The sequence below is a fragment of the Myotis daubentonii genome, chromosome 17 (genome assembly GCF_963259705.1).
Source record: "Myotis daubentonii chromosome 17, mMyoDau2.1, whole genome shotgun sequence".
Lineage (NCBI taxonomy): Eukaryota > Metazoa > Chordata > Mammalia > Chiroptera > Vespertilionidae > Myotis > Myotis daubentonii.
In genome coordinates, this window is record NC_081856.1 from 23,351,974 (window position 1) to 23,496,152 (window position 144,179).

General features: G+C 41.0%; 1 protein-coding gene and 1 pseudogene across 5 annotated transcripts; both read left to right on the forward strand.

Annotated features, from left to right (window-relative positions):
* The first annotated feature begins 11,621 nt into the window (after positions 1 to 11,621).
* Positions 11,622 to 107,103, forward strand: CA8 (carbonic anhydrase 8). 5 transcript variants are annotated; one of them, XR_009449701.1, is made up of 10 exons: positions 11,622 to 12,013; positions 13,210 to 13,401; positions 27,523 to 27,647; positions 58,340 to 58,435; positions 64,539 to 64,601; positions 67,113 to 67,161; positions 68,481 to 68,593; positions 75,875 to 76,042; positions 87,060 to 87,169; positions 95,259 to 107,103. XR_009449701.1 is itself a non-coding variant. In XM_059673118.1 (9 exons), exons 1-8 carry the CDS (start codon positions 11,914 to 11,916, stop codon positions 76,007 to 76,009), a joined length of 873 nt encoding a protein of 290 aa, XP_059529101.1. In that variant the 5' UTR covers positions 11,622 to 11,913; the 3' UTR covers positions 76,010 to 76,046; positions 95,262 to 107,103. The 5 variants fall into 5 exon arrangements, 3 of the variants coding, with proteins under 3 accessions (XP_059529101.1, XP_059529100.1, XP_059529103.1); XR_009449700.1 differs by having other exon boundaries at positions 87,085 to 87,169; XM_059673118.1 differs by lacking the exon at positions 87,060 to 87,169 and having other exon boundaries at positions 75,875 to 76,046; positions 95,262 to 107,103.
* LOC132220165 (TIP41-like protein) lies at positions 76,746 to 80,592 on the forward strand (annotated as a pseudogene).
* Positions 107,104 to 144,179: the final 37,076 nt, after the last annotated feature.

A 144,179-nucleotide genomic window follows, 5' to 3' on the forward strand; every position in this document is an offset into this window, starting at 1 on the left:
TCTTTCACATTGGTGGGTATAGGGCAGTTAACAATCCACATTTACAGCCCATAGAGATGGTATTCAGGGTCACAAGATAACAATGAGGGGTTCTTTTGGTGGGAGATTGTGCCCTGGGGGGTCTGGAAAATGGGGATTACTCTGACATCCAAAGGCAGGTTATTGTAGATGTACAAAGACAAGAGGCAGGCTCAGTTCAGGTAAAGATGGGCTTTTGTCAGGAAGATACCCGCCTAGGACATGATTATCAGCCATGACTTACTTTTAGTGAAGACGTTTCAATTTCAGACCATCCTCTGTGTGACTGTAGGTCTCTGAGTTTGTAAGGCCGCCATGTAGGCCCCCCTGATCTTGTCAGGTTTAGTGTGTGGCCCCTTTTTCATCCACGCTGGTACTTATAGTAGACAGTACAGGTCTAGGGCATTGGTTCTCAAATCCTGGCCTGGAGGACTTGTTAGAACATGATTGCTGGGCTCCATGCCCCAAGTCTCTGATTCGATGAGTCGGGAGGGGAGCCCAGGAATCTGCATGTCTGACAATTTCTCAGGCGAAGCTGATACACTTTAAAAACCACTGGTCTAGCCCTGGCTCAGTTAGCCCCGTACGCCCGGGGTTTGTCACCTCGATTCCTGGTCAGGACACATCCTGGGTGTGGGGAGTGCTGGAGACAGCAGATGGGTCTCACATGTCTCTCTCTCTCTCTCTCTCTCTCTCTCTCTTTCTTTTCTCCTCCTCCTCCTCCTCCTCCTCCTCCTCCTCCTCCTCCTCCCCCTCCTCCTCCTCCTCCTCCCCCTCCTCCTCCTCCTCCTTCTTCTTCTCTCTCTGTCTCTCTTCCCCCCCCCCTCCTGTTTCCTTCTACTCTCTCTCAAAAAATCAATAAAAAGAAACCCCACTGGTTTAGACAAACCTACGATCTTTTCACATAAGATGAAAAATGCTTCTTTTGTCTCATTTTTGTGAGATGATGTTTTTTTTGTTTAGTGAAATTGAGACTTCCTGTGTTGATTCCAAATGATTCTGCTGTTCTCAGTCTTTACTGAAAGTTTCCTCTATGATATCATCTCATTCTCTAGCTCCTAATGTTACCGGACAGGGGCCAGCCCACGGCAGGTCTGCGTCAGGCCGGCCTGCAGTGTGCGGGTCCTTGACTTCATGTGAGTAGGAAAGATTTCTCAACGCCAGTCCAGTTGGATTTGAAAGCATGTTTATTAATGCTGGGGACAGCGAAACAAAAGAAGAAATCAGGGTAGAAGAAACAGCAGGGGAGAGCCTAGCCAGAGCTCTGCTTGGTCTCCCTAGAAAAGTTACAGGAAAGAAGCGAGCCAAGGCGGGGCTGCTTTAGCTCACTGGGAAGTGAAGGTCAAAGTGGTAGAAGTGAGCCTAGGCAGGGCTGCTTTAGCTCACTGCGAAGAGGAAAAGGGGGCCTTGGAGACAGGATTGGGGGTGAGCCTGGGTCCAGCTGCTGCTGCCCATTGCTCCTGTGGCTGCAAGTCTCCTGGGGACCCTTAGAAGTAAACAGTTCATGCCCAGGAAGGGGCATGGGTGTGCTCTAGAGCGAGCCTATGTCCTACGGGCTTTTTATACTTTTTTTTTTTTGGCAGGTGAGAATCTTGGGGGAGGGTTTCAGTAGAATATTCATCAGCTTTCCCGGTGCATTTTTAATGTGCTGATGCATTAAAGTGAGTGTATAGGGGAGTTTGGGATTGTTCTTTGGTCTGTTTTACTGTTTATTATAGGTCTGTCAGGTTTTAATGGGGTTTTTGTTATTTTGTCCCCAAGACTTCATCTGTTCTTGGGTTTAGCGGTCACAAATGGCATTAACTGGGGCTTTGTTCCCCCTTTTTCCCAGCTCAGGGTGATTCAAGCTATGTATTTTTCTGGTCAGGGAGGAAGGTATGAACCATTTGCTCTCACGTGTCCTTGGTTGGGGAAGATAAGGTCTTGCAATTCCCAAGCTGGCTGTAAGCTGCCCGAACTGTTTGGCCTGGTTTAATTTTCTTGCCTCAGTTTCCCCCTTCCACTCGCCCAAGGATTTTCCTAGCTCCTTGCTATCCGGCCACACTAATGCTGTATTTGTATTTGACTTTCAATAGAGGTATTTTGACAGATTTCACCGAGGACATGAACATAAAAATAAGTAAAAGGTGGAGTTTAAGATTGTTGTAGTCTAAAGGGCAATGAGGGATGGGACACGATTTCCCAATGGGTTAGACCCCAGAGCCATATTTTTATTTTTAAAAAGATTTGTTATTGATTTTTAGAGAGAGAGAGAAAGAGAGAGGAGAAAGAGAAACATCGACATGAGAGCAGAACATCAGTCGGCTGCCTCCTGTCTGCCCCTCCCCGGGGATTGAGCCTGCAACCTGGGCATGCTTCCTGACGGGGAATCGAAGCACTGAGCCAGCAAACTTTTGGTGCATGGATGACATCAACTGAGCCACACCAGCCAGGACTTAACATTTTTATGTTTTCTTTTGTATCACATATCCTTTGGCTACTAAACCCAGGATTTATCTAAATTTCTTGAAATTGAACTTTTTAAACTATCGTAATTTTTTTTGAAGATTAACAGTATAAAGCAGGCCTTTTTATTTTCCCTAAAATTACATCTTTTAATCTCCATGAGGAACTTTCTTAATTTTATTACCCCAGAATGTGGCAAACACATCTATGTCTGGTTTACTGCCATCACATTATTTCCCAACTAGAACCCGTTTAGATATTGCTTTGGAAACTTTAGTCAGGGTCTTACCCGTTGGTGTTGGCTATATTCATCCAAATCCATAGGAATTCCTTTTCAACATGTGCTATCAAAACCCACATGTCTTGCAAAAGGTTTTTGCTTTGGCCCCTTAATAATCATCAGTTAGTACCATAGCAGCTATGAAAAGACAAAGGAAAGGAAAAAGAAGGATTTGGATTATTCTTTGGTCTGTTTTACTTTTATTGTAGGTCTGTCTGGCTTGAATGGGATTTTTGTTTCTTGCTCCCAACTTCATCTGTCCTTGGGTTTAGCTGCATGAATGGCATAACTGGGTCTTTGTTCTCCATTTTCCAGGGTCAGGGTGAGTCAAGCTATGTATTTTCTGGTTAGGGAGGAGGGTAAGAACTATTTGCTGGAGAACGGGACTGGTCCAGATATTCTTGGGAGCCAGGAAGACAAAAGTTTCTTCTCAGTGGGAACAAAGAAAGAGATATCCGTATTTTTCATGTATCCAAGAAACACAAGTTAGCCTCCTTCTTAGGAAGTTCAGGGTTTCTCACAGTCACCACAAATGCACAAGGTTCCCATCAACTCCAAATATAACTGGGCTTGGATATGCTTGTAGTCAGGAACACCAGGTTCCCATCAAGCTCCTTCCAGAATTTTTAAAATTATGGTTCTTGGCCCTCACTCTGTCCCACAGCTTAGAACCACTGCTGTTGATTCATGTAAAGGAATTCTTCTGAAGGTCAAACTGACTTGGGGCCATTATTTTCGTTTTTCCCAGGAGGAGAGTCATTGCTCTCAGCTATCCTGAAAGTCCACAGGGATGCCCTTTCAGACTCTGCAGAATCATGTTGATAATTTAGAATTGTCACATGACTGTTCCCCAGTACCTTTGGTTTACGTTCATTTCATTGTGAGAGATTCCTTCTTTGGGTCACAAATTGAGCTAGGATTTTTTTTTTCTTTTTCTGGCAGAAACAATATGTTATACAATTTTGTTCACTTGGGGTAATTGTAAGAATTGGCCTAGATTAGAACACTTTTACAGCAGGACAAGGCTCTGTGGGTGTTGGTAAGACACCAGCCAGGTGTTGGAAAAACAGATTCTGAGCTGAGTAGAATCACATGGGAAGTGTTCGGATTCTTCACTGTGTGGGGGTATCTAGGGTAACTCCACCTTGTGCAGCCCCGACTGAGAGACTCCCAGAAAGCGCGTTGTCAGCGAGAAACTCGGAAACCCAGAGAGCATCAATTAGGAGATAAAGAGAAGCTGCTGGAGTTCAGGGTTGGATATTTCCAGCTGCAGAGAAATGCTGAAAGGCTCAACGAAAAGTAAAAAGAATGTCGAGCATCAAGAAGAGACGTGAAACTTGGCTCTAGTCTTGGCTTCCCATCAACTAAAGGGTAAACTCGGGGAGTCACAGGACCTTTCTGGACTTTGCCTTCAAATTAAGGGATCTTCAAGGTCCCTTCAGTCAGGAAAAGTCATGAAAGGCCTTTGAAATGAGCACAGTTTTCTGGGTTTATCTCATGTTTCTCACAGACAAAAGTGTCCTAAGAAAGCAGGGAAGTTTTGTGCGCAAACTGTTCCCTAATGTATCAGTTGAATTGGAACAAAATGTGCATTTTCAAAACAAGCATTCTTGTCAAACCGGCTGTTCCAGTTTAAGTGCATTATCTATATTAACTTTTGTAATCCTCCCAACACCCCTTTTGGTTTGGAACTATTATTATGATTATTATTGCATACATTGGACTCACTATATATGAACATCAAAAAGGGCTATCTAAAATGGAGTCGTTCTTTTTAAAAATCTAAATTCTCACATTTTGACATAAGATCCAAAATGACATGAAATTGCGATGTTATGATAACGAGGCTCAAAGTAATATTCAGTGAAACCTAATCAATGTGGTTCCAATCATAAAGCAAACGTGCTGTACTCCATCAGTGTTACAAATGTTTATTGCTTTGTGTGTTTCATTAGTGTCCCCATTCCTCCTCATTACACAAACTTTGTATGGAATGGAAATATTTAATGTAGGACATCTTGAATGCTTCCTGGTTTTGAAGAGTAGCATTTTTAGACAGCTAAGTAGGCACTTAATTCCCTCAATGGGAAGAGCAGCCTGTGCCTACAGGAGGGTAGAAATCATGGCAGAGTCTTTGGAGAAAACCACAGTGCTCAAATTATTTTTTTCCCGTGAATTGGTTTGCCATCTGGCAAGATAGGCATTCCTGCATTTCATACAGCCAAAAGCATGCTGTAGGGAGAGGTGTCCTGTTTGCTATGGGAACGGAAGTATGGGTGTAGCCAAGGGGCCATTCTAATTTGGCCACTGCGTCTTCTCTTAATGTATAAAGGGCTCAATACATTTTTAGAATTGTTCTTTCAACAGTATGTGTGCATCAAAGCATATCATTTACTTTGTATTTTATTTCATGTCATGAATATTAAAATAATCTCTAAAACAAACATAGACAGACTATTTAAATATATCATTTTGCACTTATATTTATACCATAGAAAAACTATTCACACTATAAAAAGGAAAATAATCTTGATCAAAAAGTGAACCCACACTGGCTTCTATATTTGACTGTTGGTTGTTTGTTTGTTTTTCCTTTTAACTGGCCTGTCCTGACCTCCTTTCCACTTCCCTTTTGTGGGCAAAAGAGCACTTATTTATCTTGCCAGACCCAGCGTCCTTTATGAAGCCCCTCTTGACATACCTGCCACCAAGTAAACGTTATTACTCTTTTTTTTATGGCCCCATTGCACCCTGAAAGCCTCTATGTTAGTCGTCAGACTTTTATTGCACTAATATCTACAAAGGCTAGTCAGACCACTGTATGGCTGGTGGCACAGGGAAACGAATTCCTAAGTGCCTCTTCCGTGCTGCATCGGGGGATACAGAGAGGAAAAAGATGAACCCTTTGCTCTTGGGGAGCTCACTGTTTATGAGGGAAGGTGGTTATAAAATTCGTACTTGCAACAGAATTTCAGGGCTAGAGATCTCTACAGGGTGTTATGGAAGCACTTGGGAAACCACTTGGGTAAGGGTTTCATTTGGCAAATGCTGGGAAGGCTCCTGAGAAAAGGTGGATTTCAGAGTCACCAACATAGTGACCTCAAACATCCCAACTTCAGCAGCTGCCATCTTGGTGCTGAAGTAGGTGTAGGGCTGCAGGCATAATTGGTGTGATCTCAGCGAAGTGAAGAGAGCTATGGGCCATGGGTACTTACAGGAGACGGGGATTTTCTATGGGTTAGTAACCAGCGGTTCTCAACCTGTGGGTCGCGACCCCTTTGGGGGTCGAACAACCCTTTCACAGGGGTCGCCTAAGACCATCGGAAAACACATATATAATTACATATTGTTTTTGTGATTAATCACTATGCTTTAATTATGTTCAATTTGTAACAATGAAATTGGGGGTCACCACAACATGAGGAACTGTATTAAAGGGTCGGGGTATCAGGAAGGTTGAGAACCACTGGGTTAGAGCTTTCTCAGTGAGTGCTGAGGTAACGAGGATCCCAGTCAGGGCCAGGGCTTCTAAGAAATTGGCAAGGGGTTGGTAAGGGTACTGTTTTAGACTGTTTAGTGTCCTTGCAGGCCAGAGAGATACTTTTATTTTGGAAAAAAAAAAGACATGCAGAAAAGCATTTGAACAAATAAAAATTACCCTTGAACTCACCTTTACCTGATGGGCTACTGTAATAGTCAGCTTTTGGTAGGTTATGCTACTATAAAAAACAACCCCCAGATCTCGGTGGCTTATAAAACATAGGTTTATTTCCACATTACATGTTGTTGACTTCAGGTTGTCTGCCCTCTGATCCATGGGTCTGTTTCATTCCTGGATCCCGACTGAAGGAACAGTGCCTTTCGTGGACTGGGTAATTTTGGGGCCAAGGGACAACAATGATGGTGCAACCACACGATAGCAGCTAAGGCTTCTATTAGGAAGTGGTGCCTACACTTCTGCCCATATGTACTTTGTCAAAACTATGAGGTATAATATATCACAAAGAGGGGCTGTGAATGACGGAAACAATACAATTTGCCACAGCTACACTGAACTCTAAGACTAAAAGCTGATGGTTCTGAAGACAAAAGACCAAGAAGAGCTCAAATAAAATTAGGGTGTGATCAACTTAAGTAAGCAAAGTATAAGATTAATCTGTTAAAGAAATAAACGTGAAAGAAAGAATCAGGGGTGGTGAACACACAATGCAATATATAGATGATGTATTATAGAATTGTATACCTGAAACCTATATAATTTTGTTAACCAATATCACCCAATAAATTCAATTAAAAATGTAGTTCCGCGTGATAAAGTAGAAAGACTAACAAGCTGGGTGTCAGAAGACCTGAATTCTATTCCCAGCTCTGCTACTAACTGGCTGGCTGACTTGGGGAAAATATCTCACTTCTCTGAGCCTTGGTTTTCCTATTTGTAAAATGTGGAGACAGGTTTGGAAGATTACAATTTTGTGATCACCAATGTCAGATCTTGCAGTACTTTCTGTGCCAAGAGAGAGGCTAAGCAAATTATCAGATATTCTTGTATAATAGAAAACAGCATTTCATTAACTCCATTACCTCCCATGGGGTCTGAGGTAGACAGATGAGTCCAAACACTTGGTATATTATGCATCCAGTTGATCCTAATTTATCTGCAGAATATCTCTTCTCTGACACTTACGAAGGGCCAAAATTCTCAAGAGCTTAATAGGAATGTTAATGTCCTTTAAAACGGTATGGCCATATGGTTATGTTAAATCATTCAAAGGTCCCTCAGACTGTGAAAAATGAATGACAGTGACCTTGAACATCCACTCTCCACTTGTCCAGAGAGTAGGGGCAAGGGAAAGGGAACAATACTGTTAATCTTTCAAATGTTATATAATTGCTGTTAGTATATTATTATGCTCTGTTCATATCTCTACCTTTACCAGTTATATGTATGTCTTGATGGGCAATTGTTTTACATCAAAAGATTCATGTGCAAGATTTCTACTCAGATGGTAAGATGCAGTGTAATTATAATAAACATCAGCTTTCATGCAGAAAAAAAAAGAGAGAAAGAATCAGAGCTTTTTGGTTTAAAAACAAAAGACTGAAATCGTCAAAAAATCAAAATGTATATAATGAGGACAATTTTTATGGTCTTACTGACAAAACAAAAATCAGGCTAACAAAGTAACCAACCAGAGAAGTGTCCTACTTCAGGCATGAGCCCATTGAAGCCCTCAATTTTTGAGTAATTTGGATTGGGTTTGACAGGTCACAGGAGGTACTTGAGGAGAGAATTGGTCTTCAACAAGCACTGCCATTATTCAGCACCATTGCTCATGCCTGGAATGCCATCCACTCACTCAGTGCACACCCCTCCCCCCCCCGCCCCCGCCCCAATCCTATTTATCCTTTTTGGTTTGCCTCGAATGATATCTTTTCCAAGAAACCATCCTGGATTGTTTCCATGCATATGAGTTGCATCATCTTTAGATGTAATGGTACTTGCATCTCCATTGAACATATTGCCTTTATTATTGTTAATTATTTACTTCCCACCCCTCCCCAAGGGAACTGTGCATTCCTTGAGGGCTTATGAAGGAACATAATTCATTGTCATTTAAGTTCAGAGATTTACAATCTGGTGAGAAGTCATCTGACGTGCACATGTTAGCTCTATCCTTGAGGTGTTCCCGGATCATGAGGTGCACATAAGAAGGTAATAATTACTTATGCCTGTTTTAGGGCCAGAACCCACCAACATAGTAAGAAAGCTTGGTAAGATAGTAACTGGTGAGAAAAGATTGGCAAGAGAGGGTTGTGTGTGTGGGTATGGCGTGCTGGACCCATACTTCTCTCTTTATTCCTTTGACATGTAGGTAGTCTGTCTCTTTTAGGTGCCTCTATTTATATTCTCTTAATATCAAACAGTAATTAGCAATATAGGCCTTAGTTTTAATAAATTGTTCTACTTCCTGGCCATTCTGGCTCAGTGGTTGAGCATCGACCCAGGAAATAGAAAGTCACAGTTATATTCCTGGTTTGGGCACATGTCTGAGTTGTGGACTCGATCCCAATGAGGCGCATGCAGGAGGCATCAATGACTCTCTCTCTTTCATCATTGATGTTTCTGTCTCTCTCTCTCCCTCTCTCTTCCTCTCTGAGATCAATAAGAATAAAAAAAATGAATTGTGCTACTGATGTGTAGTGTTAGTTATGCAAACACTAAAAGTAAATAATATAATGTAAGGAATCGAATATGGTCTTAGGTTGAAATACATTAAAACCATATAAAGGGATATGCGGAGTACTTGTGTTCAAATATAGAGCATGGATATTTTTAGATTCTTTGATATTAGATTGAGGTGTGCTTGTTCTATTTTGTAAATCCAAGAATTGCCCTATATCTTTGATCTGTGTGTTTAGGTTTTATGGTGGCAGATACCTTATAATAACTAGAAATAGAAATTCCATCTTTAGTGATAATATAGTACAGGGACCTGAGAAGAGAAGGTCTTAAGGTGCTGTTAATTAGCAGAAATCTGAAGCATATAGTCTCAAAGCAATTAAGGCTGTTAATTGAATATTTGGATGTACAGTGGAATGGCTCATATGTTGATGGACAGGGTACCGTAGGCTTGAGAGGAGTTACATTATACACATGATGTTGAAAAATTCAGAAAGAACAAATGCGGATAAACATGTTTGTCTGGTAGTGAACTGCATGTATGAATGGTGATTCATTGTTGGCTATATGCGAAATTATCTGTTAGTGGCAAAATTCAGTATTAACAATTCAGTCTTTTAGCTTACCTGCTATAAATGTGGCACACCGTTTACTTGTGGAAAGCGGAGTTTTTACCATGGTGACTTTCCTGTCCTCTGGTTTGGTAAACATGTCTATCATTCACGTAACACTTTAAATACAACTGGTGGTCACACCATGGCTATGATGTAGCATCTACATACATTTGGGGGCAGAGAGAAATGAACATTGCTGATGGACTCAGGGTGGCAAAAGTATTTTATGGAACCTTCAGTGAGGTCCATTAGCTGGAGCATTTGATGAATGCATGGACATATTTCTAAAAGAAAGTTTATAAAACTTTCAAGATTCTGAAAAAGTTTTCATGAAAGGAGAAAGAAATGAAATGTTCCTTTAGAAGAAAGTGGTTAATATTTGGGGTAGTGTTTCTTTTCTTTTCTTTTTTAAACTAGCCATAGCTTTAGCCCAGCCAGTGTGGCTCAGTGCTTGAACGTTGACCTATGAACCAGGAGGTCAAGGTTCAATTCCCTGTTAGGATACATACTTGGGTTGCGGGCTCCATCCCCAGTGTGGGGTATGCAGGAGGCAGCTGATCAATGATTTTCTCTCCCTCTCCCTTTCTCTCTGGAAAAAAAAAAAAAAAGCTATAGCTTTAGGATAGAGTTCTGCTCTGTCAAGCTCTGGCTCACTAAGGTGCAGAGGAGCGAGGCTACTCACTAAAGAACACCCAGAAGACACTTAGTAAAGAAAGAATTTAGTTTCTCCCAGACTGTGGCTCAGTCCTCTGAATGGTGGCCTTTCTGGTGTGGTGTTAAGGAGAAAGACAAATTACTCGAATTACAGGAAATCCCTCACAGCTAAGGTTGACCAATAGTTTTCACCTATTTTGCTAAACATTTGAGAAAGTGGCAGATTGTTGAATTCCCCCCTTTCAGTCCCAATCCATTTTCTGGAGAAATTCTAATTGCCTGTGAAGTGGCTTTTTAAAAAAGGGGAGGGCTGAGCAGGCAGTGGACAACAGAACCCCAAATCCCCACACTGAGCATCTCTGTCTTTATATGAGGAATGAAGCATTCATAAGGACGGTATGATTTAGGAACCCACGACCCAAACTGCTAACAGACATTTTAATGAGTGCACAGCGCATATAAAAACAAGCTTTCCTGAAGGCCCACATCGGGGTTTATTATACACAGATACCGTCTAAAAAAGTGGTGTTACCTGCTCAGGGGTTGCTGGCTAAAGCGTTTAAAAGGTATGGGAACAGGGGGCTGAAGTCATTAACAGGGGGCTGGGAGGTAGCAATGCCACCTCCTTGGATCAGGAAAGTTCCTGTTTGTTATGCAATGTGTGCATTTCATTATTTACACGATTTCATTAGGCGACCGGGAGCTGTGTACACAGCCAGCCAGTCCGCACCAGCACCCCGGGGTCTGAAACTAAAAACAAATGCGCTTTATTGCCTTTCACTACGCTTGCCTCGGAAATATATTGTTTTTAATGGAAAAATATCCCCAAATTATATTTACTTCTCTAGATTAAAACAACAAAACATTTTTTTTTTCTTAAATGTTTTTTAGGAACTACAAATTTCGTGGAAGTTTTTCCATACTCGTTTCCACTGTGTTGCAAGGACAGATAGAAAATCGATCCTCAGTAATAAAGATTCCGAGTGGGGGACCGCTCTTTAGCGTATGCGCCTTCCCAGCCCTCTCTCTTCCCCTGCCCTAGGCAATCCATCTCTCCTCCACGACCCCCTTTCTTTCTTTCTTTTGGTAGTTCCTGGAGTTCGGATGAAAATAAGTAAGAGTAGAAAGGCCCTGGCTGGGCCCTGCACACCAGGGTCCTGAGGACAGACCCCGGGTGACTCACGGGGCGGTGGAGGGCAGGCGGGAGGCTCAGGAAGGGCGGCGAGAGCGGGGAGGGAGCGGACCCAGCGGCTTCCGAGGTTTCTGCGCGGTCGCCCAGGGCCTTTTCCTGCGGTCCCCCCCTTACCCTCCCCGCATCCCCCGCCTCCCCCGCCCCAAGACAGGCCACCAAGCCAAGGGGGCGGGTCCTCCTGTGCCAGACACGCCCCCGCCGGGTTTATAATTCGCCGCTGTGGCTCCCGGGGCTGCCGCTGCCCCGCGCTCCGCCCAGACTGGGGCCGCGCTCCCCGCGCTGACCGCCCGAGCGCCCCGGGCCCGTCGCACGCGCTTGCTCACACCCACGCGGCCACCCACACCCGCGCCCACACCCCTCGCCTTTCCCCCCGAAGGCTCTCGCCCGTCCACCTGCGCTCCCGCTCGCACACGCGCTCCCCCACGCGCGCCCCGCCCCACGCGCCCGCGCTCCCGCTCCCCCTCGGCCCGCTGACCCCGCGGGGGCGCAGGCACCGCCAGCCAGAGCGCGGAGGACCCACGGGCTCCCCATGGCTGACCTGAGCTTCATCGAAGATGCCGTGGCCTTCCCGGAGAAGGAGGAGGATGAAGAGGAGGAGGAGGAGGGCGTGGAGTGGGGCTACGAAGAAGGTAACCCGCTCGCCGCAGCCGCAGGTGGACGTGGCCCGGGTCCCTGGACGGCGCCTCGGGGGCTGCGCGCCGCGTGTGTCCCGCCCAGCGCGCGGCTCCGCACCCCGCAGCTCTCTCGCGCTCCCAGCACCCCCGGGTCCTCGCTTTCCCACGTGGGTCCCTTGTCACTTTCCCGGTCCCCCCGCCGGTTTCGGGGCACAGGGGCACAGGGTGGAGGGCGGGCCTGCTACCTGTGTCCGCGTTGGGAAGCCTGGCCTTACTGCCCGGCAGGTGTTGGCACTGCCTCCACCCGGAGGGCGAGCATTACAGCTGCGGCTGGGACATTATCCTGTTTTCTGAGTAGTAAGAGGAACGGCGCTACCTTTTGCTCCACCCCTTGGGAACACAGTGTTGGTGGATCTGTTCGTGTCTTCTTGCGAGGAGTTCGCTGGCGGAAGCATGTATTTCTGCCTCTACTCTTTCCCCGAAGGATGCTAGCAAGGCTCCGCTCATGCCAGACACGTCCTCAATTTCAGGCTGAGTCAGTGGCTTGGCGAGAGGGGGGTGGACTCTTTTTAAAAAAGTTTAGATTCCTCAATTTATCCCTGAAGATGTAGGTCTCTTCATGGAGCCGACCCCTGGTGCTGATGTTGACTACATCTATTGAAAAAAAAAAGCGTAGTTTATAATTTTAATTACAAAAATATGGAAAGAGTATATATGAGTGAACACATAGGTATGTGTACATGTACACTTCAACATATGGTATTTGCATTTTTGAGAAGAGATGTTTATTCACTAGCATCAGATTTATTGTTTTGGGTTCTCACTAAGCATGTGGAGAGTTACAGGGTTTTCCCCAAGTATCGCACATAACGGATGAGCAGAGAAAAACTTTGTGGTATTACTTTTTTTCTGATCCCTTAAAGATGACCTAAATTTCTTAATCATAAATTACTACCCCTTTGTGGACAACTACAAGCAGAATATTTTGTTAGTTCAGGATTTTGTATGTAGTATTGGAGACTATTAGATCATACAAAGTATAAATGCAAAAATTCACACACATTTACCATAGTTCATCTGTGTAGAGATGGTAGTCATAATCCTCTTAATGATGTCAAGGATTATAAACAGTTTCAACTAGCTTTAACATGTTAACTTTTACTGTAACTTTTTTTGTAACCTGTTATAAATGTGCTTCATTTTGTCCTTAGGTGTTGAATGGGGGTTGGTGTTTCCTGATGCGAATGGGGAGTACCAGTCTCCCATTAACCTAAATTCAAGGGAAGCCAGATATGACCCCTCACTGCTGGATGTCCGCCTCTCGCCAAATTATGTAGTCTGCCGAGACTGTGAGGTCACCAATGATGGACATACCATTCAGGTTATCCTGAAGTCAAAATCAGGTATTTTAGAAGATGCTCTGCATACTCTCGTAAACTCAAGTCATCTTGGGGCTGTTGAACTCTCCTTTAGCTTGCATGACCTTAAGGGTAGAACTAACATAGCTCTATTGTCAGGTACCCTTATATGTTACAAGGTGCATTTTGGGGAATTATTTTTGAAAGGATGAGGTCATGAAGATGCCAGTTTGGTTGTTTTATGTTGTATGATGTTACTCGAACAATCTTAGTTGGTCAACTTACACCTTGTGGGATTTGTAGACAGGTGTACACAGGTGTACACAGGTGTATCAATCTGCATTTTGTCCTAAATTGTTGATTAGCTTAAATCATTTGGATAATTATAATTCTTTGTTTTACTGCATTGTAAAACTAAAGATTAGGATTTATTGACATTATCTGGCATTTAATGTAGACTTTCCAAATTTATTTTTTCTACTATGTTAATGACAAGAACATTTTTAATGAATAGCAATCAAAAATATCCTCTAAACTCAGCAAAAGATTTAACTAGTAAACACAGCTTTTGCTTTTATGTATTTATTTTATTTTTAAATTCCCCTTCTCCCCATCTGAACCTATTTGAGGTGGATCTGAAATGTTTTGTAAAAAGGGTGTTGGGCAGTTACCAAGGGAATTGGTTTTTAGCCTAAATGCGGGGAAGAGGAAAACAATTCTAAAAATTAGCATTAATATTATGCTATTCATAGTGAATAGTTACTTATTTCCCTCTTAGGAAGAGTGTAAAATTAGAAATGATAGGAAGTACTTACTAGAGACCAACTATGCTCAAATTCTGGGTCAATACGTTTGATATTTTAAAACATAAAATCTTGAGATTACTTATTAGGCTGGGCAGGTATTGAAGAACAACTATGGCTTTTTGACTCATTGTGAATGTTCCTGAGCTTTAATTTAGAAGCCATGAGGTAGTCAGAGGTTCATGCAGCCCTCTCTGCCTTTCTGAGGTCAAAGTATGGGCATCGCCCAAAACAGAGTCTAGGCTGCATGCATACTTAGAGAGACAGCTTCAGATGCAAATTTGAATATAAATCAGAGTATTTGTGTAGGGGGGAGTTACCTATGAAGGGACATTATGTATTATTATTATTATTTTAAAATATATTTTTATTGATTTTAGAGAGGAAGGGAGAGGGAGAGAGAGACAGACACGACAGTGATGAGAGAGAATCACTGATTGGCTGCCTCCTGCACGCCCCACACTGGAGATCAGCCCGCAGCCCAGGCATGTGCCTGGCCAGGAATCTCAAACCGTGATCTCCTGGTGTATAGGTTGATGCTCAACTACTCAGTCACTCTGACCGGGTACAGTATGTATTCTTTTAAAAATGTACAGTAAAATTACTGAATACGGACTTCTGACCTATAAAAACATTTTAAGGTAATACATGTGTGTTGGTGTATTGACATGCTTTCGTACTGCTGGAAAGACAATATTTCTCTATCTGTACAACAGAAATGCATTTCCTGTCAGGCACTACTGTGAGTCAGTGTTGGTTGTATATAGATGGACAAGATGGTTCTTGAGGATTCATAGTTTAGTAGGAACACAATCCTTTAAAGTACTAGGGTTAACACGACAATGGTGTTAGAAAGCTTTATGAGAGCACAGAGGAATGACTGAGTACAAATGCTGTCAGTTAAGACACAGCGTGCGTCTGTCCTGCGCTAAGATCAAATTGAGGTTAACGTTTTCTTCTGGTAACTTCTCAAACACTTCCCTTGGCCGCCTCAAAAAAGAGATTGTCCAGCACTGTGTTGGCCCTCTCACCTCAGGTATGTGTCTTCCTCAAGTAGCTTTCTTTGCCGGTTGATTCTTCTCCATCCTCCACCCCTGATCACTGAGGAAGAGCCGTCTGTTGGTCTGTCTAGGCCTGTTTTGGATACACAGGCCCCAGACCCCTTCCTCCTGTCTCCTCAGGGGAAACTTGCTCCTTCAGATGCCCATCTCCTTTCTGCCTCTACGATAACTTCTTCAGTGTTTCCCCAAACTTAAAGTAACAAAAAGTTCCATGTCTGGACCAGTTTGTTTATTTATTTTTCTAGGATATTTGAGCTTCTTAAAGGGATAGGTTGCAAGCCCAAAGCCCCTGCCGTTCATTTATTTAATGCAAGTTTTATCAAAATAGAGTCTAAATAGAATTGAAATAGTTGACTCGTACTGTATTTCTCTCTGCCTCGGGGTATAACCTGCTCCTCCCACCTAACACTTTCTGTCCTGGTGGCAATCACTTTCAGCCCTTAGCTGTTTCTCCTGCTGTCACCGCCATTCTTCTTAATACCGGGAGAGCTGTGGGCTCCCTTTTCTGAAGATGAGGCCAGTTCTCTTATTCCCCTCCCACATCGTGGTTTGCTCTCCATTGTCCCTATACTTAAATTATAATTTCTACAGAAGTTAATACTCAGTGTTCTTATTATGATTGTGTAGCTATTATTTCTGGCTGAGATTATAGTCTATTTTCTTTACTGAATAACATGCCCCCCCCCCCGAGTTAATGTATTTTTGTTTTTTTACTTTTTAAATTGATCTTTCATGATTTCATTTTCAAAGTCTCTGACAGATGGCAGATCTCCCTGGTTACTGACACATATCAGGTTATCCTTCCCTCCCTCTCATCCATCCCTTCCTCCCCCACCCTCCAGGCCTCTCTTCCATCTATTCCTGCCCGGCTGGTCCCTTTGCTCTCCAGGCCTGCTGCACGGCCATGCCCTGCAGCTCCCTGGAACCCAGGCCCAGGAAGTCCCTGTGCTTGTCTCCCGTGTCCAATCCTGTGTTTTCTAGATGCTGTGATGTGCTCTTGTGGGGTCGTTAACTCATTTCAAGGGGTGTTCTAGGTTTATTCCCTTCTGCAGTTCATCCTCTAGTAACCTCCCGAGGAGAAGGGCACGTGAGGGTAACTGTTGGGAGACCTGTGTGTTTGCACGTGTCTCACTTGTATGGAGTTGGCCTGGTCAAAGCAGCCCGGGCTGGAACGGTTCGCCCTCAGATGTTGGATGTCACTGCTGCATTACCAGGAGCTCTTCTGCCCTCCAGGGTTGCTGTCGAAAGGTCTAACCTGCTTGTTAATTCTTTTATATGACCTTTTCCCTCCTCTAGAAGCTTTTACAATTTCCTCTTTGTGGCGATTGCTTTGAGATTTTACAACCCTATGTTCTGTTTGGTTCTTTTTTCACTCTGTGCTGGGTACTAGGTGGGCTGCTTCAATCAGGATTTCTCAGAAGTTTTCTTATATTATTTCATGGATAAGTGTTCTGATTTTTCCTTCTTCTTTCATTCAATCTTATTTTTTGTTTGTCTTTTTCTTCTACTTTCTGTAGTGTCCTCAACGTATATCTTTTAGATTTCCTACTGAACTTTTAACTTCTGCTAGTTATTTTTAATTTCTGAGAAGTTGTGCTTATCCTAGGAATTGTTTTAATTTTTAACATCCAGGATCCAGCATTTATTTCATGAGTGCAGAATCTATCTCCATTCTTTGTGTATTGCTTTTTCTTTTCTTTTAAAAAAAAATCTTTATTGTTGAAAGTATTACAAATACCCCTTTTCCCCCATCGACCTCTCCCAGCCCGCTCGCGCCCCCACCCCCAGGGCTTCACCACCCTATTGTCTGTGTCCATGGAGTATACATATATGCGTACAAGGTCATTGTGTTGCTTTTTTTTCTCCATCACGTGTTTGTTTATTCTGGGTTCCTTCTTCTGTTTGTTTTGCTCTCTTTTGTTATTGGAGGTTTTCTCAAATGTCTAGTGATAGCTGGCTCATGGTTCATTTTTTTTTTAAATATATTTCTTTATTGATTTCAGAGAGGAAGGAAGAAGGAGAGAGAGATAGAAACATCAATGATAAGAGAGAATCACTGATTGGCTGCCTCCTACATGCCCCCCACTGGGGATCGAGCCTGCAACCCAGGCATGTGCCCTTGGCCGGAATTGAACCTGGGACCCTTCAGTCCGCAGGCAGACGCTCTATCCACTGAGCCAAACCAGCTAGGGCTCATGGTTCATTTTTAGGAGTGGGTCTGAAGAGGGGATTAGAAGTTCTGTGCGCCTGGGCAGGAATATGGCCTGGTGGACGTCACAGGAGTGTAATGAGGTAGGGACCTGGCATGTTGTAGGAGGAGCCTTTGTAGGTTTTGTCTGTTTCTCTGGGGCAGGGCGCGTGGGGGCTCACAGCTGGCTGTTTGCAGCTGGTTACTGACCACAGGCAAGAGTGTCATCAGAGTGCACATCTGTGACAGCTGGTGACCCTGCATTGGCACATCATCATCTGCGGAAGTCCACAGCTTACCTGAGGGATCACCGTGGTGTGGTACACTCTCTGGGTTGGAACAGATGGAGAATGACATGTCTCCATCCCTGTGGTGTCATTCAGAGCGTTTCACTGCCCTCAGATCCTCTGTGCTCCACCTGTTCCTCCCTCTCTTCCCAGCCCCAGGCAGCCACAGATCTTTTTACTGTGGCTGTCAGTGGCCTGGTCTCCATTGTCTCACCTTTTCCAGAATGTCACAGGGTTGGAATCATACAGTATGTAGCCTTTTCAGTTTGACTTCTTTCTCTTAATAATATACATTTATGTTTTCTTGGGTGCTGGCTTTTTAAATAGAAGATTCATAGAATAAGCACAGTTATTTTAAGAAATCAAACTCATTTCATACACCCCACCCCACTGAAACATCTGGCCTCACGGAGGCTGTCAGTGGCCTGGGCTACTTTGTTCTTTCTTTTTGTTTTTTCTTGGTTTGTTGTTGCTTTGTTTATAGTAACAATAAAAAAGAATTGCCAAAAAGAGTTACAAAAGTTGTAGCATAATTTAAGTGGTGACACTTACTAAATTAAAGCTTTTAACATAATTTTGATGATATAGTGCCTGTATATAAACCCATCTGGATATATTGCCTTACTTTAAACTTGAGACATGCCCTGAGCATGAGCCCTTCACTCCCAACCCCTGCTGGAGCTCCCAAACCAAGGTAATTGATGATCTTCTCATCCCACAACCAGTGGACACTTACAATTTCTTTTTTTTAAAAATATATTTTATTGAATTTTTACATAGAGGAAGGGAGAGGCAAAGAGAGTTAGAAACATCAATGAGAGAGAAACATCGATCAGCTGCCTCCTGCACACACCCCACTGGGAATGTGCCCGCAACCATGGCACATGCCCTTGACCGGAATCGAACCTGGGACCCTTGAGTCCGCAGGCCGACGCTCTATCCACTGAGCCAAACCGGTCAGGGCTCTTACAATTTCTTCACATACTTTAATTCTGCTGCATTTGCAGTGGGCTTTCTGGAAACTCTCTCTCAGATTGGTCTCTGCGACACATCACCTCCTGATGTTTCTTCTTCTTTTTGATTATTGCCTGTTCTCTTCCAGTTCTTGATTCTCCATTTCATTAAATAATGGGGTTTCTCAGGGTCTCCTCCTTGGCCCCCCTCTCTTGTACAACATGCATCCGTAAGCAGTGCACTCATGCAGACTACATGCTATCGGTTCAGTGTTCTGCTTTCCAGTAAGACAGCACGTGAGTCTGGGAAAGGGGCTAAAGTCATAGAGTCTCGGAGTGCAATGGGCCCTGGAGGGCGGCCAGTGCAGCCTCCCGTCTGAGGTCCTCTGGCAAGTGGCTGAGCGTCCTCAGCTTGAACAGCGCGGGAGAGGAAATTCATTCATCACTGAGAAAACGCATTTTGTTTTTTGAGTAATTTCAAAGGTTGAAAAGTTCTGTGATCTCCCTCATTGTTTCCATTTCAGGGTTCTGGACATACTTAGGACAAATGTAATTGTGATTTCCACAGTGTCATCCTTTAAAATATTGACTGCCATCATCATATTATGAAAATGCCATTTTTCCTTTTGAACATATTCGTTTCTTCAGCTGTTCCTCAGACACAGTCTTTCATTCATAAGTATTTAGTTATTGATCATTTACTACAGGAATTACACACCTATCCCTGAGTCCAGGCAGGCACCACAAGTGAGAGCAGCCAGGAGAGCAATGGCTGTTGACTCTCTGCTTTCTGTGTCGTGTTTGGAGGCAATAGGGACTGGTGGAGACTGTGGGAAACTAGCACACCTCGTTTGCCAGATGTTTAATGTGTCAGGAAGAGGTGGAGATGTGGGCCTGTGAACCAGACACACAGCCACTGGGTTCACCTGGCCTGGAAGGCGCAGTCTGCAGTCTTTGTTTTACCTTAGGCAAGGTGCTCCATGCTTTGGGGAAGGTAAGCACAAGTCACACCCAATGCTGCCCCACGAAGGTAACAGTGGTAGGTTGTGAAGAATAGGTGTACAGGGGGAGATTTAAAAAAAATATATTTAATTGTTTTTTTGCAGAGAGGAAGGGAGAGGGATAGAGAGTTAGAAACATCTATCACCTGCCTCCTGCACACCCCCTACTGGAGATGTGCCCACAACTAACGTACATGCCCTTGACCGGAATCGAACCTGGGACCCTTCAGTCTACAGGCCAACGCTCTATCCACTGAGCCAAACCGGTTAGAGCGGGGAGATTATTTTTTTTGCCTGAAATTGTTAGGGAAAGATTTGGGGGAGGAAGTGGCATTTGAGATGATCCTTGAAGGGTAAATAGCATTTGGATCTGGGAGAAAGGGATGAGTGGGAAGGGAGAGCAGTATGCAGAAAAGATATGGATACGGGAAGGTCTAGAGATTGTACAGGGAAAACACATCCTTAAGGCACATCCAGAAGAAAAGTTTTGTTCATGATAAGTGAGGTTAATAGAAAATATAATGGAGAGGGTATGTTGGAGCAAATTCATGAGGGACCTCAAACCAAGTCTACCGAGTATAACCACTTTTTATTTTCTGTCGGATAATCAGAATGTTGCTTTGGGGAAATTAACCTGGCAGCGCTGAATAAGATGGGATCTGGGGAAATTGGGAGTCATTTTGGAAGTTATTGGGTGAGACTCAGTTTACCAGGACTGCAGCTACTGTGTTGGCAGCGTCAGTGGGAGGAAGGGATGACGCGAGAGATTTCGGACGTGCCACCTACGGACGTCAGGGGCTGGCTATGTGGACCAGGGGCGAGGAGGGTGGGCTGGGGTGGAGCCCCTGCGACTGGACCATGTTTTGGATCCTGTCACTGTTCTTCTCCCTCTGCTCTGAGCATATTTCAAGGTGACAGAGTGCCTCCGACGCGGAGTTGAGCACAGGTTCATGTTCCAGGTGGGACCGACCAGGCTGTTGGCCCGTTGTCTCCCTCACTACGGAGAATTTCATTAATGCTCCCGCATGTGTCTCTATGGGACACATGCATCACTGTTCTGTGGGAATCGTAGCAATTTAGTGTACACAGACACATTTAAGATGGAACATACTTATGGTGATATAGAAAGCAGCTGAAGTGTAAAAATATAATTATTATAGGTTTCTCGCCTGAGTGGTTTGATACTTAACGTTGTGAAAAAGTGTGAGACTGCCCAAGCTTGTGCAATAATAGGACGTCATTCCATCTGACGGAAAGCAGTGTGTTAAGGGTGATGGCATTGTTAAAGGGCCATGGGCATGGGAGAAATTGCTAATCAAGGTAGGTCACTTGTGCCCTTCCCTGCAACTTATTATAGAAACCCTAATTAGAAAATTCCACTCCTGGGTCTTTTATAATTCTCAATACTAATTTTAGGCTAGATTACTTTTTTATTATTAATCATACTTTAAAAAAAATGACCACTTTTTATAGTGCTTTTTAGCAGCCTTGCTGATTTAAATATGGGGCTGTCAGAAATACCTTAAAAATTGTTTTTTTCTCATCTTCAGGCCCGACTTTGGCCGCCAGTGACCTCTAGCTTCATTCTCTTGGGACACATTCAAGCTGCTTCCCATCTCGGAGCCCCTCTCAGCCTCCTCTCTCTGCTGGCCTGCGCTTTCTCACTTCTCGTAGCTTCCTTTTCAAGGCTCTGCTGGGCAATTGTCTCCTGTGCCAAGTTCCCTGACTTTCTGATGCCCTTGGTTCTGGCTCAGCCCTTGCTGGGTGTTCTCCTAGTGCCTTATGCACTTTCCCTTACTCTTCTGATGCAATTTGTGTAAACTGTTGAATCCAGCTCCATAAGCACTGAGAGGGCCCCGCCAGCACCGCGGCTGTATCCTCTCTCTGTGAACTGGGTGCTTGGCACAGGGCATGGCGTTCATCTTGCAACGCTCATGTTGAACTCAAAGGCATGAGGGAGGTAAGCCTTGATGGACAATAGCCTTTGAACTATCTGGCAGATTTGTTTTCAGTGAAAGGAGAGAGAAGCTTTGATAGGTTGAGGTAAATATATCTATATCATGTCTTTATGAGGTTCCCAAATTTTGGAGAAGGATCTCTTTATATCTCATTAGAGGCCCAGTGCACGAAATTCATGCATGGGTAGGGTTCCTAGGCCTGGCCGGCAATCAGGACCGATGGGGGCCTTCCAGCTGCTGGCCGTGACCTTCCTTTGTTCTGTGCTGCCCCCTGGTGGTCAGCGCATGTCATAGTGAGCGATCAAACTCCCTGTCTCCCAGTTGAACTCCTGAGGGGGCACTTTGCATATTAGCCTTTTATATATATATACTAGGGGCCCGGTGCACGAAATTCGTGCACTGGGTGTGTGTGGGGGGGAGTGTCCCTCAGCCCAGCCTGCCCCCTCTCACATACTGGGAGCCCTCAGGCGTTGACCCCCATCACCCTCCAATCGCAGGATCGGCCCCTTGCCCAGGCCTGACGCCTCTGGCTGAGGCGTCCGGCCTGGGCAGCGGGGACCCGCAGCTGCAGCGGCCCCGTGATCGTGAGCTCTGCTTTAGGCCCAGGCAAGGGACCCCTAGCTCCTGGGACTGCCAGCTTCGACCGTGCCCAGCTCCCATCGCTGGCTCCACCCCTACTTCCTGCTATCACTGGCCAGGGCGGAAAAGGCACCTGATTCTCCGATCATGGCTGGGGGGCAGGGCAAAGGCGGCCCCAGGGCCACCTTTGCCCTGCCCCCCAGCTCTTAGCTCCCCCCTGGGTTTCCGATCACTGTCAGTGGCAGGGGGCTTCTTCCTGCTTTCCCTTTCGCCTCCCTGCATTGTGCCTACATATGCAAATTAACCGCCATCTTGTTGGCAGTTAATTTGCATATAGCCCTGATTAGCCAATGAAAAGGGTAGCTCGTACGCCAATTACCATTTTTCTCTTTTATTAGTGTTGATACTAGAGGCCTGGTGCACAAAAATTTGTGCACTCGGGGGGGATGAGGGGTCCCTCAGCCCGGCCTGTGCCCTCTTGCAGTCTGGGACTCCTCAGGGGATGACCACCTGCTGGCTTAGGCCCTTTCCCCAGGGGATTGGGCCTAAGATGGCAATCAGACATCCCTCTGGCAGTGCGGCAGCCGTCGGGGGATGTCCACTTGCCAGCGGGGAGCAGGCCTAAACTGCAGTCAGACATCCTTAGCACTGCTGAGGAGGCAGGAGAGGCTCCCACCACCACCACCGCTGTACTGGCAGCCATCAGCCTGGCTTGTAGCTGAGCAGAGCTCCTCCCATGTGAGAGCACCCTGACATGAGAAGGCAGCTTCAGCATTGAGCGTCTGCCCCCTGGTGGTCAGTGTGTGTCATAGTGACCAGTCATTCCCAGTCCTTCTGCTGTTAGGGTCAGTTTCCATATTACCCGTTTACTATATAGGATAGAGGCCTGGTGCATGGGTGGGGGCCGGCTGGTTTGCCCTGAATGGTGTCCCGGATCAGGGTGGGGGTCCTGCTTGGGTGCCTGGCCAGCCTGGATGAGGGGATGATGGCTGTTTGCAGCTGGTCACACACCCTTCAGGGTGGGGGTCCCCTTTGGGGTTCCTGGCCAGTCTGGGTGAGGGGCTGAGGGCTGTTTTCAGGCTGGTGGGCGACTGAAGCTCCCAACCTCTCTTTTTTTCTTTTTTTTTTAATTCTGGGATTAATTTACCTTCTATAGCTTCACTGGAGCTGAGAGCAGGCTCCAGCTCTGAGGCTGTTGCCGGCTGAAAGCAGGTACCTGGGTTTGTTTAGATTCTATAATTGAAACTCTGTTGTCATCACTGGCCGCTCTAAGCTCTGAGGCCAAGCTGGCTGAAAGCAGGTTTCTGGGGTTTGTTTAGGTTCTATAATTGCAACATTGTTTCATCCGGAGCTCAGAGCTGAGCTGCGGCAGGCGGGGAACGTTTACTTCCTCCATCACTGGAGTAAGCAAGCCTCATGTTCCTATTCGCTTCAGCTGCCTGGGTGCCAGCCGCCATCTTGGCTGGCAGTTAATTTGCATATTGCCCTGATTAGCCAATGGGAAGGGTAGCGGAGGTATGGCTAATTACCATGTTTTTCTTTTATTAGATAGGATAGATAAGCATAGTAGCTGTGACTACTGTATTAAAATGGGTGCAACAGCAATGACATCAGTTTATTTTATGTTTTTCCCCCCACAAGTTTGTTATTCTAAGGAAATGCAGTATGTCATCAATACGAGTTTCATTGTGAAACATTTTACTGACCTTAATGACATCACAACTAATTAACCTGCCATATGGTGACACACTATCACACAGCAAAATTTGATAATCATAAATATAGGGGAAGTGTACACCTTTGGGTATGAGTGGTCTCCTTATTTTAAGAAAAGCTATACAGAGGCAGAAAAATGCCCTTATGCGGATGTTGCCAAATGGGTAAAACAGAGCTACTGTTTATTTTTAGTCTGAAAACAGTCATTCTCAGGGAATGCACAGGTAATACTTACCTGGCACCTCCTAAAATTCTGCAGTCAGGATTTTGTCATTCCTTATGGCTTTGTACAGCCGCGTGATTTCAGTGCGGTTTAACTTTGGAATATTCATCTGCGGCAAAAGTGAAAGGCCCCTAGCGCCTGATTCCTCTTTGTCACCTCTCCCTGGGGACCAGGCCTGGGCAGAATGCTTCCCTTTTTTGTACTCATTGTAAAAATCCACGAGATCATGAAATGTCTCTTGTCAAGATCAGTATTTCTTGCCCTGGCTGATGTGGCTCAGTTGGAGCATTATCCTGTATACCAGAAGGTGACAGGTTCGGTTCTCTGTCAGGACATATAGCAAGTTGTGGGTTCAATTCTGGTTGGGGCGTGTGAGGGAGGAAACCCATCGATGTTTCTTTTCTTCTCTCTGTCGCTCTCTCTGCCTCCTTCTCTTCCCTTCTCCTCCCTCCCTTCCTCCCTGCTTCCTGTCTCTCTCTAAAAAAGAATCAGTGTATCTTAAACAGTGTCTGGTACAATGTATGTGATGAGTGGATCCCTGTGGGCCTTGAACTTCTCCTATCAAGGCAGATCTATGGAGTTTCCAGGTTCTTTTTCTGGTCTCCTAAAGTCACTGTCAACATCAGTTATAGCATTCATTTTTTTTTTTTTTTAAATAAGAAAGTACCAGTAGATTGCTCTGTAGTGTTTCAGAAACGTGTGTGTGTGTGTGTGTGTGTGTTGAGTGTGTGCGTTAAAGAGGTTCTGGAGAATTTTAAAAAAATCCTCTCCCATTTCACATGACTTTATTTCACAATATTTCTTTCCTTCTCCTTAGCAATGTGGAGCCGAGCTCCTCTAAGACAATTTTCACCTTTAGAAAGTAGAACGCACCCCTGTGAAGCGCTCAGGCTGTGCTGGCACATGGTGAGGGGTGTGTTCTCCAGTTCTCACGATGAGGCTGGGGTTCAGCCAGGGACTTCCTTGCTTCCCCCCTCTTTTTGGTTTGGGAGGTGGGGTACACTGTGGGTAGACCGCAGGCCTCTTTCTGGGTTTTCTTTAAGACCAAGTTAGGACAGCTGTGGGGAAGGAAGAGAGAGTTTTGAGATTATTCAGAAACTGGCACCTGGTTGAAAAAGAAACATGTCATCCCTTCTTCCATCACAGCTGGGTGTTTATTGAAGATGCTCCGTGAGCCCCACTGCAGCTCTGGATATCTGTGACCCTTTGTGATCCATGTTCTTAAATTTTTTTATTGTGCCCTAGCCGGTTTGGCTCAGTGGATAGAGCGTTGGCCTGGGGACTGAAGGGTCCTGGGTTCAATTCCGGTCAATGGCATGTACCTTGGTTGCGGGCACATCCCCAGTGGGGGGCATGCAGGAGGCAGCTGGTCGATGCTGCTCTCTCATTGATGTTTCTTGCTCTCTGTCCCTCTCCCTTCCTCTCTGTGAAAAATCAATAAAATATATATTAAAAAAATTTTTTTTTTATTGTCCTGGGAAATAGAACTGCAGTTTAGAACCCTAGGCTTAAAGAACTCATTGTTCACCTGGCCACGGTGGCTTAGTGGTTGTCGACCAGTGAACCGGGAGGTCACAGTTCGATTCCCTATCAGGGCACATGCCTGGGTTGCGGACTCCATCCCCAGTGTGGGGCGTGCAAGAGGCAGCTGATCAATGATTCCCTCTCATCATTGATGTTTCTCTCTCTCTCTGAAGTCAATAAAAATATATTTTAAAAAAAGAAGTCATTGTTTTTCAGGTCATCTTGCAGGTACTAACATTTGGTTTTCCCCATCCCTGTCTCACCCTGGGGTGTGGGTCAGGCTCCTGGAACTTGCCGGCTGGGTGGCCAGGGCAGCCACATTACCCCCTCTCAGCCATGTTCTTCCCTCCTGTCCCTGGGGGCCATCCCACCGACCTCTCAGATTTGTTGTGAGACTTAAGTAAGACCAGGTCTGAGGAGGAACATGAAATTGTGAAATATAGTATCCTAAAGGCCATGCATTTCACCTCCTTCCCCCATGATGTGAGGTTTATACACTTGAAAAGTTAACCCTGCTTTTTGCTCTTGTAGCTCTTTTTCTTCACTGAGCTGGCAGAAAGCTTAGGAGCAAATTTGTTGGGCTCTTTTAGCGAGGACTTCTGCCGTTGGTTTGTGCGATCGCCTCATTTCTCCATCTGTTTTCTGCCTCTGTCTTTGTTTAACCTTTGTTCTTTCTAATGTATGCTCTCTGGCTATGTCTTATGTACCTTGATCTAAAAGCAGCTTGAAATTCTTTTTGGAACAAGTTCTGGGGTGAAGAACCGACCAAGCAAGTAAATACCTGTTGTACTAGTTGGCTTCCTTCTCCTTTGAGTTTTAGAGTTAGATAGACAACCAAGCTGCTCCTCAGGAGGGCAGTTTGGACTTTGTCACTTTCTCTGCAATGGCAACCCAAGTGTCAACGCTACCCTGTTTGAGAGACCACTTCTGGGGGAACGGGGCGAATTTTGTCAGCCTCTTGACTGAAAAACAACCTTCAATTCTTAGCTGATACCATTTAGAATGAACATTTTTTTTTTTACAAGAAAAATGCAAGCAACCTTTATTTATATTGTAATAGGCAATTTATAATAAACTTTATTTCAAGTTTTTCCATATGATAATCAGGGAGCGTTTAACTAAAGAAAGTATTTTATCGCTTCAAGACAGGTTCTTGTACAAATTTATTTTTCATTACTATTAGAGTGCACTTTTTTGGGACAAAGTTCTGAGTCATATCCAGAAATGAGAACTAGAGACACGGCCCTATAGAATCGATGTTCATATTTTCAGTATTAATACTTTATTAAATTTTATTTTGTTTGCATTGTATATGACACTGAATGGTAAATTGCTTTTTAAGAGTGATTGCATTGTTGAAAAATCTGATTGGCTTAAAAATAATTCTCTTCATAGATAATTTTATTAGCTTACAACTATTCTCTAAATTGAAAGCCTTTTGCTACAAATGGATGATCTGAAAACAAGGTTTAATTTATTGATACATCTATAGCAAGTTATTGGCTAATCTGAGACTTCAAACAATATTTTTGCCTCCTGATGAGTGCTAAGCTTATATCTCAGTGTAACTACTGCATTGGTTTTCTTTGTCTAAAGTTAACAAAGTTAAAATGAAATGATATACATATCATTATCAAGGTATTCCAGAGTTTTTGTACTTCTGCTGTTATCTGAACGGCATTATAAGAATTTCAGCAAAACTCACATAGTGTAAATTCACAGTTGTGATGTAGTTCTCATTTTGGCTATATGAATTGAAACTGTAGAGCTCACACGAGATTTTGGTAAAACATGTCCCCAGTGTTTCTATTGCTGTGCTGATGAATATGTTTGAGATGTAATGAAATAGAATTTATTTTATTTTTTTTTTCAGTTCTTTCGGGAGGTCCATTGCCTCAAGGGCATGAATTCGAACTGTATGAGGTTCGATTTCATTGGGGAAGAGAAAACCAGCGTGGTTCTGAGCACACAGTTAATTTCAAAGCTTTTCCCATGGAGGTAAGAATAACAGATCATCTCATAAAACTCATATTGTTCATGGAAAGTATTCAGTGATTTGCTAAAAATGGTTCAATTTAAAAGTAGATGCATAGCTTTTGAATTTTTACCAATTTACATTAAAATTAAAAAGTGTGCAAAGAAATGTAAGCTTGGGGCAGCAAATGAGGCTTCCCAGGGACTTCCGTGGGCTTGGAGCGTGCACGTGGGCTGTTGGCCATAAAGGTAATCTATTGAGTAAAGCCATTAAGTTTCATCCTGTTATTATTACTGTTGTAAGAATTTTGCCGCCTCTGCAAATTCAGTAGGTCACTTTTGTAGATGCTCTGAGTTGGTAATAAGCTGAAAATAAATAACTTTTGGAGAAACCTCAATAGTAACGAAAAGTCTAGCTTAGCTCTGATTAAAATTGGTAGGTTGGTTCTATTCACCACAAGCAATTAGAGAGAGAGATTTTTAGAAGGTCATTTTTTTTTTTTTTTTAAAGAACTTCTTTCCTCATTATCTTTTTAGTCAATTCCTGTTCTTTTTCCATTATCTAGTTGAAGTAGCAATTTCTTCCTTGGGACTTGAGTTCCTTCTCGAGGCAGAATTAATTTCTCCCTGATCTTTGCTCCTGGGGTGCTTGGCAGGTTGCTGCCGGGGCACTGATCTCTCATGGATTGTAAAACCTTTAGTATCTAAAGCAGCGGTTCTCAACCTGTGGGTCGCGAGCCCTTTGGGGGTCGAACGACCCTTTCACAGGGGTCGCCTAAGACCATTGGAAAACACATAGATAATTACATATTGTTTTTGTGATGAATCACTATGCTTTAATTATGTTCAATTTGTAACCATGAAAATACATCCTGCATATCAGATATTTACATGACGATTCATCACAGTAGCAAAATTACAGTGATGAAGTAGCAACGAAAATAATTTTATGGTTGGGGGTCACCACAACATGAGGAACTGTATTAAAGGGTCGTAGCATTAGGAAGGTTGAGAACCACTGGTCTAAAGTGTCTTTCTCATTGACTGTGGGCTTCTGTTATGGACTAAATGCTTGTGTCCTCCCCAACACCCCAAATTCATATGTGGAAACTTATCCCACCCCAGTGTTACGGTATTAGGAGGTGGGGCCTTGGGGAGGTGGTTAGGGTTAGGGGAGGTCATGAGGGTGGAGCCTTCATGAATGGAATTCATGTCCTTGTAAGAGTCCAGGGCGCTTGCTTCTCCTCTCTGCCTGGTGAGGGCAGGATTTGAAGACAGCTACCTACCAGCCAGACAGTGGGCCTCACCCGGCATCAGATCTGCAGGCACCTTGATCTTGGACTTCCCAACCTCCAGAACTGAGAAATCAACGCTTGTTGTTTAAGCCTCCAGTCCATGGTAATTTGTTACACAGGCTGAGCTAAGAAAGCTCCTGAAGAAAAAGTCCCCCCCCCCCTTTCTCCTGGAATCCTTTAGTCCAGTGCCGGGAACATCAGAGACAATCCAAGCTGGTGAAAGGGAGGAGATGTCTGGGTTGGTCCCGGCCTTGTTTATTTATTTTTTTTTATTTTTTTTAAAATATATTTTATTGATTTTTTACAGAGAGGAAGGGAGAGAGATAGAGAGTTAGAAACATCGATGAGAGAGAAACATCGATAACCTCCTGCACATCTTCTACTGGGGATGTGCCCGCAACCCAGGTACATGCCCTTGACCGGAATCGAACCTAGGACCCTTCAGTCCGCAGGCCGACGCTCTATCCACTGAGCCAAACCGGTTTCGGCCCGGCCTTGTTTATATGTCTTTTCTAAGGACCCGCAGTTCTGTCCAGGATGTAGCCCTTCAGTGGCAGGGAACAGTGTATTTTGGGGGATGCTGGAATGCAGGTCCTCCTTCTCTGTTGTTCCCAGCTGCATATCTGCTTAATCTTGTATAGCACTGCTCATGGTCAGATCCGGGCCCAGTTCTGCCTCAGCAACAAATCACTGCTGTATAATTTAATAATTTATTTATTTAAAAATATATTTTTATTGATTTCAGAGAAGAAGAAGGAGAGAGAGGAGAGAGAGAGAGAGAGAGAGAGAGAGAGAGAGAGATGATGAGAGAGAATCATTGATTGATTGCCTCCTGCACACCCCTCATTGGGGATGGAGCCACAACCCGGGCATGTGCCCAGACCAGGAATCGAACTGTGACCTCCTGGTTCATAGGTTGATGCTTAACCACTGTAGAATTTATATAAGGATAATTATGCCTCAAGGGAAAAACTCACTGTAGTAAGTTGAAGAGAATATGTGATATATACTCTTGTGATAGTGAGGACAATAACAGCTTCTTGATGGCCTTGATGGGGAAGGTTGGGTCTTCAAATGTCACCTTTCCTGGAACTTTTTATTCTCAAAGCCCACAGACACCCTCTCACTTCTAACTGCCTTAAAACACTTCCACCCTGTCTCTGTGGTACCTCTGGCTACTGCTCTGTCTTCACTCAGCGTGAGAAGGAAAAGTTCACACCAGATGCATCAAAGAGGAGGACATGAAATAATCCAAAACAACTAAACCTACAGGTGTGGAGGGCAGAATGTGGGGGAGGAAAGACCGGGCCTCCAAGACCTACTTTAATAACAAAAACTTGAGGGAGAGATGCGAGTAATCAGGTAGGCAGTGACTTCTGGCTGGGAATTCAGTGGCCTTGCTTGTGACACAGTCTTGGGAAAGTTTAATTAGATTAGGTGAGTCAGTGGTGTGTGCTCTTTGCTCTGCAGTTGAACAGTTGAATAGAATTTCCGGACCAAATGTTTAGGCTGGTCCTGCTCCTGGGTGGTGGTGGTGGTGTAGCTGCTCCGGTCCATTAACCACAGGTAATGGTTTGTTTGGAGTGAAAATTAAATTCTGCTAGTGAGGCTTTGTTTCTGCAGAAATATTTATATTTCACATCATGGGATTACTGACTGTAGTTTTTCCAAAATAGGTTATGAATAATATTTATATTCTTTGTCATCCCAGATTATCTCTGACCCAATCTAAGAGAGAATACACGTACCAATCATTCAGTGTTTGTTTAGTGCTGCATCCTACTGTGGGCATGAATGCTCTGGGTATGCAGAATTAGAGGAGGGTATCTGCAAGCCAGGTAGGTTTTTGGCTTGTTTGTTTTTTTAAATATATTTTTATTGACTTCAGAGAGGAAGGGAGAGGGAGAGAGAGAGAAACATCAATGATGAAAGAATCATTGGTTAGCTGCCTCATGCATGCCCCACACTAGGGATCGAGCCCAAAACCCGGCCATGTGCCCTGACTGGGAATCAAACCATGACCTCCTGGTTCGTAGGTCAGTGCTCAATCGCTGAGCCACATTGGCTGGGCTGTTTTTTGTTTTTTTTTTTAAATATATTTTTATTGATTTCAGAGAGGAGGGGAAAGGGAGAGAGAGATAAGAAACATCAATGATGAGAGAGAATCATTGATTGATTGCCTCCTGCATGCCCCCTGGGGAGGGATCAAGCCTGCAACCTGGGCATATGCCCCGACCAGGAATCGAACCGGTGACCTCCTGGTTCCTGGGTCGACGCTCAACTGCTGAGCTACACCAGGCTAGGCTAGGCTGGGCTGTTTTGTTTTATTTTAATGGAGCCTGTGAATACCAAGCTGGGCTTTAAGGAGGAGAGGGCTCACAGTGTGTGCTGAAGGAGAGGAGAGAAGGACTCCACATAGAATTTCCAGGATGGAATGAGATGGCGTATGTGGAGACGGGTAGATAACTTCCTGAACTGCCATCAAGGGCTACAGGACAGCTGTGTGTGGGGACCAAGTACCCTTTGGGGTACATGATTAAAAAAATTTAGGACACTTTTCATATTTTATTTACATTTTAGGACTAACTTTAATCTCTAAATCACATATCAATCCACATTTCCTTTTTGTTGATTTCACTTAAACTTCAATGGATGGTTTATTAAATAAACACTATAAATAAATACTTACTAGTTTATTACATGTAACAGGAATGGCTTTTAACAGAAATTCATCAACCTCCTTCTTGGCTTTTTAAAATTATAAATACAGATGTAAAAACAATCTTGAGTATATTTTGTTACTACTAGAAGCCAGCACCCACATCGCTTCAAAAAGTAACACAATTTGTGACATTAGACATTTAAACTCTGGCTCTTTCATTAAGCAAGATGGATAAAGAATGCCATTTTTGTTTTTCTTAAGATTTTTATTTTTCAGAAACACATTTTTCTTGCCATGCTTTCATCTTGTAAACCTGACTTCTGTTGTGAATACTCAAGGTTTATGCTTAACAGCAGTGCCTTAATAAGGAAAAACATAGTGCAGCATTTTTCTTCCTGTTACCTGAAAATGTAATTTTACTTAATGTGTTGAGGTTTTACATTATGAAATTTAATCAAGACAGCCACGAGAGTAGAATAGAATGTTGTTGGTTTAAGATAAGTTTGAGATCCCATCAAATTAATTTCTGTATGTTTTCCTGGTGGCTATGAAAGCTTCATATTTTCTTCAACGTCATTAAATGTCTTTGCTTTTGAAATCCAACCATCAATACTATGTGAATATGCATTTAGCTCTTTTGCTAACATTGGTATGCTCTGTACATCCACCATCTCACTAGAATTATTCCATTCTTACTGATATTTGCTACAAATCTAACTGATGGAAGAACTTCTAGGTATTTAGGTTCACATTCAACTTTCAGGCTATATATTCTGTTTTCATCATTTGCTTTTTCAAGGTAGCCTAATTCTGTGGTCTGTGTAACTCTTGCTAAATTGTGATTACTCTTTACACATGAGCAGCTACTTTCATACTTCTGTGGGACAGTACTTCCCACACATTTAGATTTTATGCTGGATTAGTAAATTTTTTTAATTTTAATTTTTCAATTACAGTTGACATTCAATGTTAGACATTTGTATAATTTATGAAGAACCCCTCCCCCCCCATAAGTCTAATACCCACTTGGCACCATACATGGTCATTACAATATTACTGACTACTTTGTAACTACTGATTGATATTTTTGAATCACTTCACCTTTTTTACCCAGGCCCGGCTCAGTAAAATAAAAAAAATAAAATTAGCGGATTGGGAGATCACGGCCAAATTTTATTTTTCCAAATAAAACATTACTAACTTTCTGCTCTCCCCATCATTCTTTTAAGAGAGGATCTTTACTTTAATAGCTAAATGTAGGAAGGATATGGTCTGAGAATAATAAACATGGACATGTAAATGTAATAGTTTTAGCGTTTAGAAAACTCACTGCCTTATTTCTGTTGGTCTCATTTCACTTCACATGAGCGATAGCTTTGTCAGGATGGGCACTGGTCCTTCCCACAGACCAGCCGGAGAGCATGTATGGTGGGCCTGACTTCCTTGCCCTTTGGACCTAATAAAAGTTTATGGTTGGAGAGTAAATACCAACAAAGAGGCACAGCATATTGTAGGTGAAATGCTTACTGTAATTTGTATTTAAAGTGCAGCTATTGCTTTGTGTACTCTGAAAGGGCTGTGATAATTGAGCTAGCCACATACCAGCTGGTTATGGAAAGTTGAGTACATTAGGAAGTAGAAAGAAAAAAATGAGTTTCATTGTGGAGAGCAAGATTCTTTAATTGTGAAGAGTCCAGGTCTTGGTTGCAAAATAGGCCAAAAATAATTAAGAAGAAAATGTCTTATAGCGTAGTGCCAGTCCTGTATAGTACCCACCGCCCTTAGCTTTCCAGGCCTCCAGGTATCTTACATTTCTTCTTTGCTTTTCAGGCATATATAGTGCTTACCATTTACGTGTTCTTTTAGTGAGAATGACCTGGCCTTGTGGGTTGCTGCCTCCCAAGTCATTTGCGCATGCTCATTTATTTTACTGCTCTGAGAAGATGCTGGGAAGAGTTTGCTTGTTTAACAGTGAAATGTTGGTCTTTTCAAGCTATTTCACTTCCGTAGATATCTCAGTAGAGCTTCATGTTTCTGAATTTCCTCCAAAATAGAGACTCCCATTAACTTTCCAAAGGAATGTAAGAGGGTGACTTTAGTGAGACAGGACATGGGAGGATTAGATCCATGAGATATATAATTAAGAACTTATTTTTAAAAGGAACTTTAGAGATCAGCTGGTCCAGTAACATAGGAGAAATCTGAGGCTCCAAAGGGTCACAGGGCAACTTAGAGGAAACCATAATGTATGGCCTGGGTGAAGAAAGGTCTACTAGTATTTTGGTTAATTAAATATTTCATTTAAGAAAGAATCATCCAGGGGGGCAAAAGGGAGACATCTGTAATACTATCAGTAATAAAGAAGTGAAAGAATTACCCTTTATTACTCCTCTTTTCTTAATGGCATAGATGGAAAGAGACAACACAACCAGCTTCATCCCTGTGAGGAGCTTTTATGTACGCGCACCCCCATTCAGAGGCTGGTGCCTTTCAGCCTTGCAAAGGACCACGGTAGTGCAGCTATGGCCTCATGCCCAGGACCACGGTAGTGCAGCTGTGGCCTCATGCCCAGGACCACGGTAGTGCAGCTGTAACATCATGCCCAGGACCACTATAGTGCAGCTGTGGCCTCATGCCCAGGACCACTGTAGTGCAGCTGTGGCCTCATGCCCAGGACCACGGTAGTGCAGCTGTGGCCTCATGCCCAGGACCACTGTAGTGCAGCTGTAACATCATGGCCAGGACCACTGTAGTGCAGCTGTAACATCATGGCCAGGACCACTGTAGTGCAGCTGTGGCCTCATGCCCAGGACCACTGTAGTGCAGCTGTAACATCATGGCCAGGACCACTGTAGTGCAGCTGTGGCCTCATGCCCAGGACCACTGTAGTGCAGCTGTGGCCTCATGCCCAGGACCACGGTAGTGCAGCTGTGGCCTCATGCCCAGGACCATGGTAGTGCAGCTGTGGCCTCATGCCCAGGACCACTGTAGTGCAGCTGTGGCCTCATGCCCAGGACCACTGTAGTGCAGCTGTGGCCTCATGCCCAGGACCACTGTAGTGCAGCTGTAACATCATGCCCAGGACCACTGTAGTGCAGCTGTGGCCTCATGCCCAGGACCACTGTAGTGCAGCTGTAACATCATGCCCAGGACCACTGTAGTGCAGCTGTGGCCTCATGCCCAGGACCACTGTAGTGCAGCTGTGGCCTCATGCCCAGGACCACGGTAGTACAGCTGTAACATCATGCCCAGGACCACTGTAGTGCAGCTGTGGCCTCATGCCCAGGACCACTGTAGTGCAGCTGTGGCCTCATGCCCAGGACCACGGTAGTGCAGCTGTGGCCTCATGCCCAGGACCACTGTAGTGCAGCTGTAACATCATGCCCAGGACCACTGTAGTGCAGCTGTAACATCATGCCCAGGACCACTGTAGTGCAGCTGTGGCCTCATGCCCAGGACCACTGTAGTGCAGCTGTGGCCTCATGCCCAGGACCACGGTAGTGCAGCTGTGGCCTCATGCTCAGGACCACTGTAGTGCAGCTGTAACATCATGCCCAGGACCACTGTAGTGCAGCTGTGGCCTCATGCCCAGGACCACTGTAGTGCAGCTGTGGCCTCATGTCCAGGACCACGGTAGTGCAGCTGTAACATCATGCCCAGGACCACTGTAGTGCAGCTGTGGCCTCATGCCCAGGACCACTGTAGTGCAGCTGTGGCCTCATGCCCAGGACCAGTGTAGTGCAGCTGTAACATCATGCCCAGGACCACTGTAGTGCAGCTGTAACATCATGCCCAGGACCACTGTAGTGCAGCTGTGGCCTCATGCCCAGGACCACTGTAGTGCAGCTGTGGCCTCATGCCCAGGACCACTGTAGTGCAGCTGTAACATCATGCCCAGGACCACTGTAGTGCAGTTGTGGCCTCATGCCCAGGACCACTGTAGTGCAGCTGTAACATCATGCCCAGGACCACTGTAGTGCAGCTGTGGCCTCATGCCCAGGACCACTGTAGTGCAGCTGTGGCCTCATGCCCAGGACCACGGTAGTGCAGCTGTAACATCATGCCCAGGACCACTGTAGTGCAGCTGTGGCCTCATGCCCAGGACCACTGTAGTGCAGCTGTGGCCTCATGCCCAGGACCACGGTAGTGCAGCTGTGGCCTCATGCTCAGGACCACTGTAGTGCAGCTGTAACATCATGCCCAGGACCACTGTAGTGCAGCTGTGGCCTCATGCCCAGGACCACTGTAGTGCAGCTGTGGCCTCATGTCCAGGACCACGGTAGTGCAGCTGTAACATCATGCCCAGGACCACTGTAGTGCAGCTGTGGCCTCATGCCCAGGACCACTGTAGTGCAGCTGTGGCCTCATGCCCAGGACCACTGTAGTGCAGCTGTAACATCATGCCCAGGACCACTGTAGTGCAGCTGTAACATCATGCCCAGGACCACTGTAGTGCAGCTGTGGCCTCATGCCCAGGACCACTGTAGTGCAGCTGTGGCCTCATGCCCAGGACCACTGTAGTGCAGCTATGAAGACAAAAGTCAGAGTGGCTTTGTGAAGGTATGGGATGCTGGATTGCAAAGGTAGGACCCTTGCTGTGCCCTGAGAACTAGGCTGAGTTTACTGGACCATCTAGTCCCACCCACCTTGCTGAGTGACACCTGGAAATGGCAGGTCACATGAGGCCTGTGAGCTGAGTTCTGCTCTAGGGAGTGTTTTTTTTCACCTTCTAGAGCCAATTCTTATTAGGAAAATCCACTCCAGTTTGAGATTTTATTTGCAACGATTGCTAATACTTTGGAAAAAGAAAGCTTGCATGAAGAGGAGTTAAGATGGATATGAAAGGAAATAATTTGAATTTGAATGTTCAGCTTCTTTGGGAAATTTTATTATTTTGACCAGAAAAAGCATCTAGTCTAAATATAATGACTTTTATGATTATTGTTACTTTATATTCTGGAATCTTCAATAGGGCTAGCAGCCTGAGCCTCATGGATAAACAAGAATTAGATTGTGCTATGGCCTCTTCAGTGGTCTAATTGCAAAACTCCTTCTTATGTATATATATATTTTAAATGTATTTTTATTTATTTCAGAGGGAGGGAGAGCTAGAAACATCCTGCATGCCCCACACTGGGGATTGAGCCCGCTACCTGGGCATATGCCCTTGACTGGAATCAGACCTGGGACCCTTCAGTCTGAAGGCTGACGCTCTATCCACTGAGCCAAACCAGCTGGGGCCTCCCTCTTCTTAATAAAAACAAAAACAAATTTACGTTTCCTGAATTCTGATGAACACTTGCATTTTTACTCTGTAAAAATCATGTTCCTGCTTTGATTTAGCATGTTAATTTTCTGCATTTATTAAAATGTATTTAGTGCAGAAACCTCACAGTTTACTGAAGGAAAATAAATTATAATGTTGAGCAAACAGAAATGTCCTTTTAGATGTTCCACATGATGTGGCAGCCTGCCGTTCCCACTTCGAAAAAGAAGTGTATAAGGTCAACTTGACCTTTGAGTGGTCGATTTGAACCTACCTTTGATTTTATATTTGTAAGTATTTTTTAAGTATTGTCATTGTTTGAAGTTTATAAAGGATCTCTTAGCAAAGTAAATTTGAAAAAAGCATTTATATTGTAGCTGAGTTTACAATGTAAGGCAAATTTGTAGAAAATAACAAGTTAGTTCTTATAAATGAATATGATATGTAGTTAATTTATAAGTACTTATAGACTTGCTGCTGATAAAAAATTAAATTGGGTTCTAACAGATCTGTTTTACTGTAAAATATATCTCTTAATATACCTTTGGATAAAAAATGCTCTGATTTAAATATATAATCTATAATCAAGAGGCCAACTTTAAAAGAATTCATTTCCATTCATTCATCCATTGTGTGCCCATCTGTCCACCCATCCATCCATCTATCTACCCTTCCTTCCTTCCATCCATCATTTATCCATCCATCCATCTGATCAACAAATATTTCTTGGGAACCTACTGGTCAGGATTTGGACTAAGTGATAGGGATACAACAATGAGTGCAATGCACAACTAACTCATGGGTGTTTATTAAATTGGAGGAGTCCAAATGCAGTGTAAATGATTTGTCTCCATCCCCTTTCTCTTAATGAGTGTTTAGAAGATATAATTAAGTGTATCTGTGGCATTTAAAGGGCTTCATCCCCTGCACCCACCCTGTATAGTATACAGATTCCACCATTAGAAGCCAATTAGAAGATTTTTTGAGACTCATATTAGAAAGCAAATATGTTGCTCTTTGAGATGTAAACGATTGTCAACCAAACAAATATTTATCAACTAGTATGTGAAAAGCTCTGTGCTAGGTGTAACCTTGTTATAGGTAGTTGTGGAATGGAGGAGAAAGTTTAAGTCTCTTTTTTAAAACCCCTACTCTCCACTTTAGCTGAATATAATTTTCTATAGGTTTAGTCAATATGACATTTCCTGGACATTTTTCCTGACACACCTTTTTATTATTATTATGCATGCATGTGCAGTAGAAATTATATTAACAGCTTTTTTTGTAGCAAAAATCAAATAAATATTTTCTGTGTAAGATAGTTGGGTAAAACCTCTGATTGAATGGAAAGATGTTAAACAGTTTTTAACTCCATAAGATCTTCACAGATATAAAAACTATGTGTTTTTTTTTAAAGTCTTCATAGATGAAGGCCACCTTTTTTTAAAAAAAATATATTTTATTGATTTTCTACAGAGAGGAAGGGAGAGGGATAGAGAGTTAGAAACATCGATGAGGGAGAAACATCGATTCAGCTGCCCCTTGCATGCCCCCTACTGGGGATGTGCCCGCAACCCAGGTACATGCCCCTGACCGGAATCGAACCTGGGACCCTTCAGTCCGCGGGCCGACGCTCTATCCACTGAGCCAAACCAGCTAGGGCTATATGTGTTTTTTTGTTTGTTTAATGCTGTATTTATGAATGGCAGCTGACAATGTCACAGTGATGTTAGTAAGATCATTTTGCCCTGGTCACTGCTTTGCTGTGCTTTGAATACATTAATTTCTTTTATCTTCTTAGGGGTGCACACAGCAAAAACTCACCATGGAATTCTAGCACAACATACCATGAGTCCTAGGGGAAATTGGACCTTTGGTGCCAGGGTTCCCTAGGAGGCAGCCCTCTCTGGCGATGTAAATGCTCGGTTAGGGAGAGCTACACCCTGAGTCCAGTTCACACGGTGTTTGCTATTTGACTTCTGGGTAGCTGTTTAACCTCCATTCCTTCACTGGTACAAAAGGATCAGGCAATTGTACCCACCCTTAGGAAACTTAGGGAGAGACTGGAAAAATTAATGATGTATTGGAGGCACCATACATTGAATAATAGGGTGGTAGAGAATATTGTTATTGAACATAATCTGATATTCACTTAAAGCACCTTCTGAAAGCATTTTAAGTACATAATTAGCTGTATTGGATGTAAATGTTGTAACTTGGTACAGTATAGCTGTGGTCTTTTTTAAGAAGCCTTGCAATGAAGAGCAGGTTTTAAACTGTTGACTATAAACAGTAAGTGTAGAAGGAAGGCCTTTCTGCCTGTAAGACCTGACAAATGAAAGATAGATCTTTTATCATCAATTAATGCATTCACTTGGGGACCCTAAGGCAAGAACATTCTCTGAAGTGAGAGAGCTCATTCTGTGGAACCAGTTTATTTGGTTTCAGAGTTAATGTGTTTCCCATGAATACTCCTTGGTGAGTTCTGTAAGCTGGTGAGTTCTCTGTGGAGCTCCCATAAAGAGGTCCCTTCTCCCCAGCTCCAGTTCTGAACAAATGAGGAGAGAGGGCATTGTGAGGGTCATCAGATGGTTAACAAAATTTCACCTCTGTTGTGGATGGAACAACATTGGAGACATACTTAGTGTGGATGGAAAGAAAGGGCCTGCCCACTAGGTTATAGCCTGGGAAGGCGGGCGGGTGGGGGGTGAATGAGGTTCTAGGTAGGGTTTATTAGCTTGCTCTCTAAGGGTATCTCACATTTCAAAAGAGGGGGAAAAATAGGGAGGAGTGAGTAGAGCGGAAGGTCAGCCTTGTTTAGGGAAAAATCCCTCTTTACAGGCATCAGGAAAACAGGGAAGAGGCATTTCCTGCTAGTAAGACCAACTATTCCAAATTCTCCCACTTTACTACTCTATGGCCCCTAGACACTAGTGAGAGAGGAGCCTCATCTGGGAATCAGTGAAGGAATTCCCATTTCCTTTTATTGCAGGTTTGTTCACTTGAACCATCTGGGACCTTGTTCCTTTTTGCTTGCTGCTCCATTGTACCTGGGATAGTCCTATGGTTGCCCACATTCTGGAAAGAGTTGGGGGTGGAGTGAGCAAGGACTTTGAAGCATGTGTAGGATTTTAATTGTTTTCTTTCTAATTTGCTTGGGTGAGGTTTTGCCCAGTTCACCATTGAAGCTTGGGCCAATCATTGTTTAAACCAAAGGCTTGATGCAGGGTGGTTTATAGATGTTTAATTTTTCAAAAACTGACCTGGGTCCAGGGCTTACATCATTAATCCTATTCCAGATTTGGGTTGTACAGGGTTGGAAATATTTTGCAATAATTTAAAAACACATACGAATGTTACTTATCTACCTTGTATGGAGAACAAATAGATTTTTATCAGCAGGCATTGTTCCTAATTAACTTAACCCTGGCATGCTTTAACTGTGTTCCCAATCTGGCTGGTTTCTAAGTGGTCTGCTAGTAGAGCTTGGCTGTACTAAAGAGCTGGGCTGCAATGGCTTTGGTCGTAGTGGGATAAAGTCTACACCAGGGGTCCTCAAACTTTTTAAACAGGGGGCCAGTTCACTGTCCCTCAGACCGTTGGAGGGCCAGACTATAGTTTAAAAAAAACTATGAACAAATTCCTATGCACACTGCACATATCTTATTTTGAAGTAAAAAAACAAAACGGGAACAAATACAATATTTGTATTTGCATGTGGCCCGCGGGCCGTAGTTTGAGGACCCCTGGTCTACACCGTCAGTAATTGGGTTACCTTTTCCTCAGCTGAGCTCCGTGGGCTACTGCTTCCCGTGTCGCTCTTTCTCCTCTAGAGACAGTTTCCCCCGGGAGCAAGGGAACAGAAAGATACCATTGAGTTTTGAGTCTGTTAGGAAGGCAAGATGGTGAAGTGGTTCAGTTAACAAACATTTGCTAAGTATTTAAAGGCAGACCCCAAGAGAAATATAAAATTCGAGAAAACAGTATTTGTTTTTAATGATTCCTCAGTCGGGTTGAAAGAGGTGGAATCAAGATAGAACCATGTGAAAAGATAGCAACTGAAGGGTGAAATGATTGTTCCTTCCCATGATGAGCCCATGTTACTTTTCAGCAGAGAAGTCCTATCCAGTCAGTGAACCCGATGGCTCCTACAAATTTCTGTATTTTAAAAATGAAAGACAGTGGCAGTAATCTAAAAGATATGAACTGCAAAAGGAACAAATGAAGGTGTATCCAATGACATGGATATTTATTTTGAATTTGGTGTGGAAACCATATTTTTACAAGTAACACAGACTTTTACTTTAGAGCATTAGAATTTGTGTGTGGGCATTATTGATCTGGGTGAGCTAAAAATCTCTGGACAATTAGACTTTTTTCTTCTTGATTCTAGTTAAATTTGAACCCTCTTTATAGGAAGAATTATCCTTGGTTGTTTGAGTCTAATGTCAAAAACATGTAAGTCCCATTTCTTATTGAATAAATGTTGAATCTTGTGGGGACAGAGATTTGAGAGAATGGCAGATAATTTTGCCTTTCTCTCCCCGGCACTGTTTTTGGGGGGCAGGTAAGTTTGGGGAAGATAATTGGACTGACCAGCTGCTATAATATCTTTTGGAATAATTTTCAGTAAGTGTGTACATAATGTTATGCTTGTAAAAAATGAATGGATATTTTGAGCAGGAGGCTTGGGGGAACTTGTGTTGTTCAGTGACATGGGGATGCCAGGAGAGAGAGGGAATTGTAGGAAATATGTCAAGGTCAACCATAGTCATGCTGAATTTGAGATTGGTTGAGATTTTTATGTAAATTAGCTGAAAGATAAATCCTAGGGGCTGAGGAGAGGTCTAACTTTCCCATAAGCTCTTGGCTTTCTGATATATAAATGCACTTGGGGCTCTGTTCCCATGGAGGAAAGGGGAGGAACTGGGTGGTGAGTGGAAGTCAACTGTGTCTGCTGAGAAAAGGAATATCCAGTTACACCAATTAGATGCCTATCTGAAAAAGTGACTTTTTTTGCACCACTAGATATCTCTTCTGCAGTTATATTGAAAACCTGCGAGATCTTTTAGTTTCAGGACAGCTTAATAAATAAATATTTTCTAATTGTGATTATGTTTTCTCATTTTAAAATGCATTTTTGTAACATTATATTTTTATTGCGCTTGCCATTCTAGACTAAATGTCCACCTTGTGCAGTATAGTTAGTCTCATTGAAAGTGTGCTATGAAGTGTTCATTAATAAGGTGTTACCATTTTCCCACAGAAACATGTTTTCATTAAATTTCCAAATTAGTTGAAATACCTAATACTATATAAAAGCAAAGGTGATAAAATAACTGTATGTCTCTTTAGTAATTTTGGAGAACAAAACTATCTTCTAAGTTATGTTATTTTAGAGCAAGGAAGGCTCTGGCTTTTCTAAGGGCCCATCTCAATGAGTACATCCTATATAATAAAAGCCGAATATGCTAAGTGTCCAGTCGACCAGTTGGCCGTTCAACCAATCAAAGTGTAATATGCTAATGATATGCTAAGGCAGCTCAACTGCTCACTATGACATGCACTGACCACCAGGGGCCAGTCAGCCATTGACCAGTCGCTGTGACATGCACTGACCACCAGGGGGCAGACGCTCTGACTGGTAGGTTAGCTTGCTGCTGGGGTTTGGCCCATCTGGACTGAGCAAGAGGGGCTGGACATGACAACACACTTCAGTTTTGTACAGCTCCCAATGAGCCCTCCCGTGGTCCCTCCCTGGCTGGCCAACCTCCCACGTCTCTCCTTGGCCTGCACCAGTGGGGTCCCTTAGCCTGGCCTGCGCCCTTTCGGCCCTTTCGCAATCCAGGACTCCTTGGGGGATGTTGGAGAGCTGGTTTCCTGATCACACCGGGAGCGCTGCTCAGCGAGAAGCCAGGCTCAAGGCTGGTGAGTGAGCGTAGCAGAGGTGGCAGGAACCTCTCCTGCCTCCGCAGCAGCGCTAAGGATGTCCCCCGAGGGTTTCCGGACTGTGAGAGGGGCACAGGCCAGGCTGAGAGACCCCCCCCCCTCCAGTTTACACATAAAAATTCAGTTTTGTTCATTGATATATTTCATTTGTATAAAATAAATATGCTGTTTATAGTAAAAACTATTAGACAACAGCAGTTTTGTTCCTATTTACACGAATTTCCTTAGGTTTTGGGAGGATGGTTTGGATGGCTAAAATAATAAAGGTATATGTGCTAGTTAGACAATGTGACTACTCAGACCAGACAAAGGAGAGTGTTACGAAGCAGACTCTTCGTAACTGGGAGAGGCAGGCCCAGTGGTAGGCAAGATTGTGTGGAAGTGAAGTCCTTATTCTCTAATGGGTGCTCCTATATCTGCCTTTGGAACATTTAGGGCACTTTCATCGTTGATGATGATACATTTTGGGTTCTGTACAATGTGTAATCATCATGTTTTAGAGTGTTTTCCCCCGTGTCATTGTGAGCTGTACAAAACTGAAGTGTGTTGTCATACAAACATAGATTCAGTTTCCATCTGAATTGTGCTTTTTCTGGTTCACACCCATTGATGCCTTTCCTGTTCCTAGTTGACCTTTTTTTTACCCAAGCTGTTTTGGTACAAGTTCCACCTCAATCAACGAGAGTGATCCTTTACCTTGTCACAGCATTGAAAAAAACTTGGACTCTGTGTTTAAGGTCAATGGTAGGTGAAAACCCAGTTTTCTAAAATGTCTTTTTAAATTATTTGGTTCATATTTGGTTCCTTGTAGCACTGCTCCCATGTTAGCAGGAAAGTCTTACACAGATCTCAAGGAAGCCTAGTCTTCTTTAATTAGCACTAGAAGTGATGTGGTTTATTGTGAGTTTGCTAAAGAATTTTTCTTTGTGCAACAAATAAGTTGCATTAGTTTGTTATTTTCAAGTACATTACCAAATTTATATAAATAAGAAAGTACTTTGTGGGAAAAGCATAGGTGTAGATTTTTAAAAATCTTTTCCTAAGGACATGTTTATTGATTTTAGAGAGAGAGGAAGGGGAGGGGAGAGGAAGGGCGGGTGGGGGTGGGGGGAGGGAAGGAGGGAGGGAGGGGGAGAGGGAGGAAGAAGAGAAGAAACATTAATGAGAGAGAGAAATATTGATCAGTTGCCTCCCATAGGTGCCCTAACCGGGAATAGAACCCATGACCTTTTGGTGTATGGGAAGACACTCCTACTGACTGAGCCACCTGGCCAGAGCACAGGTGTAGGTTTTTACAGAGCTTTTTGTCTGTAAGATTAGGACAGCCCTCTTCTGTAGTCATCTAATGTAGTTGGGGAAATTCCTCCATTCCATGGGGAATGTTTTGATGAAATTTGGTTACATATGTCTGTATGTATACATTTATTTGTTTAGCTTGTCAAAGTTCGTTCTCCTCACAATATTTTGAGGATACAATATTTATATTGTTGGAATTTATATTGTTTTATGTCTCTTGCATTATCTCATGGCCATAATGCAAGATGCATTTTACTGCAATCCTCAGGGACTTGTGGGGAGAGAGTTAACACTTATGAAGACAATCTATGTGCCAAGCACATGCCATATCTTATTTAATCACTAAAATATTCCTTAGAGGTAGATGTTATGTCTGTTTTTCAGCTGAATAATCAGTTCAAGAGGTGTTAAATAAGTTGCCCAAGGTGAGACTCGGGCTAGCTACTGTTCTCTTCTCTCTACAATATGTACCTTCTCATATTTCTAATAAAATTGTTCTGACTTTTACTCTAGATAATTGCAAAAAAAAGTGAAATCCTGTGAGTATTCTGTGCTACCAGTGAGGATTAAAATGTTTTTTTCCTTTGACATTTTCAGATACGTGCATTTTATTGTAAATGGTAACATTTTGAATATTATTGTTCCTGAAAATTAGGTTAGTAGGCAGTGTCTTCAGTGTATAAAGCTGGGAATGCGAGAAATGAAATAGTGCTGAATTTTAAATCCAATCAAAATTGTTTTATATGCATTTTGAATACTAAACAGAGCTTATTATTATAATGGTTATCACAAACTTACCTGAAACAGTCAATACATAATAAATCAAAATTGCCACACTTGTAAAGATCACAGAAAGACATATTTTTTAGTGCATTGCCTTTTAAGGAGTTTCGACTATACCCTGTGGACTGTAGGAAACCCCGGATGAACTGTCCCAGGAGGGTGGCAAGGTCAGCCTTGCCACTGTTGTAACTGTTGGGTGGAGAATGAATTTGAAAAGCCAACTTTGGAGGCATGGAGATGAGTTAAGAGATCTGGGTTGTGATTCTAGTAATAGATTATCTATTTGTAAACTAAGGAATTGCTCATGGGAATGAGCTAAGCAGGCGGATTTGGGAGATTTTAAGAAGGCAGGAAAAGGCAGGACATAGGTCTTAGTGATGAAGAGATTTCTGGCTTGGGTCCATTAGCAGAGCAAGGAGTAAAGAGGGAGACATAGGTCTGAGGGGTGGTGGAGGGACTTCAGTTATGCTAGTCCCTTCAGTTAGGACTTTGCTAACTTCAAAATATTTCAGTAGGCAGTTTAGTAAAGGGATCGAGACTCAGGATAAAGACTTTGGTTAAAGATGTTCATTTTGGAACTATAGGCTTCTGGATGACAATTGAAGACATGGGGGTAGATAAGATGGCCCAATAGGAATATGCTGATTGAGAAGAGAAGAGGTGAGAGAGTGGAGCCCTGACAGAACCACCATTTGGGGGGTTGTCCGGGGAAAGAAACCAGTAAAGAAGCCCAAGATGAAAGGGCTGTTGAGGGAAAACCTGGGGAGTGTGCTGCCATGGAACCCACGAGAAGGGAGTGGTTCGAGAAGAACAGGCAGAGGTTTCCGATGCTGGAAAGTATTCAAGAAAGCTGGAAGGTGTGATATAGCAGCAGGAGGTTCCTGGTGATCTTGGGGAGGGATGAGGATGGGAGAGACATTTCAGTGAACCGTGGAGGAAAAGGGAGGGAGGAAGAGGCCATGGGGTGTGTAGGTAAGGTTTTGAAAAAGTCTGCTGCCGAGAGCAAGTACTAGGAGGAGATGTGAGGTTAAGGAAGTGTTTTTTTTAAAGATGAGAAAAAGTTGCACAGATTTATAAGATGGTGAGTGGCTAATAGAGAGGGAAACATCAGGTCAAACCTCGGGAGACTGAAGAACTGATGGACCAAAGCCCTTCCTGTGGTAAGGAGAAGAATGGAGCAGAGCAGAGGCAGCTGCTGACCTAGCCAAGAGGCTGGACAACTCAGCCGGCAGGATGGCGGAAGGAGGAAAGCACAGCGGATGTGTGGGAGGACATAGAGGTAGCTCCGATGGTCTTAGTTTCTCTTCCAGGCAGGAGATCTTGATGTTAAAATATTAATGATATACATGAGAGGTTGCAAACTGATGGTCTGTGGGTTGGATTTAGGGATGGGTCCAGCTGGAACTGTCTTTTTAAATTTTGCAATTTAGGTAGCTTTGGGCAGGGCACTGATTTTCCGGTTTTCACAGCTACTCCGGTCCCTGCTTCATTCCATTCTTCCCTCATGCATCAGCCCAGTTCCTGGGCGACTTTGAATTTGTGACTCTGATGGAGGTGAGCTGGCTTTCTAGAATGGAAGGCATTGTGAGTTATCTTTAAACCTTCAGGAAATAAATAGTTGTGTTTAAGCAGCATAATGAGAACATAACCAAACTGAAAGGAGATGAGCATTTTATTTTTAAAGATCATGCTCTTTATTTTCACTTATTTTTAAAAAATTATAGTTGACAAGCAATATTATATTAGTTTCAGGTGTACAACATAGTGACTCAACATTTATATACCTTACAAAATGATCACAATAAGTCTAGTGACCATTTGTCATCAGACATAGTTATTATGAGATTACTGAATATATTCCCTATTCCATACATTAATGCCCATGATTTCTTTTTATAACTGGAAGTTTGTATTTCTTTTTTTAAAATATATTTTTATTGATTTCTGAGAGGAAGGGAGATGGGGGAGAGAGAGATTGAAATGTTAGTGATGAGGGAGAATCATTGATCTGTTGTCTCTTGCACACTCTACACTGGGGATCGATCCTGTAATCTGGGCGTGTGCCCTGACCAGGAATGGAACCGTGACCTCCTGGTTCGTAGGTCAACGCTCAACCACTGAGTCATGCTGGCCGGGCTAGAAGTTTGTATTTCTTAACCCACTCCCCTTCTGTGCTCATCCCCCTCCCCCATCTTCTCTGGTAAACATCAGTTTGTTCTCTGTATCTATGAGTTTGTTTCTGTTTCATGTTTGTGTTCATTTGTCTTATTTTTAGGTAGCACATGTAAGTGAAATCATATGGTGTTTGTCTTTATCCTACTTATTTCACTGAAGACCGTGGTCTTTAAATACAACCATTCCTACCTTGCCTGCAGCTTCTCCTTTTCCTCCCCACTCGAGCTGGTTCTAGTCAGCATTTCCTTCCTATTTATCAGGAGCTTTCCAGATAGTACCTCTTGCCTTGGTAATGGCCTTGCAGGTTAGAGGCTATGAGAGCTCAGGGAATTGTTGCAGGAGATCATCGAGTTTTCGTTCACACCAAGTGTGTAACTTGTCACCGTGTGCTGTTGGTGTTGGGCACAGCCCAGCTGGATGACTAGCCTTTTCTTGGGTTTTACACTCTCCATTTCTTCCCCTTGGTTTTTCTTGCTTCTGTAGAGAATGATGTTTGCAGTGTGTGAGCATTCACACTGAATTCCACCCTGATTCATGTTCCACCCTCCCTCTCTGGAGGAGAGAGCTGGCATGGAAGTGGTGGGCCCAACCATCTGGGCCACGCCCTGGATCTTGTTAGCTGTGCAACGAAGGGGCAGGCTGCCTCACCTTCTGCATCTCTATTTTCTTCTTAAGATAAAGTGTTGGTGAGAGTCATGGACTTCACCATGATAAACATGATAGTGAGGGCTGAGCAAGGCAATGTTTGCAAAGAACAGTGCCTGGTGGAGAATGTAACGTTGGAGCTCATTAGATACATACAAATGCTAAATACCTTCTATCATTTATATTGCACACTAACCCTTTTTACTCATCTTTTTCTTCTGGTGAACTGTCAATTTTATATTTTTATTTATTCACAGCCTGGATTCTTTTATAAAAAGATTTGAGCTCTTTGTATTTACAATATTGAAAGCATTGAAAACTGCAACCTTGGATATTATTAGGACTCAGTAAATGTTTTGATGGATGCTGACATTATTTCAGACCTCATTTGTCAGTTGTAGTTCTTATGTGGGGACACAGGAGGGAGAGAATGCAGGCATTTTTCACTGATTCACCGTACAAAGTGAACAGATGAAATCTGTATGTGACTTATGTTCTATAACACCGAGACACTTTGACAATCTCCTTACCTTCTTTATTTTATGGAATAACAAATGAAATAGAGAGCATTTAAGTTATGGCAATCTAGTTGCAGCCATAACCCACAATTCATTTTTTTTAAAGAAAATAAGAGAGATTATTTCTTGAAAACCAAATGTCAAAGAATTCGTTTTAACTGCTTCTGATCTTACATTAAACAAAATATTTCAAAGTGATGCATTTTTGCTTTTATTTTTATGACTGTTCCAACAACCCTTTTCCAGCCTTTCAAAGTCACTTCTTTTATAAAGGAAGCTTCACTTCCTGGGAGCAGCGCTCCAGCAGTATTACTGTGCCCTGTTCCTAAGAGGGCCGAGACATTGAAGTAAACAAAAGGAAATTAGCATTCAAAGGGGACATCATTTTGCTTTGAAAAAATCTTTTTGTAAATTACATAGAACTAGTGCCTTTTAAAATGAGGATTCTGCACCCTAAGAACACTATAAATACCATTTGGTATTAATATATTAATGGATGAAGATGCTCTGAAATGCTCCCCACACACCTTCCTCTTTCTTTTCACCTGTATGAGACGGTACATAATTAAGTTCAGGCAAACATAATGAGGAGGTGATAGAGATAGGCTTTCAAATAATTTATTTTCCATTCCATGCTTTACAGCGCTTTGTCACTATTATATCTGTCTACACCTTGAATGTCCTTCTCTGACTAATAGCTGCATAATATATTGACAATGACATCTCCAAGTGCAGGAGCACCTGAAAATAATATACACTAAATCTCAATGTATCTGCAGACGAATGGCTGCCTCATGTAATTACGAGTGGGCCTGGAGAGAGGGTGCCTTCTCTGCTGTTTTTCAGTTATTTAATGCGTCCATTGTGTTACTCAAACATTTCACCAGTTTTCTTTTTTAAAAATTTCAATGCTTAACACTTTCTTTCTTCCAACTCCTAGTATCATAAAGGTGGTTGAGACATTAACTCCCCCCTCCCCCCACCCCCTTTTTCTAATTTGATAGCTCTTTCTGAGTGCTTTGAGAAGGATATTTTAGGAGTGATAGGGCATGGGTGAGGTGAGATACTTGGCTTCCAAAACTCCAAATCCAGCTGGATTTTTCACAGCTCCCCACACTTGCGTTTCCTTGTGACTGAGGAAAACAATTAAGCAAAGTCGGGACCCAGAAACTGGGCTCTGCTCTTGCTGAGCCCCTTCCTCTGCGAATCTCTACTGTAGAGGCCCAGCTCGGAACAAAGCTCTTGATGACAATAGATTGGCAGAAAAATGTTTTGTAGGGTCACTTACATCTGTGTTCATAAGCGCATTGAGTATTTCTGACATAAATTATTTATAGCAGTCTGTGTGAATTTTCAGGTTTTACTTTTACCCATTAAAGGATTAAAGAATCCTGAAAGTGCAAGGTGCATTTTGCCTCAACTCAAGCACACTGTCTCTCCTCATTAAAAAGAAATCACCTAATTTGGAAACAGCCCAAATGCCCATCAGCAGATGAGGCGGGGGGGGGGGGGGGGAAGCTGTGGTACATCTACACAGTGGAATACTACGCAGCTGTAAAAAAGAAAGAACTCTTACCATTTGCAACAGCATGGAGGGAGCTGGAGCGTATTATGCTAAGTGAAATAAAAAAGTCAGAGAAAGAGAAATATCACATGATCTCACTCATAGGTGGAATCTAATGAAAAAAAAAAAAGCTGATGAATCAAATAGATCCAGAGACATAGAAGCATGGGACAGACTGTCAAGTCTCAGAGGGAAGGCAGGGGAGAGTGGCTGGATAGGAAGAGATTAATGAAAGAACTTGCATGCATAGATGCATAACACATGGACACAGACAATAGGATGGTGAAGGCCTGGGGTGGGGGGGGGGCAGGCTAGAAGAGGTCAATGGGGGAGAGGGGGATAAAGGGGACATATGTAATACTTTGAACAATAAAGATTTAAAGAAAAAAAGAGATATCACCCAGTACTCACTTCTGCTCCCTTTTGATGTCTGTTTTCTCATGCTGCCCACCTGGCCCCACTCATTTCATCCTGAGGCCTTTACATTCTTCCTCTGTTCCTTGTATGGCAACTGTCTTCTCAATAATCTAAAAAAGTAGATCCCAGATCTCCTGTTGTCCTCATTTTCTTTTGTTTCTTTGTAGCTATTGTGGCCTTGACCCTGTGGACCACTGTTTCCTCTAGAAAGCCTTCCTCTTTTGTCCTAACAAGACCTGGGGATTTTCAGGGTTTCCTCCTGCATGTTTGATACTCTTTCCCTCATGGCACCACCTCCCAAAGCTTCAGTCTTGCCCCTCTGTCAGTCTCCTCATGCCTTGCTCCAGGGGTGGCCCGAGGCTTTCTAGATATCTGGGACGATCTGCATTCTGTACCGCCAGCCCCTTCTTCTCAAGGCAATTCTGGTTCTGCATCTCTTCCTTCTGGGAGACCAGCTGGACTGTTCTGATGTAACTTTCTACTCATCTAAAACTGAGCTCAGCTTACTTTTGGTAAGCGATTTAGGGTAGAAACCTCGGTTACCACTTTTCCTTCATATCTGTTGGTTCAGGTTGTATTTCTGTCTCCTCTCCATCATCTTCATCCTCTGTCTGTCTATCAAATGCCTGTCAAGGTCTAGGACAGTGATGGCGAACCTATGACATGCGTGTCAGAGGTGACACGGGAACTCATTTTTTTGGGTTGATTTTTCTTTGTTAAGTGGCATTTAAGTATATAAAATAAATATCAAAAATATAAGTCTTTGTTTTACTATGGTTGCAAATATCAAAAAATTTCTATATGTGACACGGCACCAGTTAAGTTAGGGTTTTTCAAAATGCTGACACGCTGAGCTCAAAAGGTTCGTCATCACTGGTCTAGGAGGAGAGGTAAAATTTGGAGAAGGGGGGAACAGCATTTCAAGGGAGTGGAACATAAACCGAATGGGGGGCTATTGTGAGGGGCCAAGAGATACACTTGATTTGAGTACTTTGGGGATAGTTAGACAAATTTAGGAGTTAGAGAAATTTAAGCCTGATATGGGTAAAACAAGGAAATTAGACATTTTTGAGCAGAGACAATGTGGTGAAACCTGCATTAAAGAGAGATTAGTTGGGCTTTGTAAACAACTAGAGGCCAGGAAAGGCCTTGGTGTGTTGGAGATAAAGGGGTTCCAGGCTTCTAGCCTGGCAGGTTGGGGCCACCACAGGGGACCGAGAAGGTGCCTTTTTATTTCTTGAGGACATTGATGTCAGTTCTAGACATACTCAGCTTTAGGTGGCATGGAAAGGACATGTCCACTAAGCACTTGAAGACAGGAGGCTTCCCAGAACTTGTGTGAGTGCCCGGGGCCGGGGAAGGAAATTTGTGAGTCATAATTGCCTTTGCAGTTTTTACTGCTTTCCCCATTGCTCATGATTTATTCTTTGGTACTTGAATGCTGCCGCGTTATTTATGTTAATAATAAACCTCATTTATCTTGCAGATAGCTTTCTGTTAGGCTGCCATGAAATCTTCAAACTTATTTTTCTCAGTGACAAAGAAATGATTATAAGGCTTCGGCTTGTCACAGTTTCATAACTTTGGACAAATTTATTGCTGTGAGTTAAGTACATTAAGATGAACATTTCACAGGTACTAATGGCGTCTCAGGGTAATCGATTGCAGGCAGCTTGAATTTGTGAGCCCTGTGGGAAAAGCTCCGTCAAAGATTTTCTCTAAACACATAAAAGGATGTTTTAGGGTTGTCATCCCGTGGTCAGATTTTTTCATGGGAAGGCATGGTGGTCATGACGCTGGCAGAGTCATAATGGACCTTTGCCTTTTTATTTCTTTGTGGTACAAACGTTATTAGCACACCTGAGGCCACATCCACCCACACCCACAGAGACCTCTGTGGTTGGGGAGTGGCAGGTGCGGGGGAGAATAGAAGTGAGGAGAGACTCAGCTTTAATGGTTGGAGAGAACCACCTTTCCCTACTCGGACAGAGCTGAGTTGGGAGGGAGCCAAAGCCTTTGGTCTTTTGAGAGAATCAGTGAAGGGAGAGTGGAAAACCGCCCATTGTTTCCGTTGAGGAAGAAATCTTGTTCCCTTCCCCCGCCCCCCCCAACTACTGTTGTCGGTACCATAGTTGGAGTTTGGGTTCAAACTGCTAGAAGCAGCCCCTGTGCCACCTGCTGTGCTCTGTGTTTACGAGGTTCCAGAAGGTCTTAGTGAGGCTGAGTCCTGCCTGGGGTCATCTCCAGGCCAATGGACCCTAAAGGAGCGAAGTGACTGAGTAGGGTGGGGCCGTGGGAGTCTAGGCAGCAGAGATAGTAGTAGCTCTATTTAACCCTTATACTCCTTAGAAATGCTAAGGGGCCTTTGTATACTTGGTCCTTCCTACAAATGGGTAAGCTGCTTTCCATTCTCACAATGTATGAGCCTGCTTCAATGCCTTTGCTGGCTGCATATAACTAATGCTAAGGACAACAAAATGTGATAAGAGTATAGGAATAGAGCCGTGGACGGTTTGGCTCAGTGGATAGAGCATCGGCCTACAGACTGAAAGGTCCCGGATTTGATTCCGGTCAAGGGCACATGTCCTGGTTGCGGGCTCAATCCCCCGTAGGGGGCATGCTGGAGGCAGCCAATCAATGATTCTCATCATTGATGTTTCTCTCTCTCCCTCTCCCTTCTCTGAAATCAATAAAAAGATATATTTTTTAAAAAAGAGTATAGGAATAGAGAGAGTACCAGGGGAGGTCAGAAAAAGGTGTGGAGAAGCCAAGCTTTTAAGATATAACACTCCTTATGTTAGACTGATGCTCAAAGAAGTTAGTGCCTTGTGGAGTTCACAGAGCTGAAGAGTTGTGGAACTGAAACAGGAATCTGATTCCCACCTCAGAGGTCTTTTCCGAGAGCCTGTTGTCTCTAAGAATCCATCAGTGGAGTTGCAGTGTGGCGTGTTTCTGCCTCTGCATTCTGACTGCTGCTGTAGACCAGACTCGCCCAGAGCCCATCTCATTGCAGTTCATCTTCCAGCTCCCCGGCCTGATTATAGCGTCTGCTTGGACCTCTGCTAAGCCTCCCTTAGACTCAGTGGGCCACTTCATTTTCTAAGCCATATTCGTAGTGCCATATGTCTTTCCATTCAAAACCGTCCTATATACTAAAAGCTCAGTGACCGAACGGCAGAACAACTGGTAGACCAGTCGCTATGGCGCACACTGACCACCAGGGTGGCAGACACTCAACGCAGGAGCTGCCCCGTGGTGGTCAGTGTGCTCCCACAGTGGGAGCACCGCTTGGCTGACTGGGATGAGCGGCTGCTCCCGCTACAAACCCCAGGCTGACGGGTAGGAACCCGGGCTGCAATCTTTGTCTCCTCGCCCCAGGCTCCGGCTCCTCCTCCTCCTCCTCCTCCTCCTCGCTTCCTGTTGCCACCTCTGGATGCCCATAGGCCATGCAGTGCCGCTGGGCTCATAGAGCTGACCCTGGAGGCTGGGGGCCAAGTTCAGAGGCTGGGAGGCGGGTTCATGGCCGCTGCAGGACTGAGGCCTTCTCTGCTGCCTCTCAGTGCTATTGTCCCTAGGCCCGGCCTGACTGGGTTCCCTGGAGAGGCGAGTGCTCTGGCTCCACGGAAGATGCCGGATCAGGGAGCAGCTGCTCAGAGGGTGGGTCCACAGCCACTAGGCTGACCTGAATGAGTGTCACTCCCACAGGGGGCTGATCCCCACAGGCCACGTCGCCCACCAGTGCACGAATCCCGTGCACTGGGCCTCTAGTGTGTCTATATTTTTAAATAAATTACATTCATGAACTAATATGTATTTTCTTTCTATCATTTATCTCTTTATATATCTACCTCCTATCAAATCTATTTTATGAAGCATAGGAAACTTGAAATACAAAAGGCTTTGGATAAAAATAAACGTCAGTAAAAGTTCTAATATGTTCCTTCTGATCATCAGTGGATTGTTGTGTTCCCATTTCCCTTCCCTAAAAGAACCGTGTTTACTGTTAGGAGAATAAATTCCAAATATTGTAATTTTAATTGTTAGAGCCATGTCTTTATTCCCGTTGCTACTAGCCTTGTTCAGATTAAAATCTCCATTCATCTTTATACTTTTTAAAATTTGTTTGCACAACCTGTATTAGTCAGGGTTCTCCAGAGAAACAGATATATATCTAAACAGGTCTATGTCTACTTCTATGTCTATATCTACGTCTACGTCTATGTATGTCTGTCTATATCTATGTCTGTGTCTATCTACCTATCTATTTATTGAGAGATGACAAATTAAGATTTATTTTAAGGAACTGGCTCATGTGATTGTGGAAACTGGCAAATCTGAAAACTTCAGGGCAGGCCATAGACTAGAACAGCCGTGGGCAAACTACCCGTTCGGCTGTTCTATCCGGCCCGCGGAGCCGAAAGAGCGGAGGGTTCTTTTGCTCTCCCCTCTGCTCCTTCACCAGCAGCAGTGCTAACATGTATTAGTTCACACAAACACTCCATCCATGCTTTTGTTCCGGCCCTCCGGTCCAGTTTAAGAACCCATTGTGGCCCTCGAGTCAAAAAGTTTGCCCACCCCTGGACTAGAAGCTGAGGTGGAATTTTTATGTTATTATCTGGAGGTAGAATTGCTTCTCCTTTGGGGGACCTCAACCACGTTATGGAAGGTAACCTGCTCTACTCAAAGTTTACTGATTTAAAGGTTATATCTAAAAAAAAATGCCGTCATAGCAACATCTAGACTAGCGGTTCTCAACCTGTGGGTTGCGACTCCTTTGGCGGTCGAACGACCCTTTCACAGGGGTCGCCTAAGACCATCCTGCATATCAGATATTTACATTACGATTCATAACAGTAGCAACATTACAGTTATGAAGTAACAATGAAAATAATTTTATGGTTGGGGTCACAACATGAGGAACTGTATTTAAAGGGCCAGAAGGTTGAGAACCACTGAGGCAGATGTTTGACCAAACAGCTGGGCACTGTAGACTAGCCACGTTGGCACATAAAATTTACCATCCCACACCCCTATCATGGAACTTTTGTGGTAGCCTCCCAGGTCTCACACGTCCAGTTCACCCCCACACTGCCAGAAGGACCTCTGAAGGAAAGACATTGGTATGGAGAGTTTGTTTGGGTCTAAACAGCATAAGTAATGATAATATTCACTGCAATATTAACTCGTGATTCCCAAAACACAGTCATGATAAAATTGAAGGCTCTGTGCAATCTGAACCCCTCTAGCTTTCTAGCCTCATCTTTCCTGTCACTGCCAGCCTTACGTACCCTTTAGTTACCCACAAGCCACTCTAGTTATTCAAATGCACTGATCATTTTTCTGTATCTACATGGCTTTGCTTTATGGAACAGAGCAACACTAACATAAGGCAAAGTACAAGATGATAGGAAGAAGGGACTGTGGGAGTGCAGAAATTGATGTAAACAATTCAAGCTTTTGAGATCTGAAAAGCTTCATTAAGGTGAGGGAAAGGTGAGATAAATGGTGTTTGGGCTGAATTGTGCTCCCCGCTGATTCGTATGTTGAAGTCTTAACTCTTAGTACATCAGAAGGTGACCATATTTAGAGACAGGATCTTTGTGGAGGTAATTTGGTTAAAATGAGGTTGTTAGGATGGGCCCTAATCCAGTATGACTGGTGTCCTTATAAAAAGAGGAAATTTGGACATAGATATGCCCAGAGAAAAGACGATATGAGGACGCAAGGAAAAGGCAGCCATGTACAAGCAAGGAGAGAGGCCTCAGAAGAAACCAAACCTGCTGACACCTTGATGTTGGACTCCAGCCCTCAGAACTGTGAGAAAACAAACTATTTGTTGTTTGCACCACCCAGTCTGTGGTACTTTGGCAGCCCTAGCAGACAGGTGGAGTGAGGAAGAGCTCGGGGAGCACAGAGTGAGCTAACACTGAGAGACAAGAAACTGGAGAGTGTTATTATGTTTGTGGATTGTGCATCTGAGTTACTACTACATATAATTAAATACGTAGTATTTACATAGGTTACAGCTCGTTTCCAGAATGTGTCAGGAATTTGCTTGGTAATTGAAATAACCATCGGTACTAGCAACATGACTGATAACTGTTGATGTTGACCTTGATCACCTGGCTCAGGTAGTATTTGTCAGATTTCTCCACTGTAAAGTTAATCTTCTGTATTATACTCTTTAAAAAAAAAATCCTATCCAAGGTTATGTTTTTATTGATTTCGAGAGAGAGACAAAGGGGGTGGAGGGAGGGAGAGAGAGGATATATAGAGAGAAACATTGATCAGTTGCCTTCTGTATGCACCCTGTCTGGGGATTAAACCCGCAACCTTTTGGTGTATGGGAAAATGCTCCAACCAACTGAGCCACCCCACCAGGCTGTACTACACTCTTGGAAATGAAGCCACCATGTGCAGCACACACTTATGGAGTGGGTACCCTTACATTTTCAAACACAAAAAAAATGTGCACCAGATTTTGAAGAGTTGGTGTGAGTGATGATGTTGCTGGATTGTGAGGGGTGACAAAAAAGAAAAAAAAAGAGACCATTCTTTTTTGGTTTATTTGTTTTGTATCAGAAAATATACCCCATAATGTGGCTATGAGAAGAAAAATGTTGATTTGAACTTTGTCATTTGTCGAATAAAATTAGATTTCAACCGTGGGCCTTCTTTGTTGATTTAACTAAGGCAGTCAGTTCTTATCTACACCTCTGTACACTTATCTGTACCACTGGGACGGCTATGCTATTGTTGCAGCCAGAAAAGGAAAGATTAAAATTGGTCGGTCTTTCATTATTAACGGAAAGGTTATAAAACATTGTTTTCTTAAAGACAGTGCCTTGACAGTTAAATTTATTGGGCAGTCATAGTCCTTGTGGATTTTTCAGAGCCTGACCTACCCTTATCTTGGGTATACTAGTAGCCTTTTCCTAGGCTACCGTTTCTATTACATATGGGCAGAAGACTTCATTACCTCCCTCTGGTGGTCAGCTTTATAATTTCAGAATCTTGGACAAATTTAGCAGGAAAAAAACCACCAAATTTGTGGCAATCCTCATGATAATTTCCCATAATATTTTAATATGGATGCTAAAATGACCTGGTGATTGAATTGTAGCTATGGATTTTTGGATTAGAACTAATGTTTAAATGAGGCAGTATTTTAAGGTGGTAAGTAATTATGATTAAAAGCTAGAGTGACGAAGATCGTATTCTAGGTAGAGGCTTACCTAGATACTCTTATACGAAGAACCTCAGTGGCCATTTAATTTTAGCCAGGGAATTGAATTTGGCTTCTTGCAAGTGTTTTATCAGGCTGTAGGAACAAGTGCATATTCTAGATAAACCTGAAAGCTACAAAGCTTTGTGCGGCCAGGAGTGAGGGAGTCCTCTGGAGCATTGTTTGTCATTCCTTCACCGATTAAACTTTATCTCCACTGCCGGAAATGGCCTTCTTTTAGAGCTCCACATCAGCATTTTTTATTTCACCATGGCTTTGAAAAGATGCAGTATTTTTTATAGGATCCTATCTCTGGATATGCTTAGGGTGGGGTGCCTTTATTCTGCCAAGGGCCATTTGCATATTTATAGCATTATTCACGGGCCACACAAAATTATCAACTTAAAAACTAGCCTGCTACAATTTGTCATACGTTTAGTGAAATCACCCCGAATGCCTTGGCAGGGCCAGACCAAATTATTTCCCTGGCTTAGAAGGTTGAAATAATTTACCAGAATTTGAGACAGGGTTTGCCTTATTCTTGATGGAAATACTGCAGGCACTAATCCTTTGCGTTCTAGTGTTTGTACCATTGAGATCCAGAGGGTATGACATTTAAAGAAAGGCAACCAAATCAGTGGGAAATTTGCCAGTCTCCTTCGATGTGGTCCTGATCAGGATTGAAGCACAACTGGAGAGGCAGCAAGCCACTAAGCATTGCTTCTGCTCAGAAGTGAGAAGGAAGAAATTCCTACAGGGGGATTGCTGTGTTAAGGCAGTAGTCTATTAGTGTCTCTTGGTGGTACCCTTGTTGCTTATGACACCATATACACATGGTTACTGAAGGTTGATCTGTCTTGGTTTTCCTCTATGGGGGGGACATTAAGTAACGAGGCCACCTGTCTGTTGTTGCTCACCCAGTTGCATCTGATCCACTGGAACTCCACCCTGTTTGGCAGTATTGACGAGGCTGTGGGGAAGCCGCATGGAATCGCCATCATCGCTTTGTTTGTTCAGGTAAATGGTCTCCTATGATTGTTGAATTGTTCAAATGCTTGTTTCCAATTCATTTTGCAAGATAGATATATACTTACGAAATGATCACCATGATAAGTCTCTAATAATCATCTGTCACCACACAAAATGTTGACAGTAATATTGACTGTATCCCCATGCTGTATCCTGTACCCTTCTTACTTACTTATTTTCTAACCGGAAGAGCGTACCTCTTAATCCCCTTCACCTTTTTTGCCCATACCTCCACCCCTCTGCCCCCAGAAAACCATCAGTTTGTTCTTTGTATCTGAGCCTGTTTCTGTTTTATTTGTTTGTTTTAGAATTCACATATAAGTGAAATGATACAGTATTAGTCTTTCTCTGTCTGACGTATTTCATTCAGCCTAATACCCTCTAGGTCTATCAATAGTCACTTAGTTGGCATACATATCTTGGCTATTGTAAACAATACTGCAGTAAAATTAGGGTTGCATATCTTTTCTAATTAGTGTTCTCATTTCTTTGTGGCTATATACCCAGAAGTGGTATTGCTAGATCATATGGTAGTTCTATTTTTAACATTTTGAGGGGCTTCCATACTATTTTCTGTCGTGGCTGCACTAATTTACAATGCCACCAACAGTGCACGAGGGTTCCTTTTTGTCCACATTCTTGTGAATACTTGTTATTTATTATCTTTTAGATAATAGCCATTCTGACAGGTGTGAGGTGGTATCTTGTGGTTGTTTTGATTTGTATTTCCCTGATGATTAGTGATGTTGAGTATCTTTTCATTTGCCTGTTGGTCATCTGTATGTTATCTTTGGAAAAATGCCCATTTAGATAATCTCCCCATTTTTAAATCATTTTTTTATATTGAGTTATATACATTCTTTGTATACTTTAGACACTAACCCCTTATTGGATATATTTGCAAATATCTCCTCCCATTCAATAGGTTGACTTTTTGTTTTGTTGATGGTTTCCTTCACTGTGCAAAAAGTTTTTAGTTTGATATAGTCCCATTTATTTTTGCTTTTGTTGCTCTTGTCTGAGGTGACAGATCCAAAAAAAAAATATTGCTATGACTGATGTCAAAGAGTCTATTGACTATGTTTCTTCTAGGAGTTTTATGGTTTCATGTCTTACTTTTAAGCCTTTAATACATTTTTAGTTCATTTTTGTATACGGCATAATAAAGTGGTTCTGTCTCATTCTTTTGCATGTAGCTGTCCAATTTTCCCAACACTGTCAATTGAAGAGACTGTCTTTTCTCCATTGTATATCCTTGCTTTCTTTGTCGTAGATTAATTGACCATATATGTAGGTTTATTTCTGGGCTCGTTACAATGTTCCTTTAGTCTATGTGTCTGTTTTGGTATGAGTACCATCCTGTTTTGATTATTTTAGCTTTGTAGTATACTTTGAAATTAGGAAGCATGATATCTCTAGCTTTGTTCTCCTTTCTCAAGATTGCTGTTTGGGGTCTTTTGTAGATGTTTTTGTTTGTGGGAGGAGATGAGCTCAGGGTTTTTCTATACTGCCATCTTGAACTGGAACCCAGAGTATTTGTTGGTCTCCCTTAAATTTTAGTAGTGGTGACATTAAACACATGTACAGAGAACACTGACAATTTAAAAGTAGGGAACTTGGTCTTTGTGGGTCAGGAGAGAGCAGTCATATTCATTAGTAGAAACTGGTTCATTTACTTGTTAGATATTTTTTTCAGAGTGCCATTGAGGGCCTTGGGAGAAACGATTTAAAAAATGTGTTCTGAAAGCAGAGGAAAAAGAATTTGAAAATATTTGTGGACTCTGGCTTATTGCAAAATCTAAGAAAAATCAATAATGCAATCCTGTAGTGGATTTCTTTTGTTCTTTGCTATTAATAATTTTCACTCCAAGATGATTTGAAGTGCCTTATAGAAAACATGGATAAAATAAGACGGGCAAAGACCTTGATAGATATAGTTAATATAAAGTTGGGATTTGATCTCTGTGGTGGACAAAGTATATTATATAAATTGAGTGAAATGTACAAAAGTGGACCATATGCTTTCAGAGGTAAAAATTTAATCGAAGGTGAATGATGGCCAGAGGGAAGGAGGGGCAGAGGCAGTGGGCAAAGTGGGGTGTGGGGGTAGGGACATGTGTAGTTGTGTCAAAAATAAAAATATAAAAATAAAGTTATAAAAACAAAACAAAAAATACACCCCCCAAATGAATCTAATTCCTAAGATGAATCTTTTTAACTTTGTCTTATTATATACTTGATGTGAAAGAAGACTTAGAGGTGAAGGAAACCCTGGACATTTTAGCCTTTTTCCTCCTCTATCTTACAGAAGAGAAATGAAGGGCAAGAGAGGTCAAGTCAGTGTTTATAGTCATACAGCGATTTAATGTCACCAATTGGCACCAGAAACCATTCTTCCACTCTGTTGTTTCAGTGTCTCATTCTTTAAAAAAATAAAAATAGGAATACCAATGACCAAGTGGTCATATATGGAAGGGAAGGCACAGTTAGAGCATTGGGTGGAAAGCCAAGACTTTTGAAACCAGCACGAGTATTTCCAGGAACACGCTCAATATTGGAGGCAAGGGGAAGTCTGAGAGCATGCACACTTGTTCTAACTTTCCATACGTTTGCTGTGAGGAAAAATTCTGGTTATCTCTGTGACAGTGCCTTTCAGGAGAAAGTAAAATTACACAAACTTGAAAGCAAAATTTCATGAAGGAAAAAAGGACTGATAAGGATTGTCAGTTGGAGCAGAGAGGAAAGGGACTGTAGTTCACCCAGGGTGTCACACTTGGGTGAGAAAATGGGGGAAAGGGGACTCAGGGCAGTGAGTCTAGATGTCCCTTTCAAGGAGTTTGACTCAAGAAAAGAAAGACAAAAGGGATAATAACTTGGGGATGTACAGTGAAGGCCCGTTTGTTTCATTTTTGAGATTTGCCTGTGTTTTTATTCCGAGCAAAAAGAGGTAGTGAGGGTGTCAGGTTTAAAAATACTGGCAAGAAAGGGGATAATGGACATAGGAAAGTCCTGGAGGGGGCAGGAGGGCATGGGATGGAGAGCATATGGCATATGTGTATGGACTAACCTTGGGTAACCACCCTTTATTCAAAATAGAGGCCCAAAGGAAGAGGTGGGTAGAAAGGGGATGAATTTGTAGGTGGAAAAGGAAGGAAATTAGGGAAGTTCATGCCTGATGACCTTTATTATCTCTGAGAAAGGAAAGCAAAATTATTTATAGAGCAAAGGAAATGTGGATTTGGAATTGGGTTTTGGAATAGCCCAAAGAAGAATGATAATAGACTTGACAGTTGGTGTGGGAGACCCACATGAGCCTGGTTATCTCAGATTGTACAGGACAGTGTACAGTGGATGGTTCTCAATCCAGGTAGAGGAGCAGAGGATTCTAGCAAATTGTTCCACTGATCTGTTACATAGCAGATGATTCAGGAGGACAAAAGGATTAGATAATGGAGAGTGTTTGCAAAGGTGTCAGTCAGTATAGGCAGGAAGGGAAGGAGACCAAGCCAAGAGTTGGCTCCTTGTGCTCCATTAATGGGAAAAGAGGCAAGAGGGGAGAGCTGGACAGGTGAGAAGTTTTCAGAGTGAAAACAAATCCAGGGTGCGTTCCCAGGGTGGTTTGCAGAGGTAGGATGGGGCTGAGGGTAAAGAGACATGCCAGGAGGGGACGGGTCACTAGCGTGGATGATGAAGTCCTCCAGAGTGATGGCAGGGGGTGATGACCGCGAGGGAGTGACCAGTGTGTCAGTAAATGACAAGAAGAAAATGATAGCGACAGTGGCGGGTGGTCCACTCAGAGGACAGCCTATGCGTATGGGCCTGACGGTAAAAGCAGGGCACTGACCACAGCTTCAGTCTCATGTGAGGGAGCTGCACAGTGTCCAGTCCAAGCCTGGGAGAGCTGTGACCTTGTGTGGACCCGAGGGCGTCCACATGGACCAGGACGTGGTAGAAGAGCTTGTCAAAGATGCGGAATTACCCTATCTCAGAGGGCATAGTGCAGTGGTTCTCAACCTTCTGGCCCTTTAAATACAGTTCCTCATGTTGTGACCCAGCCATAAAATTGTTTTCGTTGCTACTTCATAACTGTAATGTTGCTACTGTTATGAATCGTAATGTAAATATCTGATATGCAGGATGGTCTTAGGCGACCCCTATGAAAGGGTCGTTCGACCGCCAAAGGGGTCGCGACCCACAGGTTGAGAACCGCTGGCATAGTGGGAAATGAGGGGAGGTGGAAAAATGCAAGGCAATGAAGAGCTGAAATTCTAGGAGAGGAAAGTGACCAGAGGGCTTGCATTTTGGGTGGTGGTGAAAGATGGCAAAGGTGAGAGGTAAGAAGTGAATTGGTCTCCTAGCTCCTGGTGGACTCTTGGCACCAGGTGTGTTGTCACCTCGGTTACTGTAGATTTTAGGGGTTGGGGTGTGCAGAGTGTCATCTGTACTTGCTTTTTGGTGCTTGTAACCTCTTCAGATAAAAATCTGGCAGAGAAGGGAAGGGAAGAGATGGGATAGTAGCTCGAGTTTGTGGCTGGATACAAAGCTTTGCCCACAAAGTGAAGAACCTCTGTAGACTGAAGGGGCCAGTGATAGTTATTGAGTGCTGCTATATGTAAGAACTTACTTGATGCTGTATGGCTTTCTGAGTAAGAACAATATGGGTGATATTAATTGACTTACATTGCACTATGCCCTGGTCTAAGGTATCTGTTTGGTTTAGTCTTATCTTCAACCCCATCGCTTTTATCCTCCGCACTGTATAGATGAGGCATAGAGGTTAAGTAAACTTGCTCAAGGCTGAAAAGTGAGTCAGAGTCAGAACTCAGGCATCCAACCCACATGACCTTGCTCCTGAAACACTACTTTATGTGGCCTTTCAACATTCACATGCGGACTCTTCGGAGTTATCATGTGACGGAGATGCAGGAAATGAAAACAGCTCTAGGCAAAGACATACAAATGCTACACCACAGTTAAACCAATAAGACAAAGAAGGGCCCATGTCGGCTTTTGCACTCAGGAACTCAGTTGCCTCAGGTATTTTTTTCACCAGAGAATTTATTTCCTGTTTTTAGAGCCTCCCTCAGGAATGGCAAACACTTGGAAAGTAAAGTCTTAATTATTGTTAACTGATTGGCATATCTTAGATTGTGCAGATTTCGTCTCTTTTCTTTCCTCCTTGATGCCTTTCCACTAGCATGTTTCACAGTTGATTCACATAGAGAGAAACAGAGAATACAAACATGCTGCTAGCTATTCTGGCGCCTTAGAGGTCATTCCCTAGAAACTTATGTGGAAGAGAAAAAGCGAGTGATAGCAATGATTATCTGAGATTATAGATCCTCTCCCCTATCAAGGTGTCCCATTATCTTGGACCAGTGAAACTTGGTTGAAAAGTGGAAATCAGATTGCACTTATAATTTTTAAATGTCAAGTCAAGAATACTTAATGTAAGATTTTTTTTTAAGTCTCAGGTTCCTTGGAGCATTGCATACAAGAAAAAGATGTCATGATATATAATGTTTTAACAGAAAAAGTCATGAGCAGCATATTATTATTTGAGAATACAAAGGTGATTATAGAAATTATGTGCAGTTGTAATCAAGAAATGTCCTGATGTTGGTGACTTTAGCCTATAAAAGCACATACCCACTTTTCTGAGTTAATGAAATTTTTCAACATTGATAAAATCTTTATAATAATGATCTAGACATGTCAGATATACTAGTAAATATGGGAGGGTTTGGGCATGTGATGAGGAATTTTCACTCAGAAGTATCCTTGAAACTTTTGTATTGCTGTGTTAGATGATTTGACATATTTGCAGCCTTGTACACAGCATGATGAATTTAGATGGGTTCTTGGAAACGTCCAAGAACATATCTAATATTTGACTGTGCTGTAGCTTCTGTTACAGCTTCAGTTACCTTCAGTGAATGTTTCCCCGGTTATTCATGAAAAGGTCATTGATTTATTCCCCAAGAAGGAAATTCAGGTGGACTTGATCCTTGCTACTATAATTAGTTATTTTGAGCAAAAGCTAAGTATTCAATACTTTTGTGGTTAATGGCATATGCTTTATATATTTCAGATAGGAAAAGAACATGTAGGCCTAAAGGCTGTGACCGAAATCCTCCAGGATATTCAGTATAAGGTAAGTCACTGTTTTAAAGAAAATAAAAATCCTGGTTGTCTAAGAGGTCGGTCCCCAAAGGCTACCCTCAGGCTGGAGGATTCACTAAAAGAACTCACAGAAAAGCTGTTATTCTCATGGTTGTGGTATATTGCAGCGGAAGGAAACGGGTGAAAACCCAGTGCAATGAAAGGCTCATGGGCATACGTCAGGAGAAACCAGGCATAGTTTTTGGGTGGAGTGGCATGGGGACACCCCTATTCTCCCAGGAGTGATGTGGCATAACACGTATGAGGTATTTATTGCCAACCAGGGAACCTTACTTGACCTTGGTGTCTAGGGTCTGCATGTCTGTGTGACTGACCTCAGCCACTCTGACTCCAGTCCTTCCACCATGACCCTCTGCTGAACTAGAAATTCATCATAAGTCACATTATTAGTCAACTTGTCTGGTCAAACTGGTACAACATGGGCCAAGGCCTCCGGCACACACAAAACTCTTTAAGGCAGAATATTCCCAGGGCTCAGAGATGGTCAGCTAAGAGCCAGCCAAGGGCCAGTCTTTTTTTTTTTTTTTTTAACAGATATTTCTTTAAAAAATATTTTTTTGAAAAAATGTGTTGTTGTTTTACTTTTCCATTACAGTTGACATACAGTTTTATATTGACAAGGGCCAGTGTTGAAGACAGGCCATTTTTTGAAATGTGAAGATTTGAGCAACCCAGGCCTGCTGGGTGAACACTTTCCGCCCAGAAAGTTGTGTAAACAAAACGAATAAAAACTATGGCAACCTTACCTCACAGTACTTAGGTAAAAAAAAAGAAAAGAAAAATAAAGACAAGTACACATAAGCCATAGGTTAATGTATTTCACAGAAGGTGATGAAGATTGATTTGACCCTGCAGTGACTCAGCCTAGCATTGCTGGGAAGCCAAGTTCTGTTGTAAACAGTACCTTTACGCTTCCATTAAGTCAATAGAATTCAGTGGCCTTGGAGGCGACCCAAAGCCAATTCTGAAATCCATCTGGGAATGAAGTCTGATTAGCTCTACACTAGCACAAGCCCATTGCATCTTGAACCAGACAAGAGCCTCTCACAGAGATCTGAGTGGCTCAGAACGAATTCCTGCACCAAGGGAAAGCACCGAGTAGTCAAAGAAGCTGGTAAAAAAGAGTGTGAGGACACATTTTTCACTGACATTTGTCTGATAGAAATTTGGTGGAGAAATTTTCCTTTATTTCCTCAGCTAATATGACATAAGTCAGGAGGATGGTGGGAGGCAAGTAAGCTGGATTCTTTTTTAAAAAAATAAATATATTTTTATTGATTTTTTTAGAGAGAGGAAGGAAGAGGGATAGAGAGAAACATCGATGAGAGAGAAACATCAATCGGCTACCTCTTGCACGCCCCCCACCTGGGATCGAGCCCACAACCTGGGCATGTGCCCTGACTGGGAATCGAACCAGTAACCTCTTGGTTCACCAGTTGATGCTCAACCACTGAGCCACACTAGTCAGGCAAGCTGGATTCTTTAATGAGTCAAAGAGTATCTAAAAGTAAGGAAGAGATGTAGAAGTTAGGCATTAATTTTCTCTATTATGTCTGCATGCACAAAGTAATCTTATAAGAGATATCCAACTGCTGTGACACGTCTGTCTGTCTCAAAGGCCTGAGCAATTTAAATAGCACTATTTACAATAATGGCTATTAATATGAATTATTGAATAAGGGCACAAATACTTTCTTTTTCCCCCTTAAATATATTTTTATTGATTTCAGAGAGTAAGGGAGAGGGGGAGAGAGAAATGTCAGTGATGAGAGAGAATCATTGATTGACTGCCTCTTGCACGTCCCTCACTGGGGATGGAGCCCGCAACCTGGGCATATGCCTTGACCGGCAATCGAACCTTGAGCTCTTGGGTCATAGGTTGATGCTCAACCACTGAGCCACTCTGGCTGGGCACAAATATTTTCTTTGAAAAGGAAATTTAGCTTTGATAAAAATGGATTGAAAGAGAATGTTTTCATGTGAGTGACAGATCTCCCTCTCTGGAGGAGGAGATCTGAGAGCTGAAATACCAAGTCCAAATGGGACAAAATGAGAATTTGGGAGGCAGGTTGTGATGCCAAGTTCAAAGTACCAGGAGGAAAGTCAAGTCAAAGTAATTACCTGAGCCAGGGTTCAGGCATTTTACTCCAAGGCCCAAGTCTCTGGTATGGATGTGCTAGGAGCAGGAAAAGTAGGCGACGGGACAGACAGACACTAGATAGGCAATTGTACATTTCACACCAGGAACTACAGGGAAAACTGAACTGTGGTAGAAAAGGAGATAGATAGCATAGACTCAGCAGCAGTGTCTTGTTGGACCCAGTCACTTGTTCCAATGAGAAGATAGAAGGAGACACAAATCCATGGGGTCCAGTGATGTCCTTTAGAAAAGATGTCAACTGGGATTCTTTAGTGCTAATAACTCTTTTATTGTAAAATTAAGTTGTATGTTAACATGGGATATATTTTTTTTATTTTTTAGGGGAAGTCCAAAATAATACCCTGCTTTAATCCTAATACTTTATTACCAGGTAAGTGTACATGGATGGATTGTATAAGATGAATTTTAACTATGGATATGCATTCATTGCTTTCCTCAGAATATATGACTATGTATTACTAGTTAATAAAGGTTATTTATAATATATATATATATATATATATATATATATATATATATATATATATATATATATCTTTTGAAATAACAGTACTTTACCACTAGTTTCATTAATCATAAAGAGTTTCTTTTTTGTAAAAATTGCTACCTCTATGTAAGCACCAGCATAATAACGTAACCTCCATATACTTCTGGAATTGATCAGTGAAGTTTTTATTAATCTATAGAGTGAAATAAACTTTACATCTAATTTTAAAAGGTAACCTCTTTGCAATGATATTTAGTTGTTAATTCTGATTATTTAGATCTGCCCTAATAGGTAGGGATTGTGTATAAAATACTCAGAATATAATTTGTAGTTAAAGGCTATTTTGTACAAAATTTTGGTCTTTACAAATCTCTACCCAAATTATGTGAAATTTCTTGGTGTTTCAAATGTAACCAAATAGGTCGATGCATCATATCTTCTACCTTCTACATTTAATTGCTCTACAACAAACCAAACATTTACCCATCATATTCAATCATGAATTTCTCTAATGCAGAGCTAAAGGTTTACATAAGAATAAGAATAGTTTCTTTTATCCTATCATAATATGCTTTTAAAAAGCAATACAGATAGAAGTAGCTAGAGCAGAATGGTTGAAAACACTGGCTTTGAAGCCAGAATGCTTTGGTTGGAATCCTGGCTCTGCCAGTTATTAGCCCAATGACTTTGGGCAAATTATGTAACCCTTTGTGATTCAGTTTCCCCATCTGACAAGTTATGCTAATAATAGGAACTATCTCATTGGTTTGTTGTAAGGGTTAAATGAGTTAATGTTGAATAGTTCCTCCCATGTAGCAAGCTTTGAATAAATATTGGGTGTAATTAGCTAAGTCCGCCAATAAAGTAAAAAAAACCCAACAACTATGGGTACACTTTTGCTAAAGTGACTAAATTTTACATATATGTACACATCAAGTGTATATGTATTAAGTTTATATATCAAGTTTATATAGCATATTTGGATAGAAATCACTATAAGTAATGGAGGACTCATCGTGTTTCCCATCAATTATTTTCTTTATGATGATTAGTTAAGAATACACGTAAGGTTCTAGTTTAAAAATGACATCAGTCTGAGAAGTGTTATTTGGACAATTTGTAGTTTTGAAAATTATTGTGGGAGTCTCAAAATTATGATTAATTAACTTGTCTTTGTGTGACATGTCCACGTGGTTGCACAGATCCTCTGCTGCGTGATTATTGGGTGTATGAAGGCTCACTCACTATTCCACCTTGCAGTGAAGGTGTCACCTGGATATTATTCCGATACCCTTTAACTATATCCCAGCTACAGGTGAGTGCGGTACCTTAAGTCTTTTAGAGTGAAGTTCTGAGTTAAAGGTTACATTTTGTTTCTGTAAAAGGGAAATGTCGGTTTTATGTTTTAACTCTCTTTAGATCAGTCGCTTCTTTGCAGATGAAAGTTAAATGTCTCGAACTTGTGAAAGCAATTGAAAGGTCAAGGATGAACAAAACCCAGCCATCCTTTATGATCTGTATTTTAAAAGTCAGTTTTTATGGAGTAAATAGAAGTCACTGAAATAGTCAAACTTTTGATTAGTCTAGTTATTCCTTTATGGGGGTTTTCTCAAGCATGGAGAGGAGAAAGGTCTTGGGAGTATAGTGAGAATGCTGGTTATTTCTGTAAGTCACACGTGGCCTTTGAAATAGCTCTTCTTATGCTAGCACAGGAAGAATATGTATGAAGAAGGATGAGGTATTTAGAAAGAACACCTGGGAAGTTCTGGATTGTTCCATAACCCCACTTTTGGTCACCTCCCTCCCCCACTGTGGGCTCTGAATAGGTGCTATAGATGCTAGCGCACAGGGAAGTAACCTGGTGGAGAATGAGGCAGCATAACTATAATGTTTTTAAACAGGGACTTTGATATTATTATAAAAGAGGTACTTTACATGTCTCCTATCCTCCAGGGATCAATGGGATCTCTGTTCTGGAAGGCTATATTTTTCCTTCATGATGAACCTCAAAAGGCTTGAGCAATACTCTATAGCAAGCATGTCAAACTCGCGGCCTGCGGGCCACATGCCTCGTTTATTTGGCCCGTGTTAGCCTTTGAGTTTGACATGCTTGCTCTACATAAACTTAAGTTTTCTTTAATAATATTTTATTATATTCCCTGCCATTTTGTAAGTTCACATTTATTGAGTTTATGGTTGTAAATATTTAGAGTTTGGGATACGTATGAGACATCCACGAAGGGGGTATAATATATAGGTGGTGGTTGAAGCCATAGTGTAGAAGAGGAGAGGAAAGAAGTGCAGAGAACGGAGACTGGCAGTCCTAAGGGGCACACCTTGGAAGAGTTGCCCCCAGGGAAGGTTTGAGAATTTTGAAAGTCAGGAGGTTGATGTGACGTGTGGAAGCCAGGGGAGGTGTGAAGTTCAAGAAGGAGGGAGTAGAGAGATGAAGAGTATCAGATTCTGAGCACACATTAAGTTAAAGACTGAAAAGTTTAATTGGATTTAGCCACAGGGAGAGATCTCAGAATTGGGGAGGAGATCGAAGAAGCTTAGGGTCTACAGTCATGTGTATTTAGCATTACAGTTTTTTTAGGGGTAGTTTTCTTTAAAAGTGGTAAAAAATTTTAGTGAAAAATAAAGTTTATCTTTATAACAATAAATTTCTATTTTTTTTTAAAAACTAAGGAATAACCTTGCTCAGCCACAAGAAAGAAAATTCTCAATTTCACTTAGAACTCCATTAAGGATTTCCTTGCTAGTCTGGTGTTGGGAATGTTCATGTTGAGCCGCATTCTGAATGGTACCTGATGTTCTGTACACGTGAGATATAATGTTTTACTCTCACATTGGCCAGTGTGTTATGCTAAACTCCAGAGATACTGCATTGTGCCTTTGGCTCTCACTGACTTCAAAGAAAACCTTGCTTTGTGTCATCCCTCTAAGTAAGGCCAGTGACAGTCTAACTCTGGCTCACTAAGTCATGTTCCTCGATAAAGCGGAGCCGAAGCCAATAATCTCACCTGCTCTGGAAAATAGGTGACTTTTGCCCTGGTGGTTAGAGCATTGGCCTGTGCACTGGAGGGTCTCCGGTTCGATTCCCGGTCAAGGGCATGTACCTGGGTTGCAGGTCCAATCCCCACCCTCAGTAGGGGTGCTTGTGGGAGGCAACCAACTGATGTGTCTCGGTCACATTGATGTTTCTCTCTCACTCCCTCTCCCCCTCTCCTCTTCCTTCTATCTTTAGAATCAATGGAAAAAAATATCCTCACTCCTTGAGTGAAGATTTAAAAAAAAAAAGAAAGTAGGAAAATAGATGACTTGTTAGTAGCTTTTCAAGAGAAAAAAATTTAGGTGCAGTTAGCACAAAGCTCCCTATAGCATCTGTTCAGAGGGCAGGAGTGTTAAAATGTGAACACATGTGCGCACAGAGGCATGTATATTAAAATGCAATTTATAGTGATTTAGAAAAAAAGTTATAATCTTAAGAGTATATAAATCAATCTGGTCTTGACTTACGTGTCTCACTGTTGCTGCTCATACAATTTCAGAGAAAGCAGAGCCAACATAGAAACAGTCTAGAGAAAATAGTAAAAATGAGAATCTGAACCAAGAAAAATTGAGGTCTCATATTATTGCACTTAAGAGCAGAAAAAGAGATAAAGATCGAGAGAATGAGAATTGATATATAAGATAAAAGGAATGGCGAATGGCAGGTGGAGTCTCTACATAGCTGGTGATATTGAGAAATATGAAACTTGTATTGAGGAAAAAATGTTTCATCTTACATCATAGGGTTAACATATGTGATTAAGCTGCTGGTATTAGTATGGAAACACTTGCTCTCTCAAATACATAATCTGCCACAGGGTAATAATGCCTGCACCAGCCACATTAACCCCTAGAGTGCTGGGGAGCGCGATTGCGCTCCTCCTGCAGTGTCACTATTAGATGCTAGTAGTTCACTCTTTATTGACAGATGGCACCTAAGTGCAGATAACTTATGATGCCGAATGTTTGTAGTTCTAAAATCGACCGCTGGCATTAATCTGCCTAATTTTTCACAGGTACTACGATTTTATGAAGTTTACTCAGATTTTCTAGCCCTAAAGCTTCGAAATGGTGTCCAGTTCTAAGTCTGCTTTTATTTGTGGTGATGATATTGCTAAATATGTCAATTATTGCTGTGAAGATGACGATTTTCTGGAAGATATTGGAGAAGGGTGTCCCTCTATTTTAACATGATATGTTTTGTTCAAATTTCTTTTTCTACTAGTATTTTATAACACAGTCAGCAAACAATATGTGTCAAAGATGAAAACAAATGTAGTAAAGGTTTCATTAAGTTTTTGAATATGTAACTTCATTTACTTGCGATTCATAATTTTTTTCCTGAACTGTTGTAAAATCAGCACAAATGCCTTGGCAATTTTAGCATAGTTCCTAGGATATTGGTTGTCACTCAGAGGGTTAAAGAGACAAGCTCCAAGTCATAACGCTCTCCTGTGAAGTGCACAGCAGCTGAGCTGGAGGCAAGGAGGAGTTTTCTGCTGAAGTGTACAGCTGACAATTGCACCCATTGTGGAACATTCCCCTCTTCCTGAGAACCAGGGAGTCTAGACTCTGGAACTGGAAGTGCCTGCTTAGTTGAAGTTTTCACATTATACTTGGTCAGCACACCAAATGCTAAGGAAAACACACACAATTGGATGGATTTGAATGAGTGTAATTTTCTTTTTTTAAAAAATATCTTTTATTGATCTTTTACAGAGAGGAAGGGAGAGGGATAGAGAGTTAGAAACATCGATGAGAGAGAAACATCAATCAGCTGCCTCCTGCACACCCTCTACTGAGGATGTGCCCGCAACCAAGGTACATGCCCTTGACCGGTACCGAACCCGGGACCCTTGAGTCCACAGGCTGACGCTCTATCCATTGAGCCAAACCGGCTAGGGCTGTAATTTTCTTTTCTTTTTTTAACGATCAATCACCACTAAATGACTTTAAGCGAAACAGTGTTCTAAGCGTTAGGAAGCCAAAGTAAAAAAATTTTTTTTTCCAGCTTTATTGTTATGTTTGGAAATGAGATTCCATGAACATACTAATGTCATTGGATCCAACACCAGAAATTGTAAGACACAGAGCCATTAAAATATGAACAATACTCAGAATTAATAAAATGTGGTATTTTGATATAATAGCATATGTACAAGTATGTGCACACACTTAAACGCACACACGTGCATAGACACGGATTGATCATTAAGTATTACTCTCTTCTTCCTGTTTCCCCCCTTTTCCTGCATTCCCCCCTCCCCCGACTAATCTACTTCTATTTCTTAACTTACCTATCACCTCAAGTCTGTCTTTGTTATTTCCTGTCCCTTTCTACATCAAATAACACCAATGAAACAAAAGATAATGGATTATGTCCATTGTTTTTCACTGTGTGGATCTATGTCTATTAGAACTTGGAAAACCATTTTCAATTTTGTTTCTTTTCATCTTACCTCCTCTTCATCTTGCCCCATTCCCTGTTTCCTGTGGATTGAAGGCAGGGTGTGTGCCTGGCCTGCGGGGTCTGGGAGCACACCTGGCCCTGGATGGCTGAGAAGGTCTGATTACGCCCAGGACTCCTTAGCAGGCCTTTCTTGTTCTTGTGTTCCTCATGGGATTTGAGGGGCTGTTAACCCTAAAACCAAGTTGTTGCAGGGCCACAGCATGGTCATGTTTGAAAATGAGTTCAAGTGCTTTGGAACGATTGTTGTAAATGGTTGCCTGTATCCGTGATTCTCAAACAGTCTCCTGGAGGTTGCTGGGCCTGTCTCCAGCTTTGCTGGCTCAGCAGGTCTGGGCAGGAACTTATTCCAGGAAGCACACTTTGGGAACCACTGTTTTTTATCTACGGGCATTTATCTCCAGCTGTAATTTTGACCAGCACTCTAGCACCAGAATGCCGTTTTTGACAGCTGGCACTAGGCCAACCCTGTCCAATGGAAACATGATATGTGCCAACTACTAGATTAAAATGTCTAGTAGCCACAGTAAAAAAAAAGTCAAAATAAAAGGTGAAATTAATTCAGGTAGTCTATTTGAACACAATTTATCCAAAGTATCATTTTAACATGTAATCAATATAAAAAAAATTATGGATATGATTTTTTGCATTCTTTTTTCACACTGACTTTCAGAGTATTCTGCACTTCAGCAGATCTCAGCTTAGACTAGCGGCATTTCAAATGCTCAGTGGCCACATGGGGCAGGTGGCCACTGTGTTGGACAGTGCAATTCTAGGACTTTCTCTCTCCTCTGAGACTCCCTCTTTCCTTTCTTAAAATGCGCTATTTTTAGGCACTTGTGGGAAATTTTGTATATATTTCCTGAGTGTCTTTCATGATAGAGAGCACATCCCCTGTGGTTATATACTCTGTAAATGTGTAATTTTTGAGTAAGTTTCGTGGCTTATCAGTCACGATCCTAAAGTGAGGATCGTGTGGCCGAGACCAGACTCGGTATTGGAGTAAGAACACAGTTTCCATCAATGTTCTGGGGACAGGATGGGCTCTGAGCTCTTCCTCAAACAAGAAAAAGATCAGATTAAAGAGAAAGTGATAGAATGAGGGTTGGTGTATGGATGTGAGGTTAGTACGCGAAAGGGGAAGTGATGATTTGACAGATGGGGTAGAAGAAAATGAAACAAGCAAAAACAGCAAGGCTGCAGTACCTGAAAGGTGGATAGCTATATACAATCTCACTATGTACATACATGTAGACTGTTTAAGTACAGTTTGCTTTTGGCTTTTTTATTTGATTGCTACCGTAAGGAATTATATTATTTGAATTCACATATCACCATAGTCTGACGATAAAAGAAAATAAGATGAGAACACCAACTTTATGTGTTAGTTTTCTCTTTTAACATGATAACCAATGATATGTAAGTCCCAATAAGTCAGTTAGAGGATGTACATAGGATCGTGGGAACTCCTGAAAATAATTAGTGCCAAACCTCAAACCCTGGACATTAGCCCTTTAAATGCACTCACAAAGAAAGCAGCTTAAAAGTTGAACTGTGAGTGAATAGCCAGGTTGGCTCATGAGTCAGTGAAGGTTGGAATAAATGTCTTAACTTAGATCAATTGGAGTGCCACCCAGGTTCAGAGAACAGTGAATATTCAGCGCTGCTGCCTTCAGAAGATGAGGATTTGTCCCCCGAAGAGTGGGATCCCTCTTTTACATTGTTTAAAAACAAATGCCATGCTCAAGTAGAGTAGCATTAAAAATCAACGAAATCACGCATACGGATATGTATGATAATGATAGTCTCTCTACTGCCTGACATTTGAATTGTGTTGAAGACTTTTATCCTGGGATATTATTTTTTTAATTTCTCACTATCTCTCATTTCAGTGTGGGATAACGCCGTATGCACTTGAAACCATTTGAAGTGACTAAAGGGTTTGAGGGGTGGTTACTTCAGAAACATTGGCATTTCAGAAAGACGTGTTTTTCTCTGTCGATGTTTGAAGTCTTCAAAGTGTTGCTATGATCAGAGAAAAGCATTTCTTGTGAAATAGCTCTCTCCAAGAACACAGTGGTCTGAGACTGGCTCGCTGTTGATTCAGATCATCTCGCCTAGAAGCTGTTCTCACTGAAGGTGTGCAGGGGAGGCCTGGAGCTTGAAAGGTTTATCTTCAGTTCACAATGCGTAAATATAAAGTTAACCTCGCTTTAAAATAAGCTTCAAAGCCAATGAAAGTGGAGAATTTCTTAAAATACATCGAAGCAGTCAAGTTTCTAGTCCACGTTGCTCATCGGGGACCCTGCCCAAGGTTACAGGTTCTGGTGGCAGCTATGACATATGGTTCCATGGAAACTGAATGCGAGGAGGATGATTTTCCATTTTCCCGGTCAACTGGTTTATTTTTTTCAGTCTACTTTCTGCATATAAAATTGGAGTTAAATATTTATCCAAAATGCTAAAGGTTTGACTTCAGAAGAAGTTGGCTAGTAGATAGCAAATACCATGTGCTTGGACACTATGCTGAATACTTTGCATGAAATATTCTATTTACTTCTAACACCATCTTTGCCCATACTGTTATTTCATCTCCCTCGTTCACATGTGGAAACTGAGGCTTAAAGAGGTGACGTGATTTGGTTGTTGGGGGTCTTAGGTGGCAGAGCCAGGATGAGAACCGGCCTTTTGATGATGAGCCCACTGCCTTCACCTTCATAATCTTCCTTTTGAAAAAGCATAGGGTCCTCTCACTGACCAGGGTGTTTCCCTCTCTTCCCCTAGGGAAAACTGAGTGAAATACATTCCACAAGTAAGTACAGGGGATTCTCATGCAGCCTCAGCTCTAGAAACCTCCCAGACGTGGCCTGCGATCATTGCCACTCATATCTCCACTTGAAGACCCTGAGAAGGTCTAGTGACATTATGTAGATTAAACAGCCAATTGCTCATCTGACTGGCATCTTTATATAAATACAGATACTACTTTAAAAAAAGTAGCAACGTATGCATATTTTAAGTCATTCTTGTTAATGTCTGGTAAAGGATTAATCTATATTGTTCCGCTTTTATTTTCAGATTGAAGAATTCCGCAGGCTGAGGACACATGTGAAGGGGGCAGAACTCGTGGAAGGCTGTGATGGGATTTTGGGAGACAATTTTAGACCCACGCAGCCACTTAGTGACAGAGTCATCAGAGCTGCATTTCAGTAGCCAAAGGGAACAGGACAAGCCCGGCTTCCTCCGGTATGTGCGGGTTAAGTAAGGACGTGGGCACGTGGTTGTGTAAACCTGCCAGACCAGAGGTACTCTCGTGGTGATCCTGATAATTCAGCAATATGAATTTTATTTTGATAAAATTTATGACACATTCTCAAGCCCTGTTAATTTAGAAGTGAGGTGGCTTTAAGAAAAATTTCATGCATTGTTGAAAAGCATCGGCAATCCTCAGATTTTCCCACTAGAGCAGCCTTTCATTCCAAATGTTGCTTTAATACAGATGCTCCTAAGGACAGAGAAACAGGGATATGCAAGCACCCCTTTAGTACTGTACTGTACTGTGTTGAACCCCTGAAGCTTCAGCAGTCACTGCCTCATGACGGAGGAACGTGAAGGAAGGGACTGGAGGAGTGTGTGAGCTTCAAAACTGATCCTCATTGTCTGACACAGATTTTATTGTATTGTTTTTGGGGTAGGAGACGGCAGATCTGTCATGAATGAAAATACTTGTCCTATGGAAGTGCTATTATTTGATAATTAAGAAGCACTGGTTAATAAATATGGTATTTTTTTGATTGATTAAAACATAATATATCTATTTTAATATATTAAATTCAATATATGGATTCCTTATATTAGCCAACAAAATAAAACATCATAAACATGGGAAAGATAAAGTCTACAGAAATGACTGTACACTGCATTATTTCTTTACCTTGTAAATTGCCTGAGTGTGTACATAGGTCAGCACATGGCCGGCAAGCCACTGCTTCCCATACGAGAGTCGTATCTGTTGAAATAGTTTTCTAGGTAAGCAGGACAGAGCTTTCACTGTTTATTGGACCATTGGGAGTAGATAGTCACACATTAGGCGAGCGGTACAATGAGTAGAAATCTCTGGCGTCCAGGAGCTCACAGTCTCATGCGCTAGACAGTCAACACAGGAATTGCAAAAGGTGATGATCGTTTGTCCATGTGTTTCCCAATCCAGTCTCCGTGCCTCTCTATTATTTCTACACTGTGTGTACCCAGTACTCCAGCCAAACTGTCTGTTTACATCTGTGATTGTGCTTTGCTCACTCAGTCCTTCCCTTCCCGCCTTTTGCCTGTTGAAATCCTTGCTACCCTCCAGGCCCAACTCAAATACCACTCTCAGCAGGAATTCTCTGCCTCTCCTCTAAATTGTACCTCTCCTTTCACATTATTTCTCCCATTTAACTTTGTGTATTTCTTATTTTTTTTTGTTAGATTTCAAATTTCTTGAGGATTGAAACATGTTTATTTTACTTTGAATCCATCATGACACATAACACTTTGTATCTTGAATGTCCGGGCAAATTAGAAGTTCCTTAGCACTATAATATCCCATATTCCAGTCATTCATTCATTCTCAGTTTCTGTGTTAGAAGCTACAGTGCCTTTCACCCTCCTAGTTTTGAAGTTGATGACCAGGCAAGTTGCCTTTGGTAGGAATGAGAAGAAACTTGTAGTAACTCCATGAATGAGAACAAAGAAATGTATTGATGGAGATTTCCGATAGTGGGAATATCTTTTGGAAAGGTCCCAAGGGGCTGCTCCTTGTGGAGGAGGTAAAAATTTAATGCACTGGGGGATCTGAAGGAAGACCCTATGAGTCTGAGGATAGAAATCAAAGCGGGAAGTTAGGCAGGGCCCATTCTAGGAGGGCCTGCCAGCCATGTGAAAGCATCTTTATTTTATTGTTGATGCATTGAGAACTTATACAGACTTTTACTAAGGGGAGTGCCCTGATCCCATGTATGTTCTCAGTAGATCACAGGGACTGAAGATCGAATGCACTAGATTATAGTGGAAGGACATTGCAGAAGTCAGCTGGGTGGCCAAGGTGAAAGACATGGAGGCTCGGATTCTGATGAGCAGTGGAAGGAGAGAGACATTCATGTATGTGAGTCAGACCTTGAAGGTGATAGCTAGTGACAGATTGGATGAGGTAGAAGAGGGTGGAAATATCAAAGACAAGTTTTGTGTGGATAGAGTGTAATTGAGTGATAACAGGAAAGCTGGAGGAGGCTCTGTTCCGGATAGAAAGGAAGATAAAGAGTTGAGTTGGGATGGTAATAGCTCGGAAGCCCCAGGGGCTGGGTCATAGTGAGGTAGGGGAACCCGAATCTGCTGCCACCACCGCTCCAGCCTGTTCCACGTGGCCCGTGTGGGCACCGTCTTTACCGTGATGATCCCTGGCTTCCAGATCAACCACTGGGACTTCTTTGGGCCCTAGAAGCTTACGGCAGCCAAGACCCACATCATGAAGTTGGCAGAGGTGAAGTTAGCTGATGAATTGCATGTGCCGTCTACCCCCGAAATGACGTTTGGTGAATACGTTTTAAGAAAGCAGCATGTTTCTGCCTTGGGATTGAGTCAATACTACAGATGTTTTAAGATGTGTAAACAACTGCCAAGGAAGCTTCAAGTAGCCTGGATGGAGGGTGAACATTCCAGGGAGGTTATTAAACCCTCCGATTGAACCTATGTAATAGATTATAAAGGAACATTACATGGAGAATCACTCAAGTTAAAGGTAAATCATATAGATTCAGTGCAGTTGAAAGCCAGAGAGCAGATTAAGTTTTTTGCAGAAGTTCCCTTGTTTGAGGATGAACTTCATGATCATGGAGTTTCAAGTCTAAGTATGAAAATTAGAGTAATGCCTTCCAGCTTTTCCTGCTGTTGCAGTTTTTCTTGTGAATTGATGGAGGGCTTATCAGGATGAATGACAGGAGACTTTACCACGAGGCTGACAAGACCTACACGTTATGAGAATATACATCACGAGAGAGCAAAAATTGCTAATTTAGTCCACGTTTTACCTTCCCTCTTCACGGAACCTAATGAGATATCACAGTATTTACCGATCAAGGAGGCAGTTTGTGAGAAACTAATATTTCCAGAAAGAATTGATCATAACCCCACAGACTCACAAGAAAATGCATCTGTGGAGTAGAATGTGATGTACCACATACTCACCGTGGAATCTGATGGAGACCTTGGCTATGTGGATGAGGGAATTTTTATCATGCGTCTTATGTAGGTGCAGATTTTTCTGTAGCCTTAAAGGGGGAGTATAAAAAAGATTGTTTTAGGCAGGTTCCACTCCCTGCCACCCTCCCAAAGAGAGCTGAGTTGGCGCATGTTGAATGAGAGATGCCTGTCACTCACCAATAGTGGATCCACCATGAAGGTAGCTGGAATTTTGAGAGTGGAGATCAGAGAAGAGGCCTAAACTGAATATGGGGATTGTTGGCATAGAGATTAAATATATATGTATAATGTTCTAATGCTGCATAGGCATTAATTCATTAAATGTTCATACAGTCTTTGAGTCTTTACAGGAACATTAACCAAAGAGCAGAGAAGTTAGGTCAGTTGCCCAAAGTAATGCAGTTGTGCAGCAGAACTGGAAGTGGGACCCAGGCAGCTGAACAGAGGTCAGAGTGTCCCCACTTTGGCTGTCAGGGTGGAGGATGCTGAGCAATGCATGTTGCCATGGGACAAAGTTGAGCGTCAAGGGAGGAGGCAGAGATGCTATGTGATGGCAGAGGCTGCAGCAGCAGAGAGGGGATGAGATTGAAGGAGACTAAAAAAATTGACATATACTTGACATATAACATTGTGTAAGTTTAAGGTGTACATGGTGTTGACTTGATTCACTTACATTTTGCAATGTGATTACCATTGCAGCATTTGCTAACAGTGTCACATATATATCATTTCTTTTATTGTGGTGAGAATGAGACTTCTTTTTTTTTAAACAAAAGAAATACTGGAACTTTTCTTTATGCTGAGGAGGGTGAGCCAGCGGATGGAGGGGCTGAAGATGCTGTTTCTCAGAGGGGAATCCTAGCTGTGAAGTGTCTGAAAAGTTGAAAGGGGATGAAATCCTAAGCAGATTTGTAGATTGACTTTTGTAAGAGAACGGATACTTCATGTGCTGTAATAGGAAGAAGGAAGAGGTGGTGGTTTATAGACATAGTGATTCTGTGACTTGCTTTTATTATTTAAGGGAGAATGGGGTAGCAGCCAGGAGGGGCCAGAGCAGCAGGGAGGATGGGAGATTGGAGCAGGAGAAGGGTGCAAGGGTGGGCGCACAGGAGCCACCCAGTAAGAGGGGCAGGAAGTGAAGTGTGATGAGGTTTGTTCAACATGAATTTATGACTTTCTCCAGCCTAGGGTTAATATACTGTCTGATTACCAGTGACTATAAATGACCTTTTTAATGAAATAAGATTATCTTGAATTTTTGATCTATATCATCCTAGACCAGAGGTGCCTCTCTAAATATCTAAATAACCATCACTGTTTTATCTCTCTTACACACACACACAGCACAAGACTTTCATGTTAATGAGATTATGCATATTTCAGATACTTCATATTCACTGTATGATAGGAAGGTAATGTATAATTTTGAAAGTCTTAAGTCAATTACAATTTAGGTATTTTGAAAAGGAGGATGGATTCATGTCCTTTTTTTTGGAGGCTGAGATTACTTAAAGGAGGTCATTTTTCCAGAAATTCCTAAGAATGGTGCAGGAATTCTTTCAAAGGCGACCCCAATTCTGACTTCATCCTTTTATGAATACATTTTTGATCCTTTTATCTTAAAATATGTTATACAAATCTAGTTATAGTTCTACATAAAAATTATATTGGGAAATCAGACTTATGGATGTGTGCTTTTATTTGATATTTAATAATGCCCTAAGGCAGTAATTCAAATTTTTATTAAAGTGAAATGATTTGACAGTCAGTCTTTGAATTTAATGCATGAATGTTTCATTTAAGCTTTTGGAACTGAAAAGAAAAAAAAAAGCCCACACTTTTTTTCCTGGTAGTTCTCTAAAAAATGTTTCAAATAATTTAGATTTATTTTAGCTATGTTTTACTAAAATAACTTTAGTTTTGGGACTTAAAATGGCATTTTTTTTGCATGACATGTCTAGACATCTGCAAGGCTTTGATAACCAAGACTTATTATTCCCATGAATAATCTGTAACTCTTTATATTACCATTTCAGAAGTAAGAACTCTGATTTTGTACTTGTATAGAGAGTTAGCATATAACTCACCCAGGTGCATTGCCAGTTCAGATTTCTGGGAGCCAGTTGACATTAAATAGTTCTTTACCTATTGAATTTTCTATAGAAAGACTGGAAATATCAAAACTTAATAACAACAAACAAAAAATATGGCCAAGCATTAGGCCCAGTTTCTTTGTTGCTCTTGGTGTCATAATATTGGTACTAATCTATCAATGAAATGATTATTTGCCTATTTCTTTCATTGAGTATTATCCCATTTTTAAAAGGCTATTCTTACTGTTTAGTCTTATCTATTTCCCCTGTGATTCAGGTATTGTTAAACTGCACACATGCTGACAGTAACTATAATTAATTATAATTATTTAATTTATTTTCTGTAAAAAGGAATACCACAAAGCTTGTTAAATATTCCCTTTTTTCCCTATCTTAAAAGGGGAAATGTAAGTATGCCCCAAATAGATTTTTAAAAATGCCCAAAAAATGTAGAAGAAAAAAGAGGGGTGATTAAGCAACCTTCTCTGAACAGTTGCTTTGTCAGACTTGCCCTTGTAATTCTTTCTGGGTCTTTGTAGTCACCCTCGGCTGTGTTGAAGTCTTCTCCACGTATACTTTGCAATTGATAATGTTGTCTTTTGAGTGTTAATGTAGCTATAGCTAGCATCAATTCCATATCGGTTTTCTTTTGTAACCTAAAAGAGCTATAGGGGAGAAAAGGATAAGGCATTATAGGAAAGGAGGGGGTATGTGGGGAAAGAGAGAATGTCAACTTGGAATGACCACTTAGGTAAAAGCTGCTATTATGCTTTCTGGATAAATGGAAAGCTCAAAGCCATGCTTTTAGTCAATAGAACATGGACTCTCCTCAATCTAATAGTTAAACATGATGCACAGCATTAGGGTGAGGGATGAAAGCTCGATGGGTATTGCTGTTTTCTATTTACTGTATCATATAGAACTTCTTGAAAATATGGAATGAATTTCCTAAAGGGTTTCAAAATGATTTCAGGAAGAAGCCCTAATACCAAGGGTGTTCAGCCTATCTATTGTGTTTTGATTATGTGATATAAAATTGTTATTAACCCAAGACTGAACATATCAAAACTGTATAGGCATTTCTTCAAAATTACTAAACAAAGAGAATATTCCCTGCTTCCATATTTGTCCTTCCCTCTTTTTAAAGAATAGTTTATTGATTTTTAGAGAAAAGGAAGGGAAAAGAGGAGAAACATAGATGTGAGAGCATAACATTGACCTGCTGCCTCCTGCACGCCCCCCACCTCAGATCAAGCTGGCAACCCCGGCATGTGCCCTGACTGGGAATTAAACCAGAAACTGTTTGGTGGTGGGTCGACGCCCAACCGAGTCACTCTGGTCAGGGCCTTTTCCCCTTTTGTATGTTTTAGAAATGTTAATTATTTATTGTGCATAAAATTCCAGAATAATTTAGTGCCCCTCTTCCCCCATGAAGTCAAACAAAATTGTGTTTGGGCAGAAGAAAAGAGACCATTTTGCAGTCGTGGGCCAATTTGTATGTTGAACATTAATATATTCTGATACCTTAAATCGATTTTTTGATTTTAAACCTGAAGGATATATTTTCCATAAGAAAATCACTGAGAACAGGTTATCGCCTCTAAAGATGTTCTGTTATGCCTTTCATCTCATGGATGCTCATTTTTGGTAATTTCCTCAAATCAAAATTTTAGCTTTGTTTTTCCACTTTGCGACTTATGGAAACCTTATAGAGAGGTATTCATGTCAGTTTCTTTCTCCTTTATATCTTGTCTATTCTCTCTAGGTCTCTTTCCTGTGATAAAGTTCACAGAGGTTTAGGGAAGCAGAGGCGGCATAGAACTGGGGAACTGTAAAACCCCAGCACTCACTTCCTGCCAGAGTCCTCCCCACTCAGCCTCACGGGCCTGCTCTCTCCGTAGCTGACCCACCGACACCCACAGCTTCAGTTGCCACTAAACACAGATAGCCCACTCCTTTCTTTATATTCCTGCACCAGGTCTCTCTAGGAAGTTCTAGAATTGAGTGCCTGACTGTCAGTCTGACTTTTCTTTTGGGTGTGTCAAAGGCATCTCCAACTCAACATATACGAGATTGAATTTATGATGTTCCTTCATAGACTTGGCTCTCCAAGTTTTCTTAGAAACCTGAGTCAGACTTGACACTCCTCTTCCTCACCTCACCTCACCTCACCTCACCTCACCTCACCTCACCTCACATTTCCATGTATCATCCAATTTTAGATTTTCCTTCTGATAGCTCCAAATGTATCTATCACAACCCATAAAGTTAGCTTCATCTCTCACCTAGACTGTTGCAAGGGCGTTCTTTCTCTCTTCTACATAGGATTGTTCGAGAAAGATTTATAAAAATAACAGACATTGATGACACAACACTCAAACGTGCATGCAACTCCTGAGGGATTGGCACAAGGGTGTTGAGTAGGATTCTGAATCCACACCTGAGCACAGTGGAACACAGTGACATAACTAATTGTCACCATTTGCCATACGAGGCAGGTGGTGGTATTGTGGTTTGTTATTGCCATCCGCGTGAACTATAGTATTGTGGGCATCTGATTTAAATGTCTCAGCTTTTAAAGTGCAGTCTTTTAAATGGGCGTTGGAAAATTGATCTGCATTAGATCTACCGATATGTAGCTTGGTGCTAGTGATTACAAGGAAATACAGAAACATGATGAAATTATGAAGTTCTCTACTTTCTTATTAATATTTTCATTTCATTATGTGATAGTTAAGGTCCTGCTGATTATGCTAGCAAGCTGCTTACATATAGCACAACCTGGGATATGTGCAATCTCTGCATGGAAGTGAACATGGACTGATAGTGTACGGGGCACTTCCTCTTTGTTAGGGGTGGGAGCCATCTCCTGTAAGTTAGAGAAGAAGCCGCATTAGAGGAAAGGTGGATATTGACATCACTCTCACAAAGGTGTGAGACAATGTCTTTTAAAATATATAAAAAAAAGCAACACAAAAATTTTGCTCATTTATCTTGGAGATATTTCTATGTTAATACAAACAGGTTTGCCTTGTTCTTTTGGCTACTTAAATTTTAATAAACAAATATTCTAGTTAAAACTTTTAACAAAACAACAATCTAGACAATGTCCAATGTCCTGGACAAAATCCTAAATATTTATTAAATACCTAGAGGCCTGGTGCACAAAAATTTGTGCACTCGGGGGGAGGGGGGGGTCCCTCACCCTGGCCTGTGCCCTCTTGCAGTCTGGGACCCCTCGGGAGATAACGACCTGCTGGCTTAGGCCTGCTCCCGGGTGGCAGAGGGCAGGCCCAATCCCTAGGTGCAGCCCCTGGTCGTGCTCAGAGCAGGGCCAATTGGGGAGTTGGGGCGCTGCCCCCTGTCATGCACAGAGCAGGGCGGATTGGGAGGTTGCGATGCCACCCTCAGTCACGCTCAGGGTAGGGCTGATTGGGGGGTTGGGGCACCACCTCCTGTCACACTCAAGGCAGGGTCGATGGGCAGGTTGCGGCGCCACCCCCTGTCACGCACAGAGCAGGGCCCATCAGGGGGGTTGGGGCTCCGTACCCTGTCATGCACAGAGCAGGGCCCATCAGGGGGTTGGGGAGCTCCCCCCTGTCACGCACAGAGTAGGGCGGATCAGCGGGTTGGGGGGCCGCCCTCTATCACCCACAGAGCAGGGCCAATCAGGGGGTTGGGGTGCCGCCACTGTCACACTCAGGGCAGGGCTGATGGGGAGGTTATGGCTCTACCCCATCACACACAGAGCAAGGCCTGTGGGGGGGCGGGAGGAGGGTTGGGGCACCGCCCTCTATCACCCACAGAGCAGGGCCAATCAGGGGGTTGGGGTGCCGCCACTCTCACACACAGAGCAGGGCCCGTGGGGGTGGGGGTTGGGGTGCCACACCCTGTCACACACAGAGCCGCAGGGCGATCAGGGGGTTTGGGCGCTGCCCCCTGTCATGCTGATCCCGGTGCTGGGAGGCATATTACCCTTTTACAATATAGGGTAGAGGCCTGGTGCACGTGTGGTGGCCGGCTGGTTTGCCCTGAAGGGTGTCCTGGATCAGGGTGGGGGTCCCCACTGGGGTGCCTGGCCAGCCTGGGTGAGGGGATGATGGCTGTTTGCAGCTGGTCACACACCCTTCAGGGTGGGGGTCCCCACTGGGGTGCCTGGCCAGTCTGGGTGAGGGGCTGAGGGTTGTTTTCAGGCTGGGGGTGACTGAACTCCCAACCGCTCCTTTTTTCCTTTATTTATTTATTTATTTTTTTATTCTGGGCCAGCTTTAGCTTGAGGCTTGGCTCCAGCTCTTAGGCCTCCGCTGCTGAAAGTAGGTTTCTGGCCTTTGCTTACAATGTTGCGATTCGGCTGGCTGAAGTCCTGCGGTATTCGTTACAATGTTTCTTAAACTGCAGGCTCAGAGGCCTGCAGCCGCAGGCGGGGAACGTTGGTTTCCTCCGTCACTGAGGCAAGCAAGCCTCATGTTAGTTTCAAGCTGCCTGGCTGCCAGCCGCCATCTTGGCTGACAGTTAATTTGCATATCTCGCTGATTAGCCAATGAAAAGGGTAGCGGTCGTACGCCAATTACCATGTTTCTCTTTTATTAGTGTAGCTATGGAGGTTTCCCTAATCAAGTTGCCACTAGACAACACATTCTCAAATAAATGAATTGCTACATTTTCGTTTTCCATTACAGTGCTTTAAACTCTTTCAAAATTTGAGAATTCTTCACAAACTCATAAAGGCCTTTAGGCCTAGTCTGCATAAAATATTTTCCAGGACATCATAGAAGCATGGCGTTGAATTGGATCTCAAAAAGTTATTTAATCTAGTCTTCTGCCCAGAGTGGTCTTCAACCAAATTATTCTAGATGGTTGCTCCCCTTATCTGGAAACAGACAGGCAAACAAACCCGTGTTGTCTGAGAATACCTACTTCAGAGTTTTTTACTGCTGCCTAATTCAATGAGAAAACCCCCCCACAAGAAATACTATCTGTAAAGTATTAACTAAATTGGAATGCCATTCTGATAGTAATATTTTTATGGTTTGCTGTAAATAAATATCTTTTATTAATGTAATGGGTTAGATTCCAAGTATCCCAAGATTTATGTTTCTTTTTCTTTTTGCAGCATGCGTGAAGTCCTGTAACCTTTATGCTGCAGAGAAACTCATAATTTTTCACAGATATGAATGTTCATTCTGATTTCAGTATGGGGACAACCAGCGGTTCTCTAATATCTTTTCTTTAAAGAATGATTATATTTAGTGGTTCCCAGCAATAAAATCACTGTAATTAGGAATAAAAGATTGTAAATAAGAATAACAATGTTATTAATCATCTAAGTTAGTCATTTATGGCACACATTCCTGTACTTGAAATATTTCCATAGGAAATAATGCTAAAATCCACATTTACTTATAATTAGACATATTACAAACCTTCTCTCATTATAATAGTTGCCCAAATCCCAATTCAACTTAATTTCCTTGAATCTGATTTCTGGACTAAAAGCATTAAGCTTGAACTAGTGAAAAATGTATAATATGTGCTTCAATTAAGAAGTAATTAGATACTCAATCACCCTTACAACACACCAGGGATTAGGGAGGAAGGAAGAAAAATATCATGCACTGTAGTGTATAAAATAGTTTTGTTAATTAGTTTAGTGCTAATTGAGATTGAGAAAGTGTCAAGGTATCATAACATAGGTTTACTTCTGAATTGCTTTAAAAGCTAACAGTGTTTAATATTTTAGGATACTTTGATGCAGAGAAGTGTGGAAATGACCCAGCTATATGATTTACCCTAGAGTTTTGATTGAAGTTTATACATTCATTCTAAGGTATACATATTAGTGAGTGATGGAAGGTAAAGACAAATGCTGTTTTATATTTCAGACATTCTGTTGTATTTTACATCTAATTTAATCCTCACAACAATTCTGTGAGGTATGTGTGTTTATTTTCATTTTAGAGATAAAGAAACTCAGACTGAGAGGGGTTGAGTAACTTGCTCAAGGTCACAGCCATTAAAGTGCAAAGCAAGGATGCAAACGCAGGTAGGTTTAACTGCAAACCCTCAGCTCTTTCCCCTGCACCCCATTTCACATAGCAAAGGGCAGAACATTATGAAGGCCTTTCTCTCTGTGCCTCCTTCTCTCTTTTAGAAAAGTTCCTGGGAGTGAGGTTTCTGGGGGAAAAGGACATGCCTGGTTTTGTTTGGGGTAACATATTGCTACCCCCCCTATAAAGGGTTATATTAATTTTTTGCTTACATCATTGACTGAATCCTTTATAGAGGGTGTTTTTGCCATTTATCTGTATCAGTCCCTTTGTATGCCTCTTCCCTCTCTCTCATCTTGTTACTCTTCACTTTCTTGAAATGTGTTCATCTCCATCTACCTATTGAAATGGCTGTGGCAAAGTCACCTTTGCTTTCTTTCTCCTTTTTTTTTTTCTTTGTTCCCATATCTCCATATATAATACATGGTCATGGAAGAAAATTCAAACAATACAAAATAAAAGGAAGAGGGAGCCAGCGCTTCTCAAACCCTCCTCCCTGGATGGCTGTCCCTAGTGCCGGGTGTTCGGGTGCACATGGGGGAGCTCTAGCACCGTGCGGGACGGCTCGGGTTCCATTCTGACTCCACCACTAATTAGCTGTGTGACCTTGAAAAAGTTACTAATATCTCTAAGTCTCTTTTTTTCATCACTTAAAAAGAAGACCGTCATAGTGTCTACCTCATAGGGTGGTTGTGAAGATAGGATGAGATAATGTAATCAAAGTTGCTTAACATGGTTTTGGTTCATAGTGTAAGTGTTCGATAAATGTTACCTTTAACATTATTTGTGTCCATTTGATCTCTCCTAGGCATATATTTCATATGGATATGCATACATATTGTGTTTCTTATGGGATTATGTTACACAGACTGTTTTCTATTGCTTGTTGATACATCTTTTCATGCCATTGAAGAGATGGCATACTTTTAAATGATTGTACTAAGTTGCCTTTAATATGTAACAAAATTTATTGAGCTATTTCTCTATTATTATACATTTATGTCATTTCCAGTATTTAGCTATAATCAACAACACTATGTTTAATTTATGCATTTATTACCTTAAAAATTCTTAGTAATAATATTACTGGCTCAGAGAGTTAATTGTAATATATATATGTATATATATGCAAATTGCTCTTCCCCAAGAGTTGTATCAGCTTATGTTCCCACTAACCATGTGCCCAACTACACATTTATTTCTCTTTGCCTTTGTTAACATTGAGTATTTTCAATTTTTTTTAATTCTTGCCGATCTGATTAAAAATGACTGCTGCATTATATTAAGTATTCCTGTGAATACTTGATTTTATTCCTGAATTTCCTGTTCTGTTCCCTAATCTGTCTATTCATGAGCATTGGCCAGGATGTTTGTGGCAAGAATGCATATTTTAGTGTCTTGTAGGACAAGGTCCCTTACTGATCTTTTTGACAGAATTTTCCTGGCTATTTTCACATGTTTAATTCTTCCAGAAAAAATATAGGATCATTTTGTCAGAAAGACTGACGTAAAGAATATAAGAAAAAGAGAAAAAGAAAGGAAAAAAGAATCTTGCTAGGATTTTTAATTTGGATCACATTGAATATATAGAGTAATTTGAGAATTGATATCTATACATTATTAAATCTTAGTTAAGGAACAATGCACAGGTGTATGCTTATTAAAGTTTTTTATGTTCTTTATACTTGTATAGTTTTCTCTTCTCACTAAATTTACCCCAGGATGTGTGCGTTTGGGCTCTGGAGTCAGCCTGGGGGGTTGCTTGATGAGGAACACAGCATGTCCACTTGCTGCTCCACAACTTGTGCAAATCATTGATATTCTTTCAGCCTCAGTTTCCTCATACATGAAGTGGAGGCACTGGGAGTCACACCTTTTAAAGATGTTGTGAGGATTAAATGAAAATGGTAAAATGCTCAGGACAGTACTTAGCCAAGGGCTAGTATTCAACAAATGTGAGCTATTACTATCAATTTTGATTAGTGATATTTCCGATTATATTCTTACATTGGTTAATGTTATTTCATTGAAAAAATAATTGCTTAAGTCTGTCCTTGGTTTTCTCACTAATCTTTTCTATAGTTTCCAATAATACTTTAGCTGATTGTTTTGAGTTTTCTAAATAGACTGATCACATCTGTAAATGACAATTTTATCTCCTCCTTTCTAATTTTAATACTTACTATTTTATTGCACCATCTAATACTTTCAGAATAATGTTAAATAAATTAACAATGATGTCTGGTACCCCTTTCTTATTTCTGATATGCTTGGATTTCTATTACCCAAATCCAGAAGCATTTTTCCCCACTCTCTCTCTTTTTTTAAAAAAATATATTTTATTGACTTTTTACAGAGAGGAAGGGAGAGAGATAGAGAGTTAGAAACATCAATCAGCTGCCTCCTGCATATCTCCTACTGGGGATGTGCCCGCAACCCAGGTACATGCCCTTGACTGGAATCGAACCTGGGACCTTTCAGTCTGCAAGCCGACGCTCTATCCATTGAGCCAAACCGGTTTCGGCTCCCCACTCCCTTTAAATCTTCAAAAGCATCTGATGTTCTTGACCTCTTTCTTCCTCTCTTTTTCTTCCTTGTGACCACTTACTGTTTGTTACTAGTGGGTATGTTGGTAAAGAAGGTAGCTATATGCCTTTGCTTGTAATGGAAGGACATTTATCTTGAACCTTCTGTGTTGTGTATGTCAGTATTCAAGGGGCTGTGTGAAAACAAATATAATCAGACATAGATTTTCCCTGAAGGAGTTTATAGCCTAGTATTGGAAGTTAATCAGGTACACAGCTAACTCCAAATCAAAGCAGCATATAGAAACTGCCCTGAGATAGGGTTCTACTAGTGTACAGGAGAAAGAGACCATTCGGAAAGAGAAAGCCCTTATGGCTGGCATATAGCTATTTCTTGAAAGAATCCTATTTTGGAGATGTTACATTGAATTATCTTACTTAAAGAGGCATGTGTTAGTGTGTGATCAAGGAGCTGAGCCAGACTCACTGGGATGTAGATCAAGCCCGGGACCTGCCGTGGCCTTTGAGAACAAGGCCATGTGTCCTCATGTGCTTTTTTATTTTTGATAGCTTTTCAGGAAATTCTCCAATAGTGATTTGATTTGCACTCATTCCCAAGGGTCTCCTTGTAGAAGATAATTTAAGGTTCTGAAACAGTCACATGAAAGATAGCATCTGTTATAATTATATTGAAATAGCTGATAATTTAGAAGACTTCTTAAGATACAGTCATACTTCAAGGTCTCATTACGGACAATGACCACTGTATAATAGAACATTTCCTTTTATAGTTCAGCTTTTTTATTATTTATATACTAGTGACCCAGTGCATGGATTTGTGCACATTGAAAGGAAATTAATTAGATGGTGGCCGGCGGGGTGGGACTGGGCGAGACAGGCCGGACACGCCCTGGAGCCAACCTCCCGGGGGCCCTCCCCAGCCTCTGTGGATTGAGCGGGTTCCCTCTGGCAGGTGAGGTCCCTCGGCCTGGCCTGTGGGGAGTGGGCTGAAACCGGCTCTCCAGCATCCCCCGAGGGGTCCCGGAGTGCGAGAGGGCACTCTGCAAAGTTGCTGTCTACCGGGTGTGGAACGCAAATGCAAGTGTGCAATAAACCATATTCGGGGCCGACAGTGCCCCAGCAACAACAGAACCCACGGCCGAAGGTGGACTCCCACGAGGAATCGGGCTCCCTCCTCTCTGGTTTCAGGGTTTGTCACCCGAGAATCCTCGCTGCCAAGTCAATGCAGCTCGGCAGCTCCTGCATTGAGTGTCTGCCCCCTGGTGGTCAGTGCACGCCATAGTGACCAGTCAGATGGGTGGAGGGACACTTAGGATATTAGCCTATTATATATACAGCTAGATAAATGGGTATGTGGAGGAAGTCCCAAAGGGCAGAAAGTCAGCCTGATCACTTTTGTATATTCATAGTGTCATTTCTTTCCTTATATACTGATTACCAAGGAATACAGTTATTGTGGAAACTTTAGAAAACATGCAAACGTATAAAAAGGAACTTTTATTTTAAACACTGATGATCCATTAAACATAGGCAGTTAATTTTGTTTCCATCACAAATTGCAGTAAAATAACAGGAAATATATTTTTAAAGTGCACAAACCTACAAGGATAGCCAAAACAAAAGAGGAGACAACAGTGACATTATTTTGGAAGCTAGAAGCAGATGCTTACATGATAATGGACTTAGCAGATGTGAGGAGCAAGCCTGTGTACATGACAGAAACTCTTAAAGTCCCAAGAATTGGTGACAACGGTTACCAATTTCACTAGAAGTTGGAGTGAAAGGAGGCTCAAATCATCTGCATTGGTTAGAAGCTGTTTAAGAACCACTTACATCTCCAAATCCTCTCCCAATCTTCGGTGGGTACCTGGAGATACCCTCTGGAGATGATGGAGAGAGAGTATTAGGGGGCATAGGCATAATTGATCAGGGTCAGGATACCGCAGTGAAGAGAGGGTGGTTAAAGGACATCCTCATACTTCCTATCCCCCTCCTGCCCCACTTGCCCTCCAATGCATTGGTAGAAAGGCCTCTACCCAGACAAGTGGCCGGAAGGTTCTTTCTGGAGAATCTGACACCCAGGGACTTCTCTACTATAGCCCAGCTGGCTCCTCCTGTGGTGAAGGCACAACAGATAAGGCCCCCTGTGTGCTTGGAGTCTCCATTCTGGTTTCTAGCAATGGTGGTTCCCTTTCTTAGATATGAGCAGTTAAGGATATTTGAAGAAATCCTATCACATGTAAGAGTCCACAACAAACAGAAGAAGGCAAGGTATAAGAAAAATACCTGGAAGAGAAAACTTCAAGAAGGTAATCATTCAGATCTTCAGAGAGAGAAGGAAAGAAATTGCAACCATGGCATAGGAATGGGATGCGATTAAGAAACTGAAAACATCCCTGACTGGTTTGGCTCAGTGGATAGAGTGTTGGCCTGCGGACTGAGGGGTCTCAGGTTCAATTCCGGTCAAGGGCATGTACCTTGGTTGCAGGCACATCCCCAGTAGGGGGTGTGCAGGAGGCAGCTGATCGATGCTTCTCTCTCATCGATGTTTCTGATTCTATCCCTCTCCTTTCCTCTCTGTAAAAAATAAATAAAATATATATATTTTTAAAAGAAACTGAAAACATGAAAGCAGAAATGAAAAATCTTATAGCAGAAACACAAGGCAGAATTGAAGAAATTTCTTAGAAAGTAGAGCAAAACAGGAGAGGATAAAATGAGAAAATTGGAGAACCAATTTAGGAGCTCCATTATCCAAATAATAGGTAAAGTAGAGAGAGACCAGAGAAAGTGGATTAGAGGAACTAGCAACAAAATTATTCAAAACATTTTCTCAGAACTCAGGGACATACACTTACAAATTATGAAGGTCCCACTGAATTTCCAGTATGGTAGATCAAAATACGTCCACACCAAGGCACTATCATTGTGACATTTCTGGATGCTGAGGGAAAATCACAGTGAAAAAAAATAAAAGTCAAAAGGTCTAAGAACCTGGAATTTGAATATCAAACATCTCAACAGCATTCTAGAAACTAAAAGTCAAGGAAGCATGTTCAGAATTCTGAGGGAATTTACATCCCACTTAGAATTCCTTACCCAAACGTTTGATAATTTGAAATGGCTTCTCAGAGTCCTTTTCAGGTATGAAAGTCACTAAAAACTTACTTCCCAGGAAACTACTGGAAAATCTGCTTCACCAAAAGGGAGTAAGCGAAGGAAACAGATGTGGGATTCAGGAAACAGGAGATCAGACAAAGAAGAAAGGCCAAGGAGATTGCCAGAAAGATGGTGACCTGAGGTTGTAGGCAGAGAGGGTCTCAGTCAGATGTGAGCAGAGGAGAAGGTTCTAGAAGAGTTTCCTTAGGACAATGAAATTGATAGACTGCATGATGTCTGAACTTCCTGAGAGTCAGGCATTTGGTAAATAGTTTTGAACTGAGTATATAGGAAGCTAAGGTGGAAAAAATCCAAGATAATTAACTCCAGAGAAAACAAAAAGTTGTGCAGGAAAGGAGAACTAATAATATATTAATACACAGAGCTCAGCTCTGAATACTATTTATGTCATCACAATATTAGAAGCTGACTATTGAACTAACCAAAATTACTGGCAAAATGGGATAAAGGGAATGGTGATATGTGTGTGTGTGTGTGTGGGGGGTGTCTGACAGGAGGAAATTCATGCATTTTCCCAGGTAGTATGGTATCTGCAGTGAACATCTTCATTCTCCGTAGGAAAGGTCAACAGACAATACTGGAATGGAGCAATGCAATCATGCTGCTTAGCTTGATGGTGTTAATCAGCTAAAAGAGTTGAGGAGGAGGAAATTGGTGGCATATGGGATGGGACTGATAGTTTTCATAAGAAACCTTTCAGAATTATTTAACCTTCTAAACTGTGTGCATGTATAATTTTGAGGAAAATAAATATGAATAGGAGCAATTGCTACTCTCATTTTGTTACACTTTTAAAAATGTTTGTACACAGGTATACACTGTACACACATATGAATTTTCTTGGAGTGTTTGCTTTGGGCCAGATATTGTGCTGGACCTTAGGAACCCAGCATAGTGTAGATGAGACCAAGTGTGCTTCCATCCCATGAACACTTTCTCTAAAATGCTGAAAAGTTAATTTCAAACACCTGCTATGGAAAATAATAGACCATCCAGTGCAGCAGTTCAATTTTCAGCTAGCGAGATGTCTATAAAATTAACTGAAATGGTCGCTGGTAGTTCAGTTATATGCTTTGGAGGCGATGTCACATTATATCTGTTGTCATAATACATTCTCACACAATCTCTACGAGGTAGATGTTGTTACGTGAGGCTCAGAAGAGTCAGGTAGATCACCTAAAACCTTACAACAGGTTGGTGGTAGAGTTGGGATTTGAACTTGGGTCTTCCTGATTCCAGATTCATACCCAGACTGTGATCAATTGAAACATTTTCCCAGGTAGTATGGTATCTGCAGTGAACAAGATGGAACATCTGTCTTTGCGGGAATCTAATATCAAGATCACTATGAGAGTTCCTTGCTTTGAGAGGTGACATTTTCTTTGAAAACTATAGAAAAGGAAAAGCTCAGTGAGCATAGGGTATTATCTTTAGTTTCTTCTAATGGATGTATGTTCAATGTTAAAATGCTTTGGATTAAGACATGACCGTGCATGATTAGAGTGATTTATTTATCCATTTATTATTTATCCATGTACTTAATAGAATTGTAAAGGTATTTGGGAACTAGGAAGAAGTGATTATTACACATAAAATTAATGACAATAGCTGGAAGCTTTATTTTTATTAAACACTAGAGGCCCGGCGCATGAAATTCATGCACAAGTAGCGTCCCTAGGCCTGGCCTGCGATCAGGGCCGATCTTCCCTGGCTGCTGGCAGCTGGCCCAGCCCCCTGCTGCCATGGCTGCAGGTCGCTCTCTGTGTGTGGGGCAACCACAGAGGGTGACCGGTGGGGTGATTGGGGCCCTGGCACTGCCCATGTCCGCCACCACCCCCCCCCACCCCCCCAGTTCCCTGTTCTCCGTTGGGTTTTCGGAGCCTGCTGGCCAGGGGGAGGGAATGAGAGGTTGGCTGGCAGGTCGGGCAATCGGAGCCTGTTGAGTGTCTGCTCCCTGGTGGTCAGTGCACATCATAGCTAACCAGTTGTTCCACCGTCTGGTCAATTTTTATATTATGCTTATATATATATATTTATATATGATTTTTTAATTATTAAACATTTTTGTTTAGAAAACAGTTCAAACATTACTTTATTTATTTGGGGGTAAAGTGCTTGTTTCTATGAAATTTTGCATTAATAGGTTCTGCCACCCCAGTAAAATTATGGTAGACTTTGCAGAAAATTTGTAGAGGTGACAGACTTGAGCATGAAGATATTTTGAAATGTCTACATTTTCTTACAAAGGTTTTAGATTTTACTGTCTCTCATTGGACTGTAACAGACTTTTCAGTCTGCTGTAGAGGAATGTCCGTAACATAATTGACTCTTATTTATTTTTTTTTTTTTTTGCTTAAAGGAGGAAGACAATGGTGGTATAGTGCCCTAGGATGAGAACGGAACCGTCTGAGCTGCAGCTTTGGTTTTTCCTGAAAGCCTGCATTGTTTGTCTTCATCTAACCCAGCTTTGATGGACATCTCTGGCAGTTGCCTGTACACATGCTCTAATGAAATATTAGGAATGGCTGTACATTGAAAAGAAGCCCCATATTATATATCACTGCTGGTAGTATTCATATTTTTTACACACGCTGTTTATTGCTTATATGTAGAAGAAATGAAACTAGTTTTCAGAGTTGTTATTAATATGAATATATATCATGTACTAATGTCGAGACAGGAAAAATACATTTCCAGCATTAGCAGTCCTTCATTTCCTGTCTCCAACAGAAAATCCACTCCTTCGGAGAATAATGTAAGTCTTGATAATAAAATAAGAGCTTTGATTAAAAACAGCATACAGCTTCAAAGTGGAATGTAAAGGATTAGTAAAAATCATATCTCATGTTATTTCCTAGCCCTCACACCACAGCTGATGTCAGGCTGGGTTGTTATTATGGAAAACAGTTTGGGAATTAATGCAAAAACATACTCACTTTATATATTTCTGTCTTAGTAAAAGGATTTATTTGAAGATACGAATCTAATCATATTTATTTGACATATTAGAAGCTGTGGTTTCTAAGACAAAAAGAAAGTAGGTACCTTGAATAGCTCCTTTTCCATGATAGAAACATAAATTTAATAGTACCTCTATAATAATTTAGTGTTGTACATTTTGTAAGACATCAAAATATTTTATTCTGTGAATTTCATGTCTTCAGTATATTGAAACTTTTCTTTCAAAGGTGGCCAACAGTATATTTTAATTAATTTTAAGCGTTACTAGCAAAGTTTAGCATATGTTTATATATAGTTAAGTGTGACAGAATGAGATGACTTATGTAAAACAGTAGAGTGCCTGGTGCAAAGCAAGTACTTAATAAATGTTTATTGTCATAATTATTGTCATAAAACTAATAACTTCAAAAACATAGTCCTGATTTGGAGGGATTTTGTGATGCCAAATATATGTTAGAAATAGAAATAATACAGGTGGAATAAGCATGTGCTGAGAGATTTTAGATGTGTTGAGTATCGGGGAACATGGAGGTGTGGAAGGTGTAGGGTGGAGCCGTGGGCAGGGAGAGAAAGCACTAGAGCTGCAGCCGAGTGAGGAAGGTGGCATCTTGTGAAGGGTCAGGATGCGTGGCTGCCAGGTCCACATCAGGGCAGCATGAGGCAGAGCCGCTGAGGGGCAGAGGCAAGCCCTGGATTCTTCCTTCCCACGGTTTCTCGTGTGTATACAGAAATGAAGCAATGGCAAAGCATGGCTACACAAACTGGCATATTTAAACATTTATATCTTACAGAAAAAACTGATGAACCACACACTTGCCAAACACTGGCTGCCGTTGTGGCCTCCTTTGTGGTCAACATCAAAAGACAAACTCCCAACCCTGTCTTGGAGGAGAGGCCCTGGCACGGAGGTTCACGGGCACCCACCTCTCTGCTCCCGGCCCGGTTGGGTTGAGCAGCCAGGGGCTGTTCCTGGACCCAACTTCTGATGCTTCTTGTAGTCTCCAACCTTCTGTCCCTTAAGAATAAAAAGTAAACATAACAAAAATGAATCCAAATGACTTTCAAGGTGGTATCCAGTTTCCATATTTTCCCTTTTCCTCTCTAATACATAAATACATATTATATATAAAATTAAGGAATCACATTTATTTGCTGTATATTTTCTGAGTCAAAAGACTAAAATCAACTACTTGGTTCAATGTGTGGTATCCATTGACTAGATTGTGTGGCAGTTTAATATTCTTTAATGTGGAAAATCGCTTGTTTCTGCAGCTAGTGCCTCAGAGTCAGATGTGAATGCTGTTGGACAGTGATGCTTCTGTAGAGATGAACTTGAAAGGGTCACCTGTCAATGAACAAAAGTGCAAATAACTATTCTCAGGTCTATCCTGTTTTGATGGCGGAAAGGAAAGGTATGCAACAGACCCTGAAATAGGGGAAGAAGCCTCCTAAAGCAGAAATGTACGTATGTTTGGGGAGTGGCGTGGGAGGAGGTAGTTAACTAGAAATAAATGATACATTTCAAAGATCGTGATATTTAGGGTAGATTTTTTTTGACCTAACAAAGGAAAAAGGGTGACAAATGGAGGTGCTTTTCCACATGGCTTACATTGGAATCACCTCTGACTCATGGTAATTAAGGGATCTGGTCCTGTGTAAAGTCATATTGTTCTCAGAAGTTTTGTTAGGTAAGATAAGTTGAGCCTTCTCTTTTTTTTTGTCGATACATTTAGCTGAAGGCTTGCCAATAGTGTTGCTCCTTTCAGAGAACTGACGTCTGATTTTGTTGGTTTTCTGTATGTTTCTGTTCTCTATTTCATTCAGTTCTGCCCTGTCTTTATTATTTCCTTCCTGCTGCTTGCTTTGGGGTTTGTTTGTCCTTTTTCAGGTATCATAATGTGAAAGAGTAGGCTATTGATTTGAGATCTTTTTGTAATACAGGCATTTACAGTTATGAATTTTCCTCTAAGCATTGCTTTAGCTGCATCCTATAACTTGTGGTATGTTATATTTTTGTTTTCATTCATCTCAAAGTATTTTCTAACTTGCCTTGTGATTTCTTTGACCCAATGGTTGTGTAGGCACACGTTGCTTAATTTCTACCTATTTATGAATTCCCAGATTTCTGTTATCGATTTATAATTTCCTTGCATGGTCAGAGGACATGTTTTGCATAATTTCAATCCTCTTAAATCTACTGAGACTTGTTTTATGACCTAGTATATGGTTTATCCTGGATTGTATTCCATGTGCACGTAGTAGGACCTCTGCCCTCTGAGTGGGGCTGTGTGGAAGAAGAGGCTCATGACCTCTTAGTTGTTGTCCCCAGGGATTTAGCCTCTGCAGCCTTTTTAATATTCCTTGATTGGGGGCTGATGGGAAAGGGAGCCCCATCTTCTTGGCCATACCCACCTAGAGTGGAGATTTAATCATGTCAACTTAGGGGAGGGGAAGGTAACGAGTGGGTTTATGGCTCAAATTCCAAATACACTCTTCTTACTGAGGTTTAGAAGGTCTTCTTCAGTAAATGTTTCCCTATTTGCTGTATGTCCTTAGGAGAATTTCCAGACACTTTAAAATTCTTTTTATTCCCCTGTGATAGTTGTTTACAGGGGGCAGTAGATCTGGGGCTCCTCACATTGCCATTCTGGGTGTAATTCTCTGTCATTTAGAGTAGCGCAGTACTCAAACTGTTAGGCTGCCAGTTCCCTTTTGGAATTGTCACTTGAATAAGCACATTTTTCAAAAATTTGTGTCAAATATCAACATTGTAATTAAGGGTAGACTCATGCACTTCAATAATTTAAAGTTTCTTAAAATGAAAATGAAGTTGACATATTAGTCATTAACTTATTGAGTTAATAACTGCAATTTTATTTCACCATTTATTTCTCGAATTAATTAATTAAAAGCAATTAATTTGTACGTGCTGATTAATGCTTTTCATGTCTTAACTCTTGACTCTTGAAACTTAACCATCTTGAGGATAGTTCATTTTCCTTAGAACTATCCACATTTAGTGGGAAATATTAATATAGCAAATATTGACATGATTAAAAAGCAACCTCTATTAATTTAATGCAGAATATTATCTTGGGTCATAGTAGAGGGTATGATGAAAAGGAAGAGGCATTATACACTGATGATGTAATGCAGCCCCTGAGGATATGCACACAGAAACAGTCTCCTCTTTTTTCCTGTTCCTTTCCTGTATTTAGAGTTGTGTGTCTGGCATGAAACTACTAACAGGCTCTCACTGAGATAATGAGGTGGTGAGACCCTTTGTACATTTTTTAAGAAAGATAAAAACAATACAGAAGAAAGGATTTTAAATTAGAAATTTTTGTGTCATATCAGACTTAGATTACATTTTAATAAGGCACACTAGAAGTTTTATACTTTGAGTCGTACAGGAATACTCATTTGGAAATGATGCTATTGACTTTTAAGAAACTTTTCAATTTCTGAAACTTAAGTGGATCTGCATAAACTACTGCCTTGCAATGCTCTTACTCCCCAACTGGAACACTGTAGTTTTAGTGAGTCAGTAGAACTTAAGAAATTTCTTAGAGCTCTTCCAAAGACCTGAATATGCTTGCTTCATACCTTGGGGGCCTGATTCATTTCCAGAATAACTCTACCGCACAGTTCCTGTGTTAAACTTTAATTGCATCCAAATTATATTGCAATTCAGTCAACCTCAATAGGAATTTCCTGTGAAATTATATTAGAATCTGGCCCAAAGGGGTGTGTGTGTGTGTGTGTGTGTGTGTGTGTGTGTATTTTATAGAATGCAGATCAAAATCTGTACATTGCATGGAAAACACTTTATCTTTTACAACATAAAGATGCTTCTTCCTGGCATAAAGGAAATCCACAGTATTATCATAGCAAAAGACTGGGATGAAAATGGACTCCTTGCAATTTCAGTCATATTAAATAAATTTCCTTGCAAATATTTTTTGAACAAATCTCATTCGAATGACATAATCTTACTACAAAAAACCCTATAACCTACATGATTTCTTTTCTTTCTACTTACATTTAGAAGTTATATTTATGTGGAATAGTTCCAGATATTCAATAAATACATTTGAGGTCTTATTAAAAATTCATATGCAAGTCTAGTGAAGACTTATGATGGTTTTGCAGAGAGGGAATGGTAGTCATGGTGGCCAAACCCAGCCTTCAGTTTGGGGAAAAACAGGAGCCAGGTTTTAAAAAAAAAGCCTTTAATTCCACACATTTTTATTTGCTAAGTCCACAGAAAGGAAATGTGAATACAGTTCTTACAGGGAAACTGACCTTAGTGCTTCTCGAGCACCAACGGGGTGATTTCCTCTTTTGTAAAAGTGTGAGAAAATGTCCTAAGTGGCCCTCTGTTGTGAGAGACAAGTAGCAGGTGGGCAGTTAACTCCAGGGGACAGTGCATCCCACGTAGGTTAGGATTACTATTATTGTCAGTCCTTGCACAAAGTACGTAGTGAAAACATTCTGTGGACATTGCTTATGCCATTATTTCTCAGTGCAGTTCTGTGCCTTGGGCTCCGGCCTTGCGTTCTTCCGTCCTCAGGGCCTCCCCGAGAAGATTGTAAGACCCACTGTTGCTAACTCACACTTCATCCTTGGAGGCCTTTTCTTCTGGGTTACTGACAGGTGGCCTGTAATTTTACCATCTCATGCATTTGTATTAAATATCTTTAATGATCAAAATCACTGTATGATGGGAATTAGGCTAAGGGTGTAAGCCAGAGGAAACTTTTGCCTTCTCTTTTTCTAACTCGCCTTTTAAAAAGAGGCCAGCTAGGCTGACATAATTAATTTCCGGCGTTTCTTAATTCTGTCTTCTGATTTAGCCAAAGGTAACCTTCTTTCCTTTTTTGACCAGAAAGAAAAATGTGTCAAATATTATGTGTGGTCAAACCTAGGCATCTGATGAAGAATTATCTTTTATTTGGAATTCCCTTAGGATATTTCCAATGGGTTGCACAACACTCTTAACAAAACAAACTTTCCCCAACAGCATTAGTTCCCATCATCTCCCTGTGAGGCAGGAACACAAGGAGCAGGAAGCTGTGGTACATCTCCTCCAGCTGAAATGTGGAAAGAGCCACAATACAGCCACGTGGAGGGCAACAGTGCCTCCAGGCAGAAAGTGACCTGAGGATGAATCTGTAAGTGCAGACACGAAAGAAGCCCTGAAGACTTCACCAAAGAAGCGGAGAATTTCAGTGAGGCCAGACCTCCAGTGCAGCAATGACTGTAGTAGATACAGGTCAATACCTTCAATGGTTCAAAGTGGTCTTCGTAACATCAGTCTTTGGGCAAAGTTTTGTGACTAACTCCAGGTCATACGTCCTTGTGCTCCCATCACGTCATGGGGCCAGATGGTGGGGAATTATAGAGGGTCCAGGGTGGGCTGAGTCTGTGTGCAGGCCCTTTAAGCGGATGCCTGGGTTTCCAGCCACCTTCTGGCTCACCTGGGGGGAATCTCCACTGATGGTCACAGCCAGGTGTTGAGGGGATTCCTCTTCACTGAGCTGGTGCTCTGGGCTGGGGAGACCCTTCCCTCTGCAGCTGAGATCTCTCTCCTGATTCTGATCCGACACACGTGGTGTGGGACCAGCATGGGTAGTGTCTCAGCCCCTCCCGCAGTCTCCACGGGGCTGCATTATATCCTTAGTTATCGGCGTTCAGCCCAGCTAGTCCTCAGATAGTTCTCCAGGTTGATTGCTCAGTAATTTAGTTGTGATTTTGATGTGGGTGTAGGAGGAGGGGAGCACAGCATTTTCCTGCTCCACCACCTTGGGGGGGAAATCCCACAGCCGCTTCCCTCAAACAGAGAGGCAATAGGCCCAGAAGAGGTTTAAGCATGGACTAATGTTTTCTGCAGATTAACCCCCATGCTATTCCTGCTGGATTAGAATGGGGTAAACTGGAGGCAGGCAAGCCTTCCACCCAGAAGTATGGGCAGGTGGGGAGAGATCAGAGCCAAGAAGCAGAAGGTAGGACCGGTACCTCCTGGCTGGAGAGCAGGTATCTGAGGCTCCTCCTTCCCCTCATCCCAAGCTCTTCTCCCCTCCGTGAGTCACTCATCTAACAAACACATGAGCCCAGATGCAAGGTAAGCTGCTGCCCCCAGTTTACTTTATTTTTTTTGTGTGGGAGGGGAGTCATTTGCAAGTTTTTATCATTAGTCTCTATCAAGTAAAAAATAGTGATCTCTTTTCTCTTCTCCCCTCCCCTCCCCTCCCCTCCCCTCTCCTCTCTCTCTCTAAATGTCTTGCTTATAAATTGTCCTTATTGTGCTCATGGCTAATCCTCCCGGGTAGCATTTAAACACCTTAGAGCAGCGGTTCTCAACCTGTGGGTCGCGACCCCTTTGGCGGTCGAACAACCCTTTCACAGGGGTCGCCTAAGACCACCCTGCATATCAGATATTTACATTATGATTCATAACAGTAGCAACATTACAGTTACGAAGTAGCAATGAAAATAATTTTATGGTTGGGTCACAACATGAGGAACTGTATTTAAAGAGCCAGAAGGTTGAGAACCACTGCCTTAGAGGTAAGGACTGTGTTTTCAATCTCTGTGATAGGTTCCCCTAGCACACTGTTCCCCCATACACCTTTGATGATTCCTCAAAGAGATAAAAGATCCTGACCTTACTAGCAGGCACAAACAAACCTCAGTAACAACTCTACACATTTACTTATCTTTTCAGAAATGTAAAATAAAACCTCTGTGTGTGTGTGTGTGTGTGTGTGTGTGTGTCTTTCTACCCCATCTTTTCTCAGCAGTCAGTGCTGAATTCACGGTAAACGTATTTGCAATCTGGAAAACACAGCAGCTTCTTGCCTTCCAATATTGTCCTAAAACCACATCACCTTTTTTCTTCTCAACTTGCCGACAACACACTCGTTAGGGGTCATACACTCAGGATGGGCGTGCGTTCTCAATAAAAATGGATGTGTGGTTGTCCTATCAGCTTTGGATCTTGTGCTGTTTTCTGAAGTGTTCTTTAAGAGGATTCATGGGTCTGTTGCAACACACCCGGTGCCCTCAGCTCTTCCTCAGTATCCTGTAACCTTGTAGGTCCCTGTTTTCTCCAGGCCCATGCAGTACAGGACAATCGAAAAGGACTCCGGGGATGGGCATCTGCAAGGCAAACTTGAGGAGGTGGGTGCTGGGTGTTCTCTGCCTGCTGATGGGGAGTTGGGGGTAGCAGCTCTACAGGCCCAGGGGTGTACCGTCTCCAGAGACTCAGAGCCCAGGAGAGTTGGCAAATCCCTGCGGGTGCTGTGGCCCCGCCCACTCCTCACCTTATCAGCATCCAGTCTTCTAACGCTCTTTTTGTTTGTTTTTAAACAGAACTCCTTTGGATATTTGTATTCCTGTAAAAGATTGATTTATTCTATCCACTTTATGCTACATGAGTGATTTTTCATTTAATGTGAGCTACTGCTCTATTTCTCATATTGATGGGGACTCATCTTTAGAATTAATTTCAGTCATTTCTTTCCTTCATATCTTTAGCAACTCACAAACATTACTTGGAAAGACCATGATTTATTGTACCCTTTAAAAACCATTAATATCCCTTTCTATTCCATAATTATTTTATTTAAAAGGTTGTAAAGTTATATATTTTTCTTACTGATCAGTGAACATAAAAATAGTGTCGCTCTGTTTATGCAGTAAATATAAGATAAAAGAAGTATCAGGATTAGTTGTTATGCCCACGTATTTAATGGGGTTTTCTTCAGCCTTTGCAAATACAGGAGCAGCACTAGGATATTTTTCCCTCTCTGAACCTCCCAGAGGAAAGATAGCACCCCAAGCAGTTTTTTGATCAGCTTAGTCTTTCTTTCCAAAATGGTCTAACAAGAGTGTTGCCCGAAAGCCTTCTCCCTTCATGTTGGAGTGATGAACCGTGCCTGGCACAGTGCATTGCTTTGCCATGACATCTTTTTCTGCACAAGCATTCTCAATTGACTGTGGATGGATGAACTGTCTTAAACGGACAGCCTACTGTGATTCGTAATCCTAGTACTGCAACAGTGGGCGTAAAACAAAAAGGGTTTTTTTGTTTTGTTTTTTTCTGGTGGGGTTTTTTTTTGCAGCTTGTATGAATCATCGCTCAAGCATCTAAAAACATGGGGTCTGTGTTTTCAGTGCCAAGCCCACTTGTTAATGAAAGTCACACATTTACCTCAAAGCCAGACGAAGTGCCTCAGTCTTCCCCCAGGAGTCCTAAATGATAAAGAAGAGAGAATCTGTTCTTCTTTTCCTTTTGTAGTGGAGCAGAATGGAATAATGAAGCTTGGGCAGAATCTGGCAACTTCTAAAATAAAGCTTCCCATTTGTTGACACTAGAAAAATACCTCGTGTCGGAGCACGCATGCAAATGTCTCCCTTTGTGCGTGACACTTTGCAGGGCTGTCCCTCTTTTTCGCTTTGAAGGGAAAGTAAAAATCATTTTGATTTTTGAAAGATAAAACAGCTTTTTAAAACATGTTACAGACACTAGCCACTCATTTTCTCACTAATTCATATCAAGCGTTCTTATTGATAGAATCTGAGAAAAATAGAGGACATGAAATACAATAGATGAAAGACACGGACGGGAATAGTGGCAGCGTAATGGTCCTGTTCCCATCTCATACAGGAGCATATTCTATGCCTCTTATTGAGCTAAACTACCTGTGATGTTGGTGGGTTCAGTGCACCGAAAATGCTTCATTTTCAAAGTATTAGCAAGATCAATTAGCAAATCCTTACATCCAACAGTAAGAGAAAGCATCTGATAATAGGGAAGTATCATGTACTCTTGTTTTTCTAGAATTAACTGTTTTATGTTTCAATTTTCTATGCCAATCCACATGATGAACCCTTGAGAATTTACGTTGAGAATTTTGAGGTAGCTCAAAAAATTAGGGGGCTGCCAGTGCAATGAAAAGGGCCTGGGTTCGGGGGTGAGAACACAGGCTCAGGTTTATTTAGTTGGTAAATACTTCTGTGTTATGCACTCAAGTGTTCGCCTCTCAGTGGCTGTGGAGATTTTTTCATGGAATGTAGTTTTTATGAGCTTTAGTATTTTGGAGATCCATCACATTTAGCCTGTTCAGCAATTTTCTTTTAGGATTTACCGCTCTCCTACCTAACAAGGTTGCCCAAGCTGTGTCTCCTCCGTAATATGACTCAGGTTGGGCAATCTAAACCAGCGGTTCTCATCTCGGAGGCCCAGAAATCAGGATTTAAAAAAGATTCCCAGGTGATTCTAATGTGCAGCCACGGTTGAGAACCACTGATCGAAACTCTCACTCCTAATGGCCACAGTGATTATTCTGGGAGGGACACATGGCCCAATCTGAGCCAATCTGGAAATTTTGCTGGAGCTTCCCAGAAAGAAGAGTGAGTGAGCGATATAATATGTTTTGAGTCACTGCACCTAAACTTACCTGGATCCAGTTGTAGACACTTCAATTATATGGGATCAAACTTTTCATTTCCTTTTTTAAAAATTTCATTTTGTTTAGACTAGTTTGAGTCTGGACAAGACCAATTTCGTTCTTTATTGGTAAAATTGGAACAATCATACTGTTTACTTTAAAGACGTGTGGTGATGATTGAATGACGTAAGATAGGGGAAGGTGAAATATATTACTGTGGCATGCACGACCTATGGCATGCATCAGTGACCATGGGTGAAGGGCTTGAAAGAGCCCCACTAACCTTGGGGTGAGGAAGGTAAGAGAATCATAAATACTGTTGAATTAATGGCTGCAGGGATTTTACTCCTTTCCTGTTAGTGTAAACTATAAACACAATTCACTTGGAATCATGGTACTTTTGAGCAGAAGACCAAATTCATCTTAAGAATGCATCACCTCCCTACAATACACGAGAGCTTAAGCATAGGTAAGAGAGAGAGGCGAGGAGGTGGTGATCCAGCCCACGTGGTGCTTACATTTCAGTACAGATGCAGGACTGTACAGAAACGGAGCTCCAAGTGGGATTTGGGTCAACACTTGAAAATATGAATAACAATTCTGGTTTCATTGCTTAGCTGCTTGTGTCCCTGGTCAGGAATATTAGGAGTTTAAGCATCAGGTTATTTGATTCCTTTCTTCAGTCGCCTGGTATGTTTGATCCAGATCTACCCTCATTTTCTTTTCATTAAAATTGGCAAAAGGGCAAGGTATATTTACAGGTGGCCTCAGGATCCATGAATGAGACACACACAGTGAGACAACTGTAGGTACTGCCCATTCAGCAGGGGCCCACCCACACTGGCAGACCGCCACATTCATTGTACCAGGTCTGTTTGCTCACCCTCGCACTCCCTAGAAGTATCTTGCTTGGAGTAATGAAAAATAACCCTCTACCAGTGTAATACATCAAATTATTTATCTCATTTACTTTAGGGTTTGTGTTGAGTTTGGCTTACACTGTGTTTTACCCATTCTAGCACTGGGTACAAAATGCAGTATTCAACAAGCAATGTGCTGTGGTTAGTGGAAGGAAGCAAGCTTTGGAATCAAACAGATTACTTGGAGTCCTTGCTCTGCCACTTAGCATTTGGGAAAGGGGTTTTCTTAATCCATTTCTAAGTCCAAAGAAGACTTAACTGAACTCTTGCTATGAGTTTCTGTAGTTATTGTTTTCCCATTTATTCTAATCATCTTCCACCTAAAGCCAAAACTACCCTCTAAAGCTAAAGGGACTAAGAAGTAAACATTGATAGTCACCGGGATGTAAATTACAGCATAAGGAATACAGCCAATAATATTGTAATGACTCTGTATGGTACCAGGTGGGTACTAGAATTATCAGGGGAATCACTTCGTAAATTATACGATTGTCTAACCACTATGCTGTACACTTGAAACTAATATAAAATAATGTTGAATGTCACCTGTAATTGAAAAATTAAAAACACACACGAAACTTCTCTTTAGATTACTGTTGGCACAACTGATGGAAAGGGGTGACAGAGCCTCTAAAATTATTATAAGGAATCTACAGAATTAAAGATACTTTACATATTGCCTGTAAACCAAATGAATAATGTCTTATATCTATGTCTATATCATCTATATCTACATCTATATGTCTATGTCTCTATCTATCTATCTATCTATCTATCACCTATCTATCTAATATCTTGTATGCTACTATTTTGCAAGTATGTAAACATATTCTTGAATTAGTAACTAAATAAACCTTATTTAAAAATATTACCTAATTCAAAACAGCTTTTTGCAATTATTTATTTTTTAAATCAGTGGATGATAACTACATAAATAATATATGTGACAGATTGTTTAAAACTTCAAAAGGAGATTTCTAAAAAGTTATGAATATTTTTAAAAGATTTTTTGCTATTTATTTGTTCAGGTTATTTTAATCCATTTCCAGTTCCCTACTTCCTCCTCCCACCCTTGTTTTCTTCAGCTAAGTTTCACTAGTTTCTTTTTAAAAAAATGATTTTAGAGAGAGAAACATTGATATGAGAGAGAAACATCGATGGTTGGCCTCCTGCAAATGCCCTGATGGGGGATCCAACCCCACCACCTCTTGGTGTACAGCAAGCATGTCAAACTCAAAGGCTAACATGAGCCAAATAAACAAGGTTTAAGTTTATGTGGACTGCAAAAAACCCACAAGCTTCAGTTTTCATAGAAATGTAGGTTTATTTAGAAAAGTATAGTATAAAATAGAACAAGAGCAATGATAAAATTAATGTTTTCTAACATACTGTTATATTGGCTGGGCTGCAAAAAAATTCGTTGTGGGCCACATGCGGCCCTCAGGCTGCGAGTTTCTCATGCTTGGTGTACAGGATGACAATCCAGCTCTGGGTAGAGTATCAGAGAGACGGGGCCGCGCAGAGAGCTCTGGAGATCAGCAGAGACATACCAATCTGTTACACGTTGGGAGTAAATCTTCATAAACCAAGAAAAGAGCCACTAGAAAGCAGTGAGCTAAACAAGTTTCAGAGCTCACGTGGGACTGGGGACAATTTGCATTCTCAGCAGCCTGAGTGAAGAAACCTGAGGCGGGTATTGGGCCGAATTCTCAGAGGCCACACCATTGTGTCAGGGCTAAATTGGCTCTAGAATAATCTGCGGGGGCCCTGAGTAATACAGTTTCACAGCAATCCTTGAGAAGGTCAGCGTGATGTGCCAGTGAAAGCACCATCACAAAGCCAATACCGATTAAAGGAAAGAAAAGCCCAACACTCAGTGACGTGAAATTCACAGAGGCCAGTAAATGATTAACAAAGGTACTCCGCAAGTAAGTAGGAAAATATGTCCAACAGGCAGGAGAAGGATCAATCAGTATAAAACAACAACAACAAAACCCCCACACAAACCAGAGATAGAGGAATTAGGAGCCAAGGATGTTAAGACAAAATTCATGCCCTGGCTGGTTTGGCTCACTGGATAAAGTGTTGACCTGCAGACTGAAGGGTCCCGGGTTCAATTCCTGTCAAGGGCACGTGCCCAGGTTGCAGGCTCAGTCCCCAGCGGAGGGCATGCAGGAGGCAGTCAATCAATGATTCTCTCTCAGCACTGATGTTTCTCTTTCTCTCCCTTCATCTTTGAAATCAATAAAAATATTTAAAAAAAGACAACATTCATAAATCTTAAATATGTTCAAGGATGTAAAAGAAAGCATGAAAAAGATGAGAAAAGAAATGAGTAGACAAATAACCATATGAGACTTTGAGAATTGGAAAATATAATATCCAGAAAAAATACAGCGAATGATATTATTATCAGATTAGACACTGCAGAAGATCAATGAGGTTAAGACAAAGCAATAGAAATCACCAAAATGAAGTGAGGGACAAAAAAAAAAAGCTGAAAGGATCTCCACAAAATCTCTGTGACTCATGATATAATATCAAGCAATCTAATATATATTTAATTAGAGTTCCCAAATAAGAGCAGAAAGTTGGTGGATTAGAAAAATATTTTAGGATGCAAAAAAATCAACAAACCTCAGCAATGGTATAAAGAAAACCACAGTGTGTCAGCCAGGGTCCAATGAGAAGAGAGAAACCACACAGTAATTTGAACGGGAAATGAATTTTAAGGGAACGTTTAAGCAATTATTCACAGTAATGGTGAGTTGGTGTAATGAGAGGTTGGCTAGTAAGAAGTAAAGAGCACTGTAAAGAACACAGGAGTACCAGCTCCAAGGCACATCACTGCCACTAGGGCTGAGGGAGAGCCCCCAAGGGCTGAGACCCAGATTTCATTGGAGAGGGCACAGCTGTGGCTCATGAATGGCAGAGAAGTCACCACGGTGCCCTGCTGTGGAACTTACTGGAAATATGTCCTTAAAACTTGCTAAAAATCCCATATAATAGGGGGTTGGGGAAAGCTCTTCAAGGAGAGGAGTTTCATGGAAGGAACTCGGCTACAAAAGCCCCTGATGGGGGTGCAGGACAGGGGAGCAAGTTGCTGGCCATGGAGTGCTGCATGCTGCTGTCTCTTGCCAAATGAGTACAGCACAACCAGATGGGAAGTCTTGTCTCTCCTGTAGCTTCTCTCCAATACCCACAACCACTTGGCAAAGGAAAACAAGTAAAGGGGTCACTCCCATTTTTTGAAGAACAGATATTGAAGTATGAATTTGGAGCTAAGAGAAAATGAATTGGTAACCTGCACAGTCCACCGGTTGATGACTCAGCTTCCATATACACTCTTCTACACAAGTTTGAGCTTCTTACACCAACAAAACAACCCTATATTTGCACCTAATCAGATACAGCCATCCATCTGACAAATCAAAGTACTTATCCTCCCCTAAAAGGAAAAACACACACAGTTACAATAACCATTGTATCACTTGCTGAGTATACTAGTATTTAGCCAGAGATCTTTTGAGTATTCTGTTACTTAAAAACTAAAATTTCAAGTTGACTTCTAATAGTTTACATATGAAATTAAAATGGGAAGAAAGAAGTTGGCTAGGGTATAAAACAAAACATACAAAGAGGAAATATGCAAAGTTCCTACAGTTTGCATTTTTGTAATTGGTCACAAGATTGTAGTTGTTATCTGCGTTCCTTCTTCAACTGCCTGTCTCATACCTCCCTCGCGCTCAGTTGGAATCCCAGCTTCTCTAGATTCGTCACCTGGTGAGTGGCCCAGTGTTTTCTGAATGGTCTAAGTCAGTGGTTCTCAACCTGTGGGTCGCGACCCTTTCACAGGGGTCGCCTAAATACATCCTGCATATCAGATATTTACATTACGATTCATAACAGTAGCAAAATTACAGTTATGAAGTAGCAACGAAAATAATTTTATGGTTGGGGGTCACCACAACATGAGGAACTGTATTAAAGGGTTGCGGCATTAGGAAGGTTGAGAACCACTGGTCTAAGTCCTCAAATATTCTGCGTTTTGTTGTAGCTTATAAGTAACTTTTACTATTGGCTATGGAAGTACCAAGAGGCCTCCCTGAGGACCCCCTGGGTTCTCCACATAGTCCCCTTTGCCTCCATTGTGCAGCAACAATCCAATTTCCCTTTGGTCATTGGAAATAATCACTCTAGTCAGTAGAATTACCCCTTTTTTACATGTTGGTTTGAGGTTGTAAGAAGCCCAAAATGGCCAGTTATAAATTTTATTAATACCAGTATTGTGTTCTTGATGGCAACCTTTTCCTATTGAGAAACATTGCCCAAAAATTTTAAACCCAGACAAATATTTTTCAGAAATAATGTCAAAATAAAGACTTTATCAGGCCAACAAAGGTGCTGACAATCGTTATTTTTGTTTCTTTGTGTGTATAACTTACATGAAACTATCCTTTCTTCACTGGCTTCTTCTAAAATTGTATATTTTTGATTTTTTGCCCTTTCACTATGATATTTCTTTTATAATTTCCAACTTGGTATTCATTAGGTTTCACAAATATGTGGATTGATATCCTCCATCATTTCTGGAAAATGTTTAGCCATTGTTTCTTCAAATATTGCTTTTGCTTTATTCTTTCTGTTCTCTCTGTGTCTTCAACTGGGCATATGATCAATCTTCTTATGCTATGTCTTTTACACTTTTACTTAAAAAATATTTTCTGTCTTTCTGTTTTTTCATGTTTCATTCAGCTGCTTTCTTCTACCCTATCTTGTTTTACTTTCTCTTCAGCTGAGTGTAATTTGATAATGCCTTCCACTGAGTTCTTCATTTCAGTTATTGTATCTTTCAGTTTTATAATTTCTATTTTGTTCTTCTCCAAATAATATGTGTCAGTGTTTAATAGTACCATTTAGTGGCTTATGACTTTAAACTTGGCTTATAATAATAATAATTTCATAGTCTGTTGTCTGATAAGTCTACCACCTTGAGTTCCTGTAGGTCTATTTCAGTTTTCTGTTATTTCTGCCGATTCTTGTTCATAGAATCTTGTTTTTTGGATACTTGGTTATCTCTGACCTTGTTGGACACTGAAATATAGAAATAATTTGAGGTCCCAAATGTTACAATCTTCTCTTGAATATCTTTATGGTCTCTATAAATTATAACATTCTGTGGTATTTATCCATATGAGTTGATTAGTGAGCTACAAATGAATGAGATTCCATTGTATTATTTAGAAATATATGTGTATATCATCCTCAATTTATTCATATCATTAAATGCTTTAATTTTGGGAAGCTAATTTGATCTAATAGTTAATTTTGGACCAAGCATTTACATTCCTTTTTTGCATATTTGATTAAAACAGATATGATTAATCTTCTAGTTTTTTATTTACGTTCCTTGTTATATACTGCAAACATTATAAAATTTATTCTAGTCTGGCCAGTGTGGCTCAGTTGTAGAGCGTTGACCCATGAACCAGGTGGTAGGGTTCAATTCCCGGTCAGGACACATGCCCAGGTTTCGGGCTCAATCTCCAGTGTGGGACTTGCAGGAGGCAGCTGATTGTTGATTCTCTCGTCATTGATGTTTCTATCTCTCTGTCCCTCTTCTTTCCTCTCTAAAATCAATACAAATATATTAAAAATATTTTAGATTTAACATTCTGAGTCAGATGACTTTTAGAGTTTTAATTGATTAATATATGTATTTATATTGCCCGAGTTAAAAAGTCATGTTTACGTTAAAAATAATTTGTATACATGACGTTCTTTGTTCATACTACTTTTAGAATATGGGAGTGCAACTACTAGGAAGTAACAACACTTTTGCACAAGAGAAGTAATACAGATATTACACTCTAATTTGTTCTGATTATATTGATGACATTTTACAGATTCTGAGAGATTTTGATCACGGAGATATAATCCCCTGGGGACTCTATTCAAGAGCCATATAATCTTATAGAATGCTGTAGGTAAAAGTAATAAGTTTTGAAAGTTACTTTGAAAAAATTTAAGTTTATTAATCATTGAGCATGGGATTCAGTCTTTTCTAAGAGCTGCTGTAATTGTGCCTCCTCAAATTCGATATTCATTCCAACAAAATGATAAAATCAAATTGCAGCAAGTCATAAGAATTCTTCCTTTTTAACTCTAATTTCTTGCTAGACTATCATCTTATTCCATTTTAACTCTTTCTTTAACTTTATTACATCTAATCATAAGTATCTTACAGTTATTCCTCTGGTTAGAACATCATTCTTTCTGGGGAAATGAAGTTTTGCATTACACTATTTTTCCACATGCTTCTAGGATTAGAAATACAACACTACTCAAATAAGTAGTATAAATATTAGTTAACTTAAAATTAATTTCCTTTGAAACACAAGAATAAACACTGGTCTGTTTATAACTGGATCACAAGATATATTTCTCTTTTCCTACTGGAGATGAAAATCATACCCAAGCTTTAGATATAAGAATATGTATACATGAGGGAATTAAAATTATTTTGAATCTGTTATCTTTTTTTCTGCCCTATACCTCTTTTACTTCATCACATTACCTTCTCCTCATAGAGATTCTATATTAAAACAAACCAACACAAAAATGAGATAATAGGTGCAGAAATGGATTTTTCCTTCATTCACATACAAGAAACCACTGCATTTTAGTGTACTTTGGAGAGAGAGTAATTTAGCTTTTCTTTGATTTGTATTTTCTTATTTGTAGAATAGAAAAGTAATTTTCAGTTTTTTAAGGCATATTTTGAAGCAGAGATGATCATAATCTTTTTTCAAAAATTCAAGTGCTATTTTGTTTTCTGTGCAGTTTGCTCTTAAGATCATCAGGAGGATACAAAAAGGAGGGACTGAAAGAACAGAGTAGTCGCCTAAACCATCTTAGACTAAGATTATATTTCATTAGTTCTCTTAGGTTCTTCAACGACATAAGATCACGGAAAAGTCAGGAAGGAGACAGACCTGCAACCCGGAGCCAAGAGGCCAGATGCCACAACAGGCACCCGAGCCTCAACGTCTTGTGAGACCCAGCTCCTGGGTTCATGGACTGATCCCCAGGATGGATCTCACAACTAACAAACTTGCAACAATTTGCGTACTTTAACCAAACGAGTGTAGTATTAAATCAGATGCAAAACACACTCATCAAGAGACCTGGATTATATCATGGTGTCTGTATTAATTAGCTAAATAGATAAAAATAGTATTTTAAAGAACCCAATTCCTTCCCTGTGTGGAAAGAATAATATGGGTCTGAGTCTTTTTTTCCTTCTTACCTGATTAAGCTCCTTGTATCCTACTGATTGTCTGCACAAGTCATTGTGTATTCATCATGTTGGTGGTACTGAATGCATCTTGGAACCTCCAATATGTTCCCCTTAGTTCTTTCATAAACATAACATTGATTTCCCATTTAGTTCAGTTAAAGCTTTTGTTGTTTAATTCTTGCCTTTGTAGAGCTCACTGTTAATATCATTATAATGCCTTTGATACTTAAATCTGGACAAAATCCTTCTTCTTCCTATTGTATTAAAGGTTAACAGACAGGGTAGTCACAGGCTCCAACATTGGTTTAAGAATGCCATTGACCAATCCTGGTCTAAGTCACCACAGCACAGGGCAGACGTTCCCCCACGATCCATTTACTGCTCTAGCATATATTGACCACCCTTTCCTCTTTGCTAACTCGAGCTTGGAACTAGCAAGGGAACACTGCTGCTTGAATCGTACGATATAGGTGGGAACACAAGTGCCAGCTGATCCAATGCAGCCAGAGCAAAATCTCCCTTTTGACTTGTGTATTATCAGCCAAAGTAACCAAAAACACATCCGCACCAGATGGCTCCAGAGATGATTCTGATAGTCCTGTTCCATTGCTATTATTGCACGCACCAGAAAGAAGAGTCTTGGCAGTTGTCGGTCCTGCTCTTACTCATCTGGTCGAAACCTTGCATCAGACAGTTCAGGCCAGCTTCATTGTTCCCAGAAAAGCTCACACACTCATTGCAAATGGTCAGCAACCAGCACACAACTTTCTTTGTAACCCTTCCTCCAAGACTAGAGAAGAGGCAGCAAATCTAACAGGTTGGCTGGGACGGGAGGCAGGCAGGTCATCCTGCTTATTGGTGGCACTCTCTTCCAATAGTTCACTTCCTTCTTCTGTGGTAGGCAGATTAATGACCCACCTCTCCCCCACAAAGAGGTCCATGTCCTAATCCCCAGAACTGGTGAAGAATGTGTTTGGTTACATAGCGAAGGGGAATTAAGGTGGCAGATGGAATTAAGGCTGCTGATCAGCTGACCTCGATATGGGGAGAGTATCCTAAATTATCGGGGGAGGGGGGGAGGCGGGTACAGGCAGCGTAATCACAGGGTCCTTAACTGTGGAAAGAAGAGGCTGGAGAGGAGGTCAATGAAATGCAATGTGAGAAGGGCTGCTATTGCTGACTGAAAATGGAAGAGAGTCACTGCTAAGAAACAGGTCACTAGAGAGTGCAAGGAAGAGGATTCTCCCCTAGAGCTTCTCAAAATGAACGCAGCCCTGTGACACCTTGATTCTAGTCTGGTGATACCCATTTCCGACTTGTGAACTACAGAACTGTCAGTTAATACATGTTATTTTAAGCCACCAAGTTTGTGGTAATTTGTTACAGCAGGAATAGAAAACTAAGACAACATCCTGAATGATCTCAGCAGTCATACAGCTGGATCATGAAGCTTAATGATGACAAAGTGGATAAAGCATTTGTTTAAAATTATTTTAAGGTCACTTATACCATTGTCAGAGACACTGTCATCTGATCACCCTAGAACTGCTGTTGCTGACACAGACATTTTAAGTGACATCAGGAACATTTTGTGGAATTTAGAGTTTTAATACAATTCAGGAAACCTCTGCGTCTGGAATGTCCCTCGATAATTCAGATAGAGTATTTTTTTTTTATTTTAAAAATAATTTCTAACTATCTAGTTAAAAAAAAAAGGGAAGGGCTAGAGTCAGTGATGTACTGAAGCCAGCTTGTGCTGGCTTGGGAGAGACAGTTGTTAAAATGTTGTGAGCCATGAATTTGTCTGCAGTGGATGTATTTTCTCCTCAGAAACCAGCAGACACTAGCTACAGTGCGAGAGCTGGCTGCTGACCCCGCATTAGCACAGCACCTGCTAGAGTCCTCCTGGAAAGGCCTCCTTAACTCGTGCTGTACCTGCCACTCCCACGATTTACCCACTACTATCAACAGAGCATGCAGCTTCCAGATTTCTTTCAATGTGCTTCCAAATAAAGCATAATTTTATTAGCATTTCTTCCTCTTTATTTTTTTATTTTTATAACTTTGCTTTTTATTGAATTTATTGAGGGTGACACTAGTTAACAAAATTATACAAGTTTCAGGTGCAAAATTTTACAGCACATCATCTGTACCCTGTATTGTGTGTTTACCACCCCAAGGCAAGTCTCCTTGTATCACCATTTATATGGATACAGGAAGTGGTCCTAAGCTGGCAGTCGGACATCCCCTGAGGGCTCCCGGACTGCAAGAGGGTGCAGGCCTGGCTGAGGGACCCCCTGCCCCCGAGTGCATGAATTTCATGTACTGGGCCTCTAGTTGTAAATAATGCTACAATGAACATAGGGGTGCATATATTCTTTTCTCTTTATTTTTTAAAGTGTCACAATAAACTTACTGTTCTGTAGCATGTTTTTCTCTTCCTCAAAATCTTGGAGATCTGTCCACGTATGCTCATATAGATCTGCTTCATGTTTCAAACTAAAATATAACTATCATATTTGTTGTGTATATATGTCATACTATTTAATTGTCATACTGTTTAATTTGTGTAACAACTGCTCTACTTAAAATTTTACCACTACAAGCATTGCAGCAATAGATAGCCTCATACCCTCTTTGTGATAATTTGTGTCTAGGATAAAAAAATAACATTTGGAATTTCTGGGTTTAAGAGTATGAACACTTATAATTTTAACATATATCGTCAAATTGCTTTCCAAAGAGGCTGTATAACCCACAGCTCCACCAGCACTGACTGCATAGCAATGCATTTTCTCTCATTTTGACCCAGATGTAGTCCATTTACATTTGCCAACATAATGAATAAAAAGCAGTCATTTTAATTTGTGTTTCCTTGATCAGTACTTTCATTTAATGTAATTTCATTTTATTGGCTATTTGTTTATGTCTTCAGGGAATACCAGTTCTGATGCTTTTCTCACTTTTCTAATTTTTGTCTTTTTGTCATCAATTTGGAGGCTACATTCTGGATAGTAATAATTTGTCTATTATGTTACAAATATTTTCTCCCAGATTGTCTTTTGATGGTATTGTTTTTTTCTAACTTTAAATAATCATTTTATTTTAAAATGTTTGATTTACAGAAAAGTAGAAAGGCAGTATAGAGTTTTATTATACTTCTCACTCAGTTTCCTATTGCTAACATTTCATATTACCACTGTACATTTGTCATAACTAATGAGCTAATATTGACACAATATTATTAACTAATGTCCACACTTAATTCACATGTTGTTTTTTTAATTCACGGCCCCTTTTCTATCTCAGGATTCCATTCAGGTCACCAACAGTTTATGTTAGCTGTAAAGTCTCCTTACCCTCTTTTCTGACATATTCTCAGGTGCTCTGCTTTTTTCTTTAAAAAAAAAAATATATTTTATTGATTTTTTTACAGAGAGGAAGGAAGAGGGATAGAGAGTTAGAAACATCGATGAGAGAGAAAAATCGATCAGCTGCCTCCAGCACACTCCCTACTGGGTATGTGCCCGCAACCAAGGTACATGCCCTTGATCAGAATCGAACCTGGGACCCTTGAGTCCACAGGCCGACACTCTATCCACTAAGCCAAACCGGTTAGGGCTGCTTTTTTCTTTTTAATCCTCACCTGAGGATATTTTTCCATTGATTTTTTAGAGAGAGTAGAAGAGAGAGGGAAGGACAGAGAGAAACATCGATGTGAGAGAAAAACATTGATTGGTTGCCTCCTGCATGAGCCCCGACCAGGGCCAGGGCCAGGGAGGAGCCTGCAACCAAGGTACATGCCCTTGACCAGAACTGAACCCGGGACCCTTTGGTCTGCAGGCCAACACTCTATCCACTGAGCCAAACTAGCTAGGCCCCCCCCCTTTCTCTTTTTAATGACCTCAACAGTTGTGAGGAGTTCTGGTCATGTATTGGGTAGAATGTCTCTCAGTTTGGGTTGGCCTGATGTTTTTTCATGGCTTGATGGGGCTGTGGTTTGGGGAGGGAGATCACAGCAGTGAAGCGTCATCTGCCCATATCATCTCTTCATGACTTGTTCCTGATCACGTTCGCGCTAACCTCTTGGAGAAGGGAGCATCAAGCGAATGCAGACTTGCAATACTATGTCTTTTTTTTCTTTTATTTTATATAAATTGAATATTGTCTTCATAAAAGCTACTCGGCACAAAACGAGAAATCAGAATATAGATAATTGAGTTTATTGAGTAAGACTGAGTAATTGCATATTGAATATGTATAAAGTCTGTTGTTTTTATGAATTTATTTATGAAAGACGGATTTTGCCCATGAGATTATACTGGTTAAACTTCCTCTGAGGCTATTTGGTAAAAAAGAGATGGTTTTGTATGTTTTGTTTATTAATAGTAGGTAATATGACAGGAAATAAACAGAATAAAGAATAGTACAGCACATATTGCATTTATAATGGTATAAATTTGCAATTACACCTAATGACCAACATTAAATACAGTGTATTAAATTATTCAGATTGCTCTACAGTATAAATTATGCCATTGATTAGATTTACTGCGGTAGCTTTGAGATGTAAACTAAATATTGTGACATTCTTTAATTGAAATAAATGCTTGTACTTCAATTAATGGCAATTTTTTAGATCATTAACTCTAGAAATTTGTTTTTATAGTCTATTCAGAATTCTACAATCAAATGGATTGAGACATAGGCACACGGTTTTATTAAGAACAAACCAAATGTTATATAAACCTGATAATTTTTTTTGATATGATAAGGTAGTGATAAAATTTGCAACGCAAAGAAGTGAAAAATGTCTATGTTTGTCTTTCCTAAATATTGTTATTGCAAATATTTCTGTCTTTCCAAACAGTTAATTTGTGGGCAAATGATATCTAGACCTTATGGTGTATAAATTTTGCTTAACTCACCTTAGAATTCTTCATTAGCCCAAATAAAATGCAGCCACATTCTTCCCTAAAGTGAAGAGTAGGCAACGTTAGCATGGTTGTGCCACAGTGCATGGGTGTCATATGGAGAGATGGGCAGTATTTTTATAAAGTATCTTATAAAATTTCACCAAACCCTTCTCACTTCACTTTAGTAATGTTAAAGGAGTAAAATCATTGTAGGACAGTGAACAAAATAGCAATGTCTAAGTAATATTTCTCCAAGTATGGTTACCCAGCATGCATCGCCCCTTCTCTGTCCAATTTCTCTTTGAAAAAAGCTTCTCTCCCACTGTGCCTAGCCTGGGAGGGGGATGGTAACCTCAGGAGCCTGCCCTTCTAGGAGGGAAACCAGGGGGATCTCTGTGTCTCCTTCCTCCAGTTCTTGGCATCGCCATCCTGCACGTGGCAAAGGCGAAACCACATAAACTCTGCAGAGCTGCCTTTTCTTGACTTTTCAAAGCTGAGTTTTTCAGTCTGCTCTCCAGACTTGGGAACTGTTCTAGACTTTTCTACTAAATATCCCTGTGTTTCATATAACCAGTGTTCAGCTTTTGTTGCTTGAAATTGAAGATTGCCCAACCAGTAAAAAGGGTAAGTGGTGAGGAGTGTTGCGCTGCCTGGGAAGCGCTGTTGATTATGTTTTATTCCAAACCCACCTTTAATATCATAGTATTGTTATTGGCAACCTATGATTGCCTTAAGTTTAGCATTCTAGCCCACGAATCAGGAAAGTGTGTTCATATTTACCCTCTTTACCTCCTAAAGGATTTACCAAGGAAGCATTTACAAAGTAGTAATTCCTGTGGATGAGGACATCTCGGGGAGCCAGGTGACCTATAAAATGTTGTCAGTTCTATGACATTTAACATATAGTCATGTGCCACATCCTCGAAACTTTACACTAATCAAAATCATTAATGAAATTAGCAACACAAGCCGGCCTCATTAGTTTTAATTCATTCTGTAATGTGTAAAGAAATACAAAGAACATGTGGCCTGTATCAGCCTGAATAGCTCTCAATAGCTCTCATCACTGCTTTCAGTGAATGCTGCTTCTCACCCAGCTCACGGGTGTGATTGCCACATAAGCTTAATTAATTCATAATTGATAACTTAGCCCTTCAGGTCCCAGAAAGACTGCTGTTGTTTACTGACTTCTATAATTTACTGCTGGGGAAAAAGGCAGTCCCTGTGGGGTTTGCAGTTTGAAGCATCGAGGACCACAATCATCAGGTGGGGAAATGTCACGGCAGCACCTCAGACTGGATAGTTTCACTTGAACTTTAACTTTATAACAAAGACATCCAAACAATGCATTTTTCTCATTTTTGCTTGTGAAAGAATATTTAATTTTAAACATTAATTTTCCTCCAGCTTTATTGAGGTATCATTGACAAATAAAACGGTATGTATTTAAAGTGTACACATCATTTGATATATAGGTATACACTGTGAAATGATTTCTACAACAAAGTTAATTAACGCATCCATCATAGTTACCTTTTCTTGTGTGTGGTGAGAATATCAAATTTCGAGTAGACCATACAGCATTATTTTTTAAAAATTTTAAAATATATTTTATTGATTTTTTACAGAGAGGAGGGAGAGGGATAGAGAGTTAGAAACATCAATGAAAGAGAACCATCGATCAGCTGCCTCCTGCACACTCCCTACTGGGTATGTGCCTGCAACCAAGGTACATGCCCTTGTCTGGAATCGAACCTGGGACCCTTGAGTCTGCAGGCCGACGCTCTATCTGCTGAGCCAAGCCGGTTAGGGCATAGACCATACAGTATTATTAACTGTTAACTATAGTTGTCATGCTGTGTATTAGGTCCCCAAAACTTACTCATCTTATAACTGAAAAGTTTGTGCTCTAACATCTCTCCATTCCACCCATGCTCCAGCAACCACCATTCTACAATCTGTTACTATGAGTTCTACTTTATGTGTGTGAAGTCATTTAAAAGATTTTAGTTTTTGTGGAACAATAATTTGTTTATCTTTGTGGAAATTAGTGGAGAGGTATCATATGAGACTTTGTCTTCCTAAAAACAGATTTGTAAGGTCTCTACTTTTCACTTCCAGATTTAAACTGGGGGGAGAGGATGCCACCAGGTGTTAAGAACTCCGACAGCAGAATGACTAACTTGTGGCTAAGTATTTGAGATGTCTTGAAAGTAGCCAATTTCTCTGGTGTTATGTGAGTTTCCTGGGAAGTGCGGGTGGTGAGGAATGGGGCTGGGCAATGAACCTTCAGTTGTATCAAAAGTGATGATTCTCATTGTCACCACCAGAGGATGTTCTAGGCACACTTTTTTGTCAGAGCAACTTACATTCACTTACATCGCCAGTCCTTCCCACAGAGGTAGCACAGCCGCTCCGAGGATGGGAAAATCTCCATGCCAACAGCAGTTCATAAAATGGAAAAGAACATGGTATTGGCTATGTGTTTAGAAAAGTCTGAGGCATTTAACCCAACTGTTCTGGAATCATTACCCTGATGCTGACAAGCAAAGTTATTTCTGAAAAAATCTGCCAGATTTAGTTCTTGACTGCTTTGTAAATAGAAAAAATAGCTAGGCTACTCACATTATAATTCTTTTTTGAGTTTTGGGAAAGTGGCCATTTTGGTTATTAGATTTTTTTAAAAATTACTGTAATTCTTGTGGTGAGACTAGAGTAGGAAGAGACACAGGGAAGAGAAAAAAGAGAAATGTTTTTAAGAGAATTTAGTGTAGTGGTCTTTAGATAGGGAATTATGCCTTACATTCACTTAATAAATAAAAAAAACCATGAAATACTATCAAGAGAGTAGTAAAAGTGCCTGTTGCAGATAAGACTTTTAAAACTGCTATCGTATGTCAAGGTCTGCTGTTAAATGTCAGAAACTAGGTTGAATCTTGTGTCAGCTCAAAGGATGTATAGTTAAGCTGCAAAGCAACCAGTTCCCCCCAGTTTACCTCATTATGTAAATTATATCCTTTCTGCATGGTGAATGTGATACTTGTTAAAATGAGTAAATGTAATATATTGTTAAAGGTAAATGGTGTGTGTGTGTGTGTGTGTGTGTGTGTGTGTGTGTGTGTGTGTACATACACATACTGAAGAGCACAAACATGTTTTTCCAATTTATGGGCATTTTAAAAATTAAAATATAACTGACATACAGCATTGTGTAAGTTTAAGGTTGATTTGGTACTTTATCTGTTGCAATGTGATTGCCACTCTAGTGTTCACTAGCTCCTCTATGCTGTCAGTCACATAATTATAATGTCTTTTTCGTAGTGGGGACAATTAAGATCTAGTATCTTAGCAACTTTCAAGCGCAGGATACAGCATTATTGCCTATGGTCACTGTATTGTGCATTAGCTCTCCAGGACTTATTTACCTACCAGTTGCATGTTTGTAACTTGAAACAAAACTCTAGTGCAATAATAGTTAGCAAATGAGCATTTAATACATAGTAGGTACTCCACATAAATAAAATTACTAATATAGAAATCTCATAAAATACTATTTATCCCACATTTACAAATTAAAATGCATCTTTTATCAGTTAAGTGACTTGTGCAGCTAGTAGTGGGCGGAGGCAGAACTGCCTTCTCTCTCTCTCTCTCTCTCTCTCTCTCTCTCTCTCTCTCTCTCTCTCTCTCTTGTCTGTGTGCCCATTAGTAGATGAATGGATAAAAAAGCTGTGGGACATTTCCACTATGAAATACTGTACAGCTGATCTCTTACCCTTTGGGAGAGCATGGATGGACCTGGAAGATATTATTCTAAGTGAAATAAGCCAAACTGAGAAAGAAAATATCACATGATCTCACTTATCGGTGGAATCTAATGCGCAAAGTGAATTGACCAACAAAATAAGACCTGAAGCAGGGAGGTATGGAACAGACTGACATACCTCAATGTGGGGTTGGGGGGATGAGAAGAGATAAACCAAAGAACTTACATATTTTTATGCATAGCCCATGGACACAGACAATAGGGTAGTGAATGTCTGGGGGTGGGTGGGTAGGGGTTGTGAAAGGGGGGGCGGAGGAGGGAACATGGGAAATATCTATAATACTATCAACAATAAAATTATGCCCTAGCTGGTTTGACTCAGTGGCTAGAATGTCAGCTTGCAGACTCAAGGGTCCCGGGTTCAATTCTGGTCAAGGGCACATGCCTGGATCGTGGGCTCGATCCCCAGTGTGGGGCGTGCAGGAGGCAGCTGATCAATGATTCTCTCTCATCACTGATGTTTCTATCTCTCTCTCCCTCTCTGAAATCAATAAAAATATATTAAAGTACTAGTATATATGTACTTTTGAAAAAAAATAAAATCAAATACACACACACATAAGAAAAAGACAAAATCAATGCCCTCAATTGGGTTTCATATCTCCTGAGGCCTTGATGCCGGAGTCTTACTTTGGATGATTAATAATAACAATCATCATAATCTACAATATTTATAAAACCCCTTACAGTTTATGTAGCAGTTCATATGCTAACTCTTTTTGGATCCTCATAACTAACCTGTGAGGTAGGCAAGAAAGATTATTATCAGCAAAAATCACCCAGTGGAGAAGATATTTAGCATAAAAGAAGAAATCATTATTTTTGCATGTGAGAAAAACAGTGTCACCCTGATTTTAAATATCACCCCAATTTAAAAAATCATCTCTGGCTTCTTTGTAAAATCATTGGAATGAATGGTAGAAGACAAGAAGCACTACTCTGCATGAATAAACCATGAAATATATTTGACAATAACTTTTTCAATTAATGTGGAAATATTTGCTCTGAATCTTGGCTCTTGAGGATTTAAGTCTTGGCCAAATATTAAGAATATGTTTTACCTCATTGCCCAAAATACATGACAGACACTTCGATCACTGAGAAATGGAAAAGTGCTGTTTTGAAACCCCTGCATGTGGATTAGGCTGATGGATTGATTTGTTGGGATAGTTGGATTCACCTTGACACTTCATCGCAGCCTTTAACCCCACACAGTATGGTTCTGTTAGAGAACAACTTGGCGAGGGTAGTTTTCCTGGGTCTCCTGATTATTTGTAGAATCCTTTTCACTTCACTGAACATGCCCCAAATAAAAAACAAAAACAAGGAAGTAGATCAAAGATCTTTGACCAAAGAATTTATTTAGAACTGTACACCTTCAAAAAGATCTGTGATGTCTCAGGCAAACATATAATAACACATTTGAAGTTAATCTTTTAAAGATTTCATCATAGGCATGTTAGTCAATGTGTTAGTAGATCCTACTTTTAAATAAATAAATAAATAAATAAATAAATAAATAAATAAATAAATAAATAAATAAATACATATTATTGATTTTTTACAGAGAGGAAGAGAGAGGGATAGAGAGCTAGAAACATTGATGAGAGAGAAACATCGATCAGCTGCCTCCTGCACGCCACCCCGACTGGGGATGTGCCTGCAACCAAGGCCCATGCCCTTGACTGGAAGCAAACCTGGGACCCTTCTGTCCGCAGGCCAACAGTCTATCCACTGAGTCAAATGGTTAGGGCAGCAGATCCTACTTTTAAGAGTTATGCTTTGCTAAGAACTGGAATTTGCTGGTGATCTTTACCCAGTTTAGTTTATTAAACATGCATTCGACACCCGTCTTCTATGTGTAGTACCATATGTGAGACACTCATTCACAGCCCTGCGCTGAATAAGAAGAGATGAGAAAGCAATAAAAAGGGAGTGTGGAGGAGGGGGGCAGTGGGTGAAGGAGTTAAGTTAGACAAGACAGAATGGCAGCTTTGCCCACCCGGACAGGTAGCTCTGCCACCCCTCAGGGCTTTCCTTGTATGTAGAAGTGCTGCGAAGACCATTGGCCTCCAAGGTGAACCAATGCTCTCCCAGAGTAACTGGGGAATGCAGAGCACTTAGCTCTTCTACATAAACATGCCCTTGCTTTGCGTTTAATTTAAACAGGTGCAGTTTACAAAAACCATACAACATATATCAACACGAATTTTAGGATCAGAAATTGTATTTGGGGGGCATTTTATTCAAACAATGTATTGAAATGTACATTGTCATTAAAAATTATTTATTATTATTTTTATTTTTTAAATCCTCACCTAGCAATATGTTTATTGATTTTAGAGAGGGAGAGAGAGAAACATCATTTGGTTGCTTCTAACATTGAAGAATGCCATGTGTGCCCTAACCGGTTTGGCTCAGCGGATAGAGCGTCGGCCTGCGGACTGAAGGGTCCCAGGTTCGATTCCGGTCAAGGGCATGTACCTGGGTTGCGGGGACATCCCCAGTAGGGGGCGTGCAAGAGGCAGCTGAATTGATGTTTCTCATGGATGTTTCTAACTCTGTATCCCTCTCCCTTCCTCTCTGTAAAAAATCAATAAAATATACTTTTTTTTTTTAAAAAAAGGAATGCCATATGCTTCAAGGCCAGGGTATTCCCGTCACTACAGCACAAATCATTCTGCTAAGGTAAAAGTAAGCAACACTAAGGTGATCACAACCAGTAGAGGGAATCAGGAAAGGCTTTATAGTTATGGTGACTTTTGAGTTAAATCTTCAAGAATATATAGGCTTTTGTAAGCAAAGACGAGATGAGGCCAAAGCAAAATTCTTGAGATGAAAAACAGTGTGAGAAAGAGGAAAGAGGAAAAAGCAGAGTTGGATTTAGGAAAACTCAGGAAAATCTGGGCTCTGTGGCAGAGAACTATTTATGTATTTATTTTCTCACCTCCCTCATTGCTTTTCCTACATGTGAAATGGGGATTTTAACATCTCCTTTTTTTATGTCTTTGTTTTGTGAGGAAGAACATGCTTTAGAAAAGGGTCAACACGTACCCATTGAGTCAGTTACTAATCTAATGCTACTGTGATCCGTTAATATGTTCAGCCGCATGTGACAGAAGCCCCTTCCCACCAAACAACTGAAAAGAGTGTCTTAAATAAGAGTAGAAGTCTTTCTCTCATAAAGGAGTCCAAAAACATTCCTCAAAGGCAGCCATAGAAGCGTTCTGGAGTGAGGAACCCAGATAATTTATGCCATTTCTCTGTCATGTGGGCTTCCACCCAGTGTAACAGAGAATTCTTGTTGGCAAGGAGATTGGAAAGGAGGCTTTTGACATATTGTGACCCATCTTAAATGTACTAGAAATTGAGGCCATGGAAGACAGGCTACAAATACATAAATATATATGTTTATCAAATACTTTAAAGAGTGAAAATTTCATTTAATAACTTTGAAGAATAGAGAAATTTAGTCCAAAATATCACTGATAGTCTTTTTAATAAACTCCAAAACTATTATTGGTATTTGGACATACATTTTTCCCCAATATTTTCTACACCTACATTATGCAGATTATAAACATCCTCTAGATTTTCATACTATTCATTTTTGACTCAGTGAAAACTTTCCAATGCTCATCTAATTTTAATTTATCTCTTGTTATGTCAGCATAATAGTTAAGATCAGCATAATTTAATGGACATATTCCTTAATGATTACTCTGTTGTTGAATATTTAGTCTTTAAAGAATCTTTTGGTATTTTAAATAATGTTTTTAATAATTTTTATATAGACAGTTTTTCCCTATATTTGATATTGTTTCTTGGTGTGATTGTTAGGTACAGGTTTTATTTATTCTGTTCTAGCTATGCATGGACTTCAGTCCTTTATGTGATTTTTTAATATAATCTATATATATTTTTTCTCTGGGTCTGTAATACCTGTTGAAAATATTTTGCTTGAATAACTTGTTGCCCTTTTTATTTTAATTGTATTTTGACATGCCAAGAACTTCACTTTCTGCTTTTTTAAAATGTTCAGGATAAATTCAAAAGGTTAATTGTATCAAATGCCACAAGGACATGGATAAAAATAGTACATGAACAAGTTTTAACAAATATTTTCCACACATTGACATTGGTATCTATTTAATTGATTAAAAATATAAAGTCCTATCATTAATTTGTCTTCTAGAGCTTCAATAATAATAATAATAATAATAATAATAATAATAATAATAATAAAAGACCAAGAATTTTCTCCTTTTTAAACATCACTTAAATTTAGGCATATTGCATCTCTCACCTCAAAGAGATACGGTTCAACAGTTTTTATATTTTAAAATTAACATTCCATGGATGCTGTGGTCTGAATGTTTGTGTTTCCCCTGAATTCGTATGTTGAAATCCTAATGCCCAAGATATTGGCAATAGGTGTTGGGGGTTTTGAATGGTGCTTAAGTCATAAAGGTGGAGCCCTCATGCATGGAATTTGTTCTCCTTTTTCTAGTTCTCTGAGGTGTAAATTTAGCTTGTTTATTTGAAAGTTGTCTTGCTCCTTGAGGTTTCTTTATTGATTTCAGAGAGGAAGGGAGAGGGAGAGAGAGATAGAAACACCAATGATGAGAGAGAATCATTGATCGGCTGCCTCCTGCACACCCCCTACTGGGGATCGAGCCCTCAACCCAGGCATGTGCCCTTGGCCGGAATCGAACCTCGGACCCTTCAGTCCACAGGCTGACGCTCTATCCACTGAGCCAAGCTGGCTAGGGCTATTTCCATTTTTGTTTGCCTCAAGATTTTTTTTTTAATTTCTTTTTGATTTCTTCCTTGAAGGGTTAATCAGTACAGAGCATGTTGTTCAGTCTCCAGACAGTTGTGAATTTTCCAGTTTTCATTGTGTAATCAATTTTTAGTTTCATATCTTTGAGGCCAGAAAAGATGCTTGCTATGATTTCAGTCCTCTTAAATTTATTAAGAGTTGTTTTATGGCCTAATATATGATCTATCTTGGAAAATGTTCCAATTGCACTTCATAAAAATGTGGTTCTGTTGCTTTTAGATGAGATGATCTGTAAATATCTATTAAGCCCACCTAGTCTAAGATGTATTTTAAAGCTGATGTTTCCTTACTGATTTTCTGCTTCAATAATCTATCCATTGGTGTACTAGTAAGTGGGTTATCAAAGTCCCCTGCTATTATTGTATTGCTGTCTATTTCTCACTTTAGGCTTCTTAATATTTGCTTTATATATATATATATATATATAGGTGCTTCTATGTTTGGTATACAAATATTTGCAAATATTAAATCCTCTTCTTGGATTGACCACTTTATCATTATGTAATGTGCTTCTTTGTCTCTTCTTACAGCTTTTGTTTTAAAGTTTAGTTTGTCTGATATAAGTATATAGACACTCGAGCTTTTTTTGTGTTTCCATTCGCATGGAATACCATTTTCCATAATTTCACTTTCAATCTGTGTCATTACATCTAAAGTGTGTCTCTTGTAGGCTTTGTTTATTTAATTCATTCAATGGTTCTATATCTTTTGATTGGAAAATTTTGTCCACTTACATTTAAAGTAATTATTGATAGGTAAGGGCTTATTGATGTTTGTTAGTTGTTTGCTAGCTGTTTTTATAGTTTCTCTCTGTTCCTTTCTTCTCTTTCTTTGTGGTTTGAACTTTTCTTTAGCATTATATATTTTTTCTTTATTTTTTGTGTATTTACTATAGGTTTTGCTTTGTGCTTACAGTGAGCTTACATATAACTTATAACAGTCTATAACAACTTAAATTTGATACTGTTCTGAAGCTCAACATATTTACTCCCCCTTCAATGTTTCATGTTTTTGATGTCACATTTTACATATTTTTATCATATGTATCTTTTAACTAATTATTGTAATCATAGTTATTTTTATGACTTTTACTTTTCAACCTTTATACTAGCTTTATAATTAATCCACTAACTTTATTATATATTTACTTTGTCAGTGAGATTTATACTTTCATGTGTGTTCCTTTTACTAATTAGCAAACTTTCTTTTCTTGTAAAGCTAGTTTAGTGGGGTGAGTTCTTTTAGCTTTCGCTTGTCTGAACAATATCTTTGCTGGATAGAGTATTCTTGGTTGGAAGGTTTTTTCTTTTAATAATTTGAATGTACTGTGCCATTCTCTCTGCAGGCCTATAAAGTTTGTGCTGGAAAATCTGCTGATAGCCTTATGGGGGTCCTTGTATATAATAAGTTATTTTTCTCTTGATATGCTTAATATCCTCTCCTCTTTAACTTTTGACATTTTAATTATAATGTGTCTTGGTGTGGGTCTCTTTGGGTTCATCTTACATAAAGATTTCTGGGCTTTCTGGATCTGGATGTCTGTTTCCTTCCCCAAGGTAGGGAATTTTTCAGCCATTATTTCTTTAAATAAGATATCTGACCCACTTTGTTTTTTAAAAAAAATACAAGAACAATTTATATTTTATGGGAGTTGTTACTAGAGAGTTTGAAAATACCATCTTTGCAAAGAACAATCACAAAAATTTGGCACAGAGAAAGACAGTAGAAAACAAAAACATAGTCTTTAATTTTTAAAAGTGTGCCACTTTACTCTCTCTCTCTCTCTCTCTCTCTCTCTCTCTCTCTCTCTCTCTCTCTCTCGTTATTGTAATGATTATTTCTAGGTTAGTGAAGCTTTCTTGTCCCCATATTAGGAGTTAGCATTAAAAACTGGTATCTCTCATTTCCATTTATCACTATTTTTGACTCAGAAGATAGAATGTGCATCATCTATTCATGGCATTTTTTAACTTCTTTAATTGACATTTTGCGACCATTCTTTGGTTCTGAAGTAAGTTCATTGCTGGCTCTTGGCTTTTGGTTATTGTTGATTCTTCCTGTTTTATGCTTTATAAGATACTCAAAGGAAGTTTTTTTTTAAAAGTTTTTATTTTATTTTTTATTTCTCAACTAGAGGCCCAGTGTACAAAATTGGTGCACGGGTAGGGTCCCTAGGCCTGGCCAGTGATCAGGGCCGATTGGAACCTTCCTGCTGCCGGTCAGGGCCTTCTTTCCAGCTGCTGACTGGGGTCTTCCTTTGTTCTGCGCCACCCCCTGGTGGTCAGCGCATGTCATAGCAAGTGATCGGTCTCCCGGGTGAACTCCTGCAGGGACAATTTGCATATTAGGCATATATATATATCAGTTGCATTTTAATCTGGAAGTTCCATATTGTGGCAGAAATTATGCTGTGCAGAAAAACTTGCTTCTGTTTTTCAGGAACCCAGCTGCCATACTGTAAGGAAGCTCAGACTATTCAGCTGGATAAAGAGGTCACTCGAGGAGACCATGTAGAGGTGACCCCAGTCTTTTTGGACCTTCCAGCCCCAAACTGATGCTAGCCTACACCACATGGAACAGAAGGAACACAGGCCACCCAAAGAATCAAGTTCAATCATCACTCATTGTTTTAAGGTGCTGCATTTCCAGGTGGTTTGTTACACAGCAAAAGATAACTGACACACTCTGGTAGTTTTCACATTCTTCATTGAGAGACCACGAAAAGGTAAGATACTATGAGTAGAATTTTATGAGGAATTTTATTTTATTCTCTCATATTCTCGAATGTTATGTTTATTCTACTTGTTTATCTATTAGATTTTAATATTATTCTGTTTTTTAGTGGGCTTATCCCCACATCTGTGTTTATTTCAAAACATATAAATCCTCAATTTTCAGTGTAGAATGATTTTGTTTCACGCCTGCTTGAATTTCCCTGTGTGATCTCCAGGGGAAAATTTCTACTCAGAGCCTAAGAATTATTATGTTGCTTATGGATTCTAGCCATGTGATGTTTTCAGAGGTATAGTCACAGCAGTGCATTCATAGCATTTATTGGGAATAAAATTGTTAAGATCTGATGATGATCTCTTTAAAACATTTATTTGGTAAAATCTGCAGGTTCAGGGGCACAATATAATGGCAGGATAATTGCAAATCACTGTCAAGGCATTGCTCTATTTAATGTGGGCAATTTTGCACAGCCCAAGTGGAACTGATCAAAATACTGAAGGTAGGTTCTTGCTGTCTGCATTCCCCCAACATTTACCAGTCCAGCTGTTTACAAGACCAAAAATATGACTTCTTATATCGTGAATGAATTGGATTTTTTGGGTAATAAACTACTGTTGAAATTAAACAATAATTCCTTCTAAAGAGACCTATTAGTGATGTTTCCAGCTATTAAGTTCTTATTGCACCTGCCGCTGGCCCATCAGGGGTAACACAGGCATAGGCTTACACAACTTCATAATTTTCAACCCATTTTTGGTATGTTTTCCCGTTTTTCACAACAGAATATCTCTATGCATTTGTTGGAGCCTCTGTGTGAGGTATGGTCTGGCTTCCTCTTTAACATCCCCTCCCTGTGTCTGCCCTTAACTAGGACTAACCCCCGCATGTGTTCATGGAGACTGGGAGAGGTAACCCCATTGATTCTTTGTTGCCTGTCACCTTATTGAGCTTTCTCCAAGATGCTTGGTGCTGCCCCCCCCCCCCCCCCGCCCACCTTTGGCCCCTTAAAGGCTCACATTCAGATTCTCCCTCTCAGTCTGCTCTCTCTACTCCAGAATATGGTTGACCCTTCCACCAAAATTTTCTGTCCTGTTTTCTTTCCTTCCGAACTCTGTTCCCTGGTGGTGGGAAGGCCTCTGAACTAACAACCTGAAACAAGAAAATGTGTTAACCCAAATGAGTGTCCCTAAGGATGGGATTTTTAGGCTTCTAGAAAAATATTTTTAGACAAAAGACTACTTTTATTACCCTAAATTAAAACCAAATTATTAGTGGTTTTGTAAAGTAGAACTACCACAGCTTACAGACAGACTTCTGGAGCATTGGGAATTTCATTAACTCTAAGTCTCTTGAGCACAACAGTGATCCCAGAGGTAAGAGGCAAAGCTGAACAACAGTGAGAAAAATCTGTCACAATCACCTTGTTCTTTCTTTTATATCAAGTGAGGAATCACTCTCAGAACCAGGGATATAGACTCAGGTATGTAATTGGAGATTTGATTGGCAATTGTCAGGCTAAAATAAGAGTAGAGACAAGTAAACGGGAGACCAGGGAGATGGAGGACGCATGCCCGGCTGGGCTCCTTGTGTACAGGGCATGTGAGATTACAGACTTCAATGACTATGTGGTCTATTAATATTAGAGAGAGTATATATTAGATAATAATTTTATTAATAATGATTGCCCTATATCAGGGGTGGGGCCACAACATTAGTAACAAAGAAAAAGAATTTTCGGAGGTTGAGGCCCAGAAATCAGGATTTTCAAAAGATTCCCAGGTGATTCTAATGTGCAGCCAAGGTTGAGAACCACTGCTTTATAGGATGGCTGTACTGTGAGGCAACGATAAAGCAAGGCTAAAAGGCTAGATCCTACCATGTGGCCATTATTAACAGCATATGTAATCTATTCAACTGAACTAACCAGAGATGGACCCCTAGAATATCAGTCAATAGGACTGCATACTCTTAACTTTTATAATGAAGTGAAAAGTAGGCTTTAAAATCAGATGTGGCTAGGGTCATGAATGTCTCCTGTACAAGCACTCTAGCAATTGATACCAACATTTATAAAGGAAATTTGGCTAATTGGCCATTTTTTTTAAAAGCAAGAGAAACGTCATGTTTAACTCGATTTTCTCTATGTGCAGAAAGTCTAGTTTAAAATCTGAAATTACATCTCTCTTGCCTTGGACGTTAGAGGTGATTCCCCACAGGCAAGACCAAATTCTGTCCTAAAGAATGGTGTGCAATTCACCCTGACATTCTTATTTAACGCTGTCTTTCTTCCTGCATTTATCTGTTAAGAGTGTAAATGTCATAATATCTGAATCCCCAGTTGGATCCCTGTCAACAGGAGTAACTCTTTTGAACTAACCAGAATTTCTTAGAATTGCAAACAGATTTCGAAATATGGGCTTTATCCTCCTTGTGCTGTTGTTGGGTTTATACTCATCAAATAACTCAGACTTTGCATTATGATCAGGCTGAATAAATACATCCCACACTGAATATGTGCAAAATTATTCATACATATGAATATGTATATATGTAGTTGGGTTAAACTGTGAACACAACTCTAGGATTCTTAACAGATGAACACATGTCAAAGGGATAGGTCTGATTTTATTCAATGTAATATATTTTTGAGTTATATATTTTATATGAACTTTTCACTCTATAATTAATATTAATTTCATGGCTTTGCGCAACTAAATAATATTGTCAGTTCTTTTATTCACTCAAACATGCATCGATGTTCTGTTATGGATAGGAGCTAAGCTGTTATTCTAGTGAAGCACAATTATTCAAATATTACTTATTTACGTTTAAGATTACACAGGCTTTTTATTCCTCCTCCTTGCCTCTCTGCTTGTTCTTTGAACACGTAATTATTCATTATTCTTTAGCATCTCTGCCAGATGATGGACAGGAGAAATAAAATGAAATAAAACTCAGATCAAGTAATTCTGCTATTTGTAGGGAAATCTGGTAGGAAAGGACAATATTATTTTTTGCGGGGGGGGTGGGGGGTGTGTGTGCTGGGTCTCTCCTTATGCGTTTTCAATAAGTTTTCATCTCTGAGTCATTAAATGATTGAGCAACATATAGATTTCTATCCTCCCTCTCTCCCCTTTATGTAATATTTTGACTGATTGAGACTTGCCTAAATTCAAATTTGTCTTTAGGCTTGAACAGGGTTATACCTCTTTAACCATATTACCTTGAATGAGGTGTCATGAGGCCAGATGGAGGGAGAGAAACCAGAAAGTTTTCCAGTTTGTTATGCTCACAGTTCCCTGGGGAGAACCCAGCACACCACGCAGGGCCACCAGGGGGAGCACTGAGGAGTCAGAGGGAGTGAGGACTGAACCGGCCAGGCAGGGAGGCGGGTTGAGGATTGGCTAGTTTGAATCATTTCAGCGAGCTCTGGGGCATAGGGGCTGTCCCAGAGTGTCTGGACCTGCCTTGGGGTGATTAGGGCAGGCGTATTTATGCCCCAAAGTGTGAAAGCTCTATATGTGAGGGGGTGGGGAAGTGGACTTAGCTACTCAGTAAGTAGACCTGAAAACCGAGTCAAGACAGAGTTAAAAAAAATACAAAACTCAATTACATACTTTATTATTAAAATACTTGTAAATATCGTCTGATAATATCTATTTCTTTTCTTACTGTCACCTCCCATGCCATAGCTATTCTGTCTCTGGCTTGGAGCTCTGTAACTGACTTCTGTCCAGCGTGTGAGCCATGCTCTTCAGGCCCACTTGGGACCATGTACCCACACTGCAGCCAGAGTGAGCTTCAAAAATGTCAGTCTGTTCCCTCCGTCTCCACCCTAGCCCCCATCCACACCGGAAACATTTCCTGGCTTCCCACTGCTCTTGGAACAAAACTCCCACGTGGCCCTGCATGGCTAGATACATGTCCCCACCTTCGCTGGTTTACCCCCACAGCCTCCACCTCACTCCCTTTGGCTTTTCTCTGCTCATTTACAACACTTTTCCCATGCTATTCCCCCAGATACTCACCAATTGTACTTATTAGATCTAACACACTAGGATTTTAAGACACACCATTGCTTTCCCAAGAGAAGAAAAGAGCTGGCAATTCAAAGATGAGTCGATGTCTTATTAATAACTCTGGAGAATGCAAACTTGGGCCTCCTCAACCTATTTTTGCATTCAAGTTTCTTTCTTGTGTTTGAAGGGATTGTGTAATTCTTCTGCCCTTACTAGCATTTCCCAGTGCGTGATAAGCCAGCTTTTGCATGTTGCTCAGGAACAAAATGTATCCCAGCTTCAGCCACTTGTGAAATCTTCTGTTGCAAAATGCATTTACTTGTTGCTGTTCAAAGAAAACACTGTGGTCATTCCTGCAACAAGAAATATTTGCTCCCCTCATATCAAACCCTGCACCCCTCCTTTTTTCCATATCTTTGAGTCACAATAACCTTTCCTTGCATGGCAAACCAAAAACATTTTAAAGCATTTTGACAACACCTGTCAAAACAACAATGTACATAATTCAGTGGAAGAAAGGACATTTTGAACAGCCCTGACCAAGTTCATGCACAATCGGGCAATGACAATAATGTCACAACATGTTTTTTTCCACGGGAACCCATCCTCTCAAAACTATTGTTCCATGATTTTCACCTTACACATCCCCTTTCATTTCTGATAATTAAACTGATTTGTCAATTTTCATGCCATAGCCTCACAAGAATAACTGATACCAGCTAGCTTGTTATTTAGTTGCCCAGAAGTTGAGAGTTGTCTATAAACAGGAAAAGTTCACTCTGAAATTTTCTGATTAGTGCTTCTCTGTAAAAAATGTCTTTTTTAAAAAACCCGTTTCTCTCTCAAAGCATTTCCCATAATCCTATGTTAACTGATTTGAACCAGAAAAATGAACTTTCTACAGAATATTTTTACTAGCTATTTGAAAATCTAAATAAGTAATGAAGATAAATGATCCCTCTTCTAAACTTAATAGACAGATATGATTCTCCTTTATTAAAAGAGACTATGTTGCCTTTTCTCCAATAGACTATGATTGCATCATCATCATGATCATCATCTTTGTTATTTCTATGGCACTTACACGTTTCAAATAATTTTTACATATATTATCTCCATGTCCCTACTTTTCAGTTTTCAGTAGCCAGCCATGAGTATGTAGTAAGTGTATGCTGCTGAATAGATGAATGAATGAGCAAATGAGTGGTCATCATCATAATGTTACATCTACAATAATCCAACCTCAGTTGGCTGGTGTCATCTTCAGGAGTAGCTGTTTATAACACCATCATAGACAATGGATTTTTAATCTAGTGCAAATTGAAATATGAAAGACTTATGAGAGAAACATTTATTTCAAGATTTTGTTTAAAAGGCAAGGGTCAGATCGATGAACAGTAATAACAAATGAGTAAGGGTTGAAAAAATGTCCTTCTGCTTATGTCAACTTTTAATTACAGCAGTCCCACCTTATTTGTGGTTTCACTTCCTGCTGTTTCAGTTACCTGGGGTCAATCATGGTCCAAAATACGACATAGACAATTCCAGAAATAAACAATTATAAGTTTTAAGTTGAGCACCCTTCTGAGAGGCATGATGAAATCTCAAGTTATATTGCTTCCTCCCTCCCCCAGGGCATGAACCATCCCTTTGTCGAGCATCTCCATGCGATGGACACTCTCATGTTAGCCAGGTAGCAGCCCTCCTGGTTATCAGATGGACTGTGGTGGTATGGCTGTGTTTGTGTTCAAGTCACCTTATTTTACTTAACAATGGCCACAAAGGTCAAGGATAGTGATGCTGGCAACTCAGATATACCAAAAAGAAGCTGTAAAACTTCTTTTAAGCCAGCGGTTCTCAACCTGTGGGTCGTGACCCCTTTGGGGGTCGAACGATCCTTTCACAGGGGTCGCCTAAGACCATCGGAAAACACATATATAATTACATATTGTTTTTGTGATTAATCACTATGCTTTAATTATGTTCAATTTGTAACAATGAAATTGGGGGTCACCACAACATGAGGAACTGTATTAAAGGGTCACAGCATTAAGGTGAAAGTCCCCACTTAATAAGAAAAGAAAAAAATCATATGCTGAGGTTGCTAAGATCTACGGTAAGAATGAATCCATCTAGGACAGTGGTTCTCAACCTTCTGGCCCTTTAAATACAGTTCCTCATGTGGTGACCCAACCGTAAAATTATTTTCATTGCTACTTCATAACTGTAATGTTGTTACTGTTATGAATCGTAATGTAAATATCTGATATGCTGGGTGGTCTTAGGCGACCCCTGTGAAAGTGTCTTTCGACCGCCAAAGGGGTCGCGACCCACAGGTTGAGAACCGCTGCACTGGGGTCTGAACTGAGGGGATTACTGTATATCTTTTATAGTGGAGTGGAGAGAGTTAACAACATATGCTAATTATCTGTTAGGTCTCAGGTGACATTAATAAATGCTCTGGACATCATTGCATCTGATCTTGTGGCATGTTATCTTTCTCTTGCCAATGCTGTGGGCAGTATCTCTTTTAATATCTCTTATTCCCTTATGGAACGAATGCCTTTGCTGCTTCTCACAAAGGTGTGAATTCCCTCATGGGTGCTTATCAGCCTGTTACTAAAATGACCTTACTGTGTGTTGCTTACTCATTTGTTTTCATCCTGGTTGGGTGAATTGCTTCCCATCTGGGTTGGCTGTTGCTCCAGGATCCCAGGTGAAAGGGCTGAAGCTCAGTATGTCTGTCTCCAGGTCCCTCTCATTTGCTAACGTTGCTCTAGTTTGTTGTGATTGGTTCCCTGCTCAGGGAAACTCATCCAAAGAGGCGGAGGCGTCTCCCGTCTGGGCCGAGATGGCCCTGGCTATGAGTTGTACGAATCATCAGCTGCTCCATGGGTCTCTCGTTCTCTTTCGGGTCCCAGGAGCCTATTTCCAGAGGCAGAGAGAAATGACGGTCCATTTACCTAACTGACTTTCACCCTCACGGATGTGAATAAGAACAGCAAGGGTAAGTTTTCTCTTATTCCCCCCCCCCCCCCTTTTAATTGGTTGTTTTCACAGCAATCACACAGACAGCTCTATATTATTATCCTGTTTCCATCAAGCATCCCAGTCATGGGCCAATGGTTCTCAGTGGCAACATTGCTGTTCTGTCTTTAAGTTTTACATTTTTTTTCTGACCTGCAACTCAAATGAAGAGAATACCAAAGACTAAGGGAAATCACAAAACTTGCAGTTAAAACAGAGAAGCTCCCTTCATTTCAGGGTAAATAAACCACTTAGTCGCTGGCATTTCTACAGAAGAGGTATGTGATAGGCTTTGTGGAATGCGAAGTCCATTAACCTTGACTTTGTTGTCATACATGCGTATGGTGATGACTATGATATCAAGGTAACTCCTGGAGACTGACACTACAGTTTCTCAAATGGTGCCGTAAAGAATACTGGCTTGAGTATTGCTGGCTAGTACATGCTGATTGACTATGTGTGATAAAAAGCACCAAAGATGAGATATTTGGAATGCTGACCTGCTAACATCATCAGTAGTTTTTTTTTTCCCCTAGAAATTTCTCAATATGGGAGAAAAGAGCAGCTTGAGACTAAATTAGAAATAAACGTGAAAATAGGTAAAGCCAATTCCACTTCTTGATGCAGATATTTTAAGTATTTTCGTGTGGATAACGTCCTTGAAGGTTGGGGACCTGTACTTTAAAGTGGTATTTCCCCTTTCCAACGCGCCTAATATTGAGATTAGTCAATAAATATTAAATATTCTTAATTGAAAATAAAGTCACCTATATTTCTCAGAGATCTGGCTTTGGGTACTTTCACTTGGACTTTCTTCTGCTTCTCCTTGAATTTATTTCTGCCAATTTAGGAGAGAACTTTTTCTTAACAGTAGAATTCTATTTTATAACCATGTAATTTGATTTTCCTAAAGCTATTTTTTGGTATGGCTTTATTGCATGCCCTTATGTACTATATTTCCATCCCTATCTTCATTTATTCCTAATGTTTGCACATTTAGCTTGCCGGGAAATAATCCTGTGCCTGTCCCCTTCATTTTTCTATGTTACAATTTAGAAAGCAATTCACAAGATTTCACTTATGCTATGTACATCAGACACAATTTCACTTTCTACAGTTATAATTTTCAGAATGAATTCTTTATGTGCAGTTGCCAAGAAAATAGTTTCTCTTGGCACATCTATAATTTCATATATATGTATGTATGTATACACATATATATGTTTATATATATTATATTCTTGCACCTGTCTTTAATTTAAAAAGCTTGCCAGAGATGGCAATTTTAAATAATCCTTACTTTGTTCTCCTTAAAGATTTGGAGATTTATCTAATATTAGGAGTCTCTACAATTTGATGCTACAGATTCGATTACTACAACCAATTCTCAGATGATTTAAAAAATATATTTTTATTAATTCCAGAGAGGAAGGGAGAGGGAGAGAGAGATAGAAACATCAATGATGAGAGAGAATCATTGATTGGCTGCCTCCTGTATGCCCCACCCTGGGGATCAAGCCTGCAACCCTGGCATGTGCCCTGGCCAAGGAATTGAACCATGATCTCCTGGTTCAGAGGTCAACACTCAACCACTGAGCCACACTGGCTGGGCTCAGATGATTCTTATGTTGAAGTAAATGTATTATGATGATAGCCTAAGCTTCCAAGTGTGTTTTCAGAGATGTCTGAGATCTGTCTGTCTACCATTGTGTTCCCTGCTGTGAGCCTGTGATGAGCTGGACCCTCCCACCATTTTTAGGTAGGCCAAGTAAAGTCGTACATTTGTAAAAACCATTGCAATAGAGTTCTTGCAAATCACCTTCTCCAAGGTCACTGGGAGACATTGCCATTATTTGATGATAGAATGGTGGTAGTCAAATAGAATTGCATAAATATGCCTGGAATCATCTTTTTCATCACATTAGAACCTGAACACAGCCATTTAAAAAATCTAGAAATGCTCTGAAGCATGTTCTGTGTTGGGGATTTCAGGAAGAGGAGAGAGTGGGACATGGTTACCTAGGAGAGGAGAGATTGCTAGAGTCTGGGAGACTAGTAGCTTGGCAAGGAGAGAGAAGGATAGAATATTTTCTCCTAAGACATAAAATACTCAGATTTTTAACCACATAGATGAGAGTTACTACATACTGAGATAATTGGTCTTATTTTCTACATTCCTCAGTTTCTGTATTCAACGATTTTGCTGGAATTACATACATAAGATGATCACAGATGTCCCACCCAAAGCCATAAGGTCAATGAATTTATGCAGTGAATCCCAGGGAAATAATTGTGGACCAAAGAGAATGGGAGATTAAGGTGATGGCAGATGAGTGGGGTCCTATGTTGCCAGGTGGATTCTGGGGTTTTTTTGGTAGTCAAAATACCAATTTTTCTTCTTGCAACTTTCTCTTTATGAGCATCAACGGTTTATAAACTATGATTGATTGACAATTCCACCTCTCGTAGCTGGGATGCCTGGATATCTGGCATCTGGCATTAAGTTGTTGACCCAGGTATAGTCAGGTAGGCAACTCCTGCTGAGGACTGGGTGGTGTAGACTTTGGTTTCTTCTAGGGCTCAGTGCTTATCTGTTGACTGGATGTAGTTGTTTTCACAGTAATCGGCCACCTGTTCCACATTCAGTTAACTGTTGAGCAGTGCCCTGCGGCTCTTCTGCCTCCAGTAGCATCCCCCCTTTCTCCCCCTCCCCCCCCTCCTCCCCCCTGCCCCTCCTCCTCCCCCTCCCCCTCCTCCTCCCCCTCCTCCTCCTCCTCCTCCTCCTCCTCCTCCTCCTCCTCCTCCTCCTCCTCCTCCTCCTCCTCCTCCTCCTCCTCTTCCTCCTCCTCCTCCTCCTCCTCCTCCTCCTCCTCCTCCTCCTCCTCCTCCTCCTCCTCCTCCTTCTCCTATTTCTCTCTTCTCTTCCTCCTATTTCTCCCTTCTCCATTCCTCCTCCTCCAGATGCAGAGGTAGCAGCCACAGTGCACAGAAAACCAAGACTGGGAGAGACTGGTTGTATTTTCTTTTAAACAGCCCAGTGTGTGAAGTGAGTTAACACCCTCAGGTCTCTTACTTTTTAAAACACTTTAATCAGTTGGTATTTCACATGTTGGCCTCTTCCTCCTTAAGCCTAATCACAACACATGATTGCCGTGAAAAACATGTTTTAGTCATCCGGAGAGTGTTTCTTTCCGGTAAATTGATATTTTTATTTTATGTTTTGTTAAAGCAGTGATTTTCAATTCCATTTCCTTTAGGGAAGTGTTTGGGTCCTTAGTTCTGCAGTGTTTTTCTGGTTCTTGATGTCTGCACTATTTCAATTTCAATTTTAATAACTTTATTTCTGTGACAATGTCTGTGAGTTTTGCCAAAGCCAGTCCAGTGAGTTTCTGTGTCTAACCTTTTGGTTTTCTCAGTGATTCTAGAGCTTTCTTTTCTAAAGTCCTCGTTCCCAATTGCTTTCTATTCAGATCCGGTGACAGGCTGCCACCTAGTACAAAACTGCTTTATTTATTGCTTTTTCTTTCCTCTCCAAATATGACAGGATTTTTTGTTCAAATGTGTGTGTGTGAGACAAGTTATACCTTTTCTACAATCAAACAACTGGCCTCCTTATACATTTTATGTTGTTTTCGTCACTTAAAAAGGAAATGTCTTATTTATCTTTTTGCACACTTTTCATTAAGTTGGTCACTTTATGTTTCTATGTGTCTCATGCTTTAGCTAGTGATCATGGAATTTATATTTGATCTGCCATGTATTTTTTACAGTTAAAGCAATAGGAAAATTTGTACTTATGAATAAGGGCATTTTGTTTTAGCTCAATTAGCACTTTAAAGGAGATAGAATTAGTACATACTCTTTAGTGCCTGGGACTAGCTGACATGTCAACAGTTTAGAGCAGTGGTTCTCAACCTGTGAGTCACGACCCCTTTGGAGGTCGAACGACCCTTTCACAGGGGTTGCCTAAGACCATCAGAAAACACATATATAATTACATATTGTTTTTGTGATTAATCACTATGTTTTAATTATGTTCAATTTGTAACAATGAAAATACATCCTGCATATCAGATATTTACATTACGATTCATAACAGTAGCAAGATTATAGTTATGAAGTAGCAATGAAAATAATTTTATGGTTGGGGGTCACCACAACATAAGTAACTGTATTAAAGGGTCGCAGCATTAGGAAGGTTGAGAACCACTGGTTTAGAGGGTCAGTACACTAATGGAACTTATGTGGGGCTTATTATGATTATAATTAACTCCAATGTTTCTTTAAAATGTTATATTTTAAAAATGTTTTTATTGATTTTTTTTTTTTAGAGAGAAGGGAGTAGGGAGAGAGATAAAAACATTGAGGACAGAGAAAACATCAGTTGGTTGCCTCCTGCATGCCCCCTACCTGCAACCCGGGCCTGTGCCCAGACTGGGAATCAAACCTGTGACCTGTGGGTGCATGGGTTAACATACAACCACTGAGCTACATTGGGGTGGGCTAAAATATTATTCTTAAAATTATTTATCAATAAATTGTGATGGATTGCTTCACCCTTTCCCTCCTTCCTTTCGGTGATAGTTAAAGGGTTATTTCTCATCTCATTCCACAAAAAATGGTACTTCAGTGGAACAAAAATTAAAGCATGGATATCTAGGAGATTTGTAGCTTATTGATAAACATATTTTCCTTTATCATGCTTTCTTCACCAACGTGTGCAATTAGATCGACCTCAGTATTTTGCCTTTGTCTCAAAATACTCCTGGTTTTTGTTATTTTCTTCCTTTCCTGAGTTCTGATGGATTGCATTTAAAAAAAGCAAAACACTTAAATAAGATTTTATTGTATGGCAATATTCAAATAGGTTAAGTAACTTGGCTGAGCCCACAGAGCTAATAATATGTGGCAAGTGTTTTCTGAACCTAAGTCTGGATCACTCCAAAGTATTTGTTTTGCCACCACACAACACAACTTTGGCAGTGAGGGTCAAGGCCACCTATATTCTTACAGCTTGCCATTAATACTGACATCACTCCACAATTTGGCTTTCTTTTCTAACTGAACTTTATTCTTGTCCTGTTTTCATCAACATGACTTTACTAGTATATTCTAGGGAACTCTTGCCCAGGAAGATAAAAATAAGTCTTCTTTGAAAAATGTGTATTCATTTCCTTTGTTCATATTTAAATTGGATTGTTTCATTTTTTTTTTCAAATAATTGACTTGTATGAGCTTTTCAAATATACTTGGAATATCAACCACTTATTTGATATATGGTTTGAAAATATTTTTCCCATTCTATAGTTTGTTTTTTGCAATTTATTGATTGTTTCCTTGGCTGTGCAGAAGCTCTTTAGTTTGAGGTAGTCTTACTTGCTTAGGTCAGCCTTTGTTGCCTGGGCTTTTGGTGTCTTATCCAAGAGATCATTGCCAAGACCAATGTCAAGAATCTGTTTCCCTATGTTTTCTTCTAGGAGTATTACCCACAGGCTATGTGCATCTTGTAAGTGATGTTATACAGCATTGGTGAACTTACTTTGTGTACAGACCACCTAGCTGGCATAGTGTGCCTCACCAAAATCTTTAAACCACACTGCTTTAAAGAATTATTTCATTAATAATTATTGTGGACCTACTATGTGTTTCGTGTTCCTACTCATTTGTTAGGGACTGTGAAGAAAAATAAGAGGGAAAACCATTACCTTTGACATGAAGTTACAGCTCCTTTTATTTCCCCCCCTGTCTTCTGGTCCACTAACATATTATATTTTCTAAAGCATTTGAGCTGTTTTCTAATATTTGATGGTGAATTTAACCCAAATAGGAATTCAAATTTCAATGCTCCTTTCCTCCATGGCTTAGATTTCCTTTTTGAATGTCTTTTCTCCCTGTGCCATTTTTTACTTTCTTTTTTATCTCACTGAATATCTCCTCACCATTACTTTTTTATTTTAAGCCCATGGTGTCAGACTTTCTTTTGTACAATTCCTAGCAAATGTGTCCCATCCGGAGGTTAATGAATGACAAATAATGAATACTGGTGAATAATGATGGGTTCACCAATGACAGTGGCTGTGTCTGTGTTTTTAATGCAGGGATTTCTCTGGTTGAGATGGAAATGGCATGCATTCTTTGGGTATTGATTAACAGATGAAATTTTCTTTGCTTTGTTCTGTAGCTATTATTTGGAGAGTTACTGTATTCTGAAGAGTAGTCATTTGTAGCACAGCACGTGCAGTTTTCAGCCGGTGCGTTACACCATCTTCTATAAATCTGTGGCTATTGTTGGACTCTGATTTTTCTCATATGTACAGGGATAAGGTGAATCATGTTATTGAATAGAATCAGCACTAGCTTTATCAGAAGCTGAGAATGTTCACAGACTTTTTTTTTTAATCTGAGAAAAGTTCTTAAACCTTCTGTTTAGAAATAGTGATTTTCTTCCAAGCTAATCTGAAATTCCTTAATGTAGTTATTGTGAAGCACAGAGAATGGTAGAGGTGCGTATGTGTGTGCGCAGGTATATGTGAATGTAGTTTACTTTGGGACTTATTTCTGGTGAAAAATAAACATAATTTTGCATATTTTCCAATCTTCCTGTATCATATTTTGTTCACATAGGTCAGGGGTGGGGAGTGTCTGGCCTGCAGGCTGTATAAGGCCCGAGAAATCATTTGGTCTGGCCCCGCCAAGACATTAGGGGTGAGTTAATTAAATGTTTGACCAAATATAGCAGACTAATTTTTAAGTTGATAATTTTGTATGGCCCTCAAATGATGTTATAAATATCCAAATGGACCTTAGTAGAAAAAATGTTCCCCACCCCTGGTATAAATCATAAAGGAAGATGATGCTAAGGCAAGGGCCAGTCTTTACCGGTTTAGGTTGTTGCAGAGATGTGATGATTATGAACTCAACACCGGTGACTGACAGCCTGAAGCAGGTATACCAGGGGAATGAATGCATGACCCACAGGTACTGGCATCTTGCACTGTGAGACATTAGAAAACCTGCTGGGTCTGTTTTTAGTGCACGCACAGGAGCCCAGAACATAAATGAGTATAAGTATATAAACATCTCGGTGAAATAATTATGGTAAGAGCTCATTTCAGTAAGAAGTTTAGACTCGGTCATGTGTACTACATTCTAGTTAACTGGTGCCAAGGGTCAGCAAAATGGATGAAAAGGGCTCAAGTAAAATGGAAATATTTAAATATTAGCCGTTGCAAATCTTCACAGTAACTCAGTTTATGGATGGCAATGGGCTATGTCTTGGG

What these genes read in the sequence shown, in the direction of transcription:
- CA8 (XM_059673118.1), top strand. Translation starts at nt 11,914, where the DNA reads ATGGCTGACCTGAGCTTCATCGAAGATGCCGTGGCCTTCCCGGAGAAG. An exon ending in TCAAAGCTTTTCCCATGGAG is followed by an intron (nt 27,648 to 58,339) that starts GTAAGAATAACA and finishes TTGCTCACCCAG; the next exon opens with TTGCATCTGATCCACTGGAA. An exon ending in TCCTAATACTTTATTACCAG is followed by an intron (nt 67,162 to 68,480) that starts GTAAGTGTACAT and finishes GTGGTTGCACAG; the next exon opens with ATCCTCTGCTGCGTGATTAT.